Source organism: Leptodactylus fuscus, chromosome 7 (assembly GCF_031893055.1).
Source record: "Leptodactylus fuscus isolate aLepFus1 chromosome 7, aLepFus1.hap2, whole genome shotgun sequence".
Taxonomy (NCBI): domain Eukaryota; kingdom Metazoa; phylum Chordata; class Amphibia; order Anura; family Leptodactylidae; genus Leptodactylus; species Leptodactylus fuscus.
In genome coordinates, this window is record NC_134271.1 from 151,210,273 (window position 1) to 151,326,830 (window position 116,558).

Genomic DNA, 116,558 nt, shown 5'->3' on the forward strand with positions numbered 1-116,558 from the left:
TTTAGGACTGATCAGGGATCTGTATACTGGGCACATATATATTTAGGACTGATCAGGGAGCTGTATACTGGGCACATATGTATTTAGGACTGATCAGGGCTCTGTATACTGGGCACATATATATTTAGGACTGATCAGGGATCTGTATACTGGGCACATATATATTTAGGACTGATCAGGGAGCTGTATACTGGGCACATATATATTTAGGTCTGATCAGGGCTCTGTATACTGAGCACATATATATTTAGGACTGGTCAGGGCTCTGTATACTGGGCACATATATATTTAGGACTGGTCAGGGCTCTGTATACTAGGCACATATATATTTAGGACTGATCAGGGCTCTGTATACTGGGCACATATGTATTTAGGAATGATCAGGGCTCTGTATACTGGGCACATATATATTTAGGACTGATCAGGGCTCTGTATACTGAGCACATATATATTTAGGACTGATCAGGGCTCTGTATACTGGGCACATATATATATAGGACTGATCAGGGATCTGTATACTGGGCACATATATATTTAGGACTGATCAGGGAGCTGTATACTGGGCACATATGTATTTAGGACTGATCAGGGCTCTGTATACTGGGCACATATATATTTAGGACTGATCAGGGATCTGTATACTGGGCACATATATATTTAGGACTGATCAGGGAGCTGTATACTGGGCACATATATATTTAGGTCTGATCAGGGCTCTGTATACTGGGCACATATATATTTAGGACTGATCAGGGCTCTGTATACTGGGCACATATATATTTAGGACTGATCAGGGCTCTGTATACTGGGCACATATGTATTTAGGACTGATCAGGGAGCTGTATACTGGGCACATATGTATTTAGGACTGATCAGGGCTCTGTATACTGGGCACACATATATTTAGGACTGATCAGGGCTCTGTATACTGGGACACATATATATTTAGGACTGATCAGGGAGCTGTATACTGGGCACATATGTATTTAGGACTGATCAGGGCTCTGTATACTGGGCACACATATATTTAGGACTGATCAGGGCTCTATGTACAGGGCACATATTTATATACTGGACACATACTTATTTAGGACTGATCAGGGCTCTATATACAGGGCACATATCTATATACTGGGCACATACTTATTTAGGACTGATCAGGGCATTGTATACTGCAGGACTTCGTGAGGCTGAAAAAGCGCACGGGCGGTCACCTTTAAAAATCCATTCAAATGAATGGGTTTTAAAGCTGGCCACTCGCAAGCTGTCTGCTGTCCGGTTTCCCCGGGGTTTACAGCAGAAACCCCGGGGTGGACAGCGGCAGCAGTGTGAACGCCGCTTTAATAAAAGTACATTATTTTGTATGAATATAAACGGAATCCATAAAAGGCAAAATAAATAAATAAATGTGATTGCTAGTAATGAATAATTATAATAAGAAACTAATATGTATAACAAAGTAATTAATAAAAACCTTTTTTAGATAAGGGAATACACTCGTACATAAATTTAGTGAGATCCAAATGGAGTGGAGAAATAAATTCATAAAACTACAAACTGATGTAAAAAAACTACAACTATGGAAGACTAGAAGGATCAAAATCGATGCACTCCAACCTATAGTAATTGTACCACTAGAGCAGGGGTGCTCACACTTTTAAAATGACCCAGTCAAAAGATCTACTACCCACTTCTTGTGGGCGGGGCCTGGGCCGCAGCATTGTCAGATTGACACTGGATCCCGGAGAGGTAAGTAACATTGTTTATTATGTTCTCTCACCTCCCCTGGGGCTCCGATTATTATACTCGGAGGTCTGAAAAGACCCCCGGGTATAATAATGGCGGTAGTGGGATCGCGGCCTGGCCTATTCACTACCGCCCGCCGCGGCCTATAGTACAAGGGGAAGCGGGGGCGGCAGTGAATAGGTCCGGGGAGGTTGGCAAATAGGCCCCTACCTGCTGGGAATACTCCAGGAGGTAGCAGCCTATTATAAAACAAACAAACATAAAGTTTTCATACTTACCGACCTCGATGCTGCTCCCGCATCCTTTCTCCTGGCAGACGTCTGCGTATCAGCGTAGGCTGCGTGATGACGCCGCCTCCGCTGAAATGTAGAAGTCTGAACCAGCGCACGGAGAGCGGCAGCTTTCCAGCGCTGGTTCAAATAAAAAAAAAGTAAAAAATAAAATAAAAAATGACACGCGATCAACCCATACGTCTTTTGCGATCGACCGGTAGATCGCGATCGACTTATTGGGCACCCCTGCACTGGAGGCCCTCAGAGTTCATTAACCTTTATCTGGCCAAGCACGTAGTTGCTTGTAATCTCTGTTTGCTGCAAAGTTGCATGAAGGTGGTTGTATATATGAATTATTAAATAAATTGTGTTTTTATATACGGTATGCTATATACAGTCCTATGAAAAAGTTTGGGCACCCCTATTAATCTTAATCATTTTTAGTTCTAAATATTTTGGTATTTGCAACAGCCATTTCAGTTTGATATATCTAATAACTGATGGACACAGTAATATTTCAGGATTGAAATGAGGTTTATTGTACTAACAGAAAATGCGCAATATGCATTAAACCAAAATTTGACCGGTGCAAAAGTATGGGCACCTCAACAGAAAAGTGACATTAATATTTAGTACATCCTCCTTTTGCAAAGATAACAGCCTCTAGTCGCTTCCTGTAGCTTTTAATCAGTTCCTGGATCCTGGATGAAGGGATTTTGGACAAACAATTCAAGTTCAGTTAAGTTAGATGGTCGCCGAGCATGGACAGCCCGCTTCAAATCATCCCACAGATGTTCAATGATATTCAGGTCTGGGGACTGGGATGGCCATTCCAGAACATTGTAATTGTTCCTCTGCATGAATGCCTGAGGATTTGGAGCGGTGTTTTGGATCATTGTCTTGCTGAAATATCCATCCCCGGCGTAACTTCAACTTCGTTACTGATTCTTGAACATTATTCTCAAGAATCTGCTGATACTGAGTGGAATCCATGCGACCCTCAACTTTAACAAGATTCCTGATGCCGGCATTGGCCACACAGCCCCAAAGCATGATGGAACCTCCACCAAATTTTACAGTCGGTAGCATGTGTTTTTCTTGGAATGCTGTTTCTTTTTGGACGCCATGCATAACGCCTTTTTTTATAACCAAACAACTCAATTTTTGTTTCCAAAATGAAGCTGCCTTGTCCAAATGTGCTTTTTCATCCCTCAGGCAACTCTATTTGTGGCGTACGTGCAGAAACGGCTTCTTTCTCATCACTCTCCCATACAGCTTCTATTTGTGCAAAGTGCGCTGTATAGTTGACCGATGCACAGTGACACCATCTGCAGCAAGATGATGCTGCAGCTCTTTGGAGGTGGTCTGTGGATTGTCCTTGACTGTTCTCACCATTCTTCTTCTCTGCCTTTCTGATATTTTTCTTGGCCTGCCACTTCTGGGCTTAACAAGAACTGTCCCTGTGGTCTTCCATTTCCTTACTATGTTCCTCACAGTGGAAACTGACAGGTTAAATCTCTGAGACAACGTTTTGTATCCTTCCCCTGAACAACTATGTTGAACAATCTTTGTTTTCAGATCATTTGAGAGCGGGCTGTCCATGTTCGGCGACCATCAAACTTAACTGAACTTGAATTGTTTTGTAGAAAGAAATGGTCCAAAATACCTTCATCCAGGATCCAGGAACTGATTAAAAGCTACAGGAAGCAACTAGAGGCTGTTATCTTTGCAAAAGGAGGATGTACTAAATATTAATGTCACTTTTCTGTTGAGGTGCCCATATTTTTGCACCGGTCAAATTTTGGTTTAATGCATATTGCGCATTTTCTGTTAGTACAATAAACCTCATTTCAATCCTGAAATATTACTGTGTACATCAGGTTAAATCTCTGAGACAACTTTTTGTATCCTTCCCCTGAACAACTATGTTGAACAATCTTTGTTTTCAGATCATTTGAGAGTTGTTTTGAGTAGCCCATGATGCCACTCTTCAGAGGAGATTCAAATAGGAGATCAACTTGCAATTGGCCACCTTAAATACCTTTTCTTATGATTGGATACATCTGGCTATGAAGTTCAAAGCTCACTGAGGTTACAAAACCAATTTTGTGCTTCAGTAAGTCAGTAAAAAGTAGTTAGGGGAATTCAAATCAATAAAATGATAAGGGTGCCCATACTTTTGCACCGGTCAAATTTTGGTTTAATGCATATTGCTCATTTTCTGTTAGTACAATAAACCTCATTTCAATCCTGAAATATTACTGTGTCCATCAGTTATTAGATATATCAAACTGAAATGGCTGTTGCAAACACCAAAATATTTAGAACTAAAAATGATTAAGATTAATAGGGGTGCCCAAACTTTTTCATAGGACTGTATATATATATATATATATATATATATATATATATATATATATGTATATACACACATTGCTGTTATTTTAAATGTATTATGTATATGAATCTGAGATTGAACATGAGTTTTAGGTGCAAATATGTGTTTTAGTGCATTTGATGTGGCTGTTGATGACCCATTAAGACATTTGTAATCTTCAGGTTGTCTACTTTCAAAAAATATATATGGTTAAGGGTTTCACTTACTTTTTACCGTGTGTAATCCCTACATTTTATAGGATGATACTTTTTTTAACATTTCCAGCTTCAAAGCAGATTTTTGTTCCTTCCAGTTCTAGCGATTTTCTGAAGACACGTGCATGCGGGTTCAGGCCATAGTGATATGTATGAACTCTGCACATGTTGAACTCTTATTTTTAGGAGGTTTGGTGCATTTATTGTTTGGTTTCCACTTTCAGCAACTAATATACATTTATTTGCATTTTTTCATAAAACATTCACTTTAAATTAAAATTGCATGAAGGTGCCTGGAGGTGCAAAATTTCCAGAGACCCTTGGCATTGAAAGGGTTAAAGGGATCCTACCATTGAATACTCTTTTTTTCCTGACTAACACATAGGAATAGACTTAAGAAAGGCTATTTTTCTCCTATCTTTAGATGTCTTCTCTGTGCCACCGTTCAGTAGAAATCCGGGTCTTCTTCGGTATGCAAATGAGTTCTCTCGCAACATTGGGGGTGGTCCCAAGCACTCAAACAGCACCAATGCTGAGAGAGAAATCTCCAGCGCCTCCTCCATCTTCTTCTGGAATGCCCTCTCCTGACTAACACATAGGAATAGCCTTAAAGGGGTTATCCCATGAAAATCATCCTATCTATACTGCTAGTTTATGTGGATTTAAGACTTTTCCAAAATACATTGCTTTATCAAAACTGCTTTGTTTGTCCGCTATCGTAATTTATTCACTTCATTGTTGACACTGGCCCTTGGGATTATTTGCTCATTTGTCAAGTGATGTAGCTGCCTGCTCTCAGGGGAGGAGGGAGGGGCTGACAAGCAACGGAGCTCTTCAGATAGGGGAGGGGGAGGTGAAAGCTCCGGGATTTCTGTGCCGTCTATCTTCAGCTTTTTCCACTTATCAGCCGGTTTAACTGAATTTGGCTGATAAGGGCTGAGATAAGGAGTCCGTTACCTCTGTATTTAATGCAAGCTGACTCAAATCCAGCTCTGCTACATCAGTTTCCACATCAGCTTTATACTGTGGTAGTGCATTTACAACCAATTCCTCATTACTGACTGCAAACATAGCAGATAGCAGAGCAAGTGAAACCCCGCCAACCAATGTGCCAAGAAATTCAGGAAGTGAAGAGAGCACAGAGCCTGCAGGCTTCAGAACAAGAGTTATGGGAATACCCCTTTAAGAAAGGCTATTCTTCTCCTACCTTTAGATGTCTTCTCCGCGCCGCGGAGTTTTTCTACGGGTTTTCTTCAGTATGCAAATGTGTTCTCTCGCAGCACTGGGGGCGGTACCCAGCACTCAAACAGCACTGGGGCGTCCCCAATGCTGCGGGAGAGATCTCCAGTGACGCCTCCATCTTCTTCTGGAACGCCCTCTCCCTGTGTCTTCTTCTGTCCTGGGTTTCAATCTTCTATGCATGCGCAGTCGGCTCTTGTGGCTGGTGTAAGCGGCCATTTTCTTATGGCCATGGGCAAGCGCAGTTGACTCTGCCCAAGGCCAAGAAGATTGAAACCCAGGATGGAAGAAGATGCAGGGAGAGGGCGTTCCAGAAGAAGATGGAGGAGTCGCTGGATATTTCTCTTGCAGCATTGGGGACGCCCCCAGTGCTGTTTGAGCGCTGGGGATCGCCCCCAGTGCTGCGAGAGAACTCATTTGCATACTGAACAAAACCCGGATTTCTACCAAACAGCGGCACGGAGAAGACATCTAAAGGTAGGAGAATAGTCTTTCTTAAGGCTATTCTTACGTGTTAGTCAGAAATAACGGTCCAATAATAAGATCCCTTTAATAAAGGCCAACGTATTGGGATCCATGCTGTAATGATGAAAAAAAAAAAAACAAGACGTCCTTAGATCTGAGATCTTCATCCTTGAAACATTGGATATTTCTGTATCTTAATGGGATAGTATTACACATCTTCCTCCTCTGCAGTATTTATAGTTTTCTGCAGCTAATATATTAGAACAGTAAGAGACTGACATTACAAATAGGGTACTTCAGCTTTGATGGTTTTCTGACTTCATTCTGACCCTTCAGTCTAATGCTTTGCAGTCTATACATCCAGAAAACTTCTCTTTGCTATAATTCTTCCAGCTGTCTCCTACTTGTAGTCTATTGGAGTGAAAGTAATGGGATCTGCTTCTTGCGCCTGTTGTGTACAGCAATAACATCAAGGGCTAGAATAAAGAGTTTACTCCCATGTATGTTAATCCTAACAATACTGGTAGCTGAACTATCTCCTTATGTAAATGATTGGTTGTGTACACTGTATGGACAGCCATATTGATGCAATGGTGCAACAAAGTAGTGTGTTTTAGGTTTCTTTATCCATAAACCTAAACACTAGCATTGCTCTGTCAGCCCCCTGACAAGTCGCACATTCAACCCTGCTAATATATGTCCTATTTGCACTCCCTTTTAATGTGATAGTCTGTAATTAGTGACTATTTATACTATATTATAGGGACATGTTTGGGCTGTGGAGATAATATTTTTTTTTGGATAACTATATATGCCATTCAATTGGTTTAGGCAGGGTTTCTTTATGTGTGCTGTAGTTATCTTCAGAACAAGGAATCCACCACACTGTCCATAACAAATATACCAGATATCCAAAACTACCACATCACAGACTGGAATAAACTATCCAGGGGAGTATCCAAATCATTTATAAAACGTAACTTTTATTAAATATATTAAAAAAGCTTAATGTATAAAAAAAAATAAAAAAATTGCCCACAGGCATATATACGTGACGTACCACCACAAGCTCGCGGTCACCGTCTTTCTCTCATCAATAAGCAGCTTTGTACTGCTATGTCTTTAGCTGAGCCCCTGATGAATCAGTGTTTTATGAAACGCGTAGGGATAATTTAAGTAAGGGATGTGTTTGCTGTGGTCTGAAAGGGCTATTATCAGAGCACTAGTGGCAGTTTCCGCTTCCAGTGCTCCTCTGTTGGCGTGGCATTAGGCCAGTAACCTCTGAGGACCTGGTAGTTGGGGCTGCCTTGTCAACTTAGTCTCTGAGAGTTTTATCTATAACCCGACAACAGCAACACACCATTCGTTTTGGAAGGGAGTTAGGTCTTACTGTGAGGGACAGTGTCGACAGTGTTGATCCCTTTAAGAGATACTTGCCGCTAATAGGTAGCTGTCTCTGAATAGACTGACCGCGAGCTTGCGGTGGTACGTCACGTATATATGCCTGTGGGCAAATTTTTTTTTATACATTAAGCTTTTTTTAATATCTCCCTATATTATAAAAATGAATTTCTGTCTGTCTGTCTGTCTGTCTGTTCTCTAATGCGAACCAAACGACTGGACCGATCTTCACCAAATTTGGCACAGAGATACTTCAGATATCCGGGAAGGTTTAAGACGAGACTCCAACTCGCTCGGACGTACCGTTGCTGAGATACAGCATTCCAAACACAGTGCCCCCCCCTTAGCCAATACAAACCTGCAAGACTTTCACTCATATTCCAACTGCAATACACACGGTCACTCCACATACACAACCCAACACTGATATCCAAACTGAGATACACGCATCAGAGGATTAGATACACAGATCAGCACACAGTATCACATGTTAGAGGATTAGATACACGGGTCTGCACACAGTCCCACAGACCAGAGGATTAAATACGCACTTCTGCACACAGTTCCACACACTGAAGGATTAGATAAGTGCGTCTGCACACGGTTCCACATGCCGAAGGATTAGATACAGGCGTCTACACACAGTTCCACACTCCAGAGGATTAGATACGCACGTCTTCACAGAGTACCACATGCCGTAGGATTAGCTACACATGTCTACACACAGTTCCACACTCCAGAGGATTAGATACGCGCGTCTACACACAGTACCACATGCCATAGGATTACATACACGCGTCTGCACACAGTACCACACAGGGGAGGATTAGATACACGTGTCTTCACACAGTTGTACACGCCATAGGATTAGATACACGCGTCTGCACACAGTACCACATGCCGTAGGATTAGATACGCGCCTCTTCACACAATACCACACAGGGGAGGATTAGATACACGTGTCTTCACACAGTTGTACACGCCATAGGATTAGATACACGCGTCTGCACACAGTACCATATGCCGTAGGATTAGATACGCACCTCTTCACACAATACCACACAGGGGAGGATTAGATACACGTGTCTTCACACAGTTGTACACGCCATAAGATTAGATACACGCGTCTGCACACAGTACCATATGCCGTAGGATTAGATACGCGCCTCTTCACACTACCACACAGGGGAGGATTAGATACACATGTCTTCACACAGTTGTACACACCATAGGATTAGATACACGCGTCTGCACACAGTACCACATGCCGTAGAATTAGATACACAGATCAGCACACCGTACCACATGCCGTAGAATTAGATACACATGTCTGCACACAGTCCCACACACCAGAGGATTAAATACCCACTTCTGCACACAGTTCCACACACTGAAGGATTTGATACGTGTGTCTGCACACGGTTCCACATGCCGAAGGATTAGATACAGGCATCTACACACAGTTCCACACTCCAGAGGATTAGATACGCGCATCTGCACACAGTTGTACACGCCATAGGATTAGATACCCGCGTCTGCACAGAGTACCACAGGCCTTAGGATTAGATACACGCGTCTACACACAGTTCCACACTCCAGAGGATTAGATACGCGCGTCTGCACACAGTTGTACACGCCGTAGGATTAGATACGCGCGTCTGCACACAGTACCACATGCCGGGGGATTGGATACACGCGTCTGCACACAGTTCCACATGCCGTAGGATTAGATACGCGCCTCTTCACACAATACCACACAGGGGAGGATTAGATACATATGTCTTCACACGGTTGTACATGCCATAGGATTAGATACACGCGTCTGCACACAGTACCACATGCCGTAGGATTAGATACGTGCCTTTTCACACAATACCATAAAGGGGAGGATTAGATACACGTGTCTTCACACAGTTGTACACGCCATAGGATTAGATACGCGCGTCTACACACAGTACCTCATGCTATAGAATTAGATACACGGGTCTGCACACAGTCCCACACACCAGAGGATTAAATACGCACTTCTGCACACAGTTCCACACACTGAAGGATTTGATACGTGCGTCTGCACACGTTCCACATGCCGAAGGATTAGATACGCGCATCTACACATAGTTACATACGCCGAAGGATTAGATACGCGCCTCTTCACACAATACCACACAGGGGAGGATTAGATACGTGTGTGTGCACACAGTACCACACTTTGGAGGATTAGATACATGCCTCTGCAAACAGTACCACAAGTCAGAGAATTAGATACGCGTCTCCGCACACAGTACCACACGGGGGAGGATTAGATACACGCGTCTGCACACAGTACCACGGGGGAGGATTAGATACGCGCGTCTGCACACAGTACCACACGGGGAGGATTAGATACGCGCGTCTGCACACAGTACCACACGGGGGAGGATTAGATACGCGCATCTACACACACTACCACATGCCATAGGATTAGATACGCGCGTCTGCACACAGTACCACATGCTGGGGGATTGGATACGCGCGTCTACACACAGTTCCACACGCCGTAGGATTAGATACGCGCCTCTTCACACAATACCACACAGGGGAGGATTAGATACATGTGTCTTCACACAGTTGTACACACCATAGGATTAGATACACACGTCTGCACACAGTACCACATGCCGTAGGATTAGATAATTGCATCTAAACACAGTACTACATGGGGAAGGATTAGATACAGCTTTACTCCAGGTATCCATAACAACTGATCACAGGTTTTTCACTGACATCCAAAATATGATACACATAATCACATGACGCTTATGGACATACACACAAACCACATACAAAATACACCAATGCAAAATTGGACAATTCTTATGAGGCCACTACACAAACATAAAATGTAATATACCCGTGCGAAGCCGGGTCCTCCCTCTAGTATTTAATAAAAGTTAAGTTTTATAAATTATTTGGATTTGGATACTCCCCTGGTTAGTTTATTCCAGTCTGTGATGAGGAATTTGGTGTGGAATTTCAGCGCTGAAAAAAATCCTCCCATTAACTTCAATTGCCTAAAGTGGACACAGGCGCAGATGCGAACCCACCCTTATTTTGGTATAATCCATATAGAGTGGCAGTTTGGGATACACCCTCTCTAATGAATATACATGATTAACAGACACCCATGTCTGGATCTATCTCTGATATGTTGTGTGTACAAATGAAGATCCAAAGGCCCAATGAACTTCCAGGCTGATAAACTCCATACTTAGGAAGGAAAGCTAACTATGAATTTCTTCAATGACGTAAACCTTATAGGCAGTGGCTGGTAAAATTAGTCTGTAAAGTTTTTTTGTCTGTAACTTTCCATGAAGAGTTCAATAAATGCCCATGAATTTATAAGAAGTCGAGTCCTCCATTGTTCTGAGTCAGGTGTAAGAATTATATGAACTACATCATCACCCAAGTATACTGGATTTTACAAGGAACTGCTTTGATACAGATTCAACTCCCTCCTCATATTGAAGGTTCTGTTTTACATTATTTTTCTTATTTACTGCATTATTTATGTGTCCTTTCATGTGTAAATATGATGAATCTTAACCCCTTAAGGACCAGGCCATTTTTTGGTTTCGCATTTTCGTTTTTCCCTCCTCACATTTCAAGAGCCATAACTTTTTCATTTTTCAGTTCACAGAGTCACATGATAGCTTATTGTTTGCGGGACAAATTGTACTTTGTAATGGCACCATTCAATATGCTGTGCAATGTACTGGGAAGCTGGAAAAAAATTCAGAATGAGGCGCAATTGGAGAAAAAATGCATTTGCGCCATTTTCTTATGGGTTTAATTTTTACAGCATTCACTGTTTGGTACAAATGACATGTTACCTGTGTTCTACGTGTCAGTACAAACGCGGTGATACCAAATTTATATAGTATTTGAAATTTTTTGATACTTTTAAAAAAATGATAAACTTTGCAAAATAGAAAAAAAAATTTGTGTCATCATGTTCTAACACCTGTAACTTTTTCATATTTCCATGTATGGAGCTGGTTGTGGTGTCTTTTTATGCGGGACAAGATGACGTTTCTATTGATAACATTTGGGGAAAGATCTGATGGTTTGATCACTTTTTATTCAATTTTTTATAGGAGGCAAAGTGTTGAAAAAAACGCTTTTTGGCTGTTTTTATTTTTTTTGCCGCTACGCCGTTCGCAGTACGGGATAAATGTTTTAATATTCTAATAGTTCGGGCATTTTGGAGCGCAGGGACACCTAATATGTTTATGTTTAATGTTCTTTAATTACTTTTATAGCTGATCTAGGGAAAGGGGGGTGATTTGAACTTTTATATTTTTTTTATTTTTTTAATACTTTTAAAAACTTTTTTTTTTCTTCTGTTACATTTATGATCAGACCCCTTAGGTACCTTGAAACCTAGGGAGTCTGATCGCTCATACTATTCACTGCAATACTACAGTATTGCAGTGAATAGGAAAATCGCAGCACTTCTATTAGACGCTGCCTCTGGCATCCTGTAATAGATCTCATGCAGAGACAAGCCTGGAAGCCTTCAATAGGCTTCCGGCTGTCATAGCAACCGATCACCGCCCTCATGTGACGTTCAGGAGGGCGGCGATCGGCGAAACATGGCGGCGCCCATGCCGCCTGCGCTGTTTACACGCTGCGGTCACGTTTGACCGCAGTGTGTAAAGGGTTAACAGCAGCGATCGGCTCGGGCACCGACCGCTGCTGTTAGTGGCAGGTCCTGGCTGTATGATAGAGCCGGCATCTGCCGTGTATGGAGCGAGCTCAGCGTGTGAGCTCGCTCCATACATCCCCATGCGACCCATGACGTACAGTTACGTCAAGGGTCGCTAAGGGGTTAAAATATAGTGTTATCATTCTTGTCATATGAGGAGACCCCCCCACTATTTAGTCCTGAATGTTTGCTATTGTCCCTATCTTTTCATTTGGCCAATAGAAGGTAAGGTGTCAAAGACCGACATATTACCAGTTTTTATTGTCGCTATCGTGTGGTCTACAAGCTGCAAAGACAGTCTTTCCTTTACTATTTTCATGGCACACTTGTAATATATATATATATATATATATATATATATATATATATATATATATATATATATATATATATATATATATAATATGTCTTCTCACCTCAACATCAGGGATATTCCAGAAATTCAGCTCACTCAGAAATGAGGAAGGATTCATGTTCTCCACAATGTAGATCAGATCATCCTGGAAATATCCATACGTCATCCTCAGGACATGATCTTCATACTGACAAAGCTACTGGTACAACTGCCGGGTCTCATCATCTAGGAAATGAAGGAGACACAAGAATGAAGACTATATCCATCTCTCAAATGGAGCTGATGCATATACGGTACGACGAAGCCTCCATATTCATCAACTGGTTGACACTTGACATCTTTCCCACCCAGGGTCAGGCAGCTTTAACACTTTTGTACTCAAGTGCTCATGACATGTACTCAAGGCTTCTTACTTATTCCTTCACAAACAACACTTACATGCCTTAATTGGCACAGACAGACTCCATAACTTTCTCCAGTCACACCGACATTACAGTTTCTACGACTACTATAATGTACAATGTCTGGCTCAGCACTCACACAGCACCAGTGCCACTTTATATAGCAGATTTGTTGGGGGCCTGGGTGGCGGACCCCTACTAAACTACCATGTATTTACTTATGGCCATATCTGTAGCTGTTAGAATGCTAGAAGCTCTCTTAAGATTAGTTCACACAGGGTTTTATAGTCCGGATTTTGACAGGGAGGCTGCTTCAGAATCCAATCCAAAAAACAGCTAGCACTAGCATCCAGTCGTGGTATTACGTTCCAGATTAGGCCCAAATGAATGGGCCTAGTCGGGAGGGAGTGTCGCGCCGCGGATGCCATGGCAGATTCAGCTGCAGATTCTGTGGCAAGATAGGGCAGCTCACTTTTACAAGCGGCAAAAAAACACCAGTGGAAAAAAGAAGTGAACTGCTCCTATAGGAGTCAATGGGAGGCGTTTTTTGGAGCTGGATTCTGAGGCGGATTCTGTGGTAAAACTCGGACCAGAAAACCCAGTGTGAACTCAGTTATAGTCATACAAAACTTTTTAGGGAGCCTGCACACGGAGTTTACGCTCGCTCATTCTGAACGTAGAGTGAGTGGCGTAAAAAACAGATCCCATCGACTTGAATGGGTTGCATTTTTACGTATCGCTTTCAATGTGATACGCGTGTAGGCGTGTTCCTCCCCGCTCACACTGTATAGCGCTATAGGCGCTGCTGTGGAGAAGGACGTTCCTGATTGAGTGTCAGAAACACCATTCTGACTGTAAAGAGCTACGGTACCGATAGCTCTTCACGCAGGGCACAGATCGGGAAAGCCGACAGTGCGCTGAATTACTGATCTACGCCAGGCTGTACCTGGAAAACCCATGTAATTTACCTACATCATTACTCCAGCTCCAGATGTGTGGTAGTTGTCAGAGATATTATCATGAACACGACTCAGGCTGAATTACATTGGAGTGGTTGTCTACAGAATATACCATAAATGTTGCATATATGCGGGTCTCACCTGTCTCTAGGAATAATTCCCCCCCCCCTCCCCAGACCCCATCCGGCCTTACTTCATCCTACTGACAACCAATTCCAGGCTGCCAGCGGCAGTCGGCTTTGCAGTAACAGCCCGGCTCACTTGGTTCTGTTATTTCTGTAATGTCCATAGAAGTGAATGGAGAATGGAAGTTATAGACACAGCACAGGGAGCTACATGGATTCTGTCACTTGTGAGGCGGGAAACAGCGTAACTCACATTCACTTCTATGGGAATTAGGGAACAGCGTGACACGGTGAGCTCAGCTGTCTCTGTAACCCCGACCAACACTGGCAGCTTGTATATGGCCGTCAGCGGGATCAGATGAGGCTGAATGGGGCTGAGGGGTTTATTTCTGGATATAGGGGAGACTCTCATGGGACAATTTCCTGTAATAATATTCCAATAGTTGTAATAACATAAAACCTGGTCACACAAAATAAGAGGAAAATGCTGAAATGTGCAAAACAGTCAGTGCTGAAAGGGTTAACCATCCCCTGCCCCTTTATTATTCCTATGTGTGACACATAATACAGGGGCAGCAATGGCTGCTGGGATTTCTTCTCCCCTCACACATTATGTGACTGTATTCCTCCCCTCTGACTGCAGAGACATCATCTGCCCCATCAGCTTCTCCTCACACCTCATCTCCATCACTGTCCTCTCCTCACATCTCCCCTCCATGTCTCCTCAGTCCTCCCCTCACCTCCGTGTCTCCTCAGTCCTCTCCTCACATCTCACCTCCATGTCTCCTCAGTCCTCTCCTCACATCTCCCCTCCATGTCTCCTCAGTCCTCTCCTCACATCTCCCCTCCATGTCTCCTCAGTCCTCTCCTCACATCTCCCCTCCGTGTCTCCTCAGTCTTCTCCTCACATCTCCCCTCCGTGTCTCCTCAGTCCTCTCCTCACATCTCCCCTCCGTGTCTCCTCACCTCCATGTCTCCTCAGTCCTCTCCTCACATCTCCCCTCCGTGTCTCCTCAGTCCTCTCCTCACATCTCCCCTCCGTGTCTCCTCAGTCCTCTCCTCACATCTCCCCTCCGTGTCTCCTCAGTCCTCTCCTCACATCTCCCCTCCGTGTCTCCTCACCTCCATGTCTCCTCAGTCCTCTCCTCACATCTCACCTCCATGTCTCCTCACATCTCCCCTCCATGTCTCCTCAGTCCTCTCCTCACATCTCCCCTCCGTGTCTCCTCAGTCCTCTCCTCACATCTCCCCTCCGTGTCTCCTCAGTCCTCTCCTCACATCTCCCCTCCGTGTCTCCTCAGTCCTCCCCTCACATCTCACCTCCGTGTCTCCTCAGTCCTCTCCTCACATCTCCCCTCCATGTCTCCTCAGTCCTCTCCTCACATCTCCCCTCCGTGTCTCCTCACATCTCCCCTCCATGTCTCCTCAGTCCTCTCCTCACATCTCCCCTCCATGTCTCCTCAGTCCTCTCCTCACATCTCCCCTCCATGTCTCCTCAGTCCTCTCCTCACATCTCCCCTCCATGTCTCCTCAGTCCTCTCCTCACATCTCACCTCCGTGTCTCCTCAGTCTTCTCCTCAGCGCTCCGCACATCACACACTCACTAGCCCCGCCCCTTCCTCTTTCCCGCGCTCTCCTCTCATTGGCTGGTTACACCCCGCGGCCATTTTCCTCTCCTCCCAGCCGGAACATAAAATGGCTGCTGTCCTCAGATCTCCTCCTAGTGCCTGGGATATGAGAACCTGTAGTAAAGAAGCCGCAGGACACCCGGAGGAGGAGGCTGAGCCCTCTCTCCTCAGCAGGAAAGCCTCCCCGCGGTGCTGTCCTCTGACAGGAGGAGTTGTCATAGGAGGAGCTGACTGGCTGCAGTGCTGAGGAGGGAGATGAAGCTGATGAGAGCGCCCCGCACAGGACATACAGGTGACTGCATTACACTGGGGGGGACCAGAGATGAGGTGAAGGTTTAGGGTAAAATCTACCACTTAGTTCCATCTTTGTGTAGTAACAAGAAGACGCTCGTGTCCTCCAGAGTCGCCGCCATTTATGAGGTCAGATAGGAGATGGCGTTTTGCACATGGCGGTGTAGATTTCCTCAGTGTCAGACATTATAATGTAATGATGTATTTTCCTCCAATAAGCTGTGAGAATTGTATCGGGTGTACTATATGGCGCACGTCTCTTATAAATCCGCCACATCTACAATTCTGACTGAGCAGCGGCCGCACATCTGCGCCTCTTCTATCATCTTCGATATTCAATTGTAGCAATAAATACCCATATTTGAGGTTTTTTTGTTTGTTGAAAAATCTGCTTTAGGAACCAGTTATTGACACTTTTTTTTGGCGGGATACAGTTTTTATCATGTTTGTATATGCGTTTTTTTGTTGGGTTTTTTCTTACATGTTTTTTTTTTCCTACAACACATTGTTTTGTGGATGTGACTGGAATATTCGCTTAAAAAAAAAAAAACAAGTTTATTTTTCCACCCTCTATTCATTTTTTCTGGGGTTTGCAAGGTGTTCACCTGAAAAAACCAGCGGGAGGAAAATAATGCGCTACTGACTCCCATATAAATGAATGGGAGACTTTTTTCGTGGCGAATGTAGAGACAGATTCCACTTCAAAATTTGCCTGAAAAAACTCTGTGAACCAGATCTGTGTTATTTCTGAATTTGGTCGTAGAGGGCAGGTGTAGGGTTATACAACACAGCCAGAAATGGAATGTGTTCACCAACTAAGGCTAAGTTCACATTCACTGGAGACTCCATTGGGGACTATGTCGCAGAAACCAACAGAAATAGGTGAAGAGAAAAGCCCTGCGTGGAAGACTTTTCTCCCCTTACCCCCCCCCCCCCTGATTTCAGTAGAAAAACGTTGGATAACGGGTAACCATCGCAGGCAACCACGGTTTTGGTGTTTGGACTTATTTGGGTTCCCCTAGAGCAGTGGTCGCCAACCTTTTTTCCACCAGGGACCAGTTTCAGTAAGACAATTTTTCTATGGCTCAGTGGGGGCGGGAATGGGGTGTGGTTGGGGCGGGGAAAGGGGTGTGGTTGGGGGCGGGGTTAAGCATGGGGGTTTAGATTAGAATCATGTACATATGAAAACACAAGAGAAAGTGCAAACTGACGGACACTGCAGGTTATGAAGATGGCTACTGATGACAGACACTGTTATGAAGATGGCTACTGATGACGGACACTGCAGGTTATGAAGATGGCTACTGATGACAGACACTGCAGGTTATGAAGATGGCTACTGATGACAGACACTGTTATGAAGATGGCTACTGATGACAGACACTTATGAAGATGGCTACTGATGACAGACACTGTTATGAAGATGGCTACTGATGACAGACACTGTTATGAAGATGGCTACTGATGACAGACACTGTTATGAAGATGGCTACTGATGACAGACACTGTTATGAAGATGGCTACTGCTGATTGCTGCGGAGAGCTCATTTGCATACCGGTTAAAACCGGTATTTCTACGGAACGGCGCGGAGGAGACCACGTCTAAAGGTAGGAGATGAATAGCCTTTCTGAAGGCTATTCCGACGTGGTAATTAGACAAAAAAGTAGTTTAATGGTAGAATCCCTTTAAAGTGTACAACCAGCTCCTGGGGAAGGTTATATCACAGATTCAGTCCTTATAGTATAGAATCAGCTCCTGGGGTAGGCTATTCAACGGATTCACAGTCCTTAGAATAAAAAGCCGGCTCCTAGAGTAGGCTATTCCACAGGTTCAGAATCTTCACAGTAGAGTACCAGCAAAGAGCACGGCAAAAGAATCAGGGGTTGTCATTAATAGAAGACATAAGTGACGTTGTGGAGATGATGAAGCTGTGCTCGGGGAATGCCCCCCACTGTGCTATATGAACATCATTTGCATAAACTTCCAAAACTAAAGGTAGGAGTAGAATATCCTTTATAAAGGCTATTCCAGTAAAAAATAGATTTCTGCAATGATACACTCCCTACAAGCACTGCACACACCCATACAAATACAGTATATTACAGATACAGTATATACTACATATCACACACGTTTCAGTGAAGAATGCTAACCCACTCACGTAGTATGTCGCAGAGAGTGAGAGCAAATGATAAAATATAACTTTTATTTGAAACTACAAAATCCCACGACCTCGTCCGTGGCAAACACCCCCCCCACGCGACCCACCTCCAACGTGGTACCCGATCTCCCCCCTGCCCCTTCCCTTGCGCCCCCCGCATTCTCCACCCCCACCATTGCGCCCCCAGCCCCTGATAAATGCTCGTAAGCGCCTACTATTGTGAACAGGATATGACCCTATATAACAACCTGTGAGTTAATATAGATATGTGGCTGTGTCAGGTCTTGGGTCAGGGTCACATAACGAAATGCATAGGCATAGGATAAAGATCTAAAGAATACCTTCAGCTCATGAATTATAGACGCAATACAAGGTCCATTAGTGATATGAATGTCTAGATCTAGTCTCCTAATAATAAATCAGGATGCATTGACATGGCGAACTGACCTATGATTTTTTTTATCCTATGCATTTCTATATGTGACTCTGACAAAAGACCTGACGGCCACATATCTGTCGTGACTCACAGGTTGTTATATAGGGTCATTGTTTACAATACTAAGCGCTTACGACAATTTACTGACTAATTTCATCTACTTTTGGCCTAGGGGCCTTTTAATTTCCATTTCAAATTTTTTTTATTTATTTTTTTAATGTAGATTGTGAGCCCCACATAGAGCTCACAATGTACATTTTTCCCTATCAGTATGTTTTTGAAATATGGGATGGAAATCCATGCAGACACGGGGAGAACATACAAACTCCTTGCAGATGGTTTTATGCCCTTGGCGGGATTTGAACACCAGGACTCCAGCGCTGCAAGGCTGCAGTGCTAACCACTGAGCCACCGTGTGGCCCTAAAAGTTATATTTCATCATTTACTTTCACTGTGGAATAATATCACACACAGTATGGAACTTGCATACACAGGCATTACACACAGACTTACAGTGTATTACAGATACAGTATATATCACTCACATACATATTACATACACATCCACTTACTTCTCTGGTCTGTCACATACACACGAAGGGAAGTCCAGAACTGTATTATCGGGAGAGGGAAGGGCGTAGGTAGCACCTCCCTCCGAATCCGGCCTCAGGGCTATCAAAACTGTGTGACATTACAAGAAGCAGCTTTCTCTGCAGAGGAGGGGAGAACAGGGGAAGAGGCAGATATTAAAGAACAGAATACTATGTAGATGAAAGGGTTCCAGATGTCAGCTTCACTGTTGATTCCTCTGACATGCAGCAGGCTGGGAGCGGCCTCATTAACAAACTTGTCTCCATTATTACATGTCATAGAACTGGATTACACGGATGGATCCACAGAAAGCTGAAAAGAACACTCAAAAATTTTATGGACCCAACTCAAAAAGATAAGCGGTATTACACGCCAGTGGTGCAGTCCATAACTGCGGTTATATTGCCATTTCATGACATTTACCATAATGCAATGGTGCAGTAAATGATTGAATTAGATGGGGCAAGACCTGGGCGCCAAGCAAGATGGCTGCTGCGTAGTATCTCTCTGTCTGGTGACCTGTCCTAAGCTACATCTCAACGTTACCCCATCTTATTATGCGACTCAACTCGTTCTTCATTAACAGCTATACATTATCTATAGACCTGTTAAGCAGAAGTCCAAGTGGCATAAAACCATGAACTTCTCCTTCAGTGGCCAAACTTCTTCTAGTCTATCCTTATAAATGATCAGGCGGCTTCTGAAGCTTTAAAGAGGACCTTTCATCACCTGGGGCACAGGCGGTTTTATATACCACTAGAAAGCCAACAGTGTACTGAATTCAGCGCACTATCGGCATTCACGTTCTGTGCCCCAGGTGAAGAGCTATTGGTACCGTAGCTCTTCACGGTCAGCAGGGCGTTTCAGTCAGGAACGCTCCTCCTCACAGCAGCTCAGTGCGGATTGTATCTGAGCTGTTTATCTCTGGCTCTTCCAGTTATCAGTCAGTTAAATGTATTTTGCTGATAAGGGCTGAGATAGGGAGTTACCTATGTATGTAAGCACAGACCTAAAACGGAGTTTATTGCAAGCTGATTCTTGTTCCTGTAGCATGTAAATTTGGGATTCTCATCAAATCCAGCTTCATATTGTGCATCTTCCAGTGATACAGTGCTAATTTATTTACAACCATCTCTTTACTGACTGCAAACATGTACAGCTATGAAGAGAGATAGCAGAGCTGGCTTTGTCTGGGAGACAGCAAGTGAAACCCCATTCAGCAATGTACTGAGAAAACCAGGAAGTGAACCCAACATGCAGGTGGGTGAACAAGCCAGTTGGGTAATAGCACTTTAAGATACAACCTCCAGATGACTGGGCATGTACCATTGTCCCCTGGACCATATATTCCCTTAGATGACTGACATCTAAATGGTGTCAGAGAAGAAGCAGATGTATTGACCTCAACCATATGCTTAGTGGGAGGGAATTCCAATTGTGATTCTGTGTAGTTGGCTCTTGATTTAGTTATGCAGTGACCTTGCATAATACATCCTCAGTATTTTGGGGTATACTCTTTACCTTGTTCTGTAGTTTCAGGTCCTCACTTCCTTGGATCTCCCCTTCCACCAAGGATTTACCTGATCCTTTTGTTTCTATCATCTTGTTTAGTTACTTGGCTTTGACATAACCTTTAATGTATGGAGTGTTAATCAGGTTTTTGACCTATGACCTGTATAGGTCAGAATTCTGCATCAATCAGTGTCCCTCATACCCCAGCTTATGTAGTGAAATTATTCTGTCAAATGAAGAGGATTAACTCTTAGACCAGTGGTCAGACCCCAACAATAGGATACTTATTGCCTAGGGACAAAACATTAAACAATTTGGCAAATTCATTTATTTAACATGTTGCTTAAATTATTCATAAGTAAATATCTGAATGGGAACGTTACAAATCACATCATAAATATGTAGTATAAATACAGTCATTGGATATTATTTACTATACAGAGGTAGAGGCTGCCATAGGAGTGTGCTGGTGCTACTGACTAAGGCATCTAAAGGGATAAACAGAATCAGAGTCAATGCTGCAATGGATTACACGGTAACTGCTCGAAGTGTTGGCCTGTTGTCTTCTCACCACAGCTAGAAGTCCACCTTCTGCTTTGTTCAGTACAGTATCTTCATATTTGGTTTCAGCGTTTCCAGTTTTTGTAGGGCTCCCTTCTCTTCGTCTGTCAATCCATTCTCCTTCAAGCTAGAACATCAGAAGGTCAAAGGACTTAGACAAAGACATGTATAACAGTCACAACACTGACGAAGACACCGGTGTTTGGGAGTAGTAATGGTCTCCTTAGGTTCAGGCAGCTAAGGTCCAGGATCTCCTTGGCTTGTCATGTGCCTTAGTGACCCAATCACAGGATTTTTTTTGGTTTGTTCTTAACTCACCTGAGCCTCCACCCTTTATACTCTGGTGTCTTTAGAGACCCCAGAGTATAATTTACCACAATGCAAGACATGGCAGCCATTTTAGTTTGTGATCTTGGACTACCTAAAGCAGCAACTGCAACATTCAAGATATTGAGATTGAACTGGGCTCATGATGAAGCAGTTCACACATCTCTAGTGATTGGCTTATGTGATATGGCAGGTATATTCCTGCCTCATTGCAGCAAGTGTAACACTGATCCATTATTAGTTACCAATGAAGCGTGTTATAATATGAAGGCCATATCCGCATAAGCCTTTAAGCCGAAACCCAGGATCTAGACTCTAGAGACTGGTCTGCCATTCTGAGACTATTGTTTTAGACACTGATGCCTTTAATGTTTGGGCGTTTATGGAATAAAGAGCTTTGATGCTGATTTTAACCCCTTGCTGCCTCTGATTTTCAAGAATTTTTCCCTAAAGCATGTTTTTTTTTTTTAATCTCTAATCACAGAGGCTTAATTTTTGCAGGGTAGTTGTACATAATCATACGTATACTGGAAAGCAAGAATTCAGCATGGTGGAATTAGAGAAAATAAAACCTGAGGCAACACGGTGGCTCAGTGGTTAGCACTTTGGCCTTGCAGCGCTGGAGTCCTGGGTTTGAATCCTACCAGGAACAACATCTACAAGGAGTTCCTCCCATTCTATAAAGACATACTGATAGGGGAAAACCAAAAACCCTGTGTGCAATTCTTAAAGGCTTTGTTTCCTTTTCTGCTTTCCCCAATTATTGTATGCACTTCTATGGGAGCCACCATGCTGCCTCTTCCCTTCTACTTAGTGGTTATCGGCCAGGAAGCATAGAGCTAGAAGACCCAGTTTAACTCTACAGTGTGGCTCATGAGGAAATTAAAACACCCCTAGTGATCATGAGTAAACAACTGAGAATCATCCTAAAGCCTTCAGGTGAATGGTGTGCAAGTCTAATTTTCTTTTGCCTGGCTCTCCATTGACTTCTATGGGGATGACAAATCTCTAGCAGCACCTGCAAACCCATAGAAGTGAATGGAGAGCCTGTATTTGAGCTCCAGTGATTGACATTTCTTCCCTAGCCACAGGACTGAGATAAGTGTCCATAATAGCCCAATCCCTGTAAGCTAACACTTTACAACTAAAGTTCAAATATTACAGAAGTTACACCCCATTTTTGTCACAGCATAAATTAATCTGTTATAAAACCTATACTGAACTAGAAGACCCATTCTGATGTCATTTGGTTCCTCTCCTGTCTTACAATATTCAGTAGTCTACCAGCAAGTGTTCAATAACATTTCTAATAACTACAGGACAGAGAAGTGACAGACGTCACATATGAAGGTGCAGTCAGCAGTATTTCAGACATAACAATGGAGAAGATAAAATCCCTGTATAACTTGTCCCCCACGTGTCACCCTGTACACATCTCATACTCACCTTATTTCCTCTATACTGCATTCAGGACTTGCCAGAGCGTCCACCAAGACAAAGAAGTGAGGACCAGACAGCTGGTTATGAGAAAGGCCAAGTTTCTTCAAGAACGGGCTATTCCTGATTATACAGGCCAACTGGATGCAGGAAGCATTTGATAGTTTATTATGAGTCAAACTGCAAGAATAAGAAGGTGTTTGAGACGTCCCCAGAGTATAGCAAATCTGTACATCGAGTGTAAAGGGTTCTGGCCACTAGAAAAATTCAGACATCACTAGAAGTCTCCTCTTGTGCATGGTGGATATCAGTAGATACAAGATATAGCCACTGACACTATGAAATGCAAAACCCCTGGATTATGTCCTCACTTTATGGCATGTCATAAGTCAATGGTTGTTGCAGTACAGCAGAAGTAAGAGTGCTATCAGTAGTACCAATAATACCATCAGTAGTAGAAAGGGTGCCATCAGATGAACCAATGGTCAAGTCCAAGTCTTTTGGGAAAAATTTAGTTGACTGGTTTGATGTGAGCCGGTTTGCAGATTTCTGTAAGACAACTTGTTGTATTCCAATATTGTTTATATATTATGGGAGTGTACATATATTAACTGTATTCTGGCAAGCTTTATATGCCCAGCCATTGTTATGTGTCATATCTGTTACCATGTGCTGTACTTTGTCATATATGCCCAATTGTATGTTAGTGTGCCCAATCAGAACGTTACACCCAAGTAAACACCACGTATATTTATATGCATACTATGCCTGAAGTTACCTTTATACAATAGTCATACCTTTATAGCTGTGCCGTGTCCAGCTGTACCTTTATGTGTAACATGCCTTGCAGAGGTTGCAATAACACTTCTACAAGAAATATACTGGAAAGGTTTCCTTGCACTTGCACCATGCATACAGCAGCATCGCCTGTGACTAAAGCCCTCTGATCACAGGCACTTAACCTCTTAGATACAATAAGGCCCCATTCACATAGGGGGAAGAGGGGCAGATTTTGGGGCTGAATCCACATCATAATCCACCCCCTCATAATAGCGGTCTATGTAGACCGCTAGTTTACTTTTTTTCGTGAGCGGCAAGTTGCCGCTCACGGAAAAAAAAGCAGCGTGCTGCCCTTTCTTCAGGTGGATTCCACTGCCATTTTAGCCCTGGTGTCCCACCTCACGGCAGCACCCTCCGGAGTAGGTCCAGTCATTTGGGCTTAGTCCAGAGCGGGTAGCCGTGACTGTCAGAAGCCGCGACAGTCGTGGCAGGTGCATTTCGGCCCTATTCTGATGCAGCTTCCCGCGTCAGAATCAGGACCAAAATCTGCCATTCTGCGCCCCATGTGAATGGGGCCTAACAGCACCTGAGAGGTTCCAATTACTCTTACAGACTTACAGTCTGCTGTGCCAAGTGGCTCTTGTGTGGAGAGATCACGGGAGCAGTTTGGTTGCCATGATAGCTGGAAGGCCCCTGAAGTATCCCAGACCTGCCATAACAATATTACTGTTAAGACCTTGGTTTACCCCAGACAATGATGAGGAACATAAACTAGCATAAACTCCATGTACACCTTGTCCCCCACATGTCATCCTGTACAGACGTCATACTCACTCAAATATTTCTATTCTGCAGCCTGGAATGCACAGAGCCTCCATTGTAAAGTCAGGGTGAGAGCCGGTCTCTTGAGGGACTGGTTTCTTATTAAGGATGCCAACTGGGTGCAGGAAGTGTGTTACGTACTTGCTTATCGTTATCTTAAAAAAAAAAAAAAAAAAAAAAAAAAAAATTACAAGTGTGCCAGTTGGCGCATAACATATCTGATCAAGGGAAGTGCCCCACCTGAGCCCAGGAAGATGTGACCCTTGTTTCGTGGGCTTTAATATATTCTCACAGGGGTTTAGATCCCTCTAACACTGGATTTGAAGGGATTGAACATTGCACCAGATCTGCTGACATAGAAACTTTGATGATTGGGAGGACAACAGGAATTTGACAGGGAAAAGGAGAAGTCTATTCTATACCAATTCTGTATAAAGTCCATTACCCACCAAGTCTCTCCACCCCACCATCATTGTTTACTATTGGATTTGTTACAGATTGGTAAGGAGATCTCCCCCTACCTCCCTTAGCGTAGCCAGCAGTCCAACCTCCCCAAACAAAAGTTCTTTGGGCACAAATGATCTTAGGAGGTTTATTTTCAGGGAACACTTGTCTTTGCTACAGCTTTTTCTAGTTTGGTCCCAATCCAGACCAAACTAATTCCCCATTAAAGGGAATGTTACATAATTTAGTTTAGATTGAATAGCCCCACTCCAATGTGTCATCCAAAGTGCTTGATGGGCAGCATTGGAAAGTGAACCCTCAAAGGGAGTGGAGGGGATGCACTTACTGAGGGACCCACAAGGAACCCAGTGGCAGATTTAGAGGTACACATTGGAGGATAACCTCAGAGGACGTCTACTTTTGGACTATAGCCTCAATTTAGTGTCTTTGTTAAAGGGGAATCTATTTCCAGATTCTTCCATTCATTCCATAATGAAATCTTTAAGGTTTTTCATCTTAGACTGAAGACCCCCAAACATCTCATCATGGATGGTATTAGCCTTCACCACTATGTTCATTGTGCTGCATAGAGTCTTTACTAGAGAATCCATGTCATTTGAGGAAAAAAAAAAAAAAAGAAAAAAAAAATATAAATATTTAGCATCTTTCACTGTCTGATACAAAGGACAATCTAATTCAGCAGATTCAGAGAAAGAACATGAATTGTCAGTGACAGAATCAGAACATGTCACCTTCTTAACTAAACAGAATATATACTCTAGGCTTGCTGGGACATGGTAGAGATTTACTATTCAACTCACTCCATTCCAACCCAACTTGACTCACCCCCACCCTGCCCCCTCATAATAAGTGTTGAGCGGTGTGCAGACAAGGAAAGGGGTTCATCCTTGACTCAGAAAAAAAAAACCCACCATTTTAGTAGGATATAACGTTGGATACTTGTAGATATCCACCCAACACTACAAGGACATGTGAATTGAATCACTGACCTTCTTGCAGGGTTAAGAAGCTGCAAAGAATCAGTTGTATAGGCAGGAAAATGGCGATTACTACAACCAGTCCTCCTATGAGGAAGGCAGGGACCGATTGTCACCAGGCCTGCCTGAGCACAACACAAAAAGTAGCATTTTTTTGTTTGAAATTCTGAGATAGAGATATATATATATATATATATATATATATATATATATATATATATATATATATATATTTTAATAACACTCTTACAGCCCTGGAATGACACATGCACAGGTGAGAACACGCTGCAAGTGCATTTGGTCCTTAACCAGGAAAAAAAATAAGTCAGTCCTGAAAAGCACATACACTCAATATTACGGGTAAAAGGATATAATACACAGCTAGAATTAAAAAAAAAAAAACTCCACAAATCAACAAAAACAAGTTATCTAATAGACAGAGATACAGATCCATCTTAATACAAGCCATTACCTCATATAGTGGAGCACCGTCCTCTGTAGCCCTCACACACCAGCATTCATATGATAAAGGTTAGTGGCAAAACCTGCATTTATATAGGAAAGCTGAGTGCTAAACTATGGGAGCTGGATGGAGTCAAAAATGTTGGCACGGCAAACTTACTTTCAGGGCTTAAAAACCTCTAAAGGTTCTCAGTCCATGGGGGAATGGCCATTTATACCCAACATGCCAGAAATCAGTAACTGATCGTCGATGGCTCAGTGGTTAGCAGTGTAGTTTTGCAATGCTGGAGTCCTGGGTTCAACTCCAACCAAGGATAACATCTACATCAGCGATTATATGGTCTCCATTTGTTTGGGTGGGGATTCTCTGTATAGGGAGTTTAGGTTGTCTGTGGTGTTTTTCAGTACTATGGAAGTAAGAGAAGTGAAGAACACAATACTGGGAGGTGTCAGCATTACACCATGGACCAGTATGCAATAATGTTTGTCACCACTAGAAGTCCTTAAAGGGATTCTACCATTAAACTACCTTTTTGTTTGTTTTTTTTTGGGGGGGGGGATCATTTTGCGGCCAGCCGGCGGCCATTTTTGGGTAGCCGCTCTTGCAGTTCAATACAGGAGCCGGCCGGCGGCCATTTTGGGGTGGCCTCTCTATGCTCCTGTATAGAACTACAAGAGCAATAGAAGACAGAAGAGTCGGAGTTGCTGCAGAAGAAGGAGGCGGCGCAGGAAAGAGCTCTGGGCAGCAATGGGAACGCGCATATCGGTGTTTCAGCGTTGGGGCCCTCCCTCATTGCTGCGGAGAGCTCATTTGCATACCGGTTAAAACCGGTATTTCTACGGAACGGAACGCCGGAGACGACGTCTAAAGGTAGGAGACGAATAGCCTTTCTTAAGGCTATTCCGACGTGGTAAATAGAAAAAAAAGGTAGTTTAATGATAGAATCCCTTTAATGCTTGGAGTGTTGCTATTCTTATAAGTGACAGCGGTGGACGGAGTTGCACTAGTACTATAATACTACCTGACTGACCTCATTTAAGCCTTAGGTGAATCCAATACATCTTATATCTTTTGTAGCACCTCAGATCTATTATTGCAGCTTCTTGGTGAATAATCAATAGGGTTAGTGGTAAATGGATTTTGATCCTCCTTATCTTCCCAAAAAATAGTACCTATATAGTCCATGCTATAGATAGCCATTATTGATATTGAACTAATTGTATAGGGCCGTGATGGCGAACCTATGGCACATGTGTCAGAGATGGCACGCCTTCGCCCAGATCGCTCGCTAATCAGGAATCCGATACTGTGGAGCATATAATACTGTGGGGGAGGGGTCTTCTGTGGAGCATATAATACTGTGGAGCCCTTGTAACCTGTTTTTTGGGGTTTTTTTATAAAATTTCTAAAAAATGGATCCGGTATTAGTCAGTGGCAATGTCAATAAAAAAATTGCTTTTATTCTTCAATAGCATTGGTACTATTATAATGAATGAGACTGAACTGTAGCATGGCCATGTGACCAGCGGACCTGATGTCACCTCATAAGAATCTGAAATCAATCATATTTTCTAATCCTGCACATCTCAGCACTTTTTTCTTTCCTTTTGTATTGTTTGTTGAATATTCTTTATCATTTCCTTTTTTTATACGTTCCTATACCATTTCGGATGACTTTTGGAAGTTTTAAGATATTGATAAAAGTTATTCATTTTATATAAGGGCTACTTGTGATTTGCAGTGAAGAATTTGTAGACAATCCTCTGTAGGGTAAGTTCACACAATGTGATCTGGCACGTATACACATGCCGGCAGATGACGCGCTCAAAATGCTCCCATTGATTTCAGTGGGAGTTAGGAGCGTATACGCCGCGTTATTTTGCGCCCGTGATTTTGCGCGCCGTATACGTGCCAGTTCACGCTCAACGTTACATCATGTGAACTTACCCTTAGATAGCAATGGTATTCAGCCATGAATTGGATGTAGTGAGCATTAGTTTCCCAGATGTGAATACATAGCAGGTAGTAAAAAGCGAATATGTACGGTGGCTCAGTGGTTAGCACTGTAACCTTACAGTGCTGGAGTCCTGTGTTTGAATCCTGCCAGGAACAACATCTGCAAGGAATGGTATGTTCTCGGCGTGGATTTCCTCCCATTTTACAAAGACATACTGATAGGAAAAAAAATGTACATTGTGATCACTATATATGGGGTTCACAATCTACATTTAAAAAAAAATGTGTACGCTGTACGGAGCACATTGGGTACACTAATCACCCCACTAGGTCCTAGGGTAAGGGGTCTGTTCTGGTGTCCTTTCACTTATAAACACTACACCTGGGGAGTCCCGTGTTCCCTGATATACAGTTAGGGCCAGAAATATTTGGACAGTGACACAATTTTCGCGAGTTGGGCTCTGCATGCCACCACATTGGTTTTGAAATGAAACCTCTACAACAGAATTCAAGTGCAGATTGTAACATTTAATTTGAAGGGTTGAACAAAAATATCTGATAGAAAATGTAGGAATTGTACACATTTCTTTACAAACACTCCACATTTTAGGAGCTCAAAAGTAATTGGACACATGAACATAACCCAAACAAAATATTTTTATTTTCAATATTTTGTTGCGAATCCTTTGGAGGCAATCACTGCCTTAAGTCTGGAACCCATGGACATCACCAAACGCTGGTTTTCCTCCTCCTTAATGCTTTGCCAGGCTTTTACAGCCGCAGCCTTCAGGTCTTGCTTGTTTGTGGGTCTTTCCGCCTTAAGTCTGGATTTGAGCAAGTGAAATGCATGCTCTATTGGGTTACGATCTGGTGATTGACTTGGCCATTGCAGAATGTTCCACTTTTTTGCACTCATGAACTCCTGGGTAGTTTTGGCTGTATGCTTGGGGTCATTGTCCATCTGTACTATGAAGCGCCGTCCGATCAACTTGGCAGCATTTGGCTGAATCTGGGCTGAAAGTATATCCCGGTACACTTCAGAATTCATCCGGCTACTCTTGTCTGCTGTTATGTCATCAATAAACACAAGTGACCCAGTGCCATTGAAAGCCATGCATGCCCATGCCATCACGTTGCCTCCACCATGTTGTACAGAGGATGTGGTGTGCCTTGGATCATGTGCCGTTCCCTTCTCCAAACTTTTTTCTTCCAATCATTCTGGTACAGGTTGATCTTTGTCTCATCTGTCCATAGAATACTTTTCCAGAACTGAGCTGGCTTCTTGAGGTGTTTTTCAGCAAATGTAACTCTGGCCTGTCTATTTTTGGAATTGATGAATGGTTTGCATCTAGATGTGAACCCTTTGTATTTACTTTCATGGAGTCTTCTCTTTACTGTTGACTTAGAGACAGATACACCTACTTCACTGAGAGTGTTCTGGACTTCAGTTGATGTTGTGAACGGGTTCTTCTTGACCAAAGAAAGTATGCGGCGATCATCCACCACTGTTGTAATCCGTGGACGCCCAGGCCTTTTTGAGTTCCCAAGCTCACCAGTCAATTCCTTTTTTCTTAGAATGTACCCGACTGTTGATTTTGCTACTCCAAGCATGTCTGCTATCTCTCTGATGGATTTTTTCTTTTTTTTCAGCCTCAGGATGTTCTGCTTCACCTCAATTGAGAGTTCCTTTGACCGCATGTTGTCTGGTCACAGCAACAGCTTCCAAATGCAAAACCACACACCTGGAATCAACCCCAGACCTTTTAACTACTTCATTGATTACAGGTTTACGAGGGAGACGCCTTCAGAGTTAATTGCAGCCCTTAGATTCCATTGTCCAATTACTTTTGGTCCCTTGAAAAAGAGGAGGCTATGCATTACAGAGCTATGATTCCTAAACCCTTTCTCCGATTTGGATGTCGAAACTCTCATATTGCAGCTGGGAGTGTGCACTTTCAGCCCATATTATATATAATAATTGTATTTCTGAACATGTTTTAGTAAACAGCTAAAATAACAAAACTTGTGTCACTGTCCAAATATTTCTGGCCCTAACTGTATGCTCGCTCAGATTTTACATTCAAGGAGATCTTTAATTGATGTAACCATAGAAGGGCTTGTTTTTTTGTGGGATGAAATGCACTTTTCAATGACACCATTTTAGGGTGCCCATAGCATATTTACTACATTTTATTAACTATTTCGGGGGGGGGGGGGGGGGGGCAAATTATCAGTTCTGGTATTGCTCTCTACATTTTAAATAGTTCACCGTACAGCACAAGTAGCATGTTACCTTTATTTTTTGGGTCAGTACAATGACGATGACACCCAATTTATATTGTTTTTTATGTGTTACTAATTTTGTAGAATAAAAATCCATACTGGAAAAAAAATGTATTGTTTTTCATAGCGATCTTATGAAAACCATAACATTTTTTTTATTATTATATTTTGTGGGACATACTGTCCTATTTGTGGGCAATATTTTGGACAGGTGATAAAAAAATCATTTATTTTTCTTTTAGTTTTAACAGTATTCACTTTGCAGGTGAAATAATCATAATTTTATTATACATGCTGTTAAAGATATGGTGATACCAAATATGACTATTTTTTTGAGCTTTTTAAATTTTATTTGTGCATAAATAATTATATATTTTTGAGCGTTTTTTTTTAAATTTTGTATATCTTGGCATTACGGGACTTGAATCATCACCCTGATCACTGGTTCAGTATACTACACTGAAATACACGTCACAGTATATTAGGGCTGTCAGCCTATGTGGGGTAATAATGTATGGGGCCTCAGACAGACCAGGGAGGATGGATCCAGTTCCCGTGAGGTTCCCAATGTCTTCTCCTAACCATTCCCTGTCCATGAATTTCCACAATAGACACAACGTTTCATATAGGTCTCTTGTATCATTTGGAAGATTTCCACCTCTGTCCTGGTGAGGTGTAGTCTTCAGGCATACAGATGTTTCCCTTGAAGCCTTTGCGAGTAAAGCTAAGGCCCCACGGGCCATAATCGCAGCACTGCAGAAAGAAATGCTGCGTGATCGCATTGCGGTTCTTTCCACAGCGCTTTGAAGCAAAAGTTCAAGAGTTTTCCTCTGCGGACTTTCTCTTAACATTATATCTACGGGAAAGCCGCCGCCGTTTCCTTAAATATAATTGACAAGCTGCAATTTGTAAACCTGCAACGGCTTTGCAAATCACAGCGTGTCCCCGCTGTGATTTCTTCTGCAAAGTGGGCATGGGATTCGCATGAATCCCATCCCCTTTGCTTGCACTGTAAAACGCCGCGATTTTTCCCGCTGCGGCAAATCGCGGCGTTTACGTCCCGTGGGGCCCCGGTCTAAAAGAGCATTTTGTGAGCAACTTAGGCACATAAGCAATAAAAATCTTAACAAGCAGTATAGAGATTGACCATAATGACCATAACAATCTGTGCTTGTAGCAAAAAGAGTCCTGAAAACTATCTTCCAAAGCTCCAAGATGTATCCCCAATTGGATTCCGCCCATTTTCAACCATTTTACAAGATTCTTTTCTATATAGCCTTGCACAACTTGAAGAGTCATCTCAATCCATGTATAGCATTCTTTGTCTATCCCAGTACACATGCCTTCTTCTTTTACAAAAACCAAGTCTAGTGCTACTTTCTCTGGTAACACTATGTTCCTTAGCTGATGCTCTTCTTCGATCATCGGTCATATCATTGTTCACAGAATCTTTGAATAAGATAATAGTCCCGCCATGGAGAAATTCAGTGTGTTACAGCATGAATAATACAGTAATATATTACAAGAAAGAATACATACAAGCTCATAACAGATAGAAATATACTAGGAGTCATAGCAACTAAAGAAAAAGAAAGACTCAGGATCATTCAGTTCTCTGTGCGGAGTGTCTTCGCTTGGCCTGATGTAGATTATACATCCTGATCGCGGTTGGGAGGAAGGATCTCCAATAGCTCCTTCTCGCACTTGGGGTGAAGCAGACGGTCACTTACAGTACTGCCCAGTGCTTTCATGGTCTCATACATGGGATGGGAATTATTCTCCAGCATGGAGCTCACCACAGACAGTGTCCTTCTGTCACCCACCACCTGCACTGGGTCCAGGGGGCTCCCCGGCAATTTCCCACCCTGGTCCCCAGTGCTGAATAATTCTTTATTATGTCTGAATTGGTACTTATATTCATAACCTGAGAATGCTATTTGATCCTCAGCTACTGAGATAGCACGAGTAACCTGGGAATTTGGGGGTACCCACTCTTTTGCATTTTTCTGCACACTACATCCGTCCAGAGTATAAGACTTGATAATAGTCACCATAGTCTTGTGTACTTTCTCACATCTTTTTCTTTTGATTAATAATTGGAAATCTCCCCAATCTGATGAGCACCGTTCATTATAATGAGATTGCCATTCCATCTGGTGGTGTCATTGTCCTTACAGATACTGGTATGCAGTGCCCTCACATGTAGTGAAGAGGAGTTTACCTTAACTACATAGAACCGTTACTGCTACCTTAACTTGAGTCCATCAACCATGTGGATCTTGCTTTCTCCTTAGGTTTAACCCACACCTGACATTTCTGTACTATTTCGGCAAACGTCGGGTGTTTAAATATGGCGTCTGCCATAGCTGACGGGTCTCCGCTGTTATCTATTGCATGCAATCACAGCTCCAAACAGAGGCAGCCAGTGTCAGATTTCAAAATCTTACCCTGCCTGACCCCGCCCTCCTGACAGTACACAGCCTAAATAGCATATCCGGAACTATAACTAACAGCACTGATTGCTCAGGAATGGTGGGGGATAAAAAGGGGAAAAAAGGAGAAAAAAATCCAAATGTACCAAAGTCAGTGGAGCGGCAGCTATTAAATGATGCATTGAACTGAACTTGTTGGAGGTGGTGAAAGATCTTCTTTGAACTGCACCAAATTCATCAAAGTGGCTGATACTGTTTGATAAAGGTGATGGATTTTTACTTTGTCTAGTCTAACTTTAAACCACTTATTAGTTGATGTAGATTCCATGAAAAAAAATGCACCTTATTAAAAGGGTGTTCTAGTTCTTTTTTTAGGGCATAGGGAGGCAACTTAATATTTTTCTTTACCTTCTGCCTGTTCATATGACTATGCCAGATCATCAGTGGTTGAGTGCTTATGCTCCATTTGAACCAAACATCCTGTGCAGGATAAGGGTAAGTTCACACAGGATTTTTTGGACCGGAACCTGAGTTGGAGGCCACCTCAGGTTCCAGTCCAAAATACGGGTGGCTGCGACTGGATGCACCAGCATCCAGTCGCGCACTCAACTCCGGAATAGGCCCAAATGAATGGGCCTATTCAGGATGGAGTGTCTCCAGGTGGATGTCGCGAGGAAATCCGCCTGAAAGAATAAGCATGTTGCTTCTTTTTTCCAAGAGCCGGAACAAACGGCTCCCGGAAAAAAAGAACTGACTGGCTCCCATTGATTTCAGTGGGAGTCGTCTTTTGATACGGCCTCAAAATCCTGACCAAAAAAACCCTGTGTGAACTTATCCTAAGGGTAAGTTCACATGGGGCTTTTTGGATCGGAACCTGAGGCGGCTTCAAAAGCCAGGATCCAAAAGCCAGGTAGCCGCGACTGAAAGCCAACTCCCTGAAAAAGCTCCTGAGCGACTCCCATTGATTTCAATGGGTGCCGTCTTTTTGGTCAGGATTTTGAGGCGAATATACCATAGGGTAAGTTCACACAGGGTTTTTTGGATGGGAACCTGAGGCGGAGGCAAAAGCCGGGTAGCCGCGACTGAAAGCCGGTGCACTGCACCGGCAGCACTCCGCTCCAGATTAGGCCCAATGATGGGCCTAGTCTGGAGGAGGGTGTGTCTTCAGGCCAAATCGCGAGGCGAAACAGCCTGAAGAATGAGCACCTCACTTCCTTTTCGGAAGCTCCTGAGCAGCTCCCATTAATTTCAATGGGAGCTGTCTTTTTGGTCAGGATTTTGAGGCGGATATGACCTCAAAATCCTGACCAAAAATCTCCGTGTGAACTTACCCATATGGTCCAGTAAGGAGCCTATGACCCACACCTTGGGGCTGAAACCTATTCAAGACCCGCCCTGGACCACACATATGTCAGGAATCTGGGGGAGATATACCAGGACTCCAGCACTCTGCCTGTCACCTTCTCACACCTGTTATAAATGTTACAGAGGGGTATAGACTATATGCTTATTGTATAGCACCTTATAGATTAACCCCTTAAAGGGGCTCTATCACTGGGAAAAGTCATTTTTAACCAAACAAATCCTTGCATAGCCTTTAGAAATGCTATTCCACACCTACCTTTAGTGGTTTGTGAATAAGTCTGTTTTTATTCATATGCTAATTAGACTGGTGCACGAGGAGGCTGCTGCTGATGATGACTCAGCTTCCTGTTGGTACACACACATAGGAGATAATAGCAGGGATGAGTGCTGCTGGGAACTTCCTGTGCTGGCTGGAAACTCATTAGCATATGAATAAAAACGGACTTATTCGGAAACCACTGAGGCAATCTACTGTACATACTAAAGGTAGGTGTGGAATTGCCTGTCTAAAGCCTATGCAAGGATGTGATTAGTTATGCATGCAGGGTTCTTCTGTCCGCTTGAGAAGTCGGACATCTTCACTTGCGGACAGGGAAGGAAGGGCACGGAGTGCAAAAGAACGCACCCGATGCCCATTGAAATAAATGACAGGTGTCACGGACACAGCTAGTGTCCGCTCCTGATGTCCGTGACAGATTTTGAGCGGACACTAGGAGCGGACACTACCATCGGATACCGACGGTAGTGTGAACGCCCCCTTAGTGGTAAGATTTGGCCAATATGTTGAGAATTTATTTATAAAAATATCCATAATTTACAGAAAAAAATGGAAAAGTTAGCAAATTTCAAAATTTACCTTTGTACTTTTGTACGACAGACAATCATACCACACCGAATAGGAAATTATTAACTTGTAACAAAAGTCGGCTTTATGTTGACATAATTGTTTTGCACTCTCTTATTTTTATATGATGTTAGAAGGCTTAGAAGTTCAGCAGCAATTTTTCACATGCTTGGGAAAATTTCCAATACCTGCTTTTTAAGGAACCAATTCAGTTCTGAATTGGGGTCTAAACCTTAGAAACTCTCCTATGTGCAGTCGGCTCTTTCGGCTGAAGATGCGGCCAATGACGTGGCAAAGAGGCCGTTGGAGAAAAAAAACAGAGGCATCGCTGGAGAGTTTTTGGGTGGCAAAGGGAACGCCCCCTGTGCTTTCTGAAGACTCATTTGCACATGGCAAAAAACTAAACAACGGTGGCCGGATATGAATAATAAAGGTAGGAGGAGAAGAGCCTTTCTTAAAGCTATTCCGACATCGTCTTAGTTCAAAAAGGGATTCTAATGATAGAATCACTTTAACTTTTAAGAATGTTAAGTAAAATAATTACATACAAAAGGATGTCCACTAATTCTAAAAAATGTCAGTGATGGTATCTGCAGTAGAATCACACCAGGGTAACTCTCTATATATTAGTAGCTTCCCTGGAACCACCCCAACACCATAGGCTCAATGACTATCTAAGCCCCTGTATGAGTCTGTAATTGGCTCACAAGCCATGTAATACAGTCACATTTCTTCCCAGGTGTCCTTAGTACTCAGGTATACCATAGTACAGCTCATCTCCATCTGGTAGGCTCTCTAAAGTCAGGCTACCATGTACAAAATTAGCGTGCACTACTGGGTAGACCAACACATAGCTCCACCATATTAACCCTATCACACTCATCAATCATTGATGTATTGGTTGTAGTTCATGGATTCAACACTGACCGTAAATGGTTCAAAACTATGTCGATCAAGGGGAACCATTCTACTGATTTGATTCTCCGACCAGTCCTCCATCACTAGTTGTAGCCTATATTCATCCCTCCAATATAATCAGCTAGGGACAGATGTATTCAGAAACGCTGCATATAGCTGCTGACTAAAATGAATCACCACGCTATCCTCCTAAAGTCTACGCATTTCCCCTGTTTAAACTTCACAGATTCATCAGGACCTAATCGTAGGAATTGATCTAAAAGGTCCAAGAAGCTATCAACCCAAAAATTAATAGAAAGATGTGACTTATTGTATAAGGAATGGGAAGTAACCCTCAGTGATTTGCCTTCAGATGGCTTGGTCAAATGTAACCGAGGCTTCAGAAGATTGGCCATCTGTGTTCTCCACTATGTTTCTTCGGTTGCCCCCCGAAGACAGACCAATGTGCAGTGATGCGATTCCATGAGAGCTCGGAGGCTATTGAAGGCTTCCAGACCCGTATTACAGGCTGCCATGAATCTAGGTCTATTACTCCAGGCTAGCCTACACAAACTACAAGTGCTCAATATGTCTGTGCCTAATTAAAGTCTGTGTGCTAAAAATTGTGAAAAATAAAGTTAAAAATAAATAAATCTAAATCATTCAGACAATTCCCAAAATGGTGTCAACAAAAATTACAACTTACACCGCATAACAAGATGCCTTACACAATTCTGTACACGGAAATGTTAATAAAAAAGGTACAGGTGTCACTATGGCAACTCAAAGAAATTCTTTTGTATTTTTTTTTAAAAAAGGGAAAATCTTACAAAAACATTGTAAAAAATTTGGTATTGCCATAATGGTACCAACCTGCAAATAGGTAACAGGCCCAGTCAATGCAGCTAAAACAAAAGCTCTTGGGAAAGTTGGGAGTTTATATCACAAATGCAAAAATACAAACTCCAGATTGTATCAGTTCTGATGAGATTTATAGGTTTTGTTTTTCATCCATCTCCATGTATTGCGTATTGGACATATTTGGCCCCGGTATGTGATCCTCATAGATATAAAAGTCCAGATTCTTGTTTCTTCAGTAAAATATCTTCAGATTTGCTTTATTTTTACTCAGGCGGTTTAAGGCCTTCTTCTCCTTTTCTGACAATGGATTTTCCCTCAAACTAGAACAGAAAGCAGAATATGCAGAATTAGTCACAATAATTTTATATTGAGAAGATTTTCTCATAAACTCAGACTAGTCAGTGAAGACAGAAGATGAATCTGTGTAATCTTAGGCCTTATTCACATAACAATAAATTCAGTGATTTCTGTGTCATTCATTTCAATTTCTTTGATTGACTGTTTTTCACGTCAAAAAACTGACATGTTCTCTTTCAGTTGCACAACTGCCAGATGACTGGGCACATATTGCTTTCTCCACCACCACTGCCACAACCTTCTCTCTGTGCTCCCTCAAGGTCTGGCCCAGACAGGCTTTTTTGGATGTTGAGACTGTGTGTAGGCTGGAATTATTACTGTTACCGATAAACAAACCCCTCCGGATTTATTATGTTTTGGGTTCGGCCGACTCAGATCCCTGTTTTGTTTTAGGATGGACAAGTTTGGTACAAATCACAGCTTAAAGTGGCTTACAACATAGTGTAAAATATTCTTAGGACTCCTAGGAACCTATCTATAAAACATAGTGTAGAAAACTCTTAGGGCTCCTAGGAACCTATCTATAAAACATAGTGTAGAATACTCTTAGGGCTCCTAGGAACCTATCTATAAAACATAGTGTAGAATACTCTTAGGGCTCCTAGGAACCTATTTATAATACATAGTGTAGAATACTCTTAGGGCTTCTAGGAACCTATCTATAAAACATAGTGTAGAATACTCTTAGGGCTCCTAGGAACCTATCTATAAAACATAGTGTAGAACACTCTTAGGGCTCCTAGGAACCTATCTATAAAACATAGTGTAGAATACTCTTAGGGCTCCTAGGAACCTATCCATAAAACATAGTGTAGAAAACTCTTAGGGCTCCTAGGAACCTATTTATAATACATAGTGTAGAATACTCTTAGGGCTTCTAGGAACCTATCTATAAAACATAGTGTAGAATACTCTTAGGGCTTCTAGGAACCTATCTATAAAACATAGTGTAGAACACTCTTAGGGCTCCTAGGAACCTATCTATAAAACATAGTGTAGAATACTCTTAGGGCTCCTAGGAACCTATCCATAAAACATAGTGTAGAAAACTCTTAGGGCTCCTAGGAACCTATCTATAAAACATAGTGTAGAATACTCTTAGGACTCCTAGGAACCTATCTATAAAACATAGTGTAGAGAACTCTTAGGGCTCCTAGGAACCTATCTATAAAACATAGTGTAGAATACTCTTAGGACTCCTACGAACCTATCTATAAAACATAGTGTAGAATACGCTTAGGGCTCCTAGGAACCTATCTATAAAACATAGTGTAGAACACTCTTAGGACTCCTAGGAACCTATCTATAAAACATAGTGTAGAATACTCTTAGGACTCCTAGGAACCTATCTATAAAACATAGTGTAGAATACTCTTAGGGCTCCTAGGAACCTATCTATAAAACATAGTGTAGAATACTCTTAGTGCTCCTAGGAACCTATCTATAAAACATAGTGTAGAATACTGTCAGGGCTCCTAGGAACCTATCTATAAAACATAGTGTAGAATACTCTTAGTGCTCCTAGGAACTTATCTATAAAACATAGTGTAGAATACTCTTAGGACTCCTAGGAACCTATCTATAAAACATAGTGTAGAACACTCTTAGGGCTCCTAGGAACCTATCTATAAAACATAGTGTACAATACTCTTAGGGCTCCTAGGAACCTATCTATAAAACATAGTGTAGAAAACTCTTAGGGCTCCTAGGAACCTATCTATAAAACATAGTGTAGAATACTCTTAGGGCTCCTAGGAACCTATCTATAATACATAGTGTAGAATACTCTTAGGGCTTCTAGGAACCTATCTATAAAACATAGTGTAGAATACTCTTAGGACTCCTAGGAACCTATCTATAAACATAGTGTAGAATACTCTTAGGGCTCCTAGGAACCTATCTATAAAACATAGTGTAGAAAACTCTTAGGACTCCTAGGAACCTATCTATAAAGCATAGTGTAGAACACTCTTAGGGCTCCTAGGAACCTATCTATAAAACATAGTGTAGAATACTCTTAGGGCTTCTAGGAACCTATCTATAAAACATAGTGTAGAATACTCTTAGGGCTCCTAGGAACCTATCTATAATACATAGTGTAGAATACTCTTAGGGCTTCTAGGAACCTATCTATAAAACATAGTGTAGAATACTCTTAGGACTCCTAGGAACCTATCTATAAACATAGTGTAGAATACTCTTAGGGCTCCTAGGAACCTATCTATAAAACATAGTGTAGAAAACTCTTAGGACTCCTAGGAACCTATCTATAAAGCATAGTGTAGAACACTCTTAGGGCTCCTAGGAACCTATCTATAAAACATAGTGTAGAATACTCTTAGGACTCCTACGAACCTATCTATAAAACATAGTGTAGAAAACTCTTAGGGCTCCTAGGAACCTATCTATAATACATAGTGTAGAATACTCTTAGGGCTCCTAGGAACCTATCTATAAAACATAGTGTAGAACACTCTTAGGGCTCCTAGGAACCTATCTATAAAACATAGTGTAGAATACTCTTAGGGCTCCTAGGAACCTATCCATAAAACATAGTGTAGAAAACTCTTAGGGCTCCTAGGAACCTATCTATAAAACATAGTGTAGAATAATCTTAGGGCTCCTAGGAACCTATCTATAAAACATAGTGTAGAATAATCTTAGGGCTCCTAGGAACCTAGCTATAAAACATAGTGTAGAATATTGTCAGAGCTCCTAGGAACCTATCTATAAAACATAGTGTAGAATATTGTCAGAGCTCCTAGGAACCTATCTATAAAACATAGTGTAGAATACTCTTAGGTGGACCGTACATTGCTGTTGTTATACGATACACAGAAGCTTGGACACTACTGACACTATTGATCAGCCTTCAATTGCTGTAATGATGGACATGCAAACAGATATGTGATTCATCTCCCTGCAGCACAGCTAGATTATAGGCAACATATGTCAGAAAATTCAGGAAGTCCAGCAATAGTTATTATATAATAGTTAGACATAGATAGGAAACTTTCATAGACAGTGACTGGAATCTGTGCTGCTGCTTACAAAGAAAATTAACACTTTAATTGCCAATAATCTGATATAGTCTGACAGTACTTGCAATAGAGCAATTCCATCTTTACACACACACACATATATACAGCATATATATATATATATATATATATATATATATATATATATACAGTACAGATCAAAAGTTTGGACACACCCTCTCATTCAAAGATTTTTCTGTATTTTCATGACTATGAAAATTGTAGATTCACACTGAAGACATCAAAACTATGAAGTAACACATGTGGAATTATATACTTAACAAAAAATGTGAAACATCTGAAAATCTGTCTTATATTCTCGCTTCCTTTTGCTTTGACTCCTGCTTTGCACACTCATGGCATTCTCTTGATGAGCTTCAAGAGGCAGTCACCGGAAATGGTCTTCCAACAGTCTTGAAGGACTTCCCAGAGATGCTTAGCACTTGTTGGCCCTTTTTTCTTCACTCTGCGGTCCAGCTCACCCCAAACCATCTGGATTGGGTTCAGGTCTGGTGACTGTGGAGGCCAGGTCATCTGGCGTAGCCCCCATCACTCTCCTTCTTGGTCAAATAGTCCTTACACAGCCTGAAGGTGTTTGGGGTCATTGTCCTATTGAAAAATAAATGATGGTCCAACTAAACGCAAACCGGATGGAATAGCATGCCGCTGTAAGATGCTGTGGTAGCCATGCTGGTTCAGTATGCCCTCAATTTTGAATAAATCCCCAACAGTGCCACCAGCAAAGCACCCTCATACCATCACACCTCCTCCTCCATGCTTCGCAGTGGCAACCAGGCATGTAGAGTTTATCCATTCACCTTTTCTGCGTTGCACAAAGACACGCTGGTTGAAACCAAAGATCTCAAATTTGGACTCATCAGACCAAAGCACAGATTTCCACTGGTCTAATGTCCATTCCTTGTGTTCTCTTCTGCTTGTTGCCGGTCCTTAGCAGTGGTTTTCTAGCAGCTATTTTACCATGAAGGTCGGCTGCTGCACAAAGTCTACTCTTACCAGTTGTTGTAGAGATGTGTCTGCTGCTAGAACTCTGTGTGGCATTGACCTGGTCTCTAATCTGAGCTGCTGTTAACCTGCGATTTCTGAGGCTGGTGACTCGGATGAACTTATCCTCCGCAGCAGAGGTGACTCTTGGTCTTCCTTTCCTGGGGCAGTTCTTATCCTCCGCAGCAGAGGTGACTCTTGGTCTTCCTTTCTTGGGGCGGTCCTCATGTGAGCCAGTTTCTTTGTAGCGCTTGATGGTTTTTGCAACTGCACTTGGGGATACTTTCAAAGTTTTCCCATTTTTGGGGGGCTGACTGACTTTCATTTCTCAAAGTAATGATGGCCACTCGTTTTTCTTTACTTAGCTGCTTTTTTCTTGCCCTAATACAAATTCTAACAGTCTATTCAGTAGGACTATCAGCTGTGTATCCACCTGACTTCTGCACAACATAACTGATGGTCCCAACCCCATTTATAAGGCAAGAAATCCCACTTATTAAACCTGACAGGGCACACCTGTGAAGTGAAAACCATTTCTGGTGACTACCTCATGAAGCTTTTTGGGCTACAGTTGACTTTGTCTTTAAAAAAATAAAATATACAAACGTTTTATTTTTTGTTCACCCAATATACAGTCTAGACTGCACTAATCTTTAAAAATTAAATTGGGGTAATTTCATGTTGTTGTTTTATTGACTCTGGTCTGGTGTTTGGACTATGAATGATTGTGTTAATCTGAACAAAATATTTGATGTTTCTCTGTATGCACAAGTGTTCATATATCTTGATCTACTCTCTGTTTTTCAATGTTTTTAACTTTATGAGTCATTAAAAATTCATATATTTTATATAATATTTCAGGGTTGATCATCATTTCTATGCGTATGCCACTTATTTTTACTTTCCTTTACCAGTTTGCTTTTGCATAAATGGGAGTTCTGGGCCACTAGATTGGAGCAGTGGAAGGAACTGCACTATGTTTTTTAGATAGGTTCCTAGGAGCCCTAAGAGTATTCTAAACTATGTTTTATAGATAGGTGCCTAGGAGCCCTAAGAGTATTCTACACTATTTTTTTGAGATAGGTTCCTAGGAGCCCTAAGAGTATTCTGCACTATGTTTTATAGATAGGTTACTAGGAGCCCTAAAAGTGTTCTTGTCAGGATACGGAGTCGCCGCGGTCTCCTTGCTGCGCGGCGTCTCCCTGGGAGACGTATTAGGAGTTCTATTGGGTGTGCTTAGGTCATTAAGGGTTAATCTTTTCCTTGCTCTCAGTCTCCATGTCATTAGCCATCAGGTGTGTTCTCTGCTGCTATTTAAACCCCACCCAGGCATGGATCCATGCCAGCCATTCACTTTGGGTTTCCTGGTCCCCCTGCTCAGTCTGTTTCCCTGTCTGTTTGTATTCGGTCTGTTCCTTGGTTATATACACAGCTTGTATTTTTGACTATCCCTTGTCTTTTGATTCGGTACCTTTATTATATCTCCTGGCTTGACCTCTTGCTCGTCTGACCTCGCCTTCTCTTCTGTGTCTTGCTGCGACTTGTGGTCCTCCCTTGTTCCATGCTGTTTAGTCTTTTGTTTTGCATTGCATTTACACTGTGCTTTCTGTTTAGGTGTGACCCCGTGACTCCAGTCCCTAGGACTTTCAGGGCCTCTTCTTCCCTTATCCTAGCCCGCGGGATAGAAGCGTAAGGAGTCGTGGTAGGCGCACTTCAATTAGGAAGTGCATTGGTCTGCCTCATCTCAGATATTACAGCGTAGTTATAGCTGCAGGGCCTGCAACCCCTTTTGTCATTAGTTGCACAGTGTTGCTTTCCCAGCTGTGTCACTTTGCACTGCCTGACCCTGACTCCAATCCTTACAGTTCTACACTATGTTTTAGCGATAGGTTCCTAGGAGCCCTAAGAGTATTCTGCACTGTTTTTTTAGATAGGTTCCTAGGAGCCCTAAATGTGTTCTACACTATGTTTTATCGATAGGTTCCTAGGAGTCCTAAGAGTATTCTACACTATGTTTTATAGATAGGTTCCTAGGAGCCCTAGCAGTGTTCTACACTATGTTTTATAGATAGGTTCCTAGGATCCCTAAGTGTATTCTACACTATGGTTTATAGATATGTTCCTAGGAAGCCCTAAGAGTATTCTACACTATGTTTTATACATAGGCTCCTAGGAGCCCTAAGAGTATTCTACACTATGTTTTATACATAGGTTCCTAGGAGCCCTAAGAGTATTCTACACTATGTTTTATAGATAGGTTCCTAGGAGTCCTAAGAGTATTCTACACTATGTTTTATAGATAGGTTCTTAGGAGCCCTAAGAGTATTCTACACTGTTTTATAGATAGGTTCCTAGAAGTCCTAAGAGTATCCTACACTATGTTTTATAGATAGGTTCCTAGGAGCCCTAAGAGTATTCTACACTATGTTTTATAGATATGTTTCTCGGAAGCCCTCAGAGTATTCTACAATATGTTTTATAGATAGGTTCCTAGGAGCCCTAAGAGTATTCTACACTATGTTTTATAGATAGGTTCCTAGGAGCCCTAAGAATATTCTACACTATGTTTTATAGATAGGTTCCTAGGAGCCCTGACAGTGTTATACACTATGTTTTATAGATAGGTTCCTAGGAGTCCTAAGAGTGTTCTACACTATGTTTTATAGATAGTTTCCTAGGAGTACTAAGAGTATCCTATACTATGTTTTATAGATGGGCTCCTAGGAGCCCTAAGAGTCCCCTGACGAAACCTGTCAAGCACAGGTGAAACGCGCGTCGGGTCCCTTTACTGTTGGTATGTATGGAGGCTAATCTTGGATCATCTTATGTGGGCAGTCTCATAGCTATCTGTGGGTTATTACACTGATTATTTGTTGTTTTCATTTACAACACTTTATTATTGGACACTTTCAGTCTTAGCTATGGTTGAGCCCTTTGTACCATGATATTAGTGTTGCCATCCAGTGTACATTCCATGGCTGACAAGTTGGTATTTGTAGCATTGTCTACCCCTATATGATTTTGTTTTATGTTTGTTTATATATTTTGTATGTATATATGTTGCTACACCTTTTTAGGAGCACTTAATAAAAGTTAATTTTTATTCATATATTTTGTGTGGCTGGTTCACTTTGTTGCTAGGGTATTCTACACTATGTTTTATAGATATGTTTCTCGGAAGCCCTCAGAGTATTCTACAATATGTTTTATAGATAGGTTCCTAGGAGCCCTAAGAGTATTCTACACTATGTTTTATAGATAGGTTCCTAGGAGCCCTAAGAATATTCTACACTATGTTTTATAGATAGGTTCCTAGGAGCCCTAAGAATATTCTACACTATGTTTTATAGATAGGTTCCTAGGAGCCCTAAGAGTATTCTACACTATGTTTTATAGATAGGTTCCTAGGAGCCCTAAGAATATTCTACACTATGTTTTATAGATAGGTTCTCAGGAGCCCTAAGAGTATTCTACACTATGTTTTATAGATAGGTTCCTAGGAGCCCTGACAGTATTCTACACTATGTTTTATAGATAGGTTCCTATGAGCCCTAAGAGTATTCTACACTATGTTTTATAGATAGGTTCCTAGGAGTCCTAAGAGTATTCTACACTATGTTTTATAGATAGGTTCTTAGGAGCCCTAAGAGTATTCTACACTGTTTTATAGATAGGTTCCTAGAAGTCCTAAGAGTATCCTACACTATGTTTTATAGATAGGTTCCTAGGAGCCCTAAGAGTATTCTACACTATGTTTTATAGATATGTTTCTCGGAAGCCCTCAGAGTATTCTACAATATGTTTTATAGATAGGTTCCTAGGAGCCCTAAGAGTATTCTACACTATGTTTTATAGATAGGTTCCTAGGAGCCCTAAGAATATTCTACACTATGTTTTATAGATAGGTTCCTAGGAGCCCTGACAGTGTTATACACTATGTTTTATAGATAGGTTCCTAGGAGTCCTAAGAGTGTTCTACACTATGTTTTATAGATAGTTTCCTAGGAGTACTAAGAGTATCCTATACTATGTTTTATAGATGGGCTCCTAGGAGCCCTAAGAGTCCCCTGACGAAACCTGTCAAGCACAGGTGAAACGCGCGTCGGGTCCCTTTACTGTTGGTATGTATGGAGGCTCATCTTGGATCATCTTATGTGGGCAGTCTCATAGCTATCTGTGGGTTATTACACTGATTATTTGTTGTTTTCATTTACAACACTTTATTATTGGACACTTTCAGTCTTAGCTATGGTTGAGCCCTTTGTACCATGATATTAGTGTTGCCATCCAGTGTACATTCCATGGCTGACAAGTTGGTATTTGTAGCATTGTCTACCCCTATATGATTTTGTTTTATGTTTGTTTATATATTTTGTATGTATATATGTTGCTACACCTTTTTAGGAGCACTTAATAAAAGTTAATTTTTATTCATATATTTTGTGTGGCTGGTTCACTTTGTTGCTAGGGTATTCTACACTATGTTTTATAGATATGTTTCTCGGAAGCCCTCAGAGTATTCTACAATATGTTTTATAGATAGGTTCCTAGGAGCCCTAAGAGTATTCTACACTATGTTTTATAGATAGGTTCCTAGGAGCCCTAAGAATATTCTACACTATGTTTTATAGATAGGTTCCTAGGAGCCCTAAGAATATTCTACACTATGTTTTATAGATAGGTTCCTAGGAGCCCTAAGAGTATTCTACACTATGTTTTATAGATAGGTTCCTAGGAGCCCTAAGAATATTCTACACTATGTTTTATAGATAGGTTCTCAGGAGCCCTAAGAGTATTCTACACTATGTTTTATAGATAGGTTCCTAGGAGCCCTGACAGTATTCTACACTATGTTTTATAGATAGGTTCCTATGAGCCCTAAGAGTATTCTACACTATGTTTTATAGATAGGTTCCTAGAAGTCCTAAGAGTATTCTACAGTATGTTTTATGGATAGGTTCCTAGGAAGCCCTAAGAGTATTCTACAGTATGTTTTATAGATAGGTTTCTAGGAGCCCTAAGAGTATTTTACACTATGTTGTAAGCCACTTTAAGTTGTGATTTGTACCAAACTTGTCCAACCTAAAACAAATCAGGGACCTGAGTCACCCGGACTCAAAACAAAATAAATCTGGAGGGGTGTTATGGTCAGCACGGTTTATTAAAAAAAAACTAAATAAATGAAAACCCTGCGGAGCCCTCTGGGCTACTGAACTGCTAACACCTAGTGTGAACACTGTCTGACAGTTAGTGTCACTGCCAACTAAATTAAACAACCAGGTGTGCTCTGTTATAAATCACAGAGACCTGTGCAATTAGAGCAGCCACTACAAATAAGCAAACTGGCTAGCCAGAACTCCTGGACTAGCCAGAGACCAAGTAACCCTGTGTGTTGCTGTTCCACCCAACCACCAAGCCAACTACTGCCAAGCCCACTTCCAGTAAACCCTGACTGAGAAGCAAAGCTAGCTAAAGCCTACTGAGTACTTCACCACACAACATACAAGGCAGCATGCTGCCTGCCTAATAGTGGTATTGTTATCTCACTGATAAATTGCTAGCTAGGCCAACTAAGGTTTTACATGCTGGAAAACACACACACACACACACACACACACACACACACATTATTTCAGGTTTGAGAATGGATCTTAGAGCGCCGGGCAATCAGGCCAGCCCCCTTATATAGGCAAGGGGCAGTCACCAGCAAATAGCCCAGCTGTCCAATCTGAGCGTCCATTGTCCATCCGACACACCAGTCCATCAAAGAGTTGACCATGCCCGGCTGTTGCAAGGCAGGTTAACCCCTGCAACCCTGGATTGTGCAGAGGAACAGGCAGCGATGCCCATATCATGGCCGCAGCTTCTGCACAATCCTAACAAGGGGTTTGCTTATCTGAAAAATAGAGAAATATTAAAGCCAAGATGGCTCCTAATCAAAAACTGAGAAGTAGCTGGATTACTGGGATATGAGGACAGTAATGTAGTGTCACAATAAGATGGGTGGTAGATGACATTTCTTACATGACATGTGATATGAGGACATGAGACAGTCAGACATCAGTAGATGTCACATATGAAGGTGCAGTCAGCAGTTTATCTCATAGACATAACAATGGTGCGGAGGAGCATAAAATAGGATAACATCCCTGTATAACTTGTCCCCACATGTCTCCTCCTGTACACATCTCTTATACTCACTCTACTTCCTCTATCCTGCAGTCTGGACTGGACAGAGCAGCCATCAACTCACTGAAGTGACGACCAGACAGATAGTTATTAGACAGGTCAAGTATCTTGAGGGACTTGTTTTTTCTTATTAAAGATGCCAACTGTATGCAAGAAGTGTGTTCCAGAGCACTATAAGCCAATCTGTAAGAATCAGAAGACGAGATGTTGGTCATACATCAATAATAGTGTTATTGTTAAAGATGAGCGAATGGAAGCTGACAAAGTGGAATTCCAACTGAATGTCAGGAAATCTTCGATTCACATTGAATCCAAATTTCCTCACGCTTCTCGGTATCAAATTGCATTTTATGCTAAGGACACATCAGAACAGCCTTTAGAAAGGCTATTCTACTTATACCTTTGCCGTTATATCATGCCCCCTGCAATGTCCTGGTCCTCCTAGCTCGTGTAGGAATAGAATAAAAATGACTGCCCTGGCGTGCGCTGTCAGCTCTGCCTGCATTTAGTTTATGTCAGCCATGCTGCCAGATATACAGGCGGGTCCTTTATTACTTTTCCCATGGCATGAAAGATATGTGGATCACATGGAGACGATGACTAGCATTTCAAAACAATCTGGTTTTACAATATTCTGCATGACATACTATATTTACATATGTGATGACCCAGCGGTTGTCAAGAATTTTGCTAAGCATGTTGCAAAAAATTGGACGTCTTAGCAAAATTCAATGTATTGGTGGACACATCTTTGTTCTAAAAAATTAGAATCTCTCACTTTAGAATGTCCTCAATTTATCGCGTGTCATAAATCTGTGATTATTGCATCATAGGGGATCTATAACGGTAATAAAGCTAAATGGAAGAACTTGTCACCAGTCATCAGCTACCGAGAAACCTCCGCTATCTGTTTTAGCTCTATTACTGTGTCTCCTGTGTCCTCCATTCACCTCCTGTCAGTACATTCACAAGAACAATCACGCCTCATTCTGAGGACTTGTCCTTTCGGTTTCCCTCTATGTGCCGGGCCTGGATGGTGACTTCCTACAATAACAAATTGTTCATAGCAGTTTCTTTGCAGTAAACTGTTGTAGACAAACAATCTTGAAGATCGATTTTAATAGAGAGATTGAGGAACGTGATTTCTTTGCGGTTGATAGTTGCAGTAAATTTCATTTTAATGTGATTATGGTTCAGGACATCGAAGAATCTCAAAAAATGGTCCTCCATACCCGACCAAAACAGGAGGACATCGTGGATCTACCTGAACCAGACATCTATCAACAATGTCCACTTCTCCATCTCATCCACAAAAGCCAGCCGCTTCTCCCACCACTCAAAAATAATTTTGCAAAACTGGGTTCCACCGGGCTCCCCATAGTGGTCTCGACAGTCTGGAGGAAGAAGCAGCTGTAACAAATAAAATAGCTGTGTGAAAGGATGAACTGTAGGAGATCCATGACAAACTGCTTATGTCTGGATAAGTGGCTCCCCCTAGTGCCAAGGAAATGCCCTACAGCTTTAAACCACTTGTCATGGTGTATGGAGCTGTAGAGCGCCTCCACGTCCAAACTGACGATCATTGGACCCTCTGGAAAACAAGTATCATTGAGATGTCTAAATACATTCATCGTATCGTGAACGTATGATGGTAATGCCATTATAAACGGTCTTAATATGATGAAAATGTATATGCTGATGCCCATGGATATACTATCGATGCAGGACATGATGAGCCTTCCTCTGACTGCTGTGCTTGCCAACAAGGGTTTTGCCACCAAGTATTAAATCTTGTTTGCCAGAGCAGTCATATACTTATTTCTCTATGCAAATACATTTATAAAGTTTATACAATTTGCTTTTCTGGATTTTATATTTGATATCCTATCTATCACTGTTAAAATTAACCTACTTTTAAAATTATAGACTGATCATGTCTTTGTCAGTGGGCAATCTTACAAAATTAGCAAGGGATCAAATATTTCCTTCACTGTACTCTTTTTTTTTTCTTGATATAGAGCGCTAGAAACCCTGATAGTATTCACTGTCATTTTAGAAATATAGAGTCCCTGGAACCCTTACAACGTTATACACTATGTTTTATAGATAGGTTCCAAGGAGTCCTGACAGCGTCATACACTGTGTTTTATAGATATACTGTCCTAGGAGCCCTGACAGTATTCTACATTATGTTTTATAGATAGGTTCCTAGGAGTCCTGACAGTATTCTACACTATGTATTATAGATAGGTTCCTAGGAGTCCTGACAGTATTCTACACTATGCTTTATAGATAGGTTCCTAGGAGCCCTAAGAGTGTTCTACATTATGTTTTATAGATAGGTTCCTAGGAGCCCTGACAGTGTTCTACACTATGTATTATAGATAGGTTCCTAGGAGTCCTGACAGTATTCTACATTATGTTTTATAGATAGGTTCCTAGGAGCCCTGACAGTGTTCTACACTATGTATTATAGATAGGTTCCTAGGAGCCCTAAGAGTATTCTACACTATGTATTATAGATAGGTTCCTAGGAGCCCTAAGAGTATTCTACACTATGTATTATAGATAGGTTCCTAGGAGCCCTAAGAGTATTCTACACTATGTTTTATAGATAGGTTCCTAGGAGCCCTAAGAGTATTCTACACTATGTATTATAGATAGGTTCCTAGTAGCCCTAAGAGTATTCTACACTTTGTTTTATAGATAGGATCCTAGGAGCCCTAAGAGTATTCTACACTATGTTTTATAGATAGGTTCCTAGGAGCCCTGACAGTGTTCTACACTATGTATTATAGATAGGTTCCTAGGAGTCCTGACAGTATTCTACATTATGTTTTATAGATAGGTTCCTAGGAGCCCTGACAGTGTTCTACACTATGTATTATAGATAGGTTCCTAGGAGCCCTAAGAGTATTCTACACTATGTATTATAGATAGGTTCCTAGGAGCCCTAAGAGTATTCTACACTATGTATTATAGATAGGTTCCTAGGAGCCCTAAGAGTATTCTACACTATGTTTTATAGATAGGTTCCTAGGAGCCCTAAGAGTATTCTACACTATGTATTATAGATAGGTTCCTAGGAGCCCTAAGAGTATTCTACACTATGTATTATAGATAGGTTCCTAGTAGCCCTAAGAGTATTCTACACTTTGTTTTATAGATAGGATCCTAGGAGTCCTGACAGTGTTCTACACTATCTCCCTATATTATAAAAATGAATTTCTGTCTGTCTGTCTGTCTGTCTGTGCTCTAATGCGAACCAAACGACTGGACCGATCTTCACCAAATTTGGTACAGAGATACTTCAGATATCCGGGAAGGTTTAAGATGAGACTCCAACTTGCTCGGACGTACCGTTGCTGAGATACAGCATTCCAAACACAATGCCCCCCCCCCTTAGCCAATACAAACCTGCAAGTCTTTCACTCATATTCCAACTGCAATACACACGGTCACTCCACATGCACAATACAACACTGATATCCAAACTGAGATACAGAGGATTAGATACACAGATCAGCACACAGTATCACACGCCACAGGATTAGATACACGCGTCTGCACACAGTCCCACAAACCAGAGGATTAAATACGCGCTTCTGCACACAGTTCCACATGCCGAAGGATTAGATACACGCGTCTGCACAAAGTACCACACGCTGGGGGATTGGATACATGCGTCTGCACACAGTACCACATGCCAAAGGATTGGATACACGCATCTGCACACAATACCACACGCCAAAGCATAAGATATGCACATCTGCACACAGTACCACATGCCGTAGGATTAGATACGCACCTCTTCACACAATACCACACAGGGGAGGATTAGATACATGTGTCTGCACACAGTACCACACTTTGGAGGATTAGATACATGCCTCTGCACACAGTACCACAAGCCAGAGAATTACATACACGTCAGCACAAAGTACCACACAGGGAGGATTAGATACGCGCGTCTACACACAGTTCCACATGCCGTAGGATTAGATACGCACCTCTTCACACAATACCACACAGGGGAGGATTAGATACGTGTGTCTGCACACAGTACCACACTTTGGAGAATTAGATACATGCCTCAGCACACAGTACCACAAGCCAGAGAATTAGATACATGTATCAGCACACAGTACCACACAGGGGAGGATTAGATACGCGCATCTGCACACAGTACCACATGCCAGAGGATTAGATACGCGCATCTGCAAACAGTACCACATGCCAGAGGATTAGATACGCGCATCTGCACACAGTACCACATGCCGTAGGATTAGATATATGCCTCTTCACACAATACCACACAGGGGAGGATTAGATACATGTGTCTGCATACAGTACCACACTTTGGAGGATTAGATACATGCCTCTGCACACAGTACCACAAGCCAGAGAATTATATACGCGTCTCAGCACACAGTACCACACAGAGAGGATTAGATACACGTATCTGCACACAGTACCACATGCTGTAGGATTAGATACGCGCATCTACACACAGTTCCACATGCCGTAGGATTAGATACGCACCTCTTCACACAGGGGAGGATTAGATACGTGTGTCTGCATACAGTACCACACTTTGGAGGATTAGATACATGCTTCTGCACACAGTACCACAAGCCAGAGAATTAGATACGCGCATCAGCACACAGTACCACACAGGGAAGAATTAGATACGCGCATCTGCACACAGTACCACACGCCAAAGGATTAGATACGCGCGTCTACACACAGTTCCACACGCCGTAGGATTAGATATGCGACTCTTCACACAATACCACACAGGGAAGGATTAGATACGTGTGTCTGCATACAGTACCACACTTTGGAGGATTAGATACAAGCCTCTGCACACAGTACCACATGCCGTAGGATTAGATACGCGCGTCTACACACAGCTCCACTCGCCGTAGGATTAGATACACGCCTCATCACACAATACCACACAGGGGAGGATTAGATACGCGCATCTGCACACAGTACCACATGCCGTAGGATTAGATACGCGCGTCTGCTTACTGTTCCACATGTCAGACAATTAGATACGCACATCTTCACACAGTTGTACACGCCATAGGATTAGATACACGCGTCTGCATACAGTACCACATGCTGTAGGATTAGATACGTGCGTCTACACACAGTTCCACATGCCGTAGGATTAGATACGCGCCTCTTCACACAATACCACACAGGGGAGGATTAGATACGTGCGTCTGAACACAGTACCACACTTTGGAGGATTAGATACATGCCTCTGCACACAGTACGACATGCCAGATAATTAGATACGCGTCTCAGCACACAGTACCACAGGGGGGAGGATTAGATACGTGCATCTGCACACAGTACCTCATGCCAGAGGATTATATACACCTGTCTGCACACAGTACCACACGCCAGAGGATTAGATACGTGCGTCTGCACATAGTACCACATGCCGTAAGATTAGATATGCACGTCTGCACACAGTTTCACTTACCGGAGGATTAGATACGTGCCTCTTCACACAATGCCACATGGGGGAGGATTAGATACACACATCTGCACACAGTACCACACGCCGGAGGATTAGATATGTGCATCTGCACACAGTACCACACCAACAAGGATTAGATACTTGCATCTAAACACAGTACTACACGGGGAAGGATTAGATACAGCTTTACTCCAGGTATCCATAACAACTGATCACAGGTTTTTCACTGATATCCAAAATGAGATACACATAATCACATGACGCTTATGGACATACACATAAACCACATACAAAATACACCAGTGTAAAATTGGACATTTCTTATGGGGCCACTACACAAACATAAATTGTAATATACCCGTGCGAAGCCGGGTCCTCCCTCTAGTGTTTTATAGATAGGTTCCTAGGAGCCCTGACAGTGTTATACACTATGTTTTATAGATAGGTTCCTAGGAGCCCTGACAGTATTCTACACTTTGTTTTATAGATAGGTTCCTAGGAGCTCTGACAGTGTTCTACACTAATATATATATATATATATATATATATATATATATATATAGTCCTAGTGTCATACACTTTGTTTTATAGATATAGAGTCTTAAGACTCCTGACAGTATCATATACTATTTTTTTAGATAGGTTTCCGTGAGTCCTAAGGGTGTTATACGCTATGCTTTATACTGTAGATAGGTTCCTAGGAGCCCTGGCAGTGTTATAAAATAATTTTCAAGCATATTTAATTTCTGATTTGAAACAATGTGTTTTCCACCCAAAACAAATCTTTGGACTAAACCACCTGAACTTGGAACTAAATGAATCTTCGAAGGTTTGCTATTTCTGATAGAGACAAGTGGAATAAGCATAGAAGACTTTTGTACACGAGGAAAGACCAGCACCGCACCTCTAATGAGGCTAGGTGAGTGTCACGACCTGAATATTGGTAAATAATTTCTGTGTTTTTCTGCTGGGGTTTGGAGGGGGATTGATCCGGTGGTCTGGGGTCGTTCTGGTGGTTTCCTTGCCATTGGGGCATCTGTTTGTGCGTTGAGTATTGGCCTTTAGAATATACTTGAGGTTCTTTGGATTGAGCCTCAGGTGTTGGTCATTACCATCATCCTATCGGACGGTTTTAGGGCCTGTATAAGGAAGAGGGCTGGCTTCACTAGTTGCTAGTTTTCGTTGTAACCAACTGGAATTCGTGGCTCAGGGAGGAGTATTGTTTGTGGAAACTATAGCTGACTTAGAAGTGGTGTGAGTGCTGCCTTGTGTGTGAGTCTGGTTTTCCCCTCCACACTTCTACTCTGCCCTGTCCTTCAGTTCTGGTTACCTGGCACTATCTGGTTATTTGTGAGGTTTGGGTTCCAGTTTGTTTTACCCCAGTCCTGTGTTAACCCTTTCCTCACCCTTCCACCGTCCCTCTCCTCATTCTATTGTTGCGTATTGTGTTGTGCTGCGTGTCTGTTGTCCAGCACATCCCATCCTGTTTGTTTTGTCGGCAGCTGCACCTTGGTTTCTTTAGGGGTGACCACCTTAGCATCCCAAGTCCCTAGCTCTTTTTTAGCTCTCCCACTATCTCTCGGCTAGGCCTTCGTGTTAGAGCCAGGAGTTGTCGGGGCCAAGTCTAGCTTGGGTACAGCTGACCAGCACCCGCAGGCAGGGCCTAGCCAGCCGCCGTAGCGTCAGGGAAAGTCTCCCACCCCTGTACCCCTAGCGGTGTATTCTGCAGTCCGGATTCTGTGTCTGGGCATAGACATGAACGTAGCAGTGAGGCGACTGCCTCGGGCGGCGCTGCGAAGGTGGCAGCAGCACAGGTGCTTTTTTTTTAAAAAAAATTTTCCCCTGAACTAACGCAATAGAGCCGCCACTCTTCTGTGCTGGTTCAGACACCTACATCTCAGCGCAGGCGGTGTCATCATGCCGCCTATGCTGAGACACAGACATCTTACTGCCAGGAGAAGAGGTAGCAGCAGCGAGGTCGGTAAGTAAAATAACTAATAATTTTTTTTTTTGTTTTATAATAGGCTGCTACCTGCTGGAATATTTCCCAGCAGGTAGCGGCCTATTTACCAACCTCCCCGGACCTGCTCACTGCCGCCCCCGCTTACCCTTGTACTATAGGCCGCGGAGGGCGGTAGTGAATAGTCCCGGGCCCAGGTCGCGATCCCACTACCGGTATTATTATACTCAGGGGTCTTTTCGGACCCCCGAGTATAATAAATGAAGCCCTGGGGAGGTGAGGGAACATAATAAACAGTGTTACTTACCTCTCCGGGATCCGATGTTAATCCTAGCAGGCTTCGGGCCTATATGGTAATGTCAGACATCACGTGGTCTGGGATATTACCATATAGGCCCAAAGCCTGCCCTAGCAGTACAATATACGCCCGAAGCCTGTGGTAGTAGTAATAGCCTGTTACTGCTAGCACAGGCTTTGGGTCCATATGGCAACAGGCTGTTACTGCTAGCACCGGCTTCGGGCCTATATGGTACTGCTAGCACATGCTTTGGGCCTATATGTTAATATCCCAGATCACGTGACGTCTGGGACATTACCATATAGGCCCGAAGCCTGCTAGGATTAACATCGGATCCCGTACAGGTGAGTAACACTGTTTATTATGTTCTCTCTCCTCCCCTGGGGCTCCAATTATTATACTCGGGGGTCTGAGACCCCTGAGTATAATAATGGTTCATGAGTTTGCAACTGTGGGGCATAATAGAGCTTGAAGGGTCCACTGTGGCCCCTGTAACTTCTATTATGCCCCAAAGCGGCCCCCCTGCAACCTCTATTATGCCCCACAGTCTTGGGCCGCTGTGGGATGTCTGTGGAGAAGTGAGGAGTCAAAGATGTCTGTGTTTCAAACTTTAGAGTCAAATCACAGCTGCAAGATGTGGTCATGGCGGTCCAAAGGGAAGAGATGGGAAATGTGAGAAGAAGTCTCCTGTGAGTATGACTGCACAAAATCTTACTGCATTGTATTTATTGTAATGTTACCGCTAGCATCCCCAACCCCCTTGCTCTCTGAAATTGTCCCCCACATGTTTCATCCCTTTATATATCTTTTATACTCACCGCAATTTTTCTACCATGCAGTCTGGACTAGACAGAGCGTCCATCAAGTCACTGAAGTGAGGGCCGTACAGACTGTTACTAGATAGGGTAACTATCTTCAGGGACTGGTTATTCCTTATTATTGATGGGAAATATTTACAGATATTGTCTGGTAGATAATTCTCAGCTAAACTGTAACGATAAGAAGATGAAATGTATAGTTAGTATAAAGTTCATAGATTGTAGATAGGATAGATAGAATATAATTATTTAGAATTATATATGTGCACTTGTGTATACAGAGAATGCTTAAAATTATTTTGTTTAAATTAACAACAATGTTCCGGCACATTGTGTATTGGTCAAACCAAAGTGGTAAAAAAAAATACCATGAAATTCCCAAATATTTTTTTTTTAGTTTTGAGCAGGCTGGACTTTATTGGGTGAACACACAAAAAACACCTGCAGAAATAATAGAGATTCTATTTTTTTTACATTAGAGAAGGATGCTCTACTAGTACCATGGACACCATTACTACTGTACGTCTATGTGTGATGTATGTAGAATTAGAACGTAAATAAAACCTATGAAAATGCAAAAGATTTCTTTTAAGATTTGCGCAAGCTACACTTTATATTCCGTAAACAACAATAAAATAAAACAATAAAAAAAACCTTTATATATAACTCTAAAAAAATAATGGAGTTGTTTTTTTTTAAGATTTACTCAGAAAATATGAGCATTCTATGTACAGAATCTCACCTATCATATGACATCAAAAGCACTGTTCTATGTTTATAAAGACCGACGTACAACTGTTGTAGTGACCTCGCCAGACTCAGCTTCCTTGCCTTACTAGAACCTGGATCTCCATAAGCCAGTGAGAGGATCATTTGAATGTATACAGAAGGGACAGAAAGTGGATTTCGGCCCAGGTTTTTATGGAAAGGAGCTAATATGCATTAAGTATATTGTAAAATGTATTAACGTCACAGCTGCTGCCCAAAAATCTAAAGTTGTTTAAAAGTTTAGGTTTACGATAGAGTTACGAGGAAGTTTAGATAAGTGATCAGAGATGGTTGGTTTCAGAAGGACGGGTGGGATTTGGGGTAGTGAACCTTATGAGGACTGATTTAGACTTTATTCCGTGTTTCTATCCATGGGTCCTTGGCCAAATTTTATGAAAAATTTGATAATTTTAATAAAATGTTTATGATAGAATGAGCGGGTAATCAGTTTATCTCATAAGCATAACAATGGTGCAGAGCAACAAAATAAAATCCATTTATTGGTCCCCCACGTCTCCTCCTGTACACATCTCTTATACTCACTCTAATATCTCTATTTTGCCAGCTGGATTGGACAGAGCCTCCATCAAGTCACTGAGCTGAGGATCGGACAGCTTGTTATACGACAGAATGAGCATCTTCAGAGACTGGTTATTCCTGATTACTGATGTCAACCTGTTACAAGCAGTGTCCGGTAGATTACAATCAGCCAAACTATGAAAAAAATAAGAACATTATATATAGGTTATTTGTACTTCACACAGAAAGGATCCCCGAGTATAATAATAGTGGTAGTATGATCGTGGCCTGAGCCTGCTCACTGCCGCCCTCCGCGGCCTATAGTAGAAGGGGAAGTGGGGGTGGCAGTGAGCAGCCTATTATAAAACAAACAAAAAAAAGGTATGTTACTTACCTAAGTCACCGCTGCTCCCGCTTCCACCTCCTCTTCACCCGGCAATGAGTCGTATGCGTCTCAGCGCAGGAGACGTGATGACTAGAGATGAGCGAACAGTGTTCTATCGAACACATGTTCGATCGGATATCAGGGTGTTCGCCATGTTCGAATCGAATCGAACACCGCGTGGTAAAGTGCGCCAAAATTCGATTCCCCTCCCACCTTCCCTGGCGCCTTTTTTGCACCAATAACAGCGCAGGGGAGGTGGGACAGGAACTACGACACCGGGGGCATTGAAAAAAAATTGGAAAAAGTCATTGGCTGCCGAAATCAGGTGACCTCCATTTTAGACGAATAGTGGATTTCAAATCCGGGTCATATGAGAATGTGAACTTTGTGACTATGAGACAGGGATAGCTGTACAGGCAGGGATAGCTAGGGATAACCTTTATTTAGGGGGGAATGTTATTAAAAATAACTTTTTGGGGCTCTATCGGGTGTGTAATTGTGATTTTTGTGAGATAAACTTTTTCCCATAGGGATGCATTGGCCAGCGCAGATTGGCCGAATTCCGTACTCTGGCCAATCAGTGCTGGCCAATGCATTCTGTTGGCGTGATGAAGCAGTGCTGAATGTGTGTGTTTAGCTCAACTACACCTTGTGCACCCTCGGCTCTGCTACATCAAGCTAATAGAATGTGCACACTCTGCTTCATCAAGCTAATAGAATGCATTGGCCAGCGCTGATTGGCCAATGCATTCTATTAGCCCGATGAAGTAGAGCTGAATGTGTGTGCTAAGCACACACATTCAGCACTGCTTCATCACGCCAATACAATGCATTAGCCAGTGCTGATTGGCCAGAGTACGGAATTCGGCCAATCAGCGCTGGCTCTGCTGGAGGAGGCGGAGTCTAAGGTCGGACCTGAATGGAGACTGGTGTGGAGCGATCTTAGACTCCGCCTCCTCCAGCAGAGCCAGCGCTGATTGGTCGAGTTCCGTACTCTGTCAAATCAGCGCTGGCCAATGCATTCTATTAGCGTGAACTGAGTTTGCACAGGGGTTCTAGTGCACCCTCGGCTCTGCTACATCAGATTGCTACATCTGATGTAGCAGTGCCGAGTGTGCATCAGATGTGTAGTTGAGCAGAACTGGCTCAGCACTGCTAAGTTTCTGCATTCGCATAGGAATGCATTGGCCAGCCTTCGGCCAATCAGCGCTGGCTCTGCCGGAGGAGGCGGAGTCTAAGGTCGGACCTGAATGGAGACTGGTGTGGAGCGATCTTAGACTCCGCCTCCTCCAGCAGAGCCAGCGCTGATTGGTCGAGTTCCGTACTCTGGCCAATCAGCACTGGCCAATGCATTGTATTGGCGTGATGAAGCAGTGCTGAATGTGTGTGCTTAGCACACACATTCAGCTCTACTTCATCGGGCTAATAGAATGCATTGGCCAGCGCTGATTGGCCAGAGTACGGAATTTGGCCAATCAGCGCTGGCTCTGCCGGAGGAGGCGGAGTCTAAGGTCGGACCTGAATGGAGACTGGTGTGGAACGATCTTAGACTCCGCCTCCTCCAGCAGAGCCAGCGCTGATTGGTCGAGTTCCGTACTCTGGCCAATCAGCACTGGCCAATGCATTTCTATGGGGAAAAGTTAGCTTGCGAAAATCGCAAACTGACAGGGATTTCCATGAAATAAAGTGACTTTTATGCCCCCAGACATGCTTCCCCTGCTGTCCCAGTGTCATTCCAGGGTGTTGGTATCATTTCCTGGGGTGTCATAGTGGACTTGGTGACCCTCCAGACACGAATTTGGGTTTCCCCCTTAACGAGTTTATGTTCCCCATAGACTATAATGGGGTTCGAAACCCATTCGAACACTCGAACAGTGAGCGGCTGTTCGAATCGAATTTCGAACCTCGAACATTTTAGTGTTCGCTCATCTCTAGTGATGACGCCTGCGCTGAGATACAGAGGTCTAAACCAACGCAGGAGAAGGCCGCTTGGGTTGTTTTCAGAGCGGCCCTCTCCTGCGCTAGTTTAAAAAAAATTGCCACAGCACCGTTCCCCTCCAGAGTGCTGCCTGATGCCGCGGCCTCACCTTGCCTCATTAGAGGTGCAGCACTGGTACAGATATACCCCATATCATCTCCTTTTTACCCTGTCTTTGTGAAAGAGTATAAAACCCTGAATATTAAGAACCCAATCATGTGAGGAGTCCAGACACTTCTATGCCACACCAACGACATCAATTTGTAACTGCCGGTTAGTTTGCCATATTCAGTCACAAGAATGTAGTTTCTTGAATTTTTGTGGGCATATTTGTCTTACCCAAAACCATCCCCACATTGCACTTTTTCACCCAAATATAGGTCCTTTCTGAACTTTCTATTCTTATCTTTGTGTATTGCGACATCCATTTGACCCACGTTACGTCTATGACATGTCTTCACACTAGCTGAAACTAAATCTCTCTAAGACTGAACTACTACTGTTTCCACCATGTAATAGATCTGTCCCTGATATATCCATTGTAGTCTCAGGCCTTACTATAACTCCTAGGCAGTATGCCCGCTGCCTCGGGGTCATGTTTGACGCAGACCTTTCCTTCACCCCTCATATTGAATCACTCGCACGTTCATGTCACCTCCACCTCAAAAACATCTCCAGAATACGCCCTTTCCTTACCAGAGATACACTAAAGACACTTATTGTCTCTCTGATTCATTCTCGCCTTGACTACTGTAACTCCTTACTAATCGGTCTTCCCCTCACTAAACTCTCCCCTCTACAATCTATTCTGAATGCAGCGGCCAGGCTTATCTATCAGGCTAGACGCTACAGCGATGCCTCGGGTCTGTGCCAGTCACTACATTGGCTGCCTATTTTTTACAAAATGCAATATAAGCTTATCCCCCTCATCCACAAGGCTCTCCATAATGCCGCACCTCCCTACATTTCCTCCCTCATCTCTGTCTACCGCCCAACCCGTGCTCTTCATTCACTCAATGACCTAACACTTACATCCTCTATTATCAGAACCTCCCACGCTCGTATACAAGACTTCTCCCGAGCTGCACCACTTCTCTGGAATGCTCTACCCCAGGCAATCAGATTAACTCCCAATTTCTACAGCTTCAAGCGCAAACTAAAGACACATCTTTTCAGACAGGCCTATCCCAATTCCTAATGTAAACCCTTCCATACCATAATTAGAATCCCTAAAATGAACCCTCCTCTGTCCCTGCTCCCACATTACCCCACACAATATGATGCCGTTTCAGGCTAACTTTATATGTCAAGGTACAATCTGCATGTTACAGGATATGACTGGTGACGGCTCATACAGTTTTATGTTTGTGTAATAACAGTCACCTCTATTACAAAAAAATTGTCTGACCTCTGTATAAGCAATATCGCCCCTGCTACCTCTTGTGTCACCCCCTCTACCTCATAGATTGTAAGAGCCTGTGAGCAGGGCCCTCAGTCCCATTGTGTGAAATGACTATTTCTTTGTAATGTATCTTTTTGTCTGTACTTGAACCCTACAAATTGTACAGCGCTGCGGAATATGTTATTATATAACATCACTACAAAGGCCCAAAGACAGCAGGGAGAACAGTGCCAGACTCAGCAAGTAACGGCCTGTTAAAAAAAGACAAGCAGTAGGTGCCCACTGGTCCCCCTAAAGTCGCAGGCCCTGTGGCAGCCACTACAGCTTCTATGATGGTACTTACAGCACCAATTCCAGAAGATACAACATTGGATGTCCTTCCCTTCAGTTTGGAGCCACTATCTATTTGTGGTGTGAATTGGGGGTCATTTGTCCCGCTGACATGGTGGTATTTGCGGCTTTAATATGTACTCTAAGGGTAATGACACATATTGAGGTTTTTGGGTGCAGTCTTTAAGACAAAACGAGGTGTGGATTGAAGAGATGAGGAAAAGTACAGCATGTCCTTACACAAGTTCTAACTCTTTAGTTTCCATGTTTAGTTATGTCTTAAAAACAATATCCAAAATCCTGAATGTGAATCCTGAAGTGAGGCGACAGCCTTAGGCGGCACTATCGGGGGGGGGGGGGGGGGCATGGAGGAGTGCTGATCTATAGATGCTTCTGACTGATTGTCAGGAACGCCCTTCTAACGGTGAAGAGCTATGGTACCGGCACTGATAGCTCTTCACCTGGGGCACAGAACGGCAAAGCCGACGGAGCGCTAAATTCAATGCACTGTTGGCTTTCCAGCGGTATATAAAACTGCATGTGCCCCAACTCATGAAAGGTCCTCTTTAAGGGGCTTTGTGTAGGTGAAGACAATATGGGTCGGGTGCCTGGAGAAGTGAGGAGTTAATGATGTCCGTGTTGTAAACTTTACAGAGACAAATCACATGCTGGAAGAAGTGGTCATGGCGGTCCAGAGGGAAGAGATGGGAAATGTGAGCTATTAGTCAGGGACGTATCCAGTAAGTCACCACAAAATGTTACGCACTGTATCACTGTATTCACTGTAATGTTACCACTAGCAACCCCCCGGTATTCAGTCCAGCAGGGGGGCGCCTTTCTGTCGTCTGCCTCAGGTAGCAGAAATGCTAGGTTCACCACTGCTCTAAGGTTATCTTCCTATAGCAAGGAAATGCATAAAATCAGCTAGGAATTCACAGCAAAAAACTCGCCCCAAATAGTGTGTTCTATGTTGCAGGTTTGTCAGCAGAAATGCGGCTGCAGTGCACAAAGTAAAATCTGCAATGCGATAATGCTTTTGGAAATTGAAGGGTTAATTGTTTGTTTTCGTCAATTAACAAAATGAATTGAGTGATGAAAAGAGAAATCTAAATCCCATCAATTTGGTGTGACCTTTCAGACAGAAGGATTGGAGCAAGCCCAAACCCACAGAAGATCTGTACTTAGGCCCGTTTCACATCTGTGTTCAGGTTTCCGTTTGGGGAGTCCGCTTGGGGACCCCCAGAATGTAAACCTATACGCATTAATAAGTGGTTACCTAAGGGAATTCACAGACCCCATAGACCATAATTGAGTCCCTGTGGTTTCCGCACGAATCACGCGGAGAGAAAAGTGCTGCTTGTAGGACTGTGATAATGACTAAAATGAACTATTAACCCTTCAGTTTCTGAAAGCATTTTTTTTTTACTTTGCAGCATTAAGTCCATTTTGCCTAAAACTTTTGCTTATGACTGTAATTCCGCATCATGTGAGCATACCCTCATAGCAAAATGTAAACTGTTTTTACATGAAAATATTATGACAATATATATTCCAAGCTCATTGTCTCCGCCCCTTTATGCTATGATATATAAGAAATAACTATTTTACCGAAGACGCTTCAATTTAAGAAAAGCTGGTGTGAGTCTTGTTAATCCTTCATTGTCTAAGGAACACCAATACAGATTAAGTTCTTCTATATGTGTGCAGGTTTCCATGATGAATGCCAACACTGTACAGTCTAGAGCCGACATGTGAACTTCAGAAAAGTCAATATTTGTGAGAGATTGTAAAGATTCTTGAACTAGAACCTCATTCCGAGTTTCAAAGAGATAGTAAAATGTCTGGAGAAAATTTTTCTTTTGGTCTTTAGTATCCATTAGACTCTGTTTATCAATGAGGTTCTTCATCCAAGTGATAACATCTCTGGAGGCCTGAACTGCTTGTTTGTCCAGGTATCCAGATAGTATTGACCTGGTGGTGCCGTCTGATAGACCACACAGGAAGCGGAGAAACATCTCACCACGTCCATCAGGATAGGATTTGGATTTTTTTAATGATTTCTTTAACTTCTCAGGAGAAAAATCAGCATAATGGACCAAGGCAGAGAAGAATTCCTGAACAGTGAGATGCAAGAAGGAATAGGTCACAGGTTCCCGCGATTCCATCAGAAAACTTGATAAGAGCTTTGACTTATTGTCCACATGGAAAGTATCCAGATCTATTTCCTCAAAAACAATCCTGTGATTCATGACTCCATGTTGTGCCATCCATCCGATGGACTGCAGGATCTTCTGAGCGTCACTTTTCTCCAGGCTGTGATTGGACAGAATGTTGGCGACAAATATGGCAAAGAGTTGTGTCACTGTTCTGGGTAATAATGTCACCTGCTGGTCACTACTTGCTGTCTGGAAGCTCCTGGATAATACAGTACAGATGATCCAGCAGTAGGACGGGAGGTAACAGAACGTGTACAAGGTGGCATTCTGCTTCACATAAGTAAAAGCCTTTTCTGACACTTCAGGGTTGGAGAAGAAATTCTCAAAGTAAATCTGTCGTTCTTCTGGAAGAAACCCAGTGATCTCTACTATTCTCTGGAAAACTCTACAATCAATTGACGCCAGTCTGGTTGGGCGACTGGTCATTAGGACAGAACAGCCAGTAAGAAGAGACTTTCTCAGCAAACTAACCACAATCTGACCACAATGTCCGAGCTGTTTAGGATGAGAGCACAAGTGACGTGATGTGAAATCCATTGTATGATTGCTTTCATCTAATCCATCAAATATAAAGAGAAGTTTCTCTGGATCTTGTAAGATGTTCTCCAGCTGCTCCTCCAGATATGGGTACTGGTGAAGGACCATGGTCTCCAGACTAACCTTATCCTTAAGTCTGTTCAGTTCTCGGAATTTGAAGAAAAAGACAAAAGAGAATCTTTGATAGAGATCGCCCTTCACCCAGTCATAGACAAACTTCTGCATCAGTGTGGTCTTCCCTACACCAGGCACTCCGCTCACCATGACCATATGTGGTACAAGTCTGGATCGGTGGCACCAACGGAACATCTTGTTTGGGGAAAGGTGTTGTAATTCATTATGTTTTTCCTTTAAATATTCCTCATGTCTTGCCCCGGTCTCTATGAGCTCATTCTGAGAACGTTCCCTAAAGTGATCAGTGGAGACAATGATGAGGTTCACATAACGTGTAGAGAAGGAGAAACTTTCCTCTTTCTGGTTACATTTTGGAGGTTTGTTCTCTATAAGATAGTTCGTATTCTGATACAAATTCTCTTTGTGACTGTTCAGGACATCTATGAAAATAATGTGAAAAATGTAAATATGAAGGTGAAATAATACACTTTCTGGTATTTACATAGCAGCACAGTTAATAACCTTATAGCAAGTGAATCACCAATTTATTTATTTTTAGTTTTGTTATTCTATTCTCTGTATTTTATTATGCAGGTGGCAATCCTGTCTGAGCTTTTCCTCTGCTATGTCAACAGTAGAGATGAGCAAACACCGTTCTATCGAATAGGTATTCAATCGAATATCAGGGTGTTTGATTTATTCATTCACAATCGAATACCAGGCCGCATACGCAGTAAAAATTCATATCCCCCTCCATCCTTCCCTGGCACGTTTTTTGCACCAATAACTGTGCAGGGGAGGTAGGACAGGAACTATGACAACGGAGGAAGTGAAAAAAAAAATTAAAAAACCCATTGGCTGCCGAAAACATGTGACCTCCCATTCATAAGAACGGCCACCGGCATATTCGCCATTTTTGCAGTCAGAGATAGGGAGAGTAAGACATCTGCTGAGGGCTAGATAGCGATTAGCTTCAGATAGGCAGGCAAGAACTAAAGAAGAAAACCAACAGCTCTTCTCAGAGCTACACACTACAGGGACAACTCAAAGCAAAACAAGGTAAGTATGACACCTTAATATATAAAAATAACAAATGAAGCAACTGTTACAATAACATATCAAAAAGCTTTATTGAGTATCAAAATTGGACATACATGTAAAACACAAGTGCATATACAGGGAAATAAGATTGGAGAAAAATAGGGTACCAAGATGGAATTAGATCCCCATATATTGCTGCAAGACACCTACAAAAGGTATATATAAAATAATATGCAGTGGCAGTAAAAAATGACAGTCACAGACGTTTCCCACAACAAGTGGGGCGGTCCCTACACATATAACTATTGTATGCCAATGCGTTAGATAATAACTGAACCCTGAAAGACCAGGGAATTGTGTCCTGAGCCACAAGTAGCCGTACGGAGAAATTTCAATACCACAAGCAGCACAGAATACCAAAGTATATAACACTTACCCATGTGGGTGGTGTGATGTGAGCAACCAGGGGACCGGTCCCTACTCTCCAATGGCCCGACGCGCGTTTCGGCACGCAGCCTTCGTCAGGGGGGTGTGTCGGAAAGGGATATAAAGGGCTGGTATATATATGCCGGCATATAGAATATTGCGCCAATCAGATTCAACATGTGCGAATGGCAATCGATGAAGCAGGAACTACAATGCCGGATGTCCGTGATGGCGCGTGCAAACGATCCTCCGCCCAGAGCGTCACATGATCGCACGGTCGAAGACGAGGCTGGAGTAGTACGCATAACTGTACCAGACCTCGCTATCAATCGGCCGCGTCACGTGACCCCTGACGTCAGAAAGAGCATGCGCACTGGACATACGGCGTTCCATAAGAGTATACAGCCCACAAAGTTGAATCCATCGGTTTATTAGTGAATAGAGGAATTGGACAAGGACGCATTTAAAGGAAAAATATAAATAGTGTATCCAAAATGTGTACAATTATAATAATTACCCATAACAAATCAAAAGTTACAAAACCTCTTATGTGAGATGCTAATTTAAAAACAATGTAGCCTTATAGTGAAAATAGAACATCAAAATCCTTATTAGTAATAGTGATCCATAAGAGGTCACATAAAAGATGTTAATTAAGAATTCTGCAGTGCATAACTTGATAGTGAGTATTGATATATATAGTCTAAAGTATATTAACCATAAAAGTGTAGTGAACAAGAAGAGTAATAACCTATATATCATGACTAAAGTCAAATTAAACACATAACATATCATGTATAAAAAATAATATACAAAAAAATTAATTATAAAAAATATAGAACAATGTATATGCACCACAACCGAAAGCGGGTGTGAATACATCCAGAAAAAATAAAAATATATGGATGAAGAAAAAGAGTTTCTTTAATCCATTGTGATAAGATGAGAAGAAACGACAGCATACAGCGGCCTCGTCCATAACCCATATCACTCATGATTACCGGCATATACCATATACCTATAACTAACGAAAAATAGTATTAGAACATATATTAAAAGACAAAACACAAAAAACCAAACCCAAAAGAAAACCCCAATATAAAAATTATTAAAAGAAATACCATATAGTGTTCAGGAGATGTTTATAAAAAGGAAGAAAAACCAAGGGTCTCATTGAGGCCATCAGGGACAAGGGTGCCAAGTCTCCATATCCATTTGGATTCCACTTGCGCTAATCTTTTTTTGAGATTACCACCCCGAATGTTGTTTATTACACAGTCAATACCACGGACGCGTAGCAATGTAGAATCACTGTCATGACAGAGAAAGAAATGTCTAGCAATCGGTTTGGATCTATCTGTCACTCCGTCTACACTGGCTGTAATATCTCGTACGTGTTCACGCACTCGTACTTTCAACTCCCGAGACGTTAGGCCAATATATATTTTCTTACATGGACATGTGGCATAATATATTACACATCTCGTGTTGCAACTGATCCTTTGTCTGATCTGGTAAGTTTTATCGCCTTTACTATTACAGAAATCTGTAGCTTTCTCAATGTTAGTACAGGCCACACAACGGCCACAGGGAAAACAACCACTTTTTGGAGGACCTACCCCAAAGATCCTAGGCTCTTCTGGTTCATAATGGCTCCGCACCAGCATGTCTTTTAAATTCCGTGCTCTACGAGAAACAACATTTGGAGTAGGGGAAATATATTTAGTTATGACCGGATCGCCTTGTAAAATGGGCCAAAACTTTTTTAGTATCCGAAACATTTCATCCCATTGGGAGTGATACTGTGTGATAAAACGTACCGTTTGTGAATTTTGTTCTACTCGCTTAGAAGAATGAATTAGGTCCGATCGTGAAGATTTTTTAGCTCTACTGTAAGCCTTTTTAATGGAACGCTGGCTATAGCCCCAGTCGGTAAAACGTTGTTTGAGGTCCTGGGAAAATTTCTCAAAACCTAGATCTGTAGAACAGACCCGTCGCATCCGAAGAAACTGTCCTATCGGTATAGCTTTAATGACCTGTGGGGGGTGAGATGAAGAGGCCAATAAGAAAGAGTTTACAGCAGTTCCTTTCCTGTAAATTTCAGTTTGTAGGTTATGTGCAGTGTCTCTGAAAAGACAAACATCCAGAAATTCAATTCTGGATTCGTCACAATGGTAAGTTAAATGAATATTCAAATTATTACTATTTAATCTGGCGATAAAGTCACCAAATTCATGTTTCGTTCCCTCCCAGATGATCAGGATGTCGTCAATGTACCGCATCCAAAATTGGACACGGCACATTGACGAGTCCCGATCATCTGGGAGAAGGTCCCTCTCCCACAGCCCCAGGAACAAATTAGCATATGAGGAGGCACATGCCGCCCCCATCGCTGTTCCCTGGAGCTGCAGGTAGAAGGACCCTTTAAAGGTGAAAAAATTATGTGTAAGGATATATTCCAATAGGGTAATTAGAAACTCACATAACTCCGGTGGAAAGTTGCTTGTACCGAGAAAAAATCTGGTCGCCCTTAAACCGTCTATATGGCGGATATTTGTGTATAAGGATTCTACATCACAAGTCGTTAATAGTGTGTTTTCGTCCAATGGTAAACCGTCAATTTGTTTCAGAAGGTCACTGGTATCACGTAAAAACGAGGGTAAGGTTTCAACTAGTTGTTTTAAATAAAAATCGATAAACCGGCATACATGCTCAAACGGACCATTTACTCCGGAGATTATCGGTCTACCGGGAGGTACAGTTGGATTCTTATGTACTTTTGGTAAAAGATAAAATGTCGGTACTGATGGCTCTTCAACTCTCAGACTATAAAAAACTTCTCTGGAGATGATGTTTCTCTCAAGGGCCGATTGGAGAATATTTTCAAGTTCCCTACAAAAGGTAGACATAGGATTGAATGTTAATTTCCTATAATATTTTGTGCCTCGTAATTGCCTAAAGGCTTCAGCTTCATACATAGAAGTAGGCCACACCACTACATTTCCGCCTTTGTCGGCTGCCTTTATAACTATATCATCTTTCTGACTCAATAACTTAAGGCCATCTCTTTCCTCCCTAGAGAGGTTGTCTTTCTTAATATACCCCGGTATTTTTTGAAATTCTTGTGAAACCAATTTCACAAAGAGGTCTACAGTTGGGCAAATAGAAAGTGATGGAAATTTTTTTGACGATCTACGAATGCAAGCTGGTACAGCTGACACTACAGCAGATGTGGAAGATGTAGGGACTGGATTAGACTCCTCATAGAGGTCTTCCAGAATATGTAAGGCCACTTGTTCTTCCGGACTCAACATAGAGTCACCAGAAACATGTTCCACAGCTGCTTCGGATCTATGGAATAACTTTTTAAACACCAGTGACCGACCAAACAGATGCAAATCTTTTGTTGCTGTAAACCTATCAAAGCTGGCACTAGGTGCAAAGTTAAGCCCCTTAGATAACACTGAAATCTCCGAAGAGGTAAGTTGATGTTGTGAAAGGTTAATCACCTGTAGTTGATCTTGTCTCTGTGTACTCCTAGTATCCGGACGTCTTTTGGATGGCCATTTTGCTTGGTTCTTTTTGCGTTTATTCCCACTATTCGTTCTAGAATACATTTCTGAATTCATTGAGCTATTAGATTCACTGAGTGAAGAAAGGGAGGATTGGGATGCAGATCTCCTGATGGCATTAGGTTTAGTATGATGCCATCTGTATACCTTATTGGTCTGAAAGTCATTACTATCTCGATTAAATTTTTTTGTTTTTATATCACAGATGGATTTCTCCCATCCCACGAATATCTCATCTAGATGTTGGAACAGAGCTTTTCTCCAAAATTATATTAAAAGAAAATTGATCCCTAGGGGGTTAAGAGTGCAAGTTTTTCCATCTTTCCCAATAACGAACGATGAGTTTATTAAGAAATGGGAATCTACATGTACATCATGTTCCCTTTCTTTTATGCAGTTGTTGACTGAATATAACACCTTTTCTTTGGAATTACTTGATAAAGATATTGAGGAGTTCCAAAGCCAACTTAAAGCTATATCCACAAGCGAGACCTTATCCACTTTTAATCAACATCTAGATGAGATATTCGTGGGATGGGAGAAATCCATCTGTGATATAAAAACAAAAAAATGTAATCTCTTTATCAAGTAATTCCAAAGAAAAGGTGTTATATTCAGTCAACAACTGCATAAAAGAAAGGGAACATGATGTACATGTAGATTCCCATTTCTTAATAAACTCATCGTTCGTTATTGGGAAAGATGGAAAAACTTGCACTCTCAACCCCCTAGGGATCAATTTTCTTTTAATATAATTTTGGAGAAAAGCTCTGTTCCAACATCTAGATGAGATATTCGTGGGATGGGAGAAATCCATCTGTGATATAAAAACAAAAAAATTTAATCGAGATAGTAATGACTTTCAGACCAATAAGGTATACAGATGGCATCATACTAAACCTAATGCCATCAGGAGATCTGCATCCCAATCCTCCCTTTCTTCACTCAGTGAATCTAATAGCTCAATGAATTCAGAAATGTATTCTAGAACGAATAGTGGGAATAAACGCAAAAAGAACCAAGCAAAATGGCCATCCAAAAGACGTCCGGATACTAGGAGTACACAGAGACAAGATCAACTACAGGTGATTAACCTTTCACAACATCAACTTACCTCTTCGGAGATTTCAGTGTTATCTAAGGGGCTTAACTTTGCACCTAGTGCCAGCTTTGATAGGTTTACAGCAACAAAAGATTTGCATCTGTTTGGTCGGTCACTGGTGTTTAAAAAGTTATTCCATAGATCCGAAGCAGCTGTGGAACATGTTTCTGGTGACTCTATGTTGAGTCCGGAAGAACAAGTGGCCTTACATATTCTGGAAGACCTCTATGAGGAGTCTAATCCAGTCCCTACATCTTCCACATCTGCTGTAGTGTCAGCTGTACCAGCTTGCATTCGTAGATCGTCAAAAAAATTTCCATCACTTTCTATTTGCCCAACTGTAGACCTCTTTGTGAAATTGGTTTCACAAGAATTTCAAAAAATACCGGGGTATATTAAGAAAGACAACCTCTCTAGGGAGGAAAGAGATGGCCTTAAGTTATTGAGTCAGAAAGATGATATAGTTATAAAGGCAGCCGACAAAGGCGGAAATGTAGTGGTGTGGCCTACTTCTATGTATGAAGCTGAAGCCTTTAGGCAATTACGAGACACAAAATATTATAGGAAATTAACATTCAATCCTATGTCTACCTTTTGTAGGGAACTTGAAAATATTCTCCAATCGGCCCTTGAGAGAAACATCATCTCCAGAGAAGTTTTTTATAGTCTGAGAGTTGAAGAGCCATCAGTACCGACATTTTATCTTTTACCAAAAGTACATAAGAATCCAACTGTACCTCCCGGTAGACCGATAATCTCCGGAGTAAATGGTCCGTTTGAGCGTGTATGCCGGTTTATCGATTTTTATTTAAAACAACTAGTTGAAACCTTACCCTCGTTTTTACGTGATACCAGTGACCTTCTGAAACAAATTGACGGTTTACCATTGGACGAAAACACACTATTAACGACTTGTGATGTAGAATCCTTATACACAAATATCCGCCATGAAGACGGTTTAAGGGCGACCAGATTTTTTCTCGGTACAAGCAACTTTCCACCGGAGTTATGTGAGTTTCTAATTACCCTATTGGAATATATCCTTACAATAATTTTTTCACCTTTAAAGGGTCCTTCTACCTGCAGCTCCAGGGAACAGCGATGGGGGCGGCATGTGCCCCCTCATATGCTAATTTGTTCCTGGGGCTGTGGGAGAGGGACCTTCTCCCAGATGATCGGGACTCGTCAATGTGCCGTGTCCAATTTTGGATGCGGTACATTGACGACATCCTGATCATCTGGGAGGGAACGAAACATGAATTTGGTGACTTTATCGCCAGATTAAATAGTAATAATTTGAATATTCATTTAACTTACCATTGTGACGAATCCAGAATTGAATTTCTGGATGTTTGTCTTTTCAGAGACACTGCACATAACCTACAAACTGAAATTTACAGGAAAGGAACTGCTGTAAACTCTTTCTTATTGGCCTCTTCATCTCACCCCCCACAGGTCATTAAAGCTATACCGATAGGACAGTTTCTTCGGATGCGACGGGTCTGTTCTACAGATCTAGGTTTTGAGAAATTTTCCCAGGACCTCAAACAACGTTTTACCGACCGGGGCTATAGCCAGCGTTCCATTAAAAAGGCTTACAGTAGAGCTAAAAAATCTTCACGATCGGACCTAATTCATTCTTCTAAGCGAGTAGAACAAAATTCACAAACGGTACGTTTTATCACACAGTATCACTCCCAATGGGATGAAATGTTTCGGATACTAAAAAAGTTTTGGCCCATTTTACAAGGCGATCCGGTCATAACTAAATATATTTCCCCTACTCCAAATGTTGTTTCTCGTAGAGCACGGAATTTAAAAGACATGCTGGTGCGGAGCCATTATGAACCAGAAGAGCCTAGGATCTTTGGGGTAGGTCCTCCAAAAAGTGGTTGTTTTCCCTGTGGCCGTTGTGTGGCCTGTACTAACATTGAGAAAGCTACAGATTTCTGTAATAGTAAAGGCGATAAAACTTACCAGATCAGACAAAGGATCAGTTGCAACACGAGATGTGTAATATATTATGCCACATGTCCATGTAAGAAAATATATATTGGCCTAACGTCTCGGGAGTTGAAAGTACGAGTGCGTGAACACGTACGAGATATTACAGCCAGTGTAGACGGAGTGACAGATAGATCCAAACCGATTGCTAGACATTTCTTTCTCTGTCATGACAGTGATTCTACATTGCTACGCGTCCGTGGTATTGACTGTGTAATAAACAACATTCGGGGTGGTAATCTCAAAAAAAGATTAGCGCAAGTGGAATCCAAATGGATATGGAGACTTGGCACCCTTGTCCCTGATGGCCTCAATGAGACCCTTGGTTTTTCTTCCTTTTTATAAACATCTCCTGAACACTATATGGTATTTCTTTTAATAATTTTTATATTGGGGTTTTCTTTTGGGTTTGGTTTTTTGTGTTTTGTCTTTTAATATATGTTCTAATACTATTTTTCGTTAGTTATAGGTATATGGTATATGCCGGTAATCATGAGTGATATGGGTTATGGACGAGGCCGCTGTATGCTGTCGTTTCTTCTCATCTTATCACAATGGATTAAAGAAACTCTTTTTCTTCATCCATATATTTTTATTTTTTCTGGATGTATTCACACCCGCTTTCGGTTGTGGTGCATATACATTGTTCTATATTTTTTATAATTAATTTTTTTGTATATTATTTTTTATACATGATATGTTATGTGTTTAATTTGACTTTAGTCATGATATATAGGTTATTACTCTTCTTGTTCACTACACTTTTATGGTTAATATACTTTAGACTATATATATCAATACTCACTATCAAGTTATGCACTGCAGAATTCTTAATTAACATCTTTTATGTGACCTCTTATGGATCACTATTACTAATAAGGATTTTGATGTTCTATTTTCACTATAAGGCTACATTGTTTTTAAATTAGCATCTCACATAAGAGGTTTTGTAACTTTTGATTTGTTATGGGTAATTATTATAATTGTACACATTTTGGATACACTATTTATATTTTTCCTTTAAATGCGTCCTTGTCCAATTCCTCTATTCACTAATAAACCGATGGATTCAATTTTGTGGGCTGTATACTCTTATGGAACGCCGTATGTCCAGTGCGCATGCTCTTTCTGACGTCAGGGGTCACGTGACGCGGCCGATTGATAGCGAGGTCTGGTACAGTTATGCGTACTACTCCAGCCTCGTCTTCGACCGTGCGATCATGTGACGCTCTGGGCGGAGGATCGTTTGCACGCGCCATCACGGACATCCGGCATTGTAGTTCCTGCTTCATCGATTGCCATTCGCACATGTTGAATCTGATTGGCGCAATATTCTATATGCCGGCATATATATACCAGCCCTTTATATCCCTTTCCGACACACCCCCCTGACGAAGGCTGCGTGCCGAAACGCGCGTCGGGCCATTGGAGAGTAGGGACCGGTCCCCTGGTTGCTCACATCACACCACCCACATGGGTAAGTGTTATATACTTTGGTATTCTGTGCTGCTTGTGGTATTGAAATTTCTCCGTACGGCTACTTGTGGCTCAGGACACAATTCCCTGGTCTTTCAGGGTTCAGTTATTATCTAACGCATTGGCATACAATAGTTATATGTGTAGGGACCGCCCCACTTGTTGTGGGAAACGTCTGTGACTGTCATTTTTTACTGCCACTGCATATTATTTTATATATACCTTTTGTAGGTGTCTTGCAGCAATATATGGGGATCTAATTCCATCTTGGTACCCTATTTTTCTCCAATCTTATTTCCCTGTATATGCACTTGTGTTTTACATGTATGTCCAATTTTGATACTCAATAAAGCTTTTTGATATGTTATTGTAACAGTTGCTTCATTTGTTATTTTTATATATTAAGGTGTCATACTTACCTTGTTTTGCTTTGAGTTGTTTGCTATTATGGTAAGGACACTTAAACAGGTAGGGCCTGTTTATTGTCTCCCTATTAGGGGGTATAAAATACCACAACTATACCTCTTTTTTATTTGTTGTTCGGTATTTGACACTACAGGGACATCAGTCCAGCTATCCCCGGACGGTGGAAAACAGGGATACACAACAGATGCAACTTCATATATAGCGGAGAAACAGCTTTCATTTTTGGCTGTCCGCACACAGAATAGCCGGAATACACAGCAGTGACTAATTCATACAGAGATGAAAAAAGCCTTGAATTTTGGGGGAGGCCTGAAAAATAGCAGCAATCCACAGCAATTACAATTTCATATAGCTGGAAAAAGCTTTGAATTTTTGGGGGCCTGAAACATAGTGTTAGGATTGGGTCCCGCAGGTTGCTATCATAGCACACAGCGCCACCTGCGGGTAAGTCTAACCGTCCAGCATTCACCTTACTGAGCATGCTCAGACCTATCGGAGCTGCTCACAAGCTAAGTGCCATTTCTCCCCTAGTGAGCATGAGCTAGTGAGGTCATCACCACTGCCCCTATTGGGCAGGGACTTCCCTTTAAATAGTGTGAGCCGACGCCCACCGGGGGCTCACACTTCCACTAAAATTTCCTCAAAGTCCACGGAGTGAATGACAATAGTCAGGGATAGGCTCCAGTATTCAGGCAGGTTGTTAGACTAGGCCTCTGTGTGGGGTTTCTCTGCTTCAATCTGGGTGCTGTTAGTTAGGACCTGTAAACCCTGAACTGCTAGATCTACACCACGGCTAGGAGCGGTAGATGCCGTTCCAGCTTGTAGATCCCAGCTGTGTGCGGGAGCATGTGTGTTTGATGGCTCCAAGCTGTGTGCAAGAGCATGCAAACTCCCCTGGTAACTCCAAGCTGTGTGCAGGAGAATGTTCTAAACTTCCGTGGTGGCCCCTAGCTGTCGCAGGGGTAAGTGTGTGTGTTTGCTGGCCTGGGGTGAGTGTTAACCCTTGGCAGCCGTTTGTGTTTCACTTGTACTGGTGCACCTGGCCAGTGAGCTAAACTGTCAGGGTTTTAGTTGCACCTATGTTCACATTGAGTGTCTCACAGTATACACTGTTCACATTAAGTATCGCGCTGCAGTGTCTTAGCAGCTGTTCACATTAAGTATCGCGCTGTAGTGTTTTTGCAGTAGTTCACACTTAGTCCAGGCTGCAGTGTCTTTGCAGTAATTCACATTGAGTTCAGACATACAGCCTTCCACCATTGGGCATGTGGACCTCGCTGTAGTGTTCTACAGCTAAGAGGTTCTGTTGTTCAAAAAATATTTATATATATACACAGAACCATAACACATAGCATCAATCCACAGCAATTACAAGTTCATATAGCTGGAAAAAGCCTTGAATTTTTTTTATTTTTTATTTTTTTTTGTTGGGGGGGGGGCCTGAAACATAGCAGCAATCCACTGCAGTCTTGCTATATACATGCAAAGCAGCTTTTCAGGCTGTGTAACCCCAAAATAAGGATACAGAGCAATTAGGTCAGACTATGTCCGCTCAATCCAGATATCTAGGGTATGTACCCCCAAAACCTAGGTGGGAGACCCAGAAATTCAGTCAGGCTATATCAGCTCAATCCAATTTTTTGTTCAATCCAGTATTGTTTGCTCTCTATGATGTGAACTATGCCTTTGTCTCTTAAAAAGCAACCCAACATGAAGTCAGTTATGTGTGCCAGTGTGTTAGTTGGCATGACTTTGCTGCCCCCAACTGTAAGGGTCACTCTCCATTTCCTCCATTTTACACTGCCCTTCACACCATCTGTGCTGAAGCAATGGGATGCAGTGAACTTCACCCTCAAGCCTCATGTGGGACAGTGACATGAAATGCCACTTCATCCCCCTCGTCTTCCTCCGCTAGCCAATGGTGCGAAGATGAGAGGAGTGTGCTATGTTTTCTGTCTAGCAGAGGCTACTTCTCACTTACGAAAATGGCCGCACTTTGACCAGTATATCAGGCACAATGGTGTAGGTCTCATAGAACCTTTGCACCAATAAGTTGAAAACGTGGACCGTGTTTGAGTCTGGCAAGCTCCAGATCTGCTACCAGGTTCCGGCCATTATCACATACGCAAAAATGCCTGGCCCCAGCAGGGAAAAACACATTGCCATCTCAGCCAGGATGGCATCCCTGACCTCGGAGGCAGTGTGCTGTCTGTCCCCCAAGTTGATGAGCTTCAGCACAGCCTGCTGACGTCTCCCCACGCCAGTAGCTGGGGTCGATTCAACGGAGGAGGAGGAGGGTGGAGTTTCAGCACTCCTGCCAGGAATATTGGGCGAGGAGACAAAGCAGGCCACCAAAGAATCTTGTGTCTTGCTTGAAGAAGAGACAATCTTAGTCTGACTGCTGGTTGCTTGTGCTGCAGCATGTGGAGTTGGGTCTGTCAGCCTTGTGATGAACTCCTCATTCTGGATCCCATTACTTTCAACTAAAGTCTCTAAAGTCTTTTGACACTTTGAATTTTGTTCAGTTCAAAAGGACTCTGTGTTTAGATTTGGCTCAGTCGCAGCTCCAGGACATGCCTTTGAAGGCAAGGTTTCCTTTAGTGGCTCCATCTCAGCAGGATGATGATGATGATGATGATGATGATGATGATGATTTGTTAAATATGGAAGGGAAAGTGGTTTCTGATCTACAGCTAAAGTACTGGAGCATGTTGTTTGGACTATTAACACCTGATCAGAACCCTGTAGAGGTAATGTAGAGTCCGATATTAGAGGACCATTACCGCTAGTAGTGGTTTCAGCCAATTTTCCACCTTTGCGGCCCTCTAAATAAAAGTTACCCCCAGGACAAAATGTTATCGATTTCCCAATCAAAATCAAGGTCAATGTCTGGGTCCTCAGTTCAATCCACTGCATCAATCCAACACAATGAGAGTGATGGTTCTGGAACCACTGTTTTAGGGGCAAAGAAATTTAAAGGGGCTAACACTCTGCTGGTGCAAGGCTCTACTCACTCCAAGGGCCAAAAATTCTGCAGGTAGAGGCTGAAGTCACCTGAAGGGCCTCAATCTCTGCTGGTAGCTCAGCTTAAGGGCCTGTAACTTAATTTGGAAGGGCTCTAGTTAAGGGCTAGAAAAGTGAATCTTGGAAGGTCTCACCACATCACACACACACACACACACACACACACACACACACACACACACACGAGTAATGAAGGTTTCCAGGTATTTTCCCACTTTGATAGAGGTTTTTTTGAATGTGGAAAGTGTGTTAGGCTGTGATAGTGGGGTAATAGAGGGTCTTTGGTGTGTTAGATGCCCCCAGACATGCTTCCCCTGCTGTCCCAGTTGCTTTCCAGGGTGTTGGCATCATTTCCTGAGGTGTCATAGTGGACTTGGTGACCCTCCTGAGTCGAATGGTGGGATCCCCTGTAGCGAAGCATTTTCCCCCATAGACTATAATGGGGTTCGATATTCGTTCGAATAGTCGAATATTGAGCGGCTATTCGAAACGAATACCGAACATTGAATATTTTACTGTTTGCTCATCTCTAGTCAACAGCATTTAGTGATATTCTTTACAGAATAAGCAGATAGTCTAGAGCAGGGTTGGGCAATTAAATGGGGCCACATGAAACATTGAAACGGTTCTAGGGGGTTATGCGCTTATACGTTAACTCCGCCCATTCTCATCCATCTTTCCATGTGCCCCTACAAAGTATGATGCTCCTACAGTCACTCTAACATTATACACCCCCACATTATAAATGTTCCCTTCCAAATGTCCCACAGTATTAAGTCCCTCTCCTCATGCCCCAGTTTAAACTAGCAGAAACTAGAGGGGACATGAAACTCGGGCAGCTGGAGGGGGCATTAACCTGTGGGCAACTAGAGGCAGATATGGCCCCCTCCAGCTGTCCCAGTTTAATGTCACCCTCCATCTGCCCCTAGTTGAATGTCCCCCCCTCCAACTGCCTTCAGTTTAACTGCCTTCTGTGAAGACCTCGTTCCAGACGAAGATAGAAGCGGCGCTGGAGAGTTCTCTCACAGCATTGGGACCGCCCCCAGTGCTGTTTGAACAATGGGGCCCACCCCCCAGTGCTGCGAAAGAACTCATTTACATACCGACAAAACCGTGATTTTAGGCAAACGGTGGCGCAGAGAAGACAATGAAAGGTAGGAGACGCATAGCCTTTCTTAAGGCTATTCCAATGTGTTTAAAAAAAAAGGGTTTGAAAGATAGGATCCCTTTAATTAAAATAAAATATTTATTGTTTAAGCATTTCTCTATATGCACAAGTGAATATATATATATATATATATATATATATATATATATATATATATATATATATATAGTCAAGTTATATTAATGTGACCACCACCTAATTTTGATGTCAACACTGAATAACCAATCGCAGAAGGCACGTTTCATCAGCCATCTGGGTGCACTCATCATTGTGGAAGGCACAATGGATCAACACAAGTATACATCTATCCTTGCGGACTATGTTCACCCCTACATATGAAGTGTTTTTCCTCAGGATGATGGCATCTACCAGCAGGACAATGCGACGTGTCATAAAGCTCGCAGTGTACGTGCGTGGTTCAAGGAGCACCAGGATGAGTTTACCGTACTTATTTGGCCAGCAAAGGACTTGAACCCAATTGAGAATCTGTGGGACCACCTCGATCAGGTTGTTCGCGCCATGGATGCTCAACCGTGTAACCTAGAGCAGCTGGCCACGGCACAGGAGTCGGCATGGCTCAACATCCCAGTGACCATCATCACAACATCCCCTCTCTTCCTGCACGTCTCGCAGTGGTCCGCTCTGGTTATTCTGGATTTTGACAGGTGGTCACATTGATTTGACTGGACTGTGTGTGTATACACTCACCGGCCACTTTATTAGGTACACCATGCTAGTAACGGGTTGGACCCCCTTTTGCCTTCAGAACTGCCTCAATTCTTCGTGGCATAGATTCAACAAGGTGCTGGAAGCATTCCTCAGAGATTTTGGTCCATATTGACATGATGACATCACACAGTTGCCGCAGATTTGTCGGCTGCACATCCATGATGCGAATCTCCTGTTCCACCACATCCCAAAGATGCTCCTCTATTGAATTGAGATCTGGTGACTGTGGAGGCCATTGGAGTACAGTGAACTCATTGTCATGTTCAAGAAACCAGTCTGAGATGATTCCAGCTTTATGACATGGCATTGCATTATCCTGCTGAAAGTAGCCATCAGATGTTGGGTACATTGTGGTCATAAAGGGATGGACATGGTCAGCAACAATACTCAGGTAGGCTTTGGCGTTGCAACGATGCTCAATTGGTACCAAGGGGCCCAAAGAGTGCCAAGAAAATATTCCCCACACCGTGACACCACCACCACCAGCCTGAACCGTTACCGATACAAGGCAGGATGGATCCATGCTTTCATGTTGTTGACGCCAAATTCTGACCCTACCATCCGAATGTTGCAGCAGAAATCGAGACTCATCAGACCAGGCAACGTTTTTCCAATCTTCAATTGTCCAATTTCGATGAGCTTGTGCAAATTGTAGCCTCAGTTTCCTGTTCTTAGCTGAAAGGAGTGGCACCCGGTGTGGTCTTCTGCTGCTGTAGCCCATCTGCCTCAAAGTTGGACGTACTGTGCGGCGTTCAGAGATGCTCTTCTGGCTACCTTGGTTGTAACGGGTGGCTATTTGAGTCACTGTTGCCTTTCTATCAGCTCGAACCAGTCTGGCCATTCTCCTCTGACCTCTGGCATCAACAACGCATTTCCGCCCACAGAACTGCCGCTCACTGGATGTTTTTTCTTTTTCGGACCATTCTCTGTAAACCCTAGAGATGGTTGTGCGTGAAAATCCCAGTAGATCAGCAGTTTCTGAAATACTCAGACCAGCCCTTCTGGCACCAACAACCATGCCACATTCAAAGGCACTCAAATCACCTTTCTTCCCCATACTGATGCTCGGTTTGAACTGCAGGAGATTGTCTTGACCATGTCTACATGCCTAAATGCACTGAGTTGCCGCCATGTGATTGGCTGATTAGAAATTAAGTGTTAACGAGCAGTTGGACAGGTGTACCTAATAAAGTGGCCGGTGAGTGTATATACTCATATAAAAAAGAATCTCCATTACTTCAGTGTTTTTTTTTGCTTTTTTGGTGTGCCGCCTCAGGTTCCGGACCAAAAACCGGGTAGACGCGAATGAAAGCCGGTGCACTGCACCAGAATCCAGTCGCACACTCCGGTTGTCTTCACATTTTACAAGCTATAGTTTTTTATTTTTCTGATAATGTGGCCATATGGGGGCTATTTTTTGCAGTATGAGATGCATTTTGTAATGGCACCATTTTTAGGTGCCTATAACTTATTGACTAAATTTTATTAACTCTTTCTCGGTTGAAAAAAAAAAATCAATTCCGGAATTGCATTTTACCTCGTCATTTTTTTTCCCCTTGAAGAGTACAGCATAAGTAACATGTGACCTTTATTCTGCGGGTTGGTACGATTACGCCGATACCTAATTTATATGTTTGTTTTTTTTATGAGTTACTCATTTTGCAGAACAAAAACCCGTTTGGAAGTTAAATCACTTATTTTTGCATCGCCATCTTCTGAGAGTCGTAACACTATTATTTTTCGATTGACAGTGTTGGTTGAGGGCTTATTTTTTGCAGAACGAACCGTGCGTTTTTTGCTACTATGTTGAGGTACATATGGTAAAAGGAAAATGTTTGTTTTGTTTTTCCTTTTACTAAATGGAGGATACCAGAATCTACCGGAAATTTAAGGACCTGAAAACACTTCTGAAGAAACTGGCACAGCTGGACAGCGATATCTTTTTCCTATCTAATTGCAAAAAAGAGAAATTAATTCCTAAAGGACTCAGGCTCACAAACCACATCTTATATACCTACAATACTCACTATGCACAAAATTGTGTTATAGAACTTCAGAGAGACTGCGGAACCACCTCATACATCACTTCTACAGCATCAAGAGTAAAATCCAAATGTAGATTAAAACAAAATGGAACAATATCGAGGAGAGCTCCAGGATAACATTACTACAATACTATGAGAAACTGCAGAAATCTCTGATCCTCAATAAGCGAAAGAAACTCCACAGACTGAGACTTGCTGCAGGATTCTACAAGAATACACACAAAGCAAAATATATATCTAACAACAACCGGGACCACTCACACGTGGATTTGGAAACACCAAACTGTGTTATCAATCGCTCCACTTATGAACCCACCAAAGCAGAATTTGGGGTACTCTCCAGGGGACTCTCATTTTGTCCTTCTAAAACCATGGATAAAATTGAACTGTGCAGCGACATGGAGGATTTTTTCAGGAGACTGCGCCTGAGGGAATATTTTCATGACACAGATGACACAGAGGAGACCCAACCTACCCCTTCAGAGGTTCACAGCTTAACTAAGAAGGAGACATCTGATTGGACACCTCCAACTAGACGAAATTTTGATTTGGATAATTACATAGACTGTTTCAGACACATGGTCAAATCAACTATACTGGATACAAACAAAACACTGCCATCTAACATCAGTGCCCAGGAAAGAAGGGCCATACAATCCCTGAGAAATAACAAAGACATCATCATTAAACCAGCGGACAAGGGTGGTGCTATAGTCATGATGAACACATCAGACTACATACAGGAAGCACACAGACAACTGAATGACACGCACTACTACTCCAAGTTGGATTCAGACCCCACAGTGGAATACTCCAAAAACCTGAAAAAGGTGATCTCCGGCCTATCTGATGGAGCAATAAGCCTAAGCAACCTCATACCAGCAAGCCCAAGGACAGGGACTTTTTATATGCTTCCAAAACTGCACAAACCTGGAAACCCAGGGAGACCGATCATCTCATGTGTTGGGACTCTCACTGAACAGATCTCTGGATGGGTGGAGGGTACTCTTAAACCCTTAGTGAAGGATACAACCAGCTACCTCCAGGATACTACAGACTTATTAAATAAACTATCCACTATAGGTCCCCTTCCAGATGGAACCATCCTGGCCACCATGGATGTAGAATCTTTATACTCCAACATCCCACACCAGGACGGTATAAATGCCTGCCAGATTTTCATGGAAAAGCGAGGTATGAACGCTGACTCGGTGGTGAAACTGACAAAATTCATCCTCACTCACAATTACTTCTCCTTTGGTGACTGCATCTATCTACAGCAAACTGGCACCGCAATGGGGAGCAAAATGGCGCCACTAATCTCTTCATGGCCAAGGTTGAGCGTGACTTCCTCTCCACCTGCACCATCAGACCTCTGGCCTACTATCGCTTCATTGATGATATCCTAATCATTTGGACTGGGTCTGAGGAACAGCTGAAAACCTTCCATGAACAATTCAACCAGTTCCATCCCACCATCAACCTGACGCTCAATTACTCCTTCTCTGAAATAAACTTCCTGGATGCAGTCATCAAGATACAGGACAACAAAATTGAGACATCGCTGTATTGGAAACCAATTGACTGCCCTACCTACCTAAGATGGGATAGCTTTCATCCTAAACACATAAAGAACTCCATTGTATACAGCCAGGCCATCAGATACCATCGCATATGTTCAGACCCTGCAAATAGAGACGAATACCTTGTGAGCCTCAAAAACACATTCTTGAGGCAGGGTTACCATCCAAGATCAGTTGATAACCAAATCACCAGGGCCACCAGAATACCAAGATCGGAGTTATTAAAATACAACACCAAACAGGAGAACAATCGGGTGCCCCTGGTCGTCACATATAACCCACACTTGGAGACGCTGAGAGGAATCACATGCAAATTACATCCACTACTGCAAAAAGACCACCGTCTAACATCCATATTTCCAGACCCCCCTCTCCTGTGCTACAGACAGCCACCAAACCTCAGGAGTATGATTATTAGCAGCTCACTGTCACCTCCAACTAACACAGGAACATTTCCATGTGGACAGAAGAGGTGCAAAACCTGCCCGCACATACTGACCACTGACAGGATAGAGATACCAAACTCTAACAGGGAATATAAAATCCCAGGTACGTTCACCTGTAACACACCTAATGTAGTGTATTTGATCATTTGCACCAAATGTTGAACTGAAAATCTGTATGTTGGAGAGACCGGACAGAAACTCAGAATGAGAATTAATTCACATCGCCATACAATCAAACAACAGAGAACTGATCTTCCCGTGCCAAAACATTTCTGCCAGGAAGATCATAACATCATCAATGACATGAAAATCTTGATCTTAAAAGGGAACTTTAAATCAAGGAAACAGCGACTGATTTATGAGTACAAGGCCATGACCCTATTCAAGTCGCTGGACAGTGGAATGAATGTTTCACGTGGGTTTATGTCTTTTTATACAAATCATTAAGACAGCCATTAAGATAAGAACCTGGGATCTGGCAATTGATTATTTGTTTTTATAAGTATATAGTAATAAGCCTCTCCTCCCTCCTTCCTGTAATCCTACCCCTGTGTCCAGTTATAAATATGCAGCCTCTAGAAGGTGTTTTTAGATATATCTGAAGAAGGAGCTCAGAGGAAGCTTCGAAACGTCATATTCTGTCATCATTATGAGTTAGCCGTTAAAAAAGGTATCACCTACTGAAGACTTGCAAAGTTTTTTTTGTTTTTGTTTTTTTTTATATGAGGTACATATGACTTTTTATCAATTTTTATCATTGTTTTTCCACAGTGAGATGTCGAATCATTATTTCCAGCTTTTTCCCAATGTTTGCTGTGCAGGTAGAATAATGTTTTAGTTATATTGCACAGGTTTTTAAGGACACGGTGATATCAAATATGTATTGGTTTTATTAATTCTTAGGATTTTATTTTTTTATAATTTATTTTATATAGGAAAGGGGCATTTTGGGGCTTTATTCTTTTTTTTTTTTTTTTTTATATACCTCCTTTTTTTTTTTTTACACTTTTTTTGTAGATATACATGATGTCCCACTAGAGGACCTGAAGCAGAGATGTTCTGCACTGATTTAAAAAGATAAAACACCAATTGATTCTGGTGATCTTATCCCATCTATCTGCAGGGCTGGGTGCACACGAACCTGATAAACACATAAATATGTCTGTACAAACAATTCCTAAGCACTGGCCCACTGCGCTTAGTAAATGTGCACCATTATATTTAGTTGTTCTTGATCCTGTAAGTATAGGACCCCTGTGCCATGAGCACTTACATCCCCACACACTCACCACTGAGTTCTTCGGTCAGTTGGTGGCCATCTTTATCCAGATTTATTTCCTGCACCAGATTGTCACCTAATAAGGAGGAAAAGATTTGATTGACTTTGTAGTGTATAAATTATCAGCGCTGAATGTACAGAAATAAGTGCAAGATTATACAATGAGGGGCAACACGGTGGCTCAGTGATTTGCACTGCGGGCTTGCAGCGCTGTAGTCCTGGGTTTGAATCCTGCCAGGAGCCACATCTGCAAGGAGTTTGTATGTTCTCCCCGTGTTGTGTGGATTTCCTCCCATTCTGCAAAGACATACTGATAGGAAAAAAAAAAGTACATTGTGATCCCTATATGGAATTCACAATTTACATTAAAAAAAACAAAAAAAAAATTATACAATGGTTCAGATGAGGCCTAATGGTACTAAACAAAAAAAAAATCAACCTTCAAGTTATTAGACTTTAAACCCACCATACAAACTCCATGTAGATGTTGTCCCTGGTTGGATTCAAACCCAGGACTCCAGTACTGCAAAACCACAGTGCTCAGTGCTGGCCGCAGACCCCTGTGTCTAATACAATGCAACAATGATGTGCAAGACATGTATGACAGGTTTTTGCAGTTTTTTGGGGGTTTTTTGCACAAATTGTACCAAGTAATTCTGCCCCAAAGTACTTAATACAATACATGACCGTTGCATCTCTTTGTGTGTTATTAGTTAGACTGTGTTTGTCTATAATTGTGACTTAGATAACAACCGGATCACATTTTATTAGGACTCAATGTCCAGGTAATTCCAAAGGGGGCACTTACTTTTTCTAGAATCTGTAAGAGCTATAACATGAATATATTCTCCAGTCCTAGCAGGAGCCTCTATGTGTATACACTGCTGTATGTGACTGATCCAGAGGGGAGATCCTTATTATTGTGGACAATGTAAGTCATGAAAAACCATCCATTACATGGTGGACATATCTTCTACACAATATTACCTCTTATACGGAGCTCCTCCAGTACAGCGCACAGGCCGGGAGAACCATGATCCTTCTGTAAGCTGTATAGACTGACCCACAATCCTGTCACAGCTTCTCTTCCTCTCTTGAAAATATCTTCTAGTAAAGTCCGGGCCAATGCTTTTCTGTCATGTTCTAGACTCAGATATTTCTAGAACACAAGAAAGAGTCATTATACAAAGATATATTACAAAGTTAACGCACCCGATAATGATCTCATGCCGGATGTCTCTATAACGTGTTGGTCCAGAGATAGATAAATATTGTATAAGGAATAGACAGGGAGAAGAATCCTTTCTGATCTAATGATTCCTTAAAGGGGCTCTATCAGCAAAATCATGCTGATAGAGCCCCACATATGCGTGAATAGCCTTTAAAAAGGCTATTCAGGCACCGCTAAAGTTATATTAAACTACCCCCCCAGTTTTAAATTAATACCCTAAAAAAGAATGTGATCTACTTACGGATCATGCACGCTGGGCGGGCATTCAGGGTGCGCCGTTTTCTTCATCCACGCCTCCTCTTCCTCCGATGTCCTCGGGTCCCATCCTTCTCCGGCGCTCGCGAACTGACATTGATAAAAAAAAAATGGCCTTGGCGCATGCGCAGTTGCATGCGGCTTCTACTATGGCTCCCGCACATGCGCCCAGGCCATTTTTTTAAATCAATGTCAGTTTGCAAGCGCCGAAGGAGGACGGGACCCGAGGACATCAGAGGAAGAGGAGGCGTGGAAGAAGAAGAAGACACACCCTGAATGCCCGCCCATCGTGCACGTTCCGTAAGTAGAGCACATTCTTTTTTAGGGTATTATTTTAAAACGGGGGGTAGTTTAATAGTAGTTTAAAACGGGGAGTAGTTTAAATATAACATTTACGGTGCCTGAATAGCCTTTTTAAAGGCTATTCACGCATATGTGGGGCTCTATCAGCATGATTTTGCTGATAGAGCCCCTTTAATGTATGTGTGTGGGGAAGGAGCCAGTCTAGATTATAACCTGTATTATTATTTTTTATAATTATTATTTATTAATTATAATAATAATTAATTTATTAATTAATTCCATGGTGCTGTCATTATTTTATGACCCTTTTGGTCATACAAACGATTCTGTTTTACTTTGATATGAAACATAATTCAATTTCAGCCTCTTGGAAACAATAGGAAAGTTACATGGCGTTCGCTGTTCCTATAACACATGGGACACTTGTATCTAACACTGACCAGTTATGTCTTCTCACCTCAACATCTGGAATATTCTGGTCATTCAGCTTACTCAGAAGTGATATGGAACTCAAGTTCTCCACAATGTAGAGCAGATCATCCTGGAAATATTCATATGTCATCCTCAGGACATGATCTTCATACTGACAAAGCTGCTGGTGAAACTCCTGAGGCTTATCATCTAGGAAATGAAGGAGACACAAGAATAAAGTCTTCTACAACCTGTATAACATGTACAGTATCTTATTAAAGGGATCCTATCATTGGATACCCTTTTTTCTGACTAACATGTAGGAATAGCCTTAAGAAAGGTTATTCTTCTCTTGCAACACTGGGGGTGGTCTCCAGCGCTCAAACAACATTGGGGGCATCCCCAATGCTGTGAGAGAACTCTGCAGCGCTGCCTCCATCTTCTCCTTTTGTCTTCTTCCCTCCTCGGTTTCAATCTTCTAGGCCTTGGGCAGAGCCAACTGCGCATGCCAGTGGCCACAAGAAAATGGCTGGTTACACAGCTTACTGAATTCAGCGCATTGTTGGATTTCGCGATCTGTGCCCCAGTTGAAGAGCTGTCGGTGCTGGTACTGTAGCTCTTCACCGTCAGAAGGGTGTTTCTGACAGTTCGGAACGCCCTTCCTCACAGCAGCGCCTATAGCACTGTACTGTGAAAGCAGGGAGGAATGCCTCCTCCCTCTCCTCATGGTACTCATTCATAGACGAGCACTGGGGGGGGGTGTTCCTCACCGCTCTCACAGTACAGTGCTATAGGCGCTGCTGTGAGGAAGGGCTTCCTGACTGACTGTCAGGAACATCCTTCTGACTGTAAAGAGCTACGGTACCGGCACCAATAGCTCTTCACCGGGGGGCACAGAACGGGAAAGCCGACAGCGCACTGAATTCAGCGCACTGTCGGCTTTCTAGCGGTATATAAAACCACATGTGCCCCAAGTGATGAAAGGTCCTCTTTAAGCTCAAAAGCCACCATCATGAGCCATTTACCTGCTGTAAACAACATCACCACCGTAGATTTTAAATGAGATACATGGGTCAACTCACGAAAATACCCAATGTCCAAATACTGTTGAGGGGAACTGAAGGGCAGCCACTCTTCCACGCCTTACCATGTCCCAACGCTGCAGTGGAGTCTTGAAACAACAGAGTCGACAATTCAGCAGTACTTTCCGAAGAGGGGCTGGGCATGGGGATCCCATAAAGTCCGTTCTCGGGTGGAGGTCTCTGAAGCGATTCCACTGAAAATGGGAGAGTGTCAGCCGAAATATTGTCAACTTCAAAGTAATGTGCAAAAAAACAGAAAACATTAAGCAGATATAAATAACAAGGTGAATTGGGAGGACCAACAAATAGAAAATCATCAAGATAATGTATAACCGATTACGAGCCGACTCCCGCCTCAGCACCCATTCCAAAAAAGTACTAAAAACCTCGAAGTAACAGCAGGAGATGGAGCAACCCATGGGCAAACACATATCATAATAGAACAAGCCATGTAACCGACATACCAACAAATGTTACCAATCAGGGTGTACCAGTAAGACACGGAATGCTGACTCGATGTCCGATTTTGCTAGGAAGGACTTCTACTCCTTATCAGCATATTCAGATATGTGAATTGTAAATGATCTTGTAGGATCATTTACTAAATGCAAGAATAAGATTGTTATGAAAAGGAAGAAAGAGAAGATGCCTTACTACCTCTGGAAGTTTTATTCCCCATCGCTGAGACTTTGTCGTTATTAAGATCTCCTGCTAGATAAAAATAATTTATATTTAGAAGCATAAAAATCCAGAATTTCCTTTATAACCCAGTAGCATGCACGACACCATATAGAATTAGGTCCTGTAGTCTAGACCATCTCTTATTAAATATCACCTATTGAATGGACCCAGACCTGTCTTGCAGAGATTTCTATATTTCTGCCTAGGGCAGCCTATGATTGGAATGAATGGATATGTCCATGTACCGCAGTACATTACTGAAACAGCTCTAGCTCTGGAGCCACAAATGTAATAATTCTGGCATTAAAATAAGACCAAGATGTTGTCTGTAGCCCCAGTAGATCACAAGATATCACTGGTTGAAGTGGGAGCTGCATATACTCACAGCTCTCACTTCAGCCAGTGTGCAGTATTCCTCTCTTTGTGACTGTATATAACCCCAGGGGAAGGGGTACTTTAGAGATTTGCTCTTGATAGCCCCCCCAATTATCAATCATATTACATACCTGTGGAGCCTGAGCAGCAGCAGAAAATGCAGTCTGCAGAACCTAAGAGGTATAAAAGAAAAAAACATGTACAAATAGACAATTTTACCCCCTTGTTAATAACCACCCCCCCAAAAAAAAAAAACAAAAAAAAAAAAACAAACAAACACAATTGGTATCGCCACATTTGTAGCAACCCCTGTGCAGGGCCTATGCATTATATTGTGTGTCATATTACTACAGGGAGTCTGTCACCAGCTCTGACTATATTAAACCAATCCCAATATTACAGTTCTCAGGCTGAATATATAGCTTTTTTTCCTTAAAGGAATTCTATTATTAAAACCACATTTTTTCTTGATCACACATAGGAATATCCTTAAGAAAGGATATTCTTCTCCTACCTTTAGATGTCTTCTCCACACCGCTGTTCAGTATAAATACCGGTTTTCGTCTGTATACAAATGAGTTCTCTTGCAGCACTGGGGGCGTCCCCAATGCTGCGAGATGGCTCTGTCATTGAGCCTCGGGCAGAGCCGACTGCACATGCCCGGGGCCATTTTTTTTGTGGCTGCTTGTGCCGGAAGAAGACACGTAGAGAGGCCGTTCCAGATGAAGATGAAGGCGGTGCTGGAGGAAGTTTTGAACCCTTTCAGCATTTCACGGCAATTAAAACAAAATAGAGGTCAAATGTATCATTTAATTTTTTTTTAATTTTGTTACTACAACAAACTTTCCCTTTTCTAAACCTGATTGGTTCTCACGACGATCACATGATTGGGACCTTAACCAATCAGGTTTAGATCAAGTCTTTGTGAACACCAGCTGCAGCATGTGATGTGTTCACGGAGTTGAAGACCCTTGGGGAGACCCGATCCCCATTTTAAAATGGTTTATAAACATCGGTGCGGCACATAGCCCAAGCCGCGCTGACGTTTATATACTACCAGTGGTCGCAAAGCGGTAAATACACTCTCATCCCTTGGCATCTCAGACCTGGCCCTTTCCTGGATCGCCTCATACCTCACTGACCGCACATTCAGCGTCTCCCACTCGCACACCACGTCTCTGTAGGTGTCCCCCAAAGCTCCGTCCTAGGACCTCTCCTGTTCTTCATCTACACCCTCGGCCTGGGCCAACTCATAGAATCTCATGGTTTTCAATACCATTGATATGCTGATGACACCCAAATATATCTCTCTGGACCAGACGTTACCTCTCTTTTGTCCAGAGTTCCAGAGCACCCGTAGCCTCCTTTCTCTCCTCTCGCTTTCTCAAACTCAACATGGAGAAAACAGAGTCCATCATCTTCAACCCATCTCACACAGCCCCTATACCTTACCCATCTGTCAAAGTTAATGGAACCACACTAACCCCTGTCCCACGGATCTGTTGCCTTGGGATAACCTTAGGCTCTGAGCTATCCTTCAAGTCCCATATCAAACCCTCAACACCTTCTGCCGCCTCCAACTCAAGAACATCCATCAAATCCGCTCCTTCCTCACCCCTAAAACTACAAAGATGCTAGTCCTTGCCCTGATAATCTCCCACCTAGATTACTGTAACACCCTTCTCCATGGACTCCCAGCGAATACTCTTACCCCCCCCCCCCCCTTCAGTCCACCTTACACTGGGCTGCTCGCTTAATAAATTAAATTCAATTACTTGGCAATGGAGCCTTGCAGAAAGAAAGGAAATAAAGTTATAAATTCAGACCTTGTGGCGGATGTCCTTTAAACCTGTGTCACCTCCTCATAGGAAAAATACAAAGGTAATTCACATAGAAAGTGAATGGAATCGGGATAAGGCACGTGGTGTATTCATCTGTCACTACTCTTATCAAGATATTGAGGTCTGTGAATTGTATACATCTTGTAGGATCATTTACCAAATACTAGAATAATCGTTATGAAAAGGAGGAAAGAGAAGATGTCTTACAATATTTGGAAGTTTTATTCCCCATCTTTAGTCTCTGTAGATATTAAAATCTCCTGCAAGATGAAAATAATTTGTTATATTTATAAGCATAAAAATCCAGATTTTTTTTTTTTAATCAACACATAGCATGCACACCACTATATATAATAATAGGGGGCTAATAAATGCCACAAAAAAAAGTATAAAAAAATATTTAAAAAATTAAAAAGTATTAAAAATTCAAATCACCCCCTTACCCTAGAACACATACTGTATAAAAGTTGGTAAATACTGTGAAACACCTCCATGTTAGGTATCAATGTGTTCGAAAACACCCGCTCTACAAATCTATAAAAATATTTTTCCTGTACGGGTAAACACTGTAGCAGGAAAAATAGTCAAAAGTGCCAAACCGCCATTTTTTCACAGTTTTGCCTCTGATAAAAATTTGAATAAAAAATCATCAAAGCAAAAGAAATTCCCCAAAATGGTAGGAATAAAAAGTACACCCGGCCCCAAAAAAAGACGCTCTATACATTCCTGTACACGGAAGTATAAAAAAGTTAGGCGGTGTTCACACTGCCGCTTCTGTCTGCCCGGGGTGTCTGCTGTAAACCCCAGGGAAACCGGACAGCAGACGACTTGTGAGCGGTCGGCTCTAAAACCCATTTATTTGAATGGGTTTTCAATGGTGACTGCCCGTACGCGTTTTTAGCCTCTCCGCCTGGTGTTTTTTTTTTTTTTTTTTCCGTGGACACAAAATCCTGCATGTTCATTTTTGTGTTCAGCAACACCATGAAAATAAGACGTATCTTTGGAAGCAAAATTTATTATAAGTCACTATCTTATTTTCGAGGAAACAGCGAAGTGAAACAGCTCTAGCTTTAAAACAAGACCAAGATCGTGTCTTTCACTTCATTAGATACCACGATATGACTGGTTGAGGTGGAGTCACAGCTCTCATTTCAGCCGTCAGTAGCACAACTAGGAATGGCGGGGCCCTGTGGCAAACTTTTGACATGTAGCACCCCCCCTGAACAACACAGATTCCGAAGACCTCAACAGACCCCCCTGCATTCCTGCGTGCTCTATTATGCCCCATAGTGACCCCTGCACACAGTATTATCCCCCATAGTGGCCCCTTCACACAGTATTATGTCCCATAGTGGCCCCTGAACACAGTATTATCCCCCATAGTGGCCCCTGCACACAGTATTATGTCCCATAGTGGCCCCTGCACACAGTATTATCCCCAATAGTGGCCCCTGCACACAGTATTATTCCCCATAGTGGCCCCTGCACACAGTATTATCCCCCATAGTGGCCCCAGCACACAGTATTATGTCCCATAGTGGCCCCCTGCACACAGTATTATGTCCCATAGTGGCCCCTGAACACAGTATTATCCCCCATAGTGGCCCCTGCACACAGTATTATGTCCCATAGTGGCCCCTGCACACAGTATTATCCCCCATAGTGGCCCCAGCACACAGTATTATGTCCCATAGTGGCCCCTGCACACAGTATTATCCCCCATAGTGGCCCCTGTACACAGTATTATTCCCCATAGTGGCCCCTTCACACAGTATTATGCCCCATAGTGGCCCCAGCACACAGTATTATGTCCCATAGTGGCCCCTGCATACAGTATTATGTCCCATAGTGGCCCCTGCACACAGTATTATCCGCCATAGTGTCTCCTGCACACAGTATTATGTCCCATAGTGGCCCCTGCACACAGTATTATGTCCCATAGTGGCCCCTGCACACAATATTATACCCCATAGTGGCCCCTGCACACAGTATTATCCCCCATAGTGACCCCTGCACAGAGTATTATGACCCATAGTGGCCCCTGCACACAGTATTATGTCCCATACTGGCCCCTGCACACAGTATTATGCCTCATAGTGGCCCCTGCACACAGTATTATGTCCCTTAGTGGCCCCAGTACACAGTATTATGTCCCATAGTGGCCCCCTGCACACAGTATTATCCCCAATAGTGGCCCCTGCACACAGTATTATGCCCCATAGTGGCCCCTGCACACAGTATTATCCCCCATAATGGCCCCTGCACAGAGTATTATGACCCATAGTGGCCCCTGCACACAGTATTATGCCCCATAGTGGCCCCTGCACACAGTATTATGCCCCATAGTGTCTCCTGCACACAGTATTATCCCCCATAGTGGCCCCTGCACACAGTATTATCCCCCATATTGGCCCCAGCACACAGTATTATGCCCCATAGTGTCTCCTGCACACAGTATTATCCCCCATAGTGGCCCCTGCACACAGTATTATCCCCCATAGTGGCCCCTGCACACAGTATTATCCCCCATAGTGGCCCCAGCACACAGTATTATGTCCCATAGTGGCCCCTGCATACAGTATTATGTCCCATAGTGGCCCCTGCACACAGTATTATCCGCCATAGTGTCTCCTGCACACAGTATTATGTCCCATAGTGGCCCCTGCACACAGTATTACCCCCCATAGTGTCTCCTGCACACAGTATTATCCTCCATAGTGACCCCTGCACAGAGTATTATTACCCATAGTGGCCCCTGAATACAGTATTATGCCCCATAGTGGCCCCTGCACACAGTATTATGCCCCATAGTGACCCCTGCACACAGTATTATGTCCCATAGTGGCCCCTGCACACAGTATTATCCCCAATAGTGGCCCCTGCACACAGTATTATGCCCCATAGTGGCCCCTGCATACAGTATTATGTCCCATAGTGGCCCCTACACACAGTATTATGCCCCATAGTGACCCCTGCACACAGTATTATGTCCCATAGTGGCCCCTGCACACAGTATTATCCCCAATAGTGGCCCCTGCACACAGTATTATCCCCCATAGTGGCCCCAGCACACAGTATTATCCCCCATAGTGGCCCCAGCACACAGTATTATGTCCCATAGTGGCCCCTGCACACATTATTATGCCCCACTGTGGACACCCATGAACAATTATTATATTCTGGGGTCTTTTTAGACCCCAGAGTAGAATATTAGGAGACCCAGGGGGGGATTCAAACATAAAAAACACTGTCACCTACCTATCCCCGACTCTGCTGCAGTCCTCTGTGGTGTCGGCCATCTTCAATGACGCCGGGACGTCACATGACCTGGGATGCCTGTCCGAAGCCTGTCTGTAGCGCGGAGAGGTAAGTAACAGTGTTTTTTTATGTTCCCTTACCTCTCCGGTCATTATACTCGAGCTCTGTCTTCGTGCCTGCATTTCGAGATGTTGTATGGCCGGCGCGTCCGGCCAAACTTTATTTAGTACTCTGTTTTGAGCACAGTGACGTCGTCACATTATGCGTGTGTGGACCCTCCTCTGGTTGTCTTCCTATGTCTTATATGTTTTTTATTTTTTGATATTTAATAAATATATTTTTGTATTATCTTTTATATTTTGTCCCTATTTTCTTGTGTTTATATTTAATACAAACAATATTACAGGCATCAATAAGGTGAAAACGATATCACAAAATTAATCATACATATAAAACAAGGACAAATACCTATCTCCATATTCAAATACAGACTAGTATAATTCTTCAAGGATGCAATCCAATATCTTAGATTGATTTCCTGCAAAATGGAACGGACTCATTTGATATGCAGCATATAGATATAGTGTATTCTTTATGTCATTATTAGAGATGAGCGAACACTGTTCAGATCAGCCGATCCGAACAGAACGCTCCCATAGAAATGAATGGAAGCACCTGGCACCTTAATCCCCCACGTGCCGGCCGCTTCCATTCATTTCTATGGGAGCGTGCTGTGAGCGTGCTGTTCCGAACAGTGTTCGCTCATCTCTAGTCATTATATGTCACTTTTGTATATTATTTGCCTTAAATGATACATTTAATGCCCCATCCATCTGCCCCCAGATGTCCTTCCTCTGCCCCCAAATTTAATGTCCTCCTCTTTCTGAACCCACAGTTTAATGTTCTCCTCATATGCCTCCTCAGTATATTGTCCCCCCATTCATCTGCCCCCACAGTTTAATGTCCCTCTTCATCTACCACAGTGTAACATAAAAAAAAATCACTGATACTCACCTCTCCTCGCTCCCCTGCTGCTGTGTCTCAGGTCTCTGTTCCAGGAGTCTTCAGGATGCTGAAGGTGCAATGTGAGTGACAACATCTCATCGCGCCTACAGCTCCTGGGGCCGGAGCACACAGGGAGCACAGTGGTGAAGCAGGAGCTACCTGTCTGCTGATGGCTCTTGCTTCATTCACCACTGTATTCAACTCATCTGCATCCTCTAAATGCAGATAAGGTGAATCCTGGACATACCTCTTGCCGACCGGGACAGGACCCGGAATCTGGGAGGTATGATTTTAATACTTTCTATAAATAAGTGACCCTTTATACATATATAGAATGATGAATTTCTTACCTATAAGTCGTTCACAGGGTGTAGAAATACAAAATACATTTCTAGAAAGGAAAAAAGTCCGTGTGCCAAGGAAAAGAGGAAGCGCGGAGGGGAGGATATTGTAAAATCGCCTTTACATTCAGTTCTCGAAATTTAACCCTGTTCTGTATTTGGCCATGTCATCTCACAGGCTCTTTTATTACAAGGCTCCTCTGTCTCTGACCCCCCCTTATCCTATACACAAAGGCTTCTCTTAAATACAACTTTGTTAGCATAAACTGTAATATATCTTCTATGTGATCTATGTCCAGGAGTCCAGTAGGTTTCATAGACATCTTGTCGTTTCATGGTCCTGCTGTCCTCTCATGATCCCATTGTTGCCTCATGGTCCTGTTGTCGTCTCATGTCTCTGTTGTTGTGTCATGTCCCTGTTATTGTGTCATGTCCCTGTAGTCTCATGGCTAGAGATGAGCGAACAGTAAAATATTCGATATTTGATATTCGTTTCGAATAGCTGCTCAATATTCGCCTATTCGAACGAACCCCAGTATAGTCTATGGGGAAAAATGCTTCGTTTCAGGGGATCCCACCATTCGACTCAGGAGGGTCACCATGTCCACTATCACACCCCAGCAAATGATGCCAACACCTCTGCAATGCAACTGGGACAGCAGGGGAAGCATGTCTGGGGGCATCTAACAGGCCCAAGTCACTGTATCTCGTCGGGATCCCTGTCAGCTTGCGATATGCGCGAGCTGACTTTTTCCCATAGGAATGCATTGACCAGCGTTGATTGGCCAGTGTACAGCATTCGGCCAATCAATGCTGGTTCTGCCGGAGCAGGCGGAGTCTAAGATCCGTCCACAGCAGTTTCCATTGTGGCCCGATCTCAAATGTAGCCGTGCTGACACAGCACTGCTACACGGAGAAGCGACAGAGCTCAGCACACACAGAGATGCAGTAGAGCTGAGTGTGCAGCATGGTTCAGCGCACACTCAGTACTGCTACATCAGATGCAGCTGAGCTGAGTGTGCAACATGGTTCAGCGCACACTCAGCACTGCTACATCAGATACAGCTGAGCTGAGTGTGTAGCATGGTTCAGCGCACACTCAGCACTGCTACATCAGATACAGCTGAGCTGAGTGTGTAGCATGGTTCAGCGCACGCTCAGCACTGCTACATCAGATACAGCTGAGCTGAGTGTGCAGCATGGTTCAGCGCACACACATAGAAGCGGCAGAACTCGGCACACACAGAGATGCAGCAGAGCTGAGTGTGAAGCATGGTTCAGTGCACACTCAGTACTTCTACATCAGATGCAGCTGAGCTGCTGTGGATCTGTGGAATAGCCTACCGCAGGAGCTGTTTCTATATTGTAAGTACTGTGAATCTGTGCAATAGCCTACCCCAGGAACTGTTTCTATATTGTAAGTACTGTGAATCTGTGGAATAGCCTACCCCAGGAACTGGTTTTATACTGTAAAGACTGTGAATCTGTGGACTAGCCTACCGCAGGAGCTGTTTCTATATTGTAAGTACTGTGAATCTGTGGACTAGCCTACCCCAGGAGCTGTTTCTATATTGTAAGTACTGTGAATCTGTGGAATAGCCTACCCCAGGAGCTGTTTCTATATTGTAAGCACCGTGAATCTGTGGAATAGCCTACCCCAGGAGCTGTTTCTATATTGTAAGTACTGTGAATCTGTGGAATAGCCTACCCCAGGAGCTGTTTCTATATTGTAAGTACTGTGAATCTGTGGAATAGCCTACCCCAGGAGCTGTTTCTATATTGTAAGTACTGTGAATCTGTGGAATAGCCTACCCCAGGAGCTGTTTCTATATTGTAAGTACTGTGAATCTGTGGACTAGCCTACCGCAGGGGCTGTTTCTATATTGTAAGTACTGGGAATCTGTGGAATAGCTTACCCCAGGAGCTGTTTCTATAATGTAAGTACTGGGAATCTGTGGAATAGCTTACCCCAGGAGCTGTTTCTATAATGTAAGTACTGGGAATCTGTGGACTAGCCTACCCCAGGAGCTGCTTCTATACTGTAAGGATTGTAAATCTTTGGAATAGCCTACCCCAGGAGCTGTTTCTATATTGTAAGTACTGTGAATCTGTGGAATAGCCTACCCCAGGAGCTGTTTCTATATTGTAAGTACTGTGAATCTGTGGACTAGCCTACCGCAGGGGCTGTTTCTATATTGTAAGTACTGGGAATCTGTGGAATAGCCTACCCCAGGAGCTGTTTCTATAATGTAAGTACTGCGAATCTGTGGAATAGCTTACCCCAGGAGCTGTTTCTATAATGTAAGTACTGGGAATCTGTGGACTAGCCTACCCCAGGAGCTGCTTCTATACTGTAAGGATTGTAAATCTTTGGAATAGCCTACCCCAGGAGCTGTTTCTATATTGTAAGTACTGTGTATCTGTGGAATAGTCTACCCCAGGAGCTGGTCACAATATTCAAAGCTGACAGCTTCAAAAAAATTATTAGCTGCCTTTTTAGAGGTGGATGATAGTGGAGTTTCCACAATTGATAAGGATGAATTACAGCACCTGGTGAGTTATTCTGAGAGGTGGACTTCTTATTCTTCTATGATAAAATCGCTATAATGGGAGAAGTTTTAGATATATGACCCTCAACCTTCTCCTAGTATTTTAGTCATGTATCCACAGCTCCTGACTATTTCGGTACATGTATGCTGGTAATAGTCCCTGACAGACCCTATCTCCTGTGAATGACCAGATTTTATCTCACCCCTCCACCACCGATGAGTATCACTATGGATTCCCACCATAACATTTCTCTGTGCTCTTCCTCCTTCCTTATACTGTTATACTGATGCTTATTCCATGGCCTTTCATCTACATGTATACTGCTTAGACAGACGCCTTGGTAGGTTGCACTTCACACTCCAGATATTTTTGCATTCTAGGAATTTAAACCCTCTTTGTAGGTCTCTTGTTAGCGACTTTGCTCCTGCACCTGATCAAGGGGCCCAAGTAGCCCAAAGTGTATTATTTAAGTACTTTTATGATTATAGATGGTCCTTACACCAATCCATTTATGTCAGTCCGCAGCTCTCATGGGAGGACCAGCCCATATTTTGATGTCCCCATCAGCGGCCGTGGACTCTGACCCTGGTTCTTATGAAGTAGGTCTCTGACCACAGGTGTGACATAACAAGTCATCAGTATTATAGACAGCAAATGGTCAGTTGGGGTCCCATTACAGATTGTGCATTGGGGGCCCAGGATCCTGAAGTTACATCTCTGGTCACCAACACAACACATAATGGAGGAGACCTACAGTGGATGAGAACAGATCAGAGTTTTAGGCTAGGGATAAGAGCATGTTCACACTACCGTTATTAGGATTTTGTTGCTGTCATCCGTCATAGGATAAGACCAACGGATATTAACGCTAGTAGACTAATGGATATAGAAGTAGCCCCCTCCGTCCGTGTCTGATCTGATGATCTAGATAGAATATAGAAAACACGACCAGCGCTTTCTTCTGTCATGCTTTTACATGGGGGTAAATACATATCAAACGGAGGGGGCTCCAGATTTTCTGGTTCAGGACTGGACATATTTTCCATTTTTTTTATACTTGTTCTTTTCAGGGTCAGAATATTTTTTCCTTTAGGTTATTCACATAATTTTTGCATCTTTTATCAGTAATAAACAGGGCTTTACTTTTATGGGGTTTTTTTTCCTGTATTTTAATTTGTGAGAAAATAGGAATAAAAAAAGGAAAATTATCTGTTTTTCACATTTTTCATAGTTTATTTGAAAAAACCCAAAAACTAAATACTACTAAACATAATTTTAAAAAGTTTTCCCTTGCCATTACTGTAATTTTTACGTCGGTGACCCTTATTGTTGTGTTTCCGGGGACGGGATTAGAACCTGTGATATGGGCGTGGTAATGGCGTTTTATTTTTTAATGTACTGCATCATGGCGGCTCCATAGCTGTGTACACAGTGCACATTGGATTCACTTCTATGATCTCATCTGCAGCCTTGTCTCTGCCATGCAGGTCTATGGGACTAAGAAAATATCAAACTGCACATGGACGTCATCCGGGTACAGAATGTATGTTGTCTGTTTAGCACAGATTTAGGAATATGGTGAGCGAGCATCAGAGCACTCAGCCTATAAACATTATTGGGTGGCATGCTTGGGGAAACAGCTGATCTGTAGGGTCCTAACAGTCTAATAGACCTAAGAGATAAGTGGGACTCCAACACCCAACTGTTTGAAGAGACAGTGTGGCTTTTGCGAGGGCCGTGACCCCTTCACTGTTTCTATTGCACTGAGTCTGTTTTATAACGACTGTGCAATGTTATTACAGCCTGTGATAATATCACATGCCTGCTGTGAAACAGACACTGTGTGATACGGGGTTAGGCAGGAAGGTATGGATGAATTGAACAGGGTGGCACGCAAGGTGCAGATAACCTTGGTGGATAAAGAGTGGGGGTATCTGCTCGTCAGGAGCCGCCATATTAGTAACAATAGAGATGTGGTCGATAGAGCGCCGTGTGTTCATGTAAACACCTTTATTGAAACGGGCCGTACTGTCATTCAAACAAAGAGACGTGTCCGCAATCATTGCAACGTTGGCCGTCATGGTCGTGTTCCGAAGTTTGACACGATAATGAAGAGGGTGAATCACTTTCAATGAACAGGTTCTTTGAGACCCGGAACTGCACGAGGAGGTGACCGAACGGTACGGACCCCGGAACACATCGAAAGGGTGCGTCAAGCAGATGAAGCCAGCCCTCGAAATTCAGCTTCTCAGACCGATTCAGAGCAGTATGGACAACTTCTCACAACGTCTACAGGAGTGTATGGACAAAAACGGACGCCAATTAACAAATGTAATTTTTTGTACGTAATCAATGTTTTAATTTCTTTTTTCTTTTGTTTTTCTTTGATTTTTTGTAAAGGCAACATCCAAGCTACTCATTGAAAAAATAAAATTTGAGTTTCGTTGAAAAATGAGTGTGTAACGGTTATATCAAATCATCCATACGTCCCTGCCTAACCCTGTATAAATAGTGAAGGGCCCCCACACCATATAATACAAGCCAGGAGCCGGCGGCAGCAGCGAAGCGAAGAGCTGACACAGGTCAGCTCCTTCCTTCAGCCGCATATGTGTCAGCGAGAGAGACACGCAGCGGCGAAGAGAGGAGCTGACCTGTGTCAGCTCCTTGCTTCAGCCGAGTATGTGTTCAACTCAGATCTGCGTCCTCTGGAAGCAGATCTGAGTTGAAATCGGGACATACCTCCCTCCAACCGGGACCGCGGGACATGTCACCCAAATCGTGACTGTCTCGTGGAAATCGGGATGGTTGGGAGGTATGCTATACAGTACGTCATATACTGACCACATACTGTACACACAGGAGGAGACATCACTATACAGTACGTCATATACTGACCACATACTGTACACACAGGAGGAGACATCACTATACAGTACGTCATATACTGACCACATACTGTACACACAGGAGGAGACATCACTATACAGTACGTCATATACTGACCACATACTGTACACACAGGAGGAGACATCACTATACAGTAAGTCATATACTGACCACATACTGTACACACAGGAGGAGACATCACTATACAGTAAGTCATATACTGACCACATACTGTACACACAGGAGGAGATATCACTATACAGTAAGTCATATACTGACCACACACTGTACACACAGGAGGAGACATAACTATACAGTAAGTCATATACTGACCACATACTGTACACACAGGAGGAGACATCACTATACAGTAAGTCATATACTGACCACACACTGTACACACAGGAGAGACATCACTATACAGTAAGTCATATACTGACCACATACTGTACACACAGGAGGAGACATCACTATACAGTAAGACATATACTGACCACATACTGTACACACAGGAGGAGACATCACTATACAGTAAGTCATATACTGACCACACACTGTACACACAGGAGGAGACATCACTATACAGTACGTCATATACTGACCACATACTGTATACACAGGGGAGATATCACTATACAGTAAGTCATATACTGACCACACACTGTACACACAGGAGGAGACATCACTATACAGTAAGTCATATACTGACCACACACTGTACACACAGGAGAGACATCACTATACAGTAAGTCATATACTGACCACACACTGTACACACAGGGGGAGACATCACTATACAGTAAGTCATATACTGACCACATACTGTATACACAGGGGAGACATCACTATACAGTAAGTCATATACTGACCACATACTGTACACACAGGGGAGACATCACTATACAGTAAGTCATATACTGACCACATACTGTACACACAGGGGAGACATCACTATACAGTAAGTCATATACTGACCACATACTGTACACACAGGGGAGACATCACTATACAGTAAGTCATATACTGACCACACACTGTACACACAGGAGGAGACATCACTATACAGTAAGTCATATACTGACCACATACTGTACACACAGGAGGAGACATCACTATACAGTAAGTCATATACTGACCACATACTGTATACACAGGAGGAGACATCACTATACAGTAAGTCATATACTGACCACATACTGTACACACAGGAGGAGACATCACTATACAGTAAGTCATATACTGACCACACACTGTACACAGGAGGAGACATCACTATACAGTAAGTCATATACTGACCACACACTGTACACACAGGAGAGACATCACTATACAGTAAGTCATATACTGACCACACACTGTACACACAGGAGAGACATCACTATACAGTAAGTCATATACTGACCACATACTGTACACACAGGAGGAGACATCACTATACAGTAAGACATATACTGACCACATACTGTACACACAGGAGGAGACATCACTATACAGTAAGTCATATACTGACCACACACTGTACACACAGGAGGAGACATCACTATACAGTACGTCATATACTGACCACATACTGTATACACAGGGGAGATATCACTATACAGTAAGTCATATACTGACCACACACTGTACACACAGGAGGAGACATCACTATACAGTAAGTCATATACTGACCACACACTGTACACACAGGAGAGACATCACTATACAGTAAGTCATATACTGACCACACACTGTACACACAGGGGGAGACATCACTATACAGTAAGTCATATACTGACCACATACTGTACACACAGGAGGAGACATCACTATACCGTAAGTCATATACTGACCACATACTGTACACACAGGGGAGACATCACTATACAGTAAGTCATATACTGACCACATACTGTACACACAGGGGAGACATCACTATACAGTAAGTCATATACTGACCATATACTGTACACACAGGGGAGACATCACTATACAGTAAGCCATATACTGACCACATACCGTACACACAGGAGGAGACATCACTATACAGTAAGCCATATACTGACCACATACTGTATACACAGGGGGAGACATCACTATACAGTAAGTCATATACTGACCACATACTGTATACACAGGGGAGACATCACTATACAGTAAGTCATATACTGACCACATACTGTATACACAGGAGGAGACATCACTATACAGTAAGTCATATACTGACCACATACTGTATACACAGGAGGAGACATCACTATACAGTAAGTCATATACTGACCATATACTGTACACACAGGAGGAGACATCACTATACAGTAAGTCATATACTGACCACATACTGTACACACAGGGGAGACATCACTATACAGTAAGTCATATACTGACCACATACTGTACACACAGGAGGAGACATCACTATACAGTAAGTCATATACTGACCACATACTGTACACACAGGAGGAGACATCACTATACAGTAAGTCATATACTGACCACATACTGTACACACAGAAGGAGACATCACTATACAGTAAGTCATATACTGTACACACAGGAGGAGACATCACTATACAGTAAGTCATATACTGACCACATACTGTACACACAGGGGGAGACATCACTATACAGTAAGTCATATACTGACCACATACTGTATACACAGGAGGAGACATCACTATACAGTAAGTCATATACTGACCACATACTGTACACACAGGAGGAGACATCACTATACAGTAATCATATACTGACCACATACTGTACACACAGGAGGAGACATCACTATACAGTAAGTCATATACTGTACACACAGGAGGAGACATCACTATACAGTAATCATATACTGACCACATACTGTACACACAGGAGGAGACATCACTATACAGTAAGTTATATACTGACCACATACTGTACACACAGGAGGAGACATCTCTATACAGTAAGTCATATACGGACCACATACCGTATACACAGGAGGAGACATCACTATACAGTAAGTCATATACTGACCACATATTGTACACACAGGAGGAGACATCGCTATACAGTAAGGCATATACTGACCACATACTGTATACACAGGAGGAGACATCACTATACAGTAATCATATACTGACCACATACTGTATACAGGAGATGACATCACTATACAGTAAGTCATATACTGACCACATACTGTACACACAGGAGGAGACATCACTATACAGTAATCATATACTGACCACATACTGTACACACAGGGGAGACATCACTATACAGTACGTCATATACTGACCACATACTGTATACACAGGAGGAGACATCACTATACAGTAAGTCATATACTGACCACATACTGTACACACAGGAGGAGACATCACTATACAGTAATCATATACTGACCACATACTGTACACACAGGGGAGACATCACTATACAGTACGTCATATACTGACCACATACTGTACACACAGGGGGAGACATCACTATACAGTAAGTCATATACTGACCACATACTGTACACACAGGAGGAGACATCACTATACAGTAATCATATACTGACCACATACTGTACACACAGGAGGAGACATCACTATACAGTAAGTCATATACTGACCACATACTGTACACACAGGGGGAGACATCACTATACAGTAAGTCATATACTGACCACATACTGTACACACAGGGGAGACATCACTATACAGTAAGTCATATACTGACCACATACTGTATACACAGGAGGAGACATCACTATACAGTAAGTCATATACTGACCACATACTGTACACACAGGAGGAGACATCACTATATAGTAAGTCATATACTGACCACATACTGTACACACAGGGGAGACATCACTATACAGTAAGTCATATACTGACCACATACTGTACACACGGGAGGAGACATCACTATACAGTAATCATATACTGACCACATACTGTACACACAGGAGGAGACATCACTATACAGTAAGTCATATACTGACCACATACTGTACACAGGAGGAGACATCACTATACAGTAAGTCATATACTGACCACATACTATACACACAGAGGAGACATCACTATACAGTAAGTCATATACTGACCACATACTGTAGACAGGAGGAGACATCACTATACAGTAAGTCATATACTGACCACACACTGTACACACAGGGGGAGACATCACTATACAGTAAGTCGTACACTGACCACATACTGTACACACAGGAGGAGACATCACTATACAGTAAGTCATATACTGACCACATACTGTACACACAGGAGGAGACATCACTATATAGTAAGTCATATACTGACCACATACTGTACACACAGGGGAGACATCACTATACAGTAAGTCATATACTGACCACATACTGTACAAACAGGAGGAGACATCACTATACAGTAAGTCATATACTGACCACATACTGTACACAAAGGGGAGACATCACTATACAGTAAGTCATATTCTGACCACATACTGTACAAACAGGAGGAGACATCACTATACAGTAAGTCATATACTGACCACATACTGTACACACAGGGGAGACATCACTGCACAGTAAGTCATATACTGACCACATACTGTACACACAGGAGGAGACATCACTATACAGTAAGTCATATACTGACCACATACTGTACACACAGGAGGAGACATCACTATACAGTAAGTTATATACTGACCACATACTGTACACACAGGAGGAGACATCTCTATACAGTAAGTCATATACGGACCACATACCGTATACACATGGGGAGACATCACTATACAGTAAGTCATATACTGACCACATACTGTACACACAGGGGGAGACATCACTATACAGTAAGTCATATACTGACTACATACTGTATAGACAGGAGGAGACATCACTATACAGTAAGTCATATACTGACCACATACTGTACACACAGGAGGAGACATCACTATACAGTAAGTCATATACTGACCACATACTGTAGACAGGAGGAGACATCACTATACAGTAAGTCATATACTGACCACATACTGTACACACAGGGGGAGACATCACTATACAGTAAGTCATATACTGACCACATACTGTACACACAGGAGGAGACATCTCTATACAGTAAGTCATACACTGACCACATACTGTACACACAGGAGGAGACATCACTATACAGTAAGTCATATACTGACCACATACTGTACTCACAGGAGGAGACATCACTATATAGTAAGTCATATACTGACCACATACTGTATACACAGAGGAGACATCACTATACAGTAAGTCATATACTGACCACATACTGTACAAATAGGAGGAGACATCACTATACAGTAAGTCATATACTGACCACATACTGTACACAAAGGGGAGACATCACTATACAGTAAGTCATATTCTGACCACATACTGTACAAACAGGAGGAGACATCACTATACAGTAAGTCATATACTGACCACATACTGTACACAAAGGGGAGACATCACTATACAGTAAGTCATATACTGACCACATACTGTACACACAGGAGGAGACATCACTATACAGTAAGTCATATACTGACTACATACTGTACACACAGGAGGAAACATCACTATACAGTAAGTCATATACTGACCACATACTGTACACACAAGAGGAGACATCACTGTACAGTAAGTCATATACTGACCACATACTGTACACACAGGAGGAGACATCACTATACAGTAAGTCATATACTGACCACATACTGTACACACAGGAGGAGACATCACTATACAGTAAGTCATATACTGACCACATACTGTACACACAGGAGGAGACATCACTATACAGTAAGTCATATACTGACCACATACTGTACACACAGGAGATATCACTATACAGTAAGTCATATACCTACCACACACTGTACACACAGGAGGACACATCACTATACAGTAAGTCATATACTGACCACATACTGTATACGCAGGGGAGACATCACTATACAGTAAGTCATATACTGACCACATACTGTACACACAGGAGGAGACATCACTATACAGTAAGTCAGATACTGACCACATACTGTACACACAGGAGGAGACGTCCCTATACAGTAAGTTATATACTGACCACATACTGTACACACAGGAGAGACATCACTATACAGTAAGTCATATACTGACCACATACTCTACACACAGGAGAAGACATCACTTTACAGTAAGTCATATACTGACCACATACTGTACACACAGGAGAAGACATCACTATACAGTAAGTCATATACTGACCATATACTGTACACATAGGGGAGATAAAAAAAAAGGATAACATGAGCATGTGAAGAGCCTTAGCCAATAACCTATAAGACAACACAATATCAGTAATACACTATAGCGTTAAATCTGCAACAGTCTCCAGCAATGTCACAGTTTTGCCCCTTATTTTGATTTTGCTCATTCTCTTCCTTGTAGATCTTGTATTTATAGACACTGCACACAGATTCATTAAGACCTTTATCTCAAGGAAAGATAGGAGAAGCTTCGGTGACATCTCCATACTGTAAGTTATATACTGACTACATATTGTACACACCGGGATACGTCACTATACAGTAAGTCATATACTGACCACATACTGTACACACGGGGAGACATCACTATACAGTAATTCATATACTGACCACATACTATACACACAGGGGAGAGACATCTCTATACAGTAAGTCATATACTGACCACATACTGTACACACAGTAGACATCACTATACAGTAAGTCATATACTGACCACATACTGTACACATGGGGAGACATCACTATACAGTAATTCATATACTGACAACATACTGTACACACAGGGGAGAGACATCTCTATACAGTAAGTCATATACTGACCACATACTGTACACACAGGAGGAGACATCCCTATACAGTAAGTCATATACTGACCACATACTGTACACACAGGAGGAGACATCACTATACAGTAAGTCATATACTGACCACATACTGTACACACAGGGGATACATCACTATAAAGTAAGTCATACATTGACCACATACTGTACACATAGGGGAGATATCACTATACAGTAAGTCATATACTGACCACATACTGTACACACAGTGAAGACATCACTATACAGTAAGTCATATACTGACCACATACTGTACACACAGGGGAGACATCACTATACAGTAAGTCATACACTGACTTACTGTCAGAAAGAAACTTAATACAAATTGCAGTGCTCACTACTGCTGCTCATTTCTCATATCTGTGTGTTCAAGGTGGAACACAACAAGCCTTTTACAGCTGAAAACCGTGAAATATCATCCACTAATACCTGCACTGAGCTGTTCTCATGCTTATTTTAAAGGTGTTTTTTTAGTGGGGAAACAAATAAGGGTCAAATTAGCCATTGTGTTCTGAGTATAGAAATACAGATTTTTCAATATAGTCAGTGGCATAACTACCGCCATAGCAGCAGAGGCAGCTGCCACAGGGCCGGGACATTAGAGGCCCGGTGACAGCTGCTACCGCTGCTATCATTATACTCGGGGGTCTTTTCGGACCCCTGAGTAAAATGACTGGCGGACCGGGAGAGGTACATCAGAGATACATCACTATACTGTACAGTAAATCATATACTCACCATATACTGTACACATAGGAGGAGACATCACTATACAGTAAGTCATATACTGACCACATACTGTACACACAGGGGAGACATCACTATACAGTAAGTCATGTACTGACCACATACTGTACACACAGGGGGAGACATCACTGTACAGTAAGTCATGTACTGACCATATACTGTACACACAGAGGAGACATCACTATACAGTAAGTCATATACTGCCCACATACTGTACACACAGGGGAGACATCACTATACAGTAAGTCATATACTGCCCACATACTGTACACCCAGGGGAGATAAAAAAGGGATAACATGAGCATGTTAAGAGTCATTGCCAATAACCTATAAGACAACACAATATCAGTAATACACTATAGCGTTAAATCTGCAACGATCTCCAGCAATGTCACTTGTGCAGTTTTGCCCCTTATTTTGCTTTTGCTCTTTCTCTTCCTTGTAGATCTTGTATCTTGTATTTATACAAACTGCACACAGATTCAGTAACACTTTCATCTCAAGGAAAGGCAGGTGAAGCTTTGGAGACATCTCCATACAGTAAGTTGTGTACTGACTACATACTGTACACGCAGGGCGACATCACTATACAGTAAGTCATATACTGACTACATATTCTACGCACAGGGGAGAAATCACTATACAGTAAGTCATATACTGACCACATACTGTACACACAGGAGGAGACATCACTATACAGTAAGTCATATACTGACCACATACTGTACACACAGGAGAGACATCACTATACAGTAAGTTATATACTGACCACATACTGTATACACAAGGGAGACATCACTATACAGTTAGTCATATACTGACCACACACTGTATACACAGGAGGAGACATCACTATACAGTTAGTCATATACTGACCACATACTGTACACACGGGAGACATCACTATACAGTAAGTCATATACTGACCACATACTGTATACACAAGGGAGACATCACTATACAGTTAGTCATATACTGACCACACACTGTATACACAGGAGGAGACATCACTATACAGTAAGTTATATACTGACCACATACTGTACACAGAGGGCGAGACATCACTATACAGTAAGTCATATACTGACCACATACTGTATACACAGGGGGAGACATCACTATACAGTAAGACATATACTGACCATATACTGTATACACAGGAGGAGACATCACTATACAGTAAGTCATATACTGACCACATACTGTACACACAGGAGGAGACATCACTATACAGTAATCATATACTGACCACATACTGTATACACAGGGGGAGACACCACTATACAGTAAGACATATACTGACCACATACTGTACACACAGGGGAGACATCACTATACAGTAAGACATATACTGACCACATACTGTATACACAGGGGGAGACATCACTATACAGTAAGACATATACTGACTAGAGATGAGCGAACACTAAAATGTTCGAGGTTCGAAATTCGATTCGAACAGCCGCTCACTGTTCGAGTGTTCGAATGGGTTTCGAACCCCATTATAGTCTATGGGGAACATAAACTCATTAAGGGGGAAACCCAAATTCGTGTCTGGAGGGTCACCAAGTCCACTATGACACCCCAGGAAATGATACCAACACCCTGGAATGACACTGGGACAGCAGGGGAAGCATGTCTGGGGGCATAAAAGTCACTTTATTTCATGGAAATCCCTGTCAGTTTGCGATTTTCGCAAGCTAACTTTTCCCCATAGAAATGCATTGGCCAGTGCTGATTGGCCAGAGTACGGAACTCGACCAATCAGCGCTGGCTCTGCTGGAGGAGGCGGAGTCTAAGATCGCTCCACACCAGTCTCCATTCAGGTCCGACCTTAGACTCCGCCTCCTCCGGCAGAGCCAGTGCTGATTGGCCGAAGGCTGGCCAATGCATTCCTATGCGAATGCAGAGACTTAGCAGTGCTGAGTCCGTTTTGCTCAACTACACATCTGATGCACACTCGGCACTGCTACATCAGATGTAGCAATCTGATGTAGCAGAGCCGAGGGTGCACTAGAACCCCTGTGCAAGCTCAGTTCACGCTAATAGAATGCATTGGCCAGCGCTGATTGGCCAATGCATTCTATTAGCCCGATGAAGTAGAGCTGAATGTGTGTGCTAAGCACACACATTCAGCTCTACTTCATCGGGCTAATAGAATGCATTGGCCAGCGCTGATTGGCCATAGTACGGAACTCGACCAATCAGCGCTGGCTCTGCTGGAGGAGGCGGAGTCTAAGATCGCTCCACACCAGTCTCCATTCAGGTCCGACATTAGACTCCACCTCCTCCAGCAGAGCCAGCGCTGATTGGCCGAATTCCGTACTCTGGCCAATCAGTACTGGCTAATGCATTGTATTGGCGTGATGAAGCAGTGCTGAATGTGTGTGCTTAGCACACACATTCAGCTCTACTTCATCGGGCTAATAGAATGCATTGGCCAATCAGCGCTGGCCAATGCATTCTATTAGCTTGATGAAGCAGAGTGTGCACAAGGGTTCAAGCGCACCCTCGGCTCTGATGTAGCAGAGCCGAGGGTGCACAAGGGTTCAAGTGCACCCTCGGCTCTGCTACATCAGAGCCGAGGGTGCGCTTGAACCCTTGTGCAGCCTCGGCTCTGCTACATCAGAGCCGAGGGTGCGCTTGAACCCTTGTGCACACTCTGCTTCATCAAGCTAATAGAATGCATTGGCCAGCGCTGATTGGCCAATGCATTCTATTAGCCCGATGAAGTAGAGCTGAATGTGTGTGCTAAGCACACACATTCAGCTCTACTTCATCACGCCAATACAATGCATTAGCCAGTGCTGATTGGCCAGAGTACGGAATTCGGCCAATCAGCACTGGCTCTGCTGGAGGAGGCGGAGTCTAAGGTCGGACCTGAATGGAAACTGGTGTGGAGCGATCTTAGACTCCGCCTCCTCCAGCAGAGCCAGCGCTGATTGGTCGAGTTCCGTACTCTGGCCAATCAGCGCTGGCCAATGCATCCCTATGGGAAAAAGTTTATCTCACAAAAATCACAATTACACACCCGATAGAGCCCCAAAAAGTTATTTTTAATAACATTCCCCCCTAAATAAAGGTTATCCCTAGCTATCCCTGCCTGTACAGCTATCCCTGTCTCATAGTCACAAAGTTCACATTCTCATATGACCCGGATTTGAAATCCACTATTCGTCTAAAATGGAGGTCACCTGATTTCGGCAGCCAATGACTTTTTCCAATTTTTTTCAATGCCCCCCGTGTCGTAGTTCCTGTCCCACCTCCCCTGCGCTGTTATTGGTGCAAAAAAGGCGCCAGGGAAGGTGGGAGGGGAATCGAATTTTGGCGCACTTTACCACGCGGTGTTCGATTCGATTCGAACATGGCGAACACCCTGATATCCGATCGAACATGTGTTCGATAGAACACTGTTCGCTCATCTCTAATACTGACCACACACTGTACACACAGGGGAAACATCACTATATAGTAAGTCATATACTGACCACATACTGTACACACAGGGGAGACATCACTATACAGTAAGTCATATACTGACCACATACTGAACACACAGGAGGAGACATCACTATACAGTAAGTCATATACTGACCACATACTGTACACACAGGGGAGACATCACTATACAGTAAGTCATACACTGACTTACTGTCAGAAAGAAACTTAATACAAATTGCAGTGCTCACTACTGCTGCTCATTTCTCATATCTGTATGTTCAAGGTGGAACACAACAAGCCTTTTACAGCCAAAAACCGTGACATTTCATCCACTAATACCTGCACTGAGCTGTTTTGTTGCTTATTTTAAAGGTGTTTTTTTAGTGGGGAAACAAATAAGGGTCAAATTAGCCATTGTGTTCTGAGTATAGTGGCGTAACTACCACCATAGCAGCAGAGGCAGCTGCCACAGGGCCCGGGACATTAGAGGCCCGGTGACAGCCGCTACCGCTGCTATCATTATACTCGGGGGTCTTTTCAGACCCCCGAGTATAATGATTGGTGGACTGGGAGAGGTACGAAACATAAAAAACACTGTTATTTACCTCTCCAAAATCCTGCCAGGCCTCCTTCCTGAAGTCATTTCTGACGTCACATGGACCCGGCCTGCGTCCCGGGTCATGTGATGTCCGACGTCATAGAAGAAGGATGGCAGCAGAGAAGACAGTGTAGGAGCCGGGGGACAGGTAATAAACAGTGTTTTTTCATGTTTTTGTTCCCCCGGGTCTCCGATTATTATACTCTGGGGTCTGAAAAGACCCCAGAGTATAATAGTTGTTTATGGTTGTCCACTATGGGCTATAATACTGTGTGCAGGGTCCACTATGGGGCATAATACTGTGTGCAGGGGCCACTATGGGACATAATACTGTGTGCAGGGGCCACTATGGGACATAATACTGTGTACTGGGGCCACTATGGGGTATAATACTGTGTGCAGGGGCCACTATGGGGGATAATACTGTGTGCAGGGGCCACTATGGGGGATAATACTGTGTGCAGGGGCCACTATGGGGTATAATAGAACGCGCAGGAATGCGTAGGAGGGGCGTCCCCAATATACAGTCTAGCCTTTGTTAATCTAAAAAAAAATATAGATATTCAATTTATGCTGACTGATACAGTTCCAGTGATCTAGTCTAATATTCACTGATCAGGAGGTCAGGTGACCCTTTTAGTTCTTTGTAATTTTTCTTGAAATATTTTTTGTTAAAGTGTCTGAATTATTGACAAGTCACCATGCAGTGCGCATTATGACTGTGAAAAAAAACATTGCAGGGGACAGTCAAAAGGAAGAAGAGGAGGAATCACTTGTTCTTCTTCAAGTACTATTAACAATAAGAATGGCAATAGAACAGTAACACTAATTCTCTAGTAGTCATGTAGCATCGGCTGAGAGAAATTTCTTCATCTTCTTCCTCCAGGATTTGCTGAGTTGGATGAGAACTGCCAGTGTTATTTTTTGATGTAAAGGAGATAAAGGTGGAAGAAGTGAGTGGTGGTGGAGGTTTTAGCGGCAGGAGTTATAATACTGGTAGTTGTGCTGGTAAGGGCACTAGGGAAAAATCTGTTAGGGATTGGAGAGCATGCAGAAATCTCATTTCAGTGATGAATCACTAGAATGTCTGAAAGGTGATTTAGATGTGTATGCCTTACAGAGCTAGAAATTATATAGATAGGTTCCTAGGAGCCCTAATAGTATTCTACGTTATGATTTATACATAAGTTTCTAGGAGCCCTAAGAGTATTCTACACTATGTATTATAGATAGGTTCCTAGGAGCCCTAAGAGTATTCTACGTTATGATTTATACATAAGTTTCTAGGAGCCCTAAGAGTATTCTACACAGTGGCGTAACTACCGCCATAGCAGCGGAGGCAACTGCCACAGGGCCCGGGACATTAGGAGCCCGGTGACAGCCGCTACCACTGCTATCATTATACTCGGGGGTCTTTGCAGACACCCCAAGTATAATGATCGGCAGATCGGGAGAGGTAAGAAACATAAAAAACACTGATACTTACCTCTCCACGATCCTGCCTGACGTCCTTTCTGACGTCTCTGACGTCACATGAACCCAGCCTGCGTCCCGGGTCATGTGAGGAGAAGGCAGCGGAGAAGACCGCGTAGGAGCCGGAGACAGGTAAGTAACAGTGTTTTTTTTATGTTTTTCTCCCCCTATGGTGTCCTATTATTATTCTCTTGGGTCTGAAAAGACCCCAGAGTATAATAATTGTTTATGGGTGTCCACAGTGGGACATAATACTGTGTGCAGGGGACACTATTAGGGATAATACTGTGTGCAGGGGCCACTATGGGGGATAATACTGTGTGAAGGGGCCCTATGGGGGATAATACTGTGTGAAGGGGCCCCTATGGGGGATAATACTGTGTGCAGGGGCCCCTATGGGGGATAATACTGTGTGCAGGGGCCACTATGGGGGATAATACTGTGTGTAGGGGCCACTATGGGGGATAATACTGTGTTAAGGGGCCACTATGGGGCATAATAGAATGCGCAGAAATGTGTAGGAGGGGGTCGGTCGAGGTCTTCGGTGTCGGTCGGGAGGGGGGGGGGCCATGTCAAAAGTTTGCCATGGGGCCCTGCCATTCCTAGTTATGCCACTGATTCTACACTATGTTTTATAGATAGGTTCCTAGGAGCCCTAAGAGTGTTCTACAATATGTTTTATAAATGGGTTCCTAGGAGCCCTGACAGTGTTCTACACTATGTTTTATAGATAGGTTCCTAGGAGCCCTGACAGTGTTCTACACTATGTTTTATAGATAGGTTCCTAGGCGCCCTGACAGTGTTCTACACTATGTTTTATAGATAGGTTCCTAGGCGCCCTGACAGTGTTCTACACTATGTTTTATAGATAGGTTCCTAGGAGTCCTAAGAGTATTCTACACTATGTTTTATAGATAGGTTCCTAGGAGTCCTAAGAGTATTCTACACTATGTTTTATAGATAGGTTCCTAGGAGCCCTGACAGTATTCTACACTATGTTTTATAGATAGGTTCCTAGGAATCCTAAGAGTGTTCTATACTATGTTTTATAGATAGATTCCTAGGAGTCCTAAGAGTATTCTACACTATGTTTTATAGATAGGTTCCTAGGAGCCCTAAGAGTATTCTACACTATGTTTTATAGATAGGTTCCTAGGAGCCCTAAGAGTGTTTTACACTATGTTTTATAGATAGGTTCCTAGGAGTCCTAAGAGTATTCTACACTATGTTTTATAGATAGGTTCCTAGGAGCCCTGACAGTGTTATAGACTTTGTTTTATAGATAGGTTCCTAGGAGCCCTAAGAGTGTTCTACACTATGTTTTATAGATAGGTTCCTAGGAGCCCTGACAGTATTCTACACTATGTTTTATAGATAGGTTCCTAGGAGTCCTAAGAGTATTCTACACTATGTTTTATAGATAGGTTCCTAGGAGCCCTAAGAGTATTCTACACTATGTTTTATAGATAGGTTCCTAGGAGCCCTAAGAGTGTTTTACACTATGTTTTATAGATAGGTTCCTAGGAGCCCTGACAGTGTTATAGACTTTGTTTTATAGATAGGTTCCTAGGAGCCCTAAGAGTGTTCTACACTATGTTTTATAGATAGGTTCCTAGGAGCCCTGACAGTATTCTACACTATGTTTTATAGATAGGTTCCTAGGAGCCCTAAGAGTGTTTTACACTATGTTTTATAGATAGGTTCCTACGAGCCCTAAGAGTGTTTTACACTATGTTTTATAGATAGGTTCCTAGGAGCCCTAAGAGTATTCTACACTATGTTTTATAGATAGGTTCCTATGAGTCCTAAGAGTATTCTACACTATGTTTTATAGATAGGTTCATAGGAGCCCTAAGAGTGTTCTACACTATGTTTTATAAATAGGTTCCTAGGAGCCCTAAGAGTATTCTACACTATGTTTTATAGATAGGTTCATAGGAGCCCTAAGAGTGTTCTACACTATGTTTTATAAATAGGTTCCTAGGAGCCCTAAGAAGATTCTACACTATGTTTGCATTTATAGTAAATCTTGGGGTCCAGAATAATTCCAGGAGGGTCTGCCAGGAGGAGGGAAGGTGTATGTGCCTATTTTTCTTGGACTTTTCGGAGTGAATTGACATGGCCTACTTCGG

At 42.6% G+C, this 116,558-nt stretch overlaps 1 protein-coding gene across 1 annotated transcript; it reads right to left on the reverse strand.

The window, feature by feature from the left end:
* Nucleotides 1-21,519: 21,519 nt before the first annotated feature.
* On the reverse strand, nucleotides 21,520-87,469 carry LOC142214348 (NACHT, LRR and PYD domains-containing protein 3-like). The gene is made up of 8 exons (XM_075283282.1): nucleotides 87,365-87,469; nucleotides 86,106-86,277; nucleotides 85,129-85,194; nucleotides 63,539-65,237; nucleotides 56,549-56,719; nucleotides 47,991-48,161; nucleotides 23,254-23,424; nucleotides 21,520-21,607 (listed from the first exon to the last, which is right to left on the reverse strand). Exons 1-8 carry the CDS (start codon nucleotides 87,467-87,469, stop codon nucleotides 21,520-21,522), a joined length of 2,643 nt encoding a protein of 880 aa, XP_075139383.1.
* Between the last annotated feature and the right edge of the window lie 29,089 nt (nucleotides 87,470-116,558).

Bases quoted from the DNA above. Each gene is read 5' to 3' on its own strand.
- LOC142214348 (XM_075283282.1), bottom strand. From the start codon at position 87,469: ATGACATATGAATATTTCCAGGATGATCTGCTCTACATTGTGGAGAAC. The intron at 85,195-86,105 runs GTAATATTGTGT...CCTCCTTATTAG, and splicing joins GGAGGAGCTCCGTATAAGAG to GTGACAATCTGGTGCAGGAA. The intron at 23,425-47,990 runs GTGAGTATAAGA...TTATTCTTGCAG, and splicing joins TGCAGGATAGAGGAAGTAGA to TTTGACTCATAATAAACTAT.